The following is a 128,101-nucleotide window of genomic DNA, read 5'->3' as shown; positions in this document are numbered from 1 at the left end:
TTTGCAAGGAGGACAGTACATAACACGAGGTTCCACTGTACAGTGGTACCTCTGGTTGCAAACGGGATCCATTCCGGAGGCCCGTTCGCGACATGAAAAGAGCTCAATCTGAAGCGCCGTATCTGTGCAGGTGCGCAGCGCAATTTGGTGCTTGTGCGCATGCGCAAGCGGCGAAACCCGGAAGTAACCCTTTCTGTTACTTCCGGGTCGCCGCGGGACGTAACCTGAAAGAACATAACATGAAGCAAACGTAACATGAGGTATGACTGTATTGCATTGGATTTTATGCTCAGTGCCCTGGTGTCATAGCAAAACTCTGTCAAAGAAAATAAAAATACATTGCACAGAAATGTTATGTATTAACAAGAAATGCACTATAAGTTTGAATTAAAGGGGCGGGAACAGGTTGACTCAAAACCTCGGCCTCACCAGCACACAGGAATCAACGGTATTGCACGGTTTGGATCAGAAATTACCCACCTTGAAATTATTGGCTTGTCCAGGAAATATAAGATTACAAACAACAAAGAATGGGCCCGATGAAATGCACTTCGTTATAACTGAAATGAATGCAGTTCTTTTTCTTCTCCTCCTCATTATTGTGTTTGAGGACAGAAATAGCTTTCCCTAGCCGCTGCTCATGTATTTGTTTTGAAAGTGATCCCAATACTAATCGTGATGTATTGTAGCTCCAGACTGCCATTCCCATCTCTTTAAGTGCACATCTACACTCTCTTTTCATTCCTCACAAATGCCTTTTCCTTCTTTTGCTAAAAAATAGTATTGAATTCTATTTGTTATTCACATACACACACCATTCCCCAAACCAAAGTGGAGAAGCTTTGGGCTTCCCCAGAATATGTAATGGCTTTGTTTTCTATTTGGATGTATACAAGGGAATAGTTTCTTTAGGTTGTATTGAACCAAGTCGAACTCAGAACAGATCTGTTAAAATAAATATCCTTAAGTGCATTCATGACAACCCTAGTGCAGATCCTGAATACTCTAATACACAGTGGTTTTCTTGTGCATTTTTAAGACAATTTAACCTAAAATTATGTTCAACAAGGTGGGTGAACTATTATTAGTAGCATTCTAAGGATGGCATGACATATTAAAAATGATTGAAGTCTCCACCTTACCAGGAACTGAAATTCATACTGAGTACAGGATAATTATAAAGCTGCTTGTAAGAAGTTGAGGCTATAAGAAAAGGGGGAGGTTCGTAATTTGAGGAAACAAAATGGGATATTCTGGCAATGTAAGCAGTTTGTGTGTTGCCTTTTACTTCTGGGAGAATAAAACTGGGTGTTTGTATGTAAAGCAAGTGTAGGGGATACCTTAAGAACTGGCTTCCCTTCTTAAATACCCCCTCCATGCAAAAAAAAAAGTGCATCTGCCAATGAATTGCACAAGAGCTCCAAATCTATGAATTGTGCAATTTGAATTTGCTGCTGTGTGAAAATAGCAACAGTCTGAAAGCACCCTTGGTGCTAATTGTGCACACCATTCAGTGAATGTAGCAGCCCATGTATGACTTATTTGTGTAAAATGATAGCATGGCACTGGAATTACTTTATGTGATGCATGTATGCATATTATTTACTTATGACATCATCACGGGTTGTATTCATTATTAGTCATACCCAGAGTAGAACCCCAGAAATTAATAGACATGAGTAGCAGGATTATGTTGGATGATGCTGGATGCATCCCATAGTCTTATTCTTACTGCTGAATTCAGGACTGCAAATCTTCATTTATCCAGTCAAGAGCTATATTTCTTCTTTGCATTCCCAGTTTTTCAGTTTCACTAATTGTAAGCTTTGAAACATGCTGGGATGTTCAAAGCCAGCATCCAAGTAGCAAATTGTTTTATTAGGCCCCCAATATTACCTGAAAGGCTACCTAGTTCCCTACAGACCCTCACAGGTATTCTGAGCACGGGGGCACTGTTGATTGTATCACCATCTTCATAAGTTTTTTGGGGGGTGGCCTGGGAGAGGGCTTTAATAATAATATTAATAATAATAATAATGATAATAATAATAATAATAATAATGTACACCCCACCAATCTGGCTGGGTTTCCCCAGCCACTCTGGGTGGCTTACAGCACATATGAAAACATACTAAAACATCAAACATTTAAAATTTCCCGATACATTCCCTCCTTACAATTTATATCTGGGAGAATAAAACTGGGTGTATGTTCAAAGCCCCTTCACAGGTTTCAGTGAAGGTCTAACATTTGACACCTGAATTGTGTGTTTTCAGAACGCGTCCTATTCCTGCGGCTGTGATCTTTTTGAACTGTTTTTAATTATGAATTTTAAATTGTTGTAACCTGCCCTGGTACCAGCAGGTAATGGGTGAGTAATAAATGTGATTGTGATGATGACGATGGTATCTACACGCATTATTCCCCAACCACACATCTGAGGTGCTACATTCACAGGCAGAGGGGAGAACAGTACAGTGGTACATCAGGTTACAGATGCTTCAGGTTACAGACTCCGCTAACCCAGAAATAGTACCTCAGGTTAAGAACTTTACTTCAGGATGAGAACAGAAATTGCGCACCAGCGGTGCGGCGGCAGCGGGAGGCGCCATTAGCTAAAGTGGTGCTTCAGGTTAAGAACAGTTTCAGGTTATGAATGGACCTCCAGAACGAATTAAGTACTTAACCTGAGGTACCACTGTACTGAGCCATATGATGGACTATAAATATTAAAAAAAATATTAATAGGAAGAAAGAAGCAAAGTTCAGTTTTGGACTGTATTCAGTTCAGGTGTTAGTGCCTCTGTCAATTCACTCTGCATGTACACTTGGGGAATACTCCACACAAGCAAAACAGAGACCTGATAGCTGGGGATGCCCAGTGCCGGATTTACATATAAGCTAAACAAGCTATAGCTTAGGGCCCCACTCTCTTGGGGGCTCCCAAAGAATTTAAAGGGGACAAACCTCAATATACATTTCCAAAATATAAGATAAAAAACAAATAAAATAAAACCTACATACAGCAACAGTGTTTTGTGTTGTGTAGGGCTCCTATGATGTAAGTAATGGCCTGCTAGCCTGCTCCCTAAAATATCACTGGTTTGCTCCTTTCTAGATACAGTGGTGCCTCGCAAGACGAAAAGAATCCGTTCCGCGAGTCTCTTCGTCTTGCGGTTTTTTCGTCTTGCGAAGCAAGCCCATTAGCGGCTTAGCGGCTTAGCGCTATTAGCGGCTTAGCGGCTTAGCGGATCAGCTGATAAGCAGCTTAGCGGCTTAGCGGATCAGCTGATAAGTGGCTTAGCGGATCAGCTGATAAGCGGCTTAGCGGATCAGCTGTTAAGCGGATTAGCGGATCAGCTGTTAAGCGGCTTAGCGGATCAGCTGATAAGCGGCTTAGCGGCTTAGAAAAAGGGGGGAAAGGGGGAAAAAACCCGCAGGAACTCGCAAGACATTTTCGTCTTGCGAAGCAAGCCCATAGGAAATTCGTTTTGCGAAGCACCTCCAAAACGGAAAACCCTTTCATCTAGCGGGTTTTCCGTCTTGCGAGGCGTTCGTCTTGCGGGGCACCACTGTATAGGGTGCCTACATTCTGCATAGACTGGTTGCACTACAACATGTAGCATGCAGCTGCAGACTGCAGCACAGTTGAATGTAGGTCAAGCTGTTGTAGCTGTTATCTAATATTAAAGAGTGCTTCTAAATTAACATTTGTTATTGCCAAATGCCAGTGTGTTTGCATTATTAAGTTTGTTGTGAATAAAAAATCATTTTAAGTTAGCGCTTAATAAATATTTCACTATTAATATACTTCTTCTTAATTGTATTTCACTATTAATATACCATACTTCTTCTTAATTTTATTTCAATTCAACAATTATTTTGATAAAACACATATTTTGTTGTGTGCAAATGTCTTTAGATACCTATTAGGTCCATAAATTACCATATAGCATATATTCAACACAAAAAACAGTGACAATTTGTTATTGACAAAGGACAGCTGGACATATAAAGGGCCCCATTACCTTCAGTAGCTTAGGGCAGGCATCCCCAAACTCAGCCCTCGAGATGTTTTGGGATTACAATTCCCATCATCCCTGACCACAGGTCCTGCTAGCTAGGGATGATGGGAGCTGTAGTCCCAAAAAACATCTCGAGGGCTGAGTTTGGGGATGCACGGCTTAGGGCCTCATCAAACCTAAATCTGGCCCTGGGGGAGTCCAGCCTCCCAAAAGCTTGACTTGGGAAGGATCCCTCACGCCCAGGCCATTGGGCTCTCCCTGCTTTAAAGTACTGTATCATATGTTTCTGCTTGCATCCGCACAGTACTATTTCCATTTGTGTTATAAAAAGGACATGAGACAGTTGCGAATGTCTCAGTCCTTCTATGCCTTGGGGAGCTGCATGCAGTCCAGACACTGCTCTTCTTGTTTACTCTCCCTGAATACTGATTTAAGTGTGTGTGTTGCTTATCCCAAAGCCTCCGGCTTCACATAAAGATGTGTATGTACAGAGCAACATTTTACATTTAGGTTTGGGGATAGTAGAGGGCTGAGAGATTTAAAGGCAAAGTTACCCATTCGTTTTGGATAATTTATTGGAGAAACACATGGAAAAGGTTCCCAGCAATCTTAATGAATACAGTTTGAATATGGAGAAGAGAGAGAGAGAGAGAAGAAAATTAGCAGCAGTTAGAAAAACAGGGATGCGTGCAGCCTTTGAGGGAGGAATAGTTGGATCAGCTGCTGCTTGGGAATCTGTCCTAGGAATGCCTGTTTACTTCCGCTAACTTCTGCTAGTAAGTAACACAAAGATTACAGAAGCCACTTCCAGGCTTTCACTATTTTGCAGGCAGAATTCAAGTGCATACTAGCAAGTTCATACTGCACAACTGAAGTGGATTTTGCATTCTTGTGCAACAAACCCCTTTATTTATTTTTTAAAAGTGGACTTTTTGAATGAAAAATGAGGGGGAAATGCTTTGGAAAGTGTGGGGCATGGGTAGGCAAACTAAGGCCCGGGGGCCGGATCATGTGGTCGATCATGAGGCGTCCCTGGTTGATCCTGGTCAATCGTGAGAAAAAGAAAAAGCTCAACAACTTTGGGTCTTCCTCCCCAAAAAAAGCCCAACAACTTTGGTCACTGCTAGTTTTTTTATAGTGGAAATAGATCACAGTCTCTTGGGAGCTGGACATGCCTGGTATACACTATTCCAGGGGTCAGCAAACTTTTTCAGCAGGGGGCCGGTCCACTGTCCCTCAGACCATGTGGTGGGCCAGACTTTTTTTTTTTTTTAATGAACCAATTCCTATACCCCACAAATAACCAAGAGATGCATTTTAAATAAAAGCACACATTCTACTCATATAAAAAAACCAGGCAGGCCCCACAAATAACACAGAGATGCGTTTTAAATAAAAGGACACATTCTACTCATGTAAAAACATGCTGATTCCCGGATCGTCCGCGAGATGAATTTAGAATTGGGCTGGATCCAGCCCCCGGGCCTTAGTTTGCCTAAGGTAAAGGTAAAGGGACCCCTGACCATTAGGTCCAGTCGTGGCTAACTCTGGGGTTGCAGCGCTCATCTCGCATTATTGGCTGAGGGAGCCGGCGTACAGCTTCCGGGTCATGTGGCCAGCATGACTAAGCCACTTCTGGCGAACCAGAGCAGCGCACAGAAACGCCGTTTACCTTCCCGTCGGAGCGGTACCTATTTATCTACTTGCACTTTGTCGTCCTTTCGAACTGCTAGGTTGGCAGGAGCAGGGACTGAGCAATAGGAGCTCACCCCGTCACAGGGATTCGAACCGCCAACCTTCTGATCGACAAGTCCTAGGCTCTGTGGTTTAACCCGCAGCACCACCGGCATCCCATAGGAGCTACTCAACCATAGATCCTCCATCTTGAGCTGTGTGGAGAAGGGGCTCTTTGAAAACTAGAACTTCCCGTAGGGTAAGATAGCTGTTGAATAGTCCTGTGGTTGTAGTTGACGGGGGGAAAGAGTCCATCTCACACAGAACAGCAAGAGCTAGATGGAGGGCAGCTTTCCCCATAGGGCCAGCTGGTCCTCAGAAAGCCCTGTGGTGGCTGCTGGGAGAGGAAAAGGCCTCCTCAGTTGGGATATAGGAGCTGGATGTGATAGATCGCCAGATTCATGATTAAACTCCCATCAGCTCCAGCAAGCATGGTCAATGGTCAAGGAAGATGGGAGTTGCAGTTCAACATCATCTGGAGGATGAAAGATTCCCTACTCCTTCTGTAACATGTAAACTCCACTGGATCACAGTCTTGAGCCTGTACAAGCAAAATAACTCCTGGCTTTGGGGTCACCTTCCATGTGCAAAACTCTTCCCTTGAGTCAGAAATAGCCTTTTGAGAATGGAAGAGACTTTCTGCTTGTAGAAGGACATCTTTGCATCCCACCATGTAACATTTGACATGCTTTCAAACTGCTAGGTTGGCAGGAGCAGGGACCGAGCAACGGGAGCTCACCCTGTCGCGGGGATTTGAACCGCCGACCTTCTGATCGACAAGTCCTAGGCTCTGTGGTTTAACCCACAGCGCCACCCGCATCCCTACCCATGCTCTATTCCACTGTTGGTTTGCCTACCCATGTGCTATTCCAAGATTGCTTGGTTCATTGTGAGCCATGACAGCTAGACAGAGCTGAAAACATTTGTAGCAGTGAGCAGCTTCCTTTGAGACACCTACAAGAAAAAAAATTTCATACAACCATCTATGAAATTTGACATTTTCAGAGTGCATTCTATTCTTACCTTTTAATGCAAATATATTGTTGAACCCAGTTCCAAACCAGCTTCCCCATTCACTAACTTGCTTCTCTGATGTTCCTGGGCCACATTTCTTGTATAAGTAGTAAGTCCTAGCTTCTCTTGCTTTTTCCATACATTTACTGAATGATGCAAAGTGATTTTGTTCAATCTGAAAGGGTAAAAAGCAGGGGACCCAGGTCTAATGCTCTAGCCATGAATTTCTGAAATAACCAAACTAGTCAGTTTCATTACAGCTGGATTAATGTGCAAATATTTCCAGACCAAGAGCATTTCAAGATACAGCATAAAAACATAAAATGCACAGGAAATGAATTGTTAGTTTTTATCTATTTCAAATTAGATTCAGCACATTACTCTGAAAAGCAGTGGCTTACATTTTCCCCAGTCAGCTTTTCAAATCAAAAGTATCCCACGGGATTGTGGTGAGCAAATTTCCCATGGATTCCTCCCCAGCTGAGTTGGATATATGTGTACAATTTGGGCAAGACCAAAGTATGACTGCTCCCCATTTAAAAAGCACCTTTCTTGGGGTCACCCTAACCTTCTGGAGTGTGCAGCAGCTACTACCCCATAGCTAGAAAGTGTGACTTTGCCCACCAAGTGGGAAAAGGCCAAGGGACTCAATGTGTCTTGTGCTAATCAATTCTATCTGAGCTCAGTTCTTATCCTCACCAAAGATGAAAACCACTCTTATACCACTTTAACAGCCATGGGGAATCCTGAGAACTGCAGTTTTTAAAGAGTACTGGGAATTGTAACTTTGAGACGTCAGCACCCTTAACATAATACAGTTCCCAATATTCTTTGGGGAAAGCTGTGATTCTTCAAAATATTTTCAGGGTGGATGTGATTCCTAACCCTACCTGAAGCTTCCAGGAACCTTCTGTGTGCAAAAGGATGCTCTTCCAAGCACAATTCAAAGTGTTGGTGCTGACCTTTAAAGCCCTAAACGGCCTCAGCCCAGTATACCTGAAGGCCTCAGCCCAGTATACCTGAGGTCCAGCGCCGAGGGCCTTCTGGCAGTTCCCTCACTATGAGAAGCAAAGTTACAGGGAACCAGGCAGAGGGCCTTCTCGGTAGTGGCACCCACCCTGTGGAACGTCCTCCCACCAGATGTCAAACAAATAAACAACTATCTGACTTTTAGAAGACATCTGAAGGCAGCCCTGTTTAGGGAAGTTTTTAATGAATGACAGCAGGAATGTTTTTGGATTGTGCAGCCAATTCTGGAATGTTATTAATTACAGTGGTATTTTGGGTTACAGACACTTCAAGTTACAAACGCTTCAGATTACAGACTCCATTAACCCAGAAATAGTACCTTGGGTTAAGAACTTTGCTTCAGGATGAGAACAGAAATTGTGCAGCGGCGGCACAGTGGCGGCGGGAGGCCCCATTAGCTAAAGTGGTCCCTCAGGCTAAGAACAGTTTCAGGTTAAGAATGGACCTCCAGAACGAGTTGAGTTCTTAACCCGAGGTACCACTGTATTTTAATCTTTTGTTGGAAGCTGCCCAGAGTCTTGGGAAACCCAGCCAGATGGGCGGGGTATAAATTATCATCATCATCAGCATTATCATTATTATTGCCCTTAAGCAGCATCAGCCCAGAAATCCAAGATCCTAAGAAGCTAGGTCTGCTATCCAGAAATATGCCAATTTCCCCTAGCCAGCTTCAACACAGTCTGGAGAGCCACTCAGCCCATGTTATGAACATGCCAGCTTTGTCGTGTGAGTATTGGCTTTATGCCACAAGTATATTTCTCAGCCCTCTGGCTGTGACTGTTCGCATATGATGATGTCACAGACTGGGCTGATGTCACACAAAGGGTGCGTTCAGAAGACATGTTTACTGAACATTTATCCTGATTTGCTTATAGGGAGATTAGATGCTGTTGGCTATTTAAGTGAGCATTTGTTTGTGAGGAGGCTAGATGACAGCTGGGTCAAAGCAAGTGTCATCCTAAGTTTTCCATTGCTTCCCCACCCACCACTTTCCTTACCCCCTCCCCAAAAAAAGTCTGATCTTTGGGGCAAAAGCTCCAAATCACTTTTAATTGGACGACTTGAATTTGCTGGGATGTGATTGAATCCTATCCACAAATAGCAACAGTCTGGAACTGCCCAAAGTCTTGGCAAAGACAGTTGTTCTGGTCATTTATGTCATCATAAGTGAGATCCATTATTTAAGCGTCTCCAAAGGTTTGTCGGCATTCAAAACATTTCACCCAGACTCATAGGCGCCGACTCCATGGGGCCTGAGGGGGCCCGAGCCCCCTCAAAAATTCGTTTGGGGGGGCTCTGCCCCCCCAATAATTTAAGAAAATTATTAGTTATATTATGCTTTGTAAAATCACAAAATTATGTTGGTATTTTTTATTTTCCTTGTTTGACGATAGTTACCTTTTAAAATACATTCAGTAATGAGTTAAAACAAAGCCACTCCCGATCTAGAGAGGGGGTGGGGTTGCGGGCTCTCGACCCATCAACAATCTCGCGGGGCTGGCGTCAGCCCCGCGAGAAGCGGGGATTCCCCCTAGCTCATTAATATTCACTGCCCACGGCGGCAGCCAATCAGCTGCCGCAAAGGGCGGGCCCTCACAGGTTCACTTAAGGTCGGGGCAGCCCGGGGCTCGCCCCTTTCGTTCCCCCAGCAGCAGCGGTTTGGAGGTCTTGGGCCCCCCCAATATTTTTTATAAGTCGGTATGGGCCCCCGCCCCCCCAATATTTTTTATAAGTCGGTGCCCCTGCCCAGACTTACCTCCACTTGGTCCCCCAGCTGCTTTTGAAATTCTCTCCTTTTTTTTTTTGCAAATGACTTTTATTGGTTTTACATATAATCATATTACGTAACATCGTACACTCTTATTTTATCTCTGTGGCTCAACAGCCTAATGACTTCCCTCCCCCCCCCCATCTGATGGTTTAGAAAATTTTAACTTTACATCTTTACATTCTCTTCATTTCCTATCCTTGTTATATCATTACCTAAAATATTATATTACTCAACCTGAATAGGTAGCAATTTCATCTTACAAATCTTCAGATAAGTCTGCTAAGGATGTTAATTGCTTACAGTTGTCTTTCAAATATAATATAAATTTGTTCCAGTCCTTTTAGAATATTGATCATGCTGGTTCCGGATTCTTCCCGACAGTTCTGCAAAGTCCATCAGCTTCATCTGCCTCTCTTCTTTTGTTGATAACACCTGTTGTTTCAATCTTTGGGCTAACAAAATTCTTGATACAAAATTTAAAAATTTCTTCCAGTAGCACCTTAGAGACCAACTAAGTTTGTTATTGGTATGAGCTTTCGACACGAAAGCTCATACCAGTAACAAACTTAGTTGGTCTCTAAGGTGCTATTGGAAGGAATTTTTTTATTTGGTTTCGACCACGGCAGACCAACACAGCTACCTGCCTGTAACTAAAATTCTTGATGCAGTTGTTGCATATAAGAACAATTTTTTATCTTGTCTCGGTATCTATCCACTCTACACAATGGAAAATTTTCTGGTTTTTTAACAAAAGTGTTTTTAAACATTTTCTTTAACTCACTATATATCATTTCCCAGCAAGCTTTTACCTCTTTACGTTGCTTTTTGGAATTCTCACAGCTTTTCCAAAAAGGCTTTTTGGAATTCTCACAGGTTTTCCAAAGGGGGGGCAGAGTTGCTACACTACCCCGCCGAGTACCCAAACCTAAGCCGTGCATTTATACAGATTGCAGTGTAATTTTTCTCTCATGTCTGTCAGTCTGTTCTACCCCTGCAGCTACTCTTATGAGCATTGTTGCCGAAATCTGTCCATTAATCACTCTTCGCTGTTTGCTTATTGTGCTAAAGGTATATCCTGCATTGAACGCTTTGCGGAGAGAATCTGAATAGCTTGGAACACTTCCCTGACGTAGCCCATTTGTTCAATCGCTGAAAACACATCGTTGATCAAGTTATCTACCTGAGATGGTGAGCATATTAAATCACTTGAACTTCATTTGCATGATGACTCTGCTAAACATACAGGCCTTTCCAGCAGTTTGAATGACACACTTGCAATTGCTATTTATAATATATATATATATATAAAATGCACAGGAAATGAATTGCTGGTTCTTATCCGTTTCAAATTAGATTCAGGACATAACTCTGAGGAGAGCACACCTAGCAGTGGTTTACATTTGTCCCCCAGTAAGCTTTTTAATCAAAAGTAATTTGGAGTTAAGCATATTGAAGCGTGTTTCATTAGCTGCGGATGGCATTTGATTTATTCATATGCTCCGCAACATATGCTGCCTGCGCTTTTGAAGCAGCAACATTTTCGATTGTAAATGAGGGCTTCTGCTTTTTGTTGACGTGCTGGCGCGCTGCCTATTTTCATTCTGACTGGTGCGTAAGGCGGAAAACCAACAGCACATCTCTGTACTGACAGTCCGCAATATTGCGTGCTTGTGGGGGAACAGTGAGAGCACAGCAGAACGCCTTTGGAGAACCTTGTAGACCATAAGGATGCTTTTTTGATTGAGTTCTCTCCTCTTCCTTGTGTTTGAGGTATCAAATACTTGCAACTAGTCTGCTTAATTCCTTGAAAACCTTCAAAGAATCCCTATCAATCATTTTTTTTGCAACATGCTACCGGTATCACAAATATACAGTTTCAGAGAGAGCGGGGAGGGTATCCACTGGAGATGAAACGACAGGATAGTTTAGGTGCTGTTCTTAAAAAAGAAAAGTATAATTTACCAAGGTGTCAGCTGAAAAAGACTGATATGAAGCAGTGCACAGCTCAGCCAGTGCTCTTTTCAAGGCAGCCAAGGCTCTTTTCAGTGTAGCCCTGCAAACTTAACATACTCGCTTTCTGATCATTCTGTGCTGTTTTTCTTAGCCTTCCTTCTCGAGATTCACTTTGTTCTTTTCACCTGACACCTGTACAATCCGTGTAGAGGAGGGGTGGGCCAACTTCTGGTTGTATTATCTGCTTTGCTGCTTTTCAGCACACCTCCAAGATTCACCAGCTGGAGCAAGGTGCAATATAGGGACTCAGGTGGGAAGGATTTCTGTTTTTTTAACGATTTAACTGTGGTATGGCCTAATATGTTTTAAAATATCTCTAAGCAGTGTTCAAAAAAACCGAAGCAACAACAGATAACGTTAACAAAAGATTGCAAAAATACAGTTACATATAAAACGTTACATTAATGCAAAGTTACTAATACAGTGGTACCTCTGGTTAAGTACTTAATTCGTTCTGGAGGTCCGTTCTTAACCTGAAACTGTTCTTAACCTGAAGCACCACTTTAACTAATGGGGCCTTCCACTGCTGTTGTGCGATTTCTGTTCTCATCCTGAAGCAAAGTTCTTATCCCAAGGTACTATTTCTGGGTTAGCGGAGTCTGTAACCTGAAGCGTATGTAACCCGAGGTACCACTGTATATAAAAATCAGTATCAGTTCATTTTCCTTTTTACTCACTCCCTCTCAGCCTCTGGGTTCTCATCCAGGGTTCAAACAAACTCTCCACTTACCCTCAAAAGTCTCCCAAGTTTGGTCTTCAAATGCTTGAATAGGACTGTGAGATTCTTTATTAGGAGACAAGACTACTTATTTCTCTATCTGAGCAATCCCAAACAATTTGCAAGGGACTTAGGGGAAGCCTGTTTGGAATGTCATCTTTAGAGGGAAGAATGACATACAAGGGACAAGGCCTTCTCGGTTACAGCCCCAAACATTTTGGAATGTACTGCTCAGTGAAACATGTCAACATCCCTCTCTGCTTATTTTAAGAAGACTTCACATATATTTATTGCTTGGGCAGGGTTTTCAGAACCTATAAGACTAGTTGATCATTAAATGCTTGTAAACAGCCCCATACCCTCCAACATTTCTCTGCTGAAAATAGGGACATCCTAAACCGTCATCATTATCATTTTATTATTTATACCCTATCCACCTGACTGCGTTGCCTCAACCACTCTGGGTGGCTTCCAACATATTTATATATAAATATAATAAAATATTAAACATTTTTTAAAAAAACTTCCCCATACAGAGCCGCCTTCAGATGTCTTCTAAAGGTTGTATAGTTACTTATCTCTTTGCCTCGGGGGTCAACATAACTCCATACCACCCAACATTTATCTGATGAAAATAGGGGCATCCTAAGTAAAAGCAGGACATTCTGGGATCAAATCAGAAACCAGGATGGCTTCTGTAAATCTAGGACTGCTCTGGAAAATAGCAGCCCTCTGGTTAAGTCCTAACTTCAAATACCTGTACTTATGTGTAAAAAGGTGATGTACCTACTACCTCAAAAGGAAGTAGGATGTAAGAGTGAAAAAGGCCTCATCTTCATCTTGACCATTTCAGATTATCATAGAAAGTTTAGCATCATTGCAGATAATGGCAAGGCTGAGCTACATAACAGGATTTTGGATGATATGCAGCTATCAATGGCTATGAGTCATAATAGCTGCATACTAATTCCAAGGCAGAGGCAGAAAGAAGATTCCACCTAAACATTAGGAAGAACTTCCTGACAGTAAGAGCTGTTCGACAGTGGAATTTGCTGCCAAGGAGTGTGGTGGAGTCTCCTTCTTTGGAGGTCTTTAAGCAGAGGCTTGACAACCATATGTCAGGAGTGCTCTGATGGTGTTTCCTGCTTGGCAGGGGGTTGGACTCGATGGCCCTTGTGGTCTCTTCCAACTCTATGATTCTATGATTCTATGATTCTATGACACTGGATACTCGTGCCTGGAGTAAGGCACTGCTTTGTTTAAAAAGCTATGTTGCTTACTGTGATGGGATAATGAGCTGCTTGTGCGTAAAAGCTTGATCCCTCTGGGGTTTGGCTGGTCATCCAAACCGATGCACTAACGGAGCCCCCAAAGCATGACTCCGTCAGTCGCTGGTAGAATCTGACAGTGGGCGTCTACGGAATTTACGCCAACATAAAAGCTGTTTGACGGACATGCGCCTTCGTGACTCTCTGCGTGACAGTTTCCGGCGAAGGGTGGGAGTTCCCAACGGGGGTCCCGTTACCTCTCCACTACTCTCACTGGAAGCATCCCAGAGCCTCCCCTCCGCTGTGACTCCTGCACTCCCCCTGCTGGTTCCCTCTTCTGCTGCAGATTCTCTCCTATTCTCCTGGAGCCTGTCCACCACCTGTCTCTCCGATGGCAGTTCCCTGACATCCACCTCCCCCCCAGGGCCCCCTTCACCCCCTCCCGCCTCCTCTCCCACTGGCGGTGAGGGCGGAAAGCCCCTGAAGGAACTCTCCTCGTCGTCCGAGGATTCTAACACTTCTAGCCACGGCGTACCGTCTCTCTCCCCGTCTTCCTCTTCTTCGTCGGAGTCGGCTTCTTCACCCACCCCTGACTCTGGGAACCCTTCAAACTCTCCTTCCTCATCGGTGGTCCCAAAGTGTTCCCTTCTAAATCGTGCCACGGGTTGCGGTTTTCTTGGGAAACGCTGATGAAATGTTTCTATTAAAACCTCGTCATTGACTACCTCTGCTGGTACCCAAGTGTTTTCCGACTCTACTTCCCCCTCCCATTCTACCAGATATTCCACCTGATTCCCCTTCCACCTGGAATCAATGATTCCTGCCACGTTCATGTCGCGCTCTCTCTCTTCTATCACGGGCGTTTGGGTGGCCTCTCTCTCACGCTCCCCCCACTCACGTCCCTCTCGGTACGGCGACAGTAATGACCTGTGAAATACTGGGTGTAATTTCATGTGACTGGGCAGCCTGAGTTTGAATGCCACTGGGTTGACCTGCTGTATGACCTCAAAGGGTCCCAATCTTTTGGGCCTCAATTTCTTACTCCCGCCCTTGAACGGTAGCCCTTGGGTGGACAACCACACCCGGTCCCCCACCCTTATAGTTTCACCTTCCCTCCTATTTCTGTCTGCTTGCTTCTTATATTCTTCCTTGGCTTTCTCTAAGTTAAGTTGAAGCTGACGGTGGATCGCCTCCATCTCTTCAAAAAAATATTCCGCCGCCGGCACGCTCCACCTCTCCCCTCCCTCTCCTGGGAATGCCCGGGGGTGACACCCATAATTTGCCAGAAAGGGACTCATCCCTGTGGACACGTTCTCCGCGTTGTTGTAGGCAAATTCTGCTAGAGGTAACTTATCCACCCAATCATTTTCTCTGTCTTTTACATAACACCTCAGGTATTGTTGTAAAATCCCATTTGCCCTTTCCGCTTGCCCATTGGTTTCTGGGTGCCGGGCAGTTGAAAAATTGAGTTCTACGTGCAGTAAGCTCATAAGTTTCCTCCAGAACCTGGAAGTAAATTGTTTCCCTCTGTCGCTCAAAACCCTCAAGGGGGCGCCATGCAACTTAAAAATATGTTCTACAAACAACTTGGCGGTTTCCTCCGCTGTGACTGCATGTGAACAAGCTATAAAATGACACATCTTGGTTAATTGATCTACCACCACCATGACAGCTGTTTTGCCTTTGGATTTTGGCAGGTCCGTCATAAAATCTATGGATACTGCCTCCCATGGCCTTTCGGGCGTGGGTAAGGGTTGTAATAGCCCCGCTGGCGCCACCCTCTCTCCTTTTGCTCGCTGGCACCTGTCGCAACCCCTGACATATTCCCGTACGTCCTCCCTCACCTTGGGCCACCAAAACTCCCTGGTAACCAACCACATGGTTTTGTGCTGTCCAAAATGTCCCACTGTGGGGCTGTCATGCAACTGCTTGAGTACTCTGCCCCTCAGTTCCCCGTCGGGTATGTACAGTGCCCCTTTGTAATACAACGCCCCGTTCTTTTCTTCGAACCCCCCTGTGTTCTCCTCTGTCCTCCGGAGCTCTCTGAGTTTCTCTTGGGCGTATTCATCGTTCTCAGTACCCTCTATCAGTTCCCTCTGCCCCACCAATGCTGCCCCACACACCCAGCGGTCTTCAGGGATTACATGCCTTGCCTCAGGCGCTCCCTCCCCCTCTAAGTACTCAGGTTTCCTGGAAAGAGCGTCCGCCCTCACGTTCTCGGAGCCGGGCACGTAACGAATCTCAAAGTGGAATTTGGAGAACTCCTGGGCCCATCGCACTTGTCTCTGGTTCAGCACTCGGGCTGTTCTCCAGTATTCCAGATTTTTGTGGTCAGTTCGGACTTGAACCTTGTGCTGCGCCCCAATCAGCAAGTGCCACCATTTCCGGAATGCTTCATGAATGGCGAGCAGTTCTCGGTCGTAAACTGTGTAGTTCCTCTCGGATTTGTTCAACTTCTGCGAGAAGAATGCACACGGTCTCCATTCAGACGTATCTTTTCCCGGCTGGAGAAGAACGGCCCCCACCGCTCGGTCTGACGCGTCAGTCTCCACTCTCATTGGTTGTTGTAGATCCACGTGCAAAAGTTGCTCTTCCGACGCAAACGCCTGCTTTAAGCGTTCGAACACCCTCTGCGCTTCTCCCGTCCAAACAAATTTCTTTTTGCTACTAAGACAATCTGTGATGGGCGCTGTTAAATGGGCAAAGTTTTTGATGAACTTCCTATAGAAGTTTCCGAAGCCCAGGAACCTTTGCACGTCCTTCTTGGTCTTTGGTGTTTTCCATTCCAGTACCGCTTGAACCTTGCTGGGATCCATGGCCAATCCCTTGTCAAACAACCGGTACCCCAGGAATTCCACATCCTTGGTATGAAACTGACACTTCTCCAGTTTCACCCACAGCCGGTTTTCTCGCAGCTTGCTCAGTACCTCTCTTACATCTCGCACATGCTGCTCCTCATTGTCTGAGTACACCAGGACGTCATCTAAGAACGCTACGCAGTTCTTGTAGAGCAGTGGCCCCAGGACGTGATTCATGAATGATTGAAAGCAGGCGGAGCCCGCTTGTAATCCGAAAGGCATAACGAGGTACTCAAAGGCCCCCAAGGGGGTGAACATAGTGGTCTTCCACTCATCCCCCTTTCTCACACGTATCAAGTTATATGCCCCCCTAAGGTCCAGCTTGGTAAAAATTTTCCCTTTTCTCACCTGTGTTAGAATGTCATCAATTCTAGGCATAGGGAAAGTCACTGGTTCTGACACTGCATTTAGGGCCCTGAAATCACATACAAGCCTGGGCTTGCCCGTGTTTTTTTTTGTCCACAAAGAACACTGGGCTGCCCCCCACCGCTCGTGACTCTCTGATGAAACCTCGCTTGAGATTCTTGTCAATGAACTCCCTTAACTCCTGCATCTCACTGTCTGACATTGCATACAGCTTGCCCACTGGCAATTGTGCTCCTGGGAGTAAGGTAATTTGACAATCAAAGGGTCTGTGCGGGGGCAGTTTATCTGCTTCTTTTTCGCTGAATACGTCAATCAAGTCAGCGTATTGTGGTGGCACCCTCCCCTTGTCCATCACTTCCATCCCTGCTAGAGTGGCCCTGGCGCCTGCCTGAGCCTCTCCCTCCTTGCAGTGTTCTAGGCAATGTGCTGATCCAAAGGAAACCACTCTCTGATGCCAGCCTACTAGCGGATCGTGTAGCGCCAGCCAGCTCATACCCAAGATAATAGGAGCTCCTCCCAAGGTGGCTACGTTAAACGCTATCAGTTCGGTGTGTCGTGCCACCCTCATTATCATTGGTACAGTCTGTTGGCTCACTTCTCCTCCCAACAGCTCCCTCCCATCAATCGTGGTAACCTGCAAAGGCTTACTCAATGGGATAGTCTGTATCTGGTGTTCAGCTGCAAACTCTTTGCTCATGAAATTACATGAGCTACCTGAATCCAATAGCGCTTTTATCTTCAGTGGGTGTCCGTTTGCCAGTTCCAGCAACACCTCTATCACAAGCGCTGGTCTTGGAGGTTCCGGGGTGGGCACATTCATTACTCCCTGGCCTGGCTGCTGTGCCCTGATGTTGGCAACCAGGCGTTGGCTTTTACTTGCTCCGTGATTTCTTCTTCCTCCTTCCCCCCAACAGTTCCCGCCATCCCTTGCCATTCCTTCCTTTGCGGACAGACTCTGGCAAAGTGACCTGGCTGTTGGCAGAGATAGCATCTCTTGCCGCTCTTTCCCTCCTTCTTCCGCCCTTCACTGGTGTTTGAAACTGCGCGCGCGCGCGCTGTTCCAAGTTCCATCGGCTCTGCTGGCGGGAAAGGCTGCTCCGGAATCTCTGGAATGCGGAAGTCCTTCCAACGTTCCCCCTTTCCTTCCCGCTTTTCCATAGCTCTAGCTTCCTGGCGTACTCCTATGGACAGCGCTGATTTAGTCAGCTGATCCATAGACTCCACCCTAGGCGCCCGGGAAAGTTCATCTTTCACTGCCGGAGAGAGACCTTCTTCAAACAGCATTTGAATAGGTTTACTAGCAAGGTCCCACCCAAGTCTATGAATCAGCCTGGTGAACTCAGTCCAGTACTCACGTACAGATCGGCTCCCCTGTTTACACGCCATTAACTGCCTGCGCACCACTCCCTGCTCGATCTCGCTGGAAAACATCAAGTCCATGGCGCGGAAAAACTTCATTGTGTCCTTTAAGATTTCATTATTGGCTGCCATCAGGGGCCGAATCCAGTCCCTCGCCCCTCCCTCTAGATGGCCAATCACGTACGCCACTCTAGAGTTCTCGTCGGGGAAGTCATCAAACAGTAGATTGAGAGCATATTGCATCTCTGTCCTAAAGGCTTGATAGTTCCGGGGATCCCCCCCAAATTTCTGCACCAGTCCAGGCACCCGTCTGGCAAGTGGGGTGGTCTTCCCCTTATCTGCATCTTGAGCCCTCCTCTCCTCGAGCCTCGCCGTTTGCAGCACCAGCTGGACCTCCAACGCCCTGTACCTTTCTTCCAGGCTTGGACCTGCTCCAGCTCCAGCTCCTGCTCCTCCGGTTCCGGCTGGTTCGCTCATGATGCCTTCTGCTTGCACAAGCTGCTTTCAAAGACTGTCAGATTGCTGTGATGGGATAATGAGCTGCTTGTGCGTAAAAGCTTGATCCCTCTGGGGTTTGGCTGGTCATCCAAACCGATGCACTAACGGAGCCCCCAAAGCATGACTCCGTCAGTCGCTGGTAGAATCTGACAGTGGGCGTCTACGGAATTTACGCCAACATAAAAGCTGTTTGACGGACATGCGCCTTCGTGACTCTCTGCGTGACAGTTTCCGGCGAAGGGTGGGAGTTCCCAACGGGGGTCCGTTTACCTCTCCACTACTCTCACTGGAAGCATCCCAGAGCCTCCCCTCCGCTGTGACTCCTGCACTCCCCCTGCTGGTTCCCTCTTCTGCTGCAGATTCTCTCCTATTCTCCTGGAGCCTGTCCACCACCTGTCTCTCCGATGGCAGTTCCCTGACACTTACAAAGCTATTGTACACTACCAACCTTACTGTATGCTTGTGAAACATGGACCACTTACAAACGCCATCTCCAACTCCTTGAAAGATTCCATCAATTGTGTCTCTGAAAAATGTTACACATCACTTGGGAAGTGTACTGGAAGAAGCAAAAATCACCAGTGTTGAAGCAATGATTCTTCAACATCAACTTTGTTGGACTAAAGAACTAGATAAAATAGCGGTCAACTGCAAAGGGGATTTAGATATTTAATTTGGCACATCTTACCTGAGAATCTTCTGCTATTCTAATCTGTTTAATGCAACAAATATTTTTAGTAGCCGTGACTGTTGTTTTATTTATTTTATGTCTGGTGCCCGGTGACTTTTTTGGTTGTTGCTGTTGCTGTTGTGTTTGTTTGGTTTTTTTGTCCTCCTTCTCAATGATGCCATGGCCCATGGCTAGTGCAATAAAAAGTTTAATTGGAATAATTGGAAGCTTTGTTGGACTGGTCATGTTGTGTGGATGCCTGATTATCGTCTTCCAAAGCAACTACTCTATTCTGAACTTAAAAATGGAAAGCGTAAGGCTGGTGGTCAACAAAAGAGGTTTAAAGACTGTCTCAAGGCAAAAATTTTAAAAATGTGGTATAAACACCAACAATTGGGAAACGCTGGCCTGCGAGCGCTCCAATTGGAGAACAGCCTTTTACCAAAGGTGTCATGGGCTTTGAAGACACTCGAACTCAGGACCCAAGGGAGAAATGTGCTATGAGGAAGGCAGTCTTGGCAAATCCACACCGTGATCAACTCCTGCCCGGAAACCAATGTCCCCACTGTGGAAGGACGTGTGGATTCAGAACTGGCCTCCACAGTCACTTATGGACTCATTGTTAAAACAATCTTACTCAGCTACAAGTGATCGGCAGAGAAAGTAGAAGGCACTACTGCCTTCAGGCCCTGCTTATGTGGACTTCCCAGGGGCATCTGAGGGTCCACTGTGGGAGACTGGATACTGTGTATTGTTGCTGTTTAGTTGTTTAGTATTGTCCGACTCTTCGTGACCCCATGGCCCAGAGCATGCCAGGCCCTCCTGTCTTCCATTGCCTCCCGCAGTTTAGTCAAACTCATGCTGGTAGCTTCAAGAACACTATCCAACCATCTCATCCTCTGTCGTCCCCTTCTCCTTGTGCCCTCCATCTTTCCCAACATCAGGGTCTTTTCCAGGGAGCCTTCTCTTCTCGTGAGGTTGCCAAAGTATTGGAGTCTCAGCTTCAGGATCTGTCCTTCCAATGAGCACTCAGGGCTGAATTCCTTCAGAATGGATTGGTTTGATCTTCTTGCAGTCCATGGGACTCTCAAGAGTCTCCTCCAGCACCGTAATTCAAAAGCATCAATTCTTCGGCAATCAGCCTTCTTTATGGTTCAGCTCTCACTTCTATACATCACTACTGGGAAAACCATAGCTTTAACTATGTGGACCTTTGTCAGCAAAGTGATGTCTCTGCTTTTTAAGATGCTGTCTTGGTTTGTCATTGCTTTTCTCCCAAGAGGCAGGCATCTTTTAATTTCATGACTGCTGTCACTGTGTATTAGATAAGCCTTTGATTAAATGGTCCTGATCCAGTGGGGATCTTAATTTGTCCTGCATCACATGACTCCTGGGCTCTCGCACATCCTGGTTTGCGCTATCTGTTGCCACCCTTTAAAATGTTTGCCCCCTTTTTCTGTGTTTCTTTTCACTGCTAATTTCCTGGTGCTTAAGCTGTAAAGCATAATTGTTTAGTTGATTGTTTTTATATAGCTGCTATCCCCTTTTAATTAATGATTGCAGTTGCCCTTTCACCATAGTCCAGATATGGCTGCTCTAATACAAGGATGATCCTGTTAATACTGCAAAGATCCATAAAGTTTAAAAAGCAATTTTGCAAAATCACCAGTTCTATGAGAGCATATCTGTTAATATAAAATATGATCATATAAAATATTCATTTTGCAACATAATCAGGACTGATTGAATTAATGGCTTTGTGATGAATTACTCCCATATACTCTCCACCAGCAAAACTGGTGGGAGAACTTAAACTTGCCCGGCTGTGTAGAAGGAAACATCTTGTTAACAAAGAGCACCATCTAGTGGGTTTTTCATATTGCAAGAGCTGCACATATATTTTGTCATTCATTTATAATATGAAAGCTTTAAGTGATGTAACTATGGACAGAGAATCATAGAATTGTGGAACTGGAAGAGACCCTGAGGGTCCATCTAGTCCAACCACTGTCAATGCAGGAATCTCAACACATGGTCTCCCATCCAATTTGAAACCCTACCAGACCCTGCTTAGCTTTGCAAATCTGCTAGCAGTTTTATTGCTGCACCACCAAGAGCAAGGGCTTATGCATACTGACCATTCCCCTCTCTTTCCTCCAATCAGACTGCAATTTGTAGCTCCATGTCCGAGCACCGTTTTTATGCTCCAGAGCTTTGCCTGAAAAAACCCACTCTCTGAAGCCCAATCAGAGCAAACATCCACCCACGGAAAACCCAAATTGGCGTTTGCTCTGATTCAGCGCTAAAGAGCGGGTTTCCACGAGGAAAGCTCAGGGCAAATCAAGAAATAAAAGATGCTCAGGCATGGACTTCTACAACCGAGAGCCCAGGATGTACGGGCAATAGTTTCGGCAATTTATTTATTTATTTTATTCATTTATTAAATATCTAGATCACCCTTTACCTGAGGATCACAGGGCAGTTTACAATAGAACTGATAGATGCTGTTGGCAGAATATTCATATTCTTCCCTCCCTGCTCATCTCTGGTTTAATCTAACAGGGTCTGTGCAGTTTTGAAGCTGGGTTGAATTTGGACAACACATTCTTCCAATGAAATACTGTACAGTGTTTAAGTGGCCTTATAATGACATTGCAATGCATTTTGCGTCTTTTCTTCTCCCCAGACCCTATTAAATGGGTGCAATGGGTCGAACTAGCACCTGAACTTTAAACAGATAATTCTGCTACCTCTGCCTGTGCAGTTTTACTGGGATACCTCAGCTGATACCCACAAGTTTTGAAGAAAGCCAAGAGTAATGTGAAACACACTATAATGCTAAAAATCCTTTGAATGCTCCAGGGAGATATTGCATTGTGGTGTGTGTTTACATCAGGCTTCCTCAACCTCGGCCCCCCAGATGTTTTGAGACTACAGTTCCCATCATCCCTGACCATTGGTCCTGCTAGCTAGGGATCATGGGAGTTGTCCATGGAGGCAGCCATCTTTCTTCCATACAATGTCTTGGAGACAGATGGGCGGACAAGACAACATCATGTCACATCATTCCTAGGGGTATTTATGGCCCCATTTTCAATGCGTGTAGCAACACAGCCCCTTAAAATTGGTTTTTAAAGGCAGCCATCAGACCACCACACAACTGTCAGCACGGAATGAGGGGATATGATAGGAAGGACTTTAAAATGAACAGTATGACGAACTAACTAGATAGATCTCTAACTCAGGAACGCTGAACTGCTAAAATGGATGGCAATTTTGTGACTCAAATGTTTCATCTGTTTACCTGAAAAATTGATTTGCCTTTCAAATTATGAAAATAGTAAAACAAACACGTCATCTTTTTCCTTAGTTTTTTTTTAATGGTATCTTTCAATTTTGTATGCATGGAGGAAAAGGTGGGAGTGTCTCTGAGTGTTTGTAGTTTACATTGTAATTGCAGAATCATTTACGAGTCCTGGTGGAAGAGGGAGGAATAACATGATTTTAATATACTAAGATGAGTAAACATGAACAGCCCTGGGGGGAGGGGGGCATCCAGTATAAATCAAACAAATGTGACAGAAAATTCATCAGGGAAGAAATAATATAATACCTGGTGATACCAATTTCATTGAGTCTAGCATCAGACACAGCCGTGCTTTGCCATTTCGGAAAATTGTGCCACAGTAAACAGATTAGAGAGGGATGTGGATGGTGCTGTGGGTTAAACCTTATCTCAGCAGAAGGTTGGCGGTTCGAATCCCCGCAACGGGGTGAGCTCCTGTTGCTCGGTCCCTGCTCCTGCCCACCTAGCAGGTCAAAAGCATGTCAAAGTGCAAGTAGATAAATAGGTACCACTCTGGCAGGAAGGTAAACGGCGTTTCCGTGTGCTGCTCTGGTTCGCCAGAAGCGGCTTAGTCATGTTGGCCACTTGACCCGGAAGCTGTACGCCAGCTCCCTCAGCCAATAAAGCGAGATGAGCGCCGCAACCCCAGAGTCGGTCACGACTGGACCTAATGGTCAGGGGTCCCTTTACCTTTACCTAAACAGATTAGAGGCATGACTTTTCTGATCACAGGACACAGCCAGGGCCGCCTTTACCATTGGGCATAGTGGCGCGGCGAGCCAGGGCGCCAAGCAGTGGAGTGCGCCAGGCGGAGAGTCCGGGGAGAGTGGGAAGGTAAGCGAGGCGGAGCAGGGCCTTGGTGCCTGCGCGCCTCCAGCGCCCATTGGAGGCGAGAAGGTTCCAGATGCTTTCCCAAAATCTGGAGCTCTCCCCGCTGGCTTGGCAACACACCACCTCCTCGGCTGTGTGGTGTGTGCTTGCATCCCAAGCTCTGCGCATCATAAACGTGACTCTACCACTGCTCCCCCTGTCCACTCTACCTCGAAAGATCCCCATTGTGCTGGTCCCAGGGTGATTACTGTGCAGCATGGTCTAAGTCCGGTCCTGGGTCGAGGGTAAGGAGGCTGTCCGTCAGGAGCGAAGCAAGGTCCAAAGCAAGGAGTCCGCCATGGTCAGGAACTCAGGAGAGTGGGTCAGGGTGTCAGCAGGAACAGGTTACCAGCAATGTTGCTCCCGCAACCTTGGACTGGGCTGACTGGCCTTTATCTCCTCTGAGGCCTAGGGCGGTCCCGGCCCACAGGTGATTCGCCTCTCCTGGCCTGGAGGTGAGCACTCTTCCTGAGAAAACTTAGTTCCCTCCACCTCTCTGCCCTGAGCCTCTGCAGCTCAGGAGAGGCTGGAGGGTTACCGGACCCAGAGGCAACCTCAGCTTCCCCTGACGGGGCTGAGAGTGGAGCACCTGCAGGCAATGGGTCCTCCATCACCTCCGGAGCCAGAGCAGATTCATCTGGTGTCTGTTCCTGAGGATCCGGCACAGGTGCGGGCCCTTCAGATTCAAGCCCTGGAGGCGGGGACTCCTGTGCAGGCTGGGATTCCTCAGGTTCAGCCTCTGAATCAGATTCCCAGGCCATCAGACACGTGCTCGATGCTACACGCTGCAACTGCTGCCCCCGGCGGCCCTCCCTCCTTCCCCTGCTTCTCCACTGCCATGCCTCCTCCCGCTGCCCCCACCACCTCTGCACGCCTTCACACGAACCACGTTTCCTTCCCCTACCCAATCCCCTCCCAGTCACGCTCTCCCCTCCCCTCCCTTCCTCCCCAAGCAAGGACGACGAGACTGCGACTGAGTAAGCGCACTTCTCTGCTGCGGCAATGCGGACAGCCCAGCTCACTTTGCCTGTTCCTGCCTGGACGAGACCCCCACCTGCCTCCCGTGCCACCCCATCGCGCCCGGCTGCCCAGCCCCAAACCATGATCCCACTGCGAGAACTGATGTCCGGCCGCATGCGAGCAGCACGAGGCGGCAGTGCAAGGGCGGGAGCAGCCTTTCCTTAGAAAGGTCAACAACTTTGGGGTCCCCCAAAGAAAGTAACCCCACAGAAAAAGTCCTGAAACCATTTTGTCCCTCCCAAATTGACCTCAGATATTTCTCTGCAAGGTCGAAGGAAAATGGAAAAGACTCCCCGTTGTCTTTTTGTTCACAAACCCTGTCTTAAGGGTATGTCTGTGTATGAATAGGGTGAGCCTGTGACCTGGCTCCGGAACTAAGTATTTATCATTACAAAAGACCGGCCAGGCTCCCCAGGAAATCCAATCAAGTGACTATTAACAGGTAACCTGCCAGACAGGAGATAAACAACGAACTCAGATTTCTGTTGTGGACCGCCTTTTCTATGATGTAGGTATAATGTATATGTGGGGTGGTCTTGGGCCCTCCTTTGATGTATGTATGATGTTTCTGGGGGTCATCTTGGACTGCAGGGCGGGCAATTTAAAATGTCTATATAAGGGCAGGCACACTTTTGTTCTGGGTCCTCCTCTGTCCTCCTGCATTTGAAGGGAGCACCCTGTTGCAACAGCTTTAATCAAGATCAGGCTTACTATCTGCTTTGCTTCTCAATATTCTCTGGTTGGCCTCTGTTATTTTCTCCTACCGATAGGGAACCCACTTAAGGACTCTGCACAGGCTCTTCGATACCTCATAAGGGAAGAAGGGCAGATTTTGTTTACAACAGGGCTGTTATTGGGTTGTTGTTACTTTTATTTTTATTATGTATTTTGTGATTTTATATATTCATTTTATTCTGTGAACCGCCTTGAGACCCCCGGGTATAGGGAGGTATATAAATTCAATAAATCAATAAATAAAATAAACTACAAAAAAACCCCACACAAATTAAAAAGGTGAAACAGCTAGAACAAACAATCAAAAAGTTAAAATGCTTAACATAGTACTAGACATTGTATTAAATATAGTATTAAGCAATTTAGAAGTTTATTTTAAAAATGCAATTAAAACATTCTGAAATCCATTTTGGAGCAATGTCTTTATTAGGTTAATGAAAATGTCACAAATTGGCTTGCAAGCTTTTGAGCACTCCAGAACTCTGCACCAGGGAAGATGGTCAAGATCCATTTTAAAACTCAGTTTCCATCAAAATCTGAAAAACTATTCAACTTAGTGAAGAAATTGAAACTTTTTTTTTTAAAAAAAAGTTTCCCTTCAGTTTACTGACCAGAAGTTTTAATTTTGCCAAATGGGACACGAAGTCAAAAGCAATCTTTTCATGATGGGATTTACCATTTCAGCAGAAACCACCTTTTCCATTTGAAAGCTTTTTTGATGAATGTTTTCCCTCAAAACAGGCCTAATTATGAGCACACAGAACATCCTCAGGGGAAGCAAGTACATCTTTTATTAACATTTGGTGTCAGATACCTTTCAGTCAGCTGCATAGTTAGTATTGTGTTAGCATTCGGGGATATAAGGATTTAAAAAAATGGAAGGTGAGGGAGAAATGGAAACTGATGAGGCATGCAGTGCATGTCAGAGAGGATGGAAATCAGAATAAAAAGGATAAGGCACTGCGCTGGCAAGAACCATCTCACAAGTAAATGGGAGAGCCGTTGTTACAATAGACAGCATGTCTGATTTTAGAAGCCCTGTGTCATAGCACATGAGCAGCAAATGTGTAATACATCTCTGACACCAAGTGGCCAATCTGTAAAGTTGCATTTCCACACGGAATGTTTTGCATGTCCTCCAGCCATTCGTCGAAAATAATTGGCACAAAATCTGATCGCATTATGAAAGTGCCCATCATTTTTATGACAATTGCGGCCTGTGCCTCCAGGAATTAAGAGCTACAAAGGCATTTACCTGGGAGTAAGCCCTAGTGAATTCAGTTGAGTTTACTTCTGATTAGACTATGCATCTATAATTGTCATTGTGTGTGTGTGTGTTTCTTGTCACAACTGTTTTGCTAATTGGTTTAGGTTTTAGTCAAGCTCATGCTGAGGATTTGCAGCAGATAAACAATTTTTTTAAAAAAATAGAACCAAATTGGAGAGGGGAAATGGGGGGGGGATCCAGTGAGATCTTGGACACACTAGGAAAAAAAATATCCCTTATTGAGCTTCAGGATAACTTCAAGCATTCTCCTGTGTTTAAAGCTCTAACGATTTACCGGTAGGTCCCCAAAATCCGAAAGACTGCCTCCATCGCTATGATTCCTCTCAGGTGTTAAGATAAACAGAGGAGACTGAGCAGTGTGAGTACAGTGGTACCTCTGGTTACATACGCTTCAGGTTACATACGCTTCAGGTTACAGACTCCGCTAACCCAGAAATAGTGCTTCAGGTTAAGAACTTTGCTTCAGGATGAGAACAGAAATTGTGCTCCGGGGGCGCAGCAGCAGCAGGAGGCCCCATTAGCTAAAGTGGTGCTTCAGGTTAAGAACAGTTTCAGGTTAAGAACGGACCTCTGGAACGAATTAAGTACTTAACCTGAGGTACCACTGTAAAGGTGAACTTTCTCTGTAGCAGCCTTTAGATTGTGGAACTCTTAACATTTTCATTGTATAGCTTTTGTCATATACCAGAAATGCACCTCTTTAGCCTAGCCAGTAACAGTTAAGGCACTTTGTTCTGCGGGATCCACCTGTTTGCTGAATTTATACTTTCCTGTTCTGGCTTAATCAGTTTACACACACACAAATATAAAATTGTAACTTGCTTTCTTACCATAGTTTTTTTATTATCAATCAAAGTACAAACCAGTGGAAACGTAATTACAATAACAAAGAAGAGATACATGGATGATATAAAAATGCGTACAGTAAACAAAAGTGATTCTGAGAATAACAAAAAAAATCAAACGATACTGTTTACCTGAACAGAACACATAGCTACTGAAGTGACTCATAACATCTCTAAAAGTATGTATAATTTTGCATTTTCTGTATGTTGCTCTAATACATACTCCACTTTCCCACAAAGCAATTTTAAGGCTGCCTCCCTTCTCTTACTCTGGCAAGATCCATTAATTTTATATTTACAACTTCTAAGTTTTGAACATCCACGGTATTATCCATTTCACAACTGTATATTATATCATTGCAACCTGCCCAGGGATCTTATGATGAAGTGCAGATAGGAAATATTATAATGAAAAAATAAATAATCAGTTTGCTGCACACAAAAAACCTGTATGTGTAGGAAAAACTGTGAAAATTGTTCATAGTTCAACATGTCTTAAGCATGCACGCTCATCTATGTCACTGTATGCATGCGACAAAGTTGTGGGTTATGTGCATTCAGCAAACTAGATGGGCTAGATTAAGAGAATTTCACTTGCATAGTACAATGGGGCTTGATGTACAATTGCAAAGATTTTTGACTCTCAATGGTTTTTTTTTAATAGCAAAAACACAAAAGACTCCACGTCCTCAAACTTCTAGATGAAGTTGTTAGAATCCCCGATTCTTAGAAATTCACATGTAGATTTGTATCTACAGCTCATCACCACACACACACACACATAAACAAAGAGTTTGTGTATATAGTTTGTATATAGTGACCCTTACGTTTCCCTCCCCTTATGGTTTTGACTTTTAAAATGAGGCTGCATTTTAAATTGCATTTTAACCTGTATTTTAAATTGTTTTTTCTTTTTCTTTTTTTCTTATTATGTTTTTACTGAAATTTTATTGATTTTAGCCGCCCTGAGCCCCGCTCTGGCCAGGGAGGGCGGGGTATAAATAAATATTATTATTGTTGTTGTTGTTGTTGTTATTTAGTCTGTGTATATAGTTTGTGAACTACACCTTCACATCTTATCATAGATCTCATATCTCCTAAGTTTTGCCCCAAAGTAGACAGTTAATTTATGTTCTGACCATGACAAGAATCTTTATCAGTTCAAATACTCATTACCAGTTGAGAAGAAAGTTTCCTAGCTTCACACACGTTAAGATATCACAGAATAGTTAACGATGCTTTAAACTAGAGGGGTTAGGAAATCGTTCCAACACTGCGCAAGCCCCTTGTAAGAAGTGACTGAGCCATGTTTGCTGATGTGTGTAGGTTTATTTCCTGAAGCCAATTAGAAAGGGCAAGATATAGTGGGATTTTGTGCATTCCAAGTAGATGCTTCAAATATGGATCATTTAAATGGATTTCCCTCTAAGCAAATAATCTTATCTCTAATGCAATTTGTTTGAGGCATCCGGATACCGCCAAACATTCATCCGAGTCAGCTGAGCTTAATTATTGTACTCTTTTGTTTTATTTAAGTTAATTTTATTCACATGGTTTGGAATAGCGCTATTTTTAAAGCACAGTATTTCGCCTTCATTTGGCTGTACTTGCTCTCTTTAGTGTTCACTGCAGAGCTCAAAGGGTGCCTTTCACTGATAAAGTTTACCCTAAATTGCCCCATATCTTTTTGACATTATCATTTTGCAGCACCCTTTTAAACAAGAGTATTGGATAAGATCTCCAGAGGCCCAATCCAGGTCTTACTAAAAAAATTCAGGAATGTGTATGCCGCACCTAGCAAGCAGGACTCCAAGTCTCCTTGACGACAGGGAAGGAAAGCAGGATAATAAAATGCAGCAATTTCGGGGTGGGAATGCCCATTTCTAGATAATATTCTTCTGGTCATGGAGGTCATGTTTCAGAGTAACTCTTATCAGAGTTAGATGAGATTGCAGATCCAGCAAGGCCCAAACAGAGAAATTTTGCTTCTGGAGTGAAGAAGGGAAAAAATGTTATTTCTCCCTCCCTAAAGAAACTGGCCAGAATGAGCACTGAATCTTAATTCATCACGAGTAAGAGGATTTTTCTCTACACTATATTTGCGCTCATTCATCTCCACACTGGTGGCTGAGTGTGCATGCCGGAGCATAGCAGGTGGACAGCCCAGGCAAGTCTCCCCTCACCCCTAGCTGTTGCCGTCACCTCACCACTGCCTTTTTAACTGGTTATACAAGTGTGTTTTAAGTGCATTATACCAATGTGACACTAGATGGCGATGGTGAGCTTATGGCAAATTCACTATATTTTTCAAAACCTTTTTTAAAAAATCGTTTTCACAGCGTTTTTTATATGTGTCTAGATTCCACCTGAGCTGCGAAAGGTGGGGAGGTTTGGGTGAACTGGGGCGGAGGGGGGCCTTGGGCAAGGTGTAAAGGGAGGTGGAGTGGCAGTGGGGTGAGTGGATGTGGTTGGCAAGTTAAGTGAGCAGAGGTGGCAGGCCGTAGTATTCGGTATGAAGTTACTGGGGTGCTCGGCCAAACTCATCGACCTGGGAGGTCTTAGGGCCATAAATCTTGGGAGAAATGTACTGATGCACTCATGAAGGTAAGAGAATCTGCTTTGCTCACAGAATGTTCCAGGTTCAATCCCTGCCATGTTCAGGTGGGGCTTGAAATGCCCCCTGCCTCAAATCCTGGAGAGCTGCTGCCAGCCAGTGTAGGAAATATTGAATCACATGGACCAAAGGCAGCTTCCTACATTCATGAAGTGTACACTACAATGGGGCGGAATCCAGACTGGCTTAGGAGTCACCCTTGTGTGCTAGTTGCTTCATCTGTATATGGTGGTCTGTATGCAGGATGGCTTTATACCCTTATTGGTAAAAAAAAGGTCAAGGGCCCCTGGACGGTTAAGCCCAGTTAAAGGCAACAATGGGGTTGCATCTCTCTTTCTGGCCGAGGGAGCGGTGTTTGTCCACAGACAGTTTTCCGGGTCATATGGCCAACATGACTAAACTGCTTCTGGCGCAACTGAACACTGTGACGGAAACCAGAGCACACAGAAAGGCTGTTTACCTTCCTGCCGCAGCAGTACCTATTTATCTACTTGTGCTGGTGTGCTTTTGAACTGCTAGGTTGGCAGGAGCTGGGACAGAGCAACGGGAGCTCACCCCGTCATGGGGATTCAAACCGCTGACCTTCCAATCGGCAAGCCCAAGAGGCTCCATGGTTTAGACAACAGCGCCGCCCGCATCCCTTCAAGGATATCCACCATCTAGAGCACATTACAGCAATCCAGATTGGAGGTTACTAGAGCATGAGTAACTCTGGTCAAGCTATCCTTACCACCAGAGCAGCCTTTCCCATTGGGTTTACTGGCACGTTGCACCAGACCAGGGTCCCGACCTCTCAGGGGTGCCCCAGCGAGTGGGGGAGCTGCGCAGCTTTGCCAGCGGCCTCCCCTTTACCTCCTGCACGCCCACCAGCTGTACCCCATCAACCATATGGCTGGCGGGCGTGCAGCTTGCCTCCCAAGCTTCTGCGGGAGGAGAGCGATCCCTGCAGAGTCTTAGGATGGAAGCTGGTGATTACTCAATTCCTGAGACAATGGGAAGGCTCCCTCACACCCTCCTTCCTTGCAGAGAAAAAATTTGGTCAGTTTGGGACTCAAAATGGTTTCAGGGCAGTCTTCCTGTGCTGCTCCAAACATGTGGTCCACTCATCTATGTATGTGCTTGGTTGGTACATTTAAAAAAATTTAAAAAGTATGCAATTCTTCCTAATAGACACATTATTGCAAGTAATTTCCACTAATACTGTACCATACATTTTTCTATTTTTAAAAAATATATTGTATTCTATTCAGACTTTCCCCATCAACATACATTTCTTTACGCACTTGGTTTTTTAAAAAATGTATTTTTATTAAAGATTTCCTTGGTTTACAAAAGTATGTGCAATCTCTCTCTCTCTCTTTTTTCTCCAAGTAACATTTTTTTACAGATCAGTTTCATTTGTTGAGACATTTGGAAGAAAAGGGGGAAAGAGGTGGAGGGGAGGGAAGGTGAGGAGGGGTGGTTGGTACATTTTGAACATTTATTATATATAGAAGACCTTAATTTTTTTATTACAGGGCAAAAGCCACACATTCTCCACGCAGAGAAGACCGAGGAGGGGAACACCAAAGGGATCCTATATAATATAATATATTATAATAATTTATTATTTATACCCTGCCCATCTGACTGGGTCTCCCCAGCCACTCTGGGCGGCTTCCAACCAAATATCAAAAACAATACAGCGTCAGACATTAAAAACTTCCCTAAACAGGACCGCCGTCAGGTGTCTTTTAAAAGTAAAATAGTTGTTTATTGCCTTGACATCTGCTGGGAGGGCGTTCCACAGGGCAGGTGCCACTACAGAGAAGGCCCTCTGCCTGGTTCCCTGTAACCTCACTTCTCACAGCGAGGGAGCCACCAGAAGGCCCTTGGCGCTGGACCTCAGTTTCCGGGCTGAACGATGGGGGTGGAGACGCTCCTTCAGGTATACAGGACCGAGGCCGTTTAGGGCTGTAAAGGTCAGCACCAACACTTGTGCTTGGAAGCGTACTGGGAGCCAATGAAGATCCTTCAGGACCGGTATTATGTGGTCCCGGCGGCTAGTCCCAGTCTCCAGTCTAGCTGCCGCATTCTGGATTAATTGCAGTTTCCGGGTCACCTTCAAAGGTAGCCCCACGTTGAGCACATTGCAGTAGTCCAAGCGAGAGATAACTAGAGCATGCTCCACTCTGGTGAGACAGTCCGCGGGCAGGTAGGGTCTCAGCCTGCGTACCAGGTGGAGTTGGTAGACAGCTGCCCTGGATACAGAATTGACCTGTGCCTCCATGGACAGCTGTGAGTCCAAAAGGACTCCCAGGCTGCGCACCTGGTCCTTCAGGGGCACAGTCACTCCATTCAGGACCAGGGAGCCCTCCACACTTGCCCACCTCCTGCCCCCCCAAAACAGTACTACTGTCTTGTCAGGATTCAACCTCAATCCATTAGCTGCCATCCATCCTCCAACCACCTCCAGACACTCACACAGGACCTCCTAACATGACGGTCTAGCCATTTCTTGCGCCAAGAGAACTTCGCCAGCGCGCCTGTTTTGGCGCAGATGGGAACATGGCGAGGCGCCCCGACGGCTGCCCTCGCCTTCCCTTCCCTCCTCTGGGCGGAGTTCCCCAGCCCAAAACAAGGGAAGGAGTTCAGGCTCTCGGCCCCGGCCGGCCTCCCCCCTCCGCCTCCCTGCCCGGGGTCCCAGCATGGCGGGCCAGGGCGCCCCGGAGCCCCCGATGCCCGTCACGCGCCAAGTGGGCGCCCGGGTTCGCCCCCTCGCCGATGCGCCCAGGGAGCTGCAAGACGCCGCCCGGCGCCTGGTGGTGGACGCGGCCGGGAAAGCGGTTTCCTTCGGATCCCTGTACCGGGAGCGGAAGGCGATCGTGGTGTTTGTGCGGGTAAGCCGAGGTGGGAGATCCACCCCCCAAAAAAGTGATTCGTTTTTAAAGGGAACTTTTAAAAAGCCTTGCGCTTTTTTGCAAGACTTTCGTTTCGTCTTGCAAACAGGAAATCGGAAGCTGCGATCGCGGTCCGGATTGCAGCCGAGGCCTTGGAGGAAACCGGGCCGTCCGATGCACATTCGTTTTAGACAGACATTCTTCACCCCATTTCCCTGGGACTTATCCTTGTTGAATTCAGGAGGGCTTTTGTTTTCTTCGTAGGCACGTGGCAAGGATCGCGCTTCAATAGCGTTGCGCTTCAATAGCGTTGCGCTCTTACTACATACTGCAGTCGAGTGGTTGATCACTAAAGGTTTCCCCAAGAGGAAAGGAATCTTATCTTGATCACGCTACCCGAGTTGTAATGGATCCAATCGCAACACGTTTGTGCATGACTGAAACAATAATTCTAAAGAAGGGGTGGGACTTTTCAACAGGGCTGTAGCCAAATTAAAGGAATTTTAATTCGCTCACCTGAGGTTTTCTGCCGTTCCACCTAGTAAATAAAGGACTTGCTGGTTTTGTTCTGGAAAAGAAAAGAAAAAAATATAATGGGCAGTGTACAAAACTCCCAGAAAGCATGCAATTATCTTTTATCTCTTAGCACTCCCCTCAAAAGAAGATTTTTCTTCCTTTTAGTTTTTTGATGCTCTGACCTTTGAGTGAACAGGTATGAAATCATTAAAAGCAGTGTGATGGATCCAGAACTCCAGACCTCCAACTCTACTATAGATGGCTTTCTGATCTATCCTATTTAAGCCTCAGCGTACTTACCTATCCCCCCCCCCCCATTTTGAGACCTACACTCTTTGATTACAGTTGTTCTGACACTCCTCATCGTCTCTTTTCAGCATTTCTTGTGTTACGCCTGTAAGGAATATGTGGAAGATCTGGGCAAAATTCCCAAGACATTTTTACAAGTAAGTAAGTTTTTTTTTAAAAAAAAAAAAAAGTATTATATTTCGAAGTCCAATATAGGGCAATTTTACTGTACAGTATTTACATATATCTTCAATTACTGTATTTTTCGCTTTATAAGATTCACTTTTCCCCTCCTTAAACGTAAGGGGAAATGTGTGTGCATCTTATGGAGCAAATGCAGGCTGCGCGGCTAAGCCACAATGGGGAGAGGGAGCGCTGCGCAGCGCCCCATCTTGCTGTTCTAGCTTCAGGCTTTGCGCAGCTAAGCCAGAAGCTAGAAGAGCGAGACGGCACACTGCGCAGCACTCCGTCTCGCTGTTCTGGCTTCTGGGACAGCCTGTGAAGCCTCTGGAGGGCAGCGAGGTGCCTTCATCCCGCTGCCCTCCGGAGGCTTCACGAGCTGTCCCAGAAGCCTCCGCAGGACACAGGCTCCCCTTGCCCTGCGGAGGCTTCGCGCAAAGCTAGACCAGCTAGAGGGAGCACTGCGCAGCGCTCCCTTTAGCTATTCTGGCTTTTGGATAGCCCCCACGAAGCCTCCGTAGGACAGCAGGACAAGAGCCGCACTGCAGAGGCTTTGTGCGGCTCTTGCGGGAAGTGGGGGGAAGGGACAGAGGGCAGCTTACCCGCATGCAGCCTCTTCCGGCCAAGGGGAGCCTTCATCCCGCTGCCCGGGAGAGGCTTCAGCGGCTATCCCAGAAGCCAGAACAGCAAGAGACTATCCCAGAAGCCAGATCCCTCTTGCTGTTCTGGCTTCTGGGATTCAGATTTTTTTTTCTTGTTTCCTCCCCCCCAAACTAGGTGTGTCTTATCGTCTGGTGTGTCCTATAGATCGAAAAATATGGTGCTTTATGATGCATGCACTGATGAATTTGTTCTCCATGCTTTCTGTCATTCTTTTTAAATATTCAGTATCAGCTGAACACCCTGGAAGCCAAAGAATCAGTATCGCAAACAGTAATTCCTTCTTGGTTTGCAAGAATACGTATGCACTAATTTGTTATATTAATAATAACAGAATAAAAAAGACAGACAGACAGACAGGTGAGGTTTCAGAGGAAACTCCAATGATAAATATGTAGACCACCATCAGCCCCCAGCCTCTTCTGTAAAGAGGAAATTCCTTAAAAAGCTGAAAAGGCCTATGCTTTAGGAATCCTGCACAGGGTTTCACTGTACAGGGTTACAGAGACATAGCTGTCAACTTTCAACTTTTGCCTTTTCTTGCGAGGAATCCTATTTGGAATAAGGGAATTTCCCTTAAGAAAAGGGAAACGTTGACAGCTATGTACAGAGAAATAGTGCCAATCAGCACTAAAAAGGTTATGTTCAAATAACCAGTCTAGAAAACTAATCACTGCTGTAATGAATAACATTCCAGAATTGGCTACACAATCCAAAAACATTTCTGCCGTCCTATCTGATTCTTGCACCGTTGTACTGTATCATCACTGTAAATTGCCATCATATCATCTCATTTTGAGAGTCTCTGATGGCATAGCTGTTGTGAAGTCCACCTTAAGCATTTATTATCTTGCCACAATGATCATATTGTAAGTACTAGCTGCAGTTTAAAGATTTATATGTACTTTTGTGTGTTTCCCCCGACACCTTCCCCATTTAGGATGCAAATGTCAGACTTGTGGTTATTGGACAATCATCGCACCATCACATTAAGGTAGGTCCGTGTAAGTCGGAGTTATTCTACTGGCATATTTTGTGCATTTCCCTCTCTGTTCACAACCAGTGTGAAGTAGGGGCTGATGTAACTGGCATCATTTATACCTGGGAGCAGATCGAAATAAGGTCTGCATCAGAAGCCCTTCTCCAGGTGCCCTCATCTTTAGAGGGTACCACAGAGAAGTGCTGTTTTTTTCAGGTGGCACCAAAACTGTGGAACTTTTTTTTTTTTTTTTTTTTTTTTGCTGCTTTTGCAATATTACGCTATTATTATTTAATTTTTTAAATTTTGTTATTGAAAACTGCCTTCAAGTATTGGGCAATGAGGTGGGATTTAAAGTTTATAAATATTAGTGCCATCCCGTGCCTATCTACTAAGAAGTAAGTCTTGGTGGCTTTACTCCCAAGTAACTATATACAGTGGTATACCTCGGGTTACAGATACTTCAGGTTACAGACTCTGCTAACTCAGAAATAGTACCTCGGGTTAAGAACTTTGCTTCAGGATGAGAACAGAAATCGTGCTGTGGTGGCGCGGCAGCAGCAGGAGGCCCCATTAGCTAAAGTGGTGCTTCAGGTTAAGAACAGTTTCAGGTTAAGAACGGACCTCTGGAAACAATTAAGTACTTAACCCGAGGTACCACTGTATAGGTTTGCACTTAAATAAATAAAAAGAAAAGTTATATGAGCCATGTTCATATCTGCATGATAAATTTAAAAGCGCTCTATGTCACTTGAACAGTCACAACTTCCTCCAAAGAATCATGGAAATTGTAGTTTGTTACGGGTGCTAGGAATAATAGTTTTTGGGGGTGTTCTATCAACCCCCAGTACCCTTAACAAACTACAGTTCCCAGGATCCTTTGGGAGGAAACCAAGACTGTTGGCACAAGTGTGCTTTAAATGTATAGCATGGATGCTACCACTTCTGTTTGTCTAATATATCATTACTAAAATACACGTGAATAAGGACAGTTGGTTTCCAGTGGACTTATTTTTAAGTGTCCTTGAGGCGAAACACTGTAGAGTCCCACCAAAGATGAACCTTTCCTTGAATACACACATCTAAGCCCACAGGAATAGCTGCATTTTAAGTGCGGAGCTTGAAGGTTTTCAAAATCAGAATTACTCTCCGTTCCTAAATACACTGACCTGGAAATGAGTCCCACTCATTTTAGTGACAGTTATTTCCAATGCCTAGCCCTACATCCATACAACATAATCTTAAACATGTTGACGCGGGAGAAAGTCCCATTGAATGTAATGAGACTGGGACCCCCCCCCCCATACATGTGCAGCCTTCGTTTTCCAAGTAAAGGTAAAGGGACCCCTGACCATTAGGTCCAGTCGCAGATGACTCTGGGGTTGCGGTGCTCATCTTGCTTTATTAGCCGAGGGAGCCGGAGTACAGCTTCCGGGTCATGTGGCCAGCATGACTAAGCCGCTTCTGGCGAACCAGAGCAGCACATGGAAATGCCGTTTACCTTCTCGCCGGAGCGGTACCTATTTATCTACTTGCACATTGACGTGCTTTCAAACTGCTAGGTTGGCAGGAGCAGGGACCGAGCAACATCACCCCGTCGCGGGGATTCGAACCGCTGACCTTCTGATCGGCAAATCCTAGGCTCTGTGGTTTAACCCACAGCACCACCCGTGTCCCTCGTTTTCCAAGTAGTAATAATAATTTTTATTATTCTACCCCGCTCATCTGCCTGGGTTGCCCCAGCCACTCTGGGCAGCTTTCCAATGCATTATTTTGATATTTACATGTTTCTTGTAGCCGTTTTGCACTTTGACAGGTTATTCTCATGAAATGTATGTGGATCCTGGAAGGGAAATCTACAGGACGCTTGGGATGAAAAGGGGTGAAGCATCCGCTACAACAGGTAAGCTGTGGTACCAACTGTAAACACAGAGGCCACAGCACAAAAAGTAGTCACGTAAGGAACTATAGATCACAAGCAATTTCCCTCTCATACTCACAGAAAAACATACAACTGGTTTATCACTTATGGCAATGAATAACTAAGGATTATACCCAGTATTTGATCAGGTCCCAGTCACCAGTCTAGCTGCCGCATTCTGGATTAGTTTTAGTTTCCGGGTCACCTTCAAAGGTAGCCCCACATAGAGCGCATTGCAATAGTCCAAGTGGGAGATAACTAGAGCATGCACCATTCTGGCGAGACAGTCCGCGGGCAGGTAGGGTCTCAGCCTGCGTACCAGATGGAGCTGGTAGACGGCTGCCCTGGGCACAGAATTGACCTGCGCCTCCATGGACAGCTGTGAGTCCAAAATAACTCCCAGACTGCACACCTGGTCCTGCAGGGGCACAGTTACCCCATTCAGGACCAGGGAGTCCTCCACACCTGCCTGCCCCATCCCACAAAAACAGTACTTCTGTCTTGTCAGGATTCAACCTCAATCCTTTAGCCACCATCCATCCTCCAACCGCCTCCACATGACACCATATTTAAAGTACATGGCTTCCCCCCCAAAATCCTGGGAACTGTAGTTTGTGGCTCCGTGGTAAGTAAACTACAGCTCCCAGATCACTGTTAAGGTAGTATAAATGTGCTTTAACTATATGGTGTGGATTTGGGGCCAACCCAGCCATGAGGGGCTGAGGCAGTTGCCTCAGGTGGTGGAAGGCCATGAAGGCAGCACCCTGACCGACCGACCCCCCGCCTCCCCTGGAGCAGCAGCACTGGTTTCTCATGAGAGCTCAGTGCAATCGCAAAATCTTACTGAAATCTCCCAAGAGATTTCAGTGACATCTCGTGGATCTTGCTGACACCTCATGGGTGCTGCTGCACAACCCAGGTAAGGGGGAAAGCATAAAAGCAGTGTGATCCTCTGTTGATGGATTATATATCAACATGTGTGTAGAGGGCGTGTGTGTTTTAAGCTTGGACTTAAATGACAACTGAATGGAAAAAATACAGTCTTAAATATATGCAGAATGACCCTTCATAGCTGCAATGCTTTGCGATAACCTTGCATCTGGATTCGCTCCCCTATGAATGATTGGGACTGTAGGGTTTACAGAGAAACAATTTACTTAACTACTTTTTCTAACAGTCTGCGTTAGATTCCTAGTCTCGCATAAGTCACCCTACTTGAAAACTGAACAAGAGAGGAAGGCTGCAATCCTAAACAATTAGGAAGTAAAAAATATATGAAAATAACAAGAAGAGATGTGGAAAACAACAAGAAAGGATTGGATAGAATTGTGAACATCATTTGGACAGAATTGTGGACATTAAAGCAGCAGCAACAAGATGATTGGATCCCTTTCGGAACTTGAAATATGGGTACCCCCAACAAAAATTTAAAATTTGGCTCTGTAATTTGGAATTAATGTGATTGGATTGGTCTGTTAATATATATTTTTTTTTTAAAGGAAGTAAGTCCCATTGGGACTTCAGAGTAAACACAAACACGGGTTTGCATTGTTAGGCTTGGCTGGGAAGGTAGCTGGCCTTAGAAGCAAAAGCCCATTGTTGTTGTGGTTGTTGTTGGTTTATGAGTAGAGAAATTTCTGCTTTTCCTCCTCAGTCCAATCACTTCTGTTTTCTTATTGGATAGTCAAATGGCTTGCTCTCTCCTAAGCACATTTAGAAAACAACAACAACTACCAGACTTTTAGAAGACATCTGAAGGCAGCCCTATGTAGGGAAGCTTTTAATGTTTGATGGATTACTGTATTTTAATATTTTGTTGGAAGCCGCCCAGAATGGGTGGGGTATAAATAATAAATTATTATTATTATTAATTCCAACTGACTGACTTACACAAAACCATGCATAGATGTAGCCAGGTATGCTTGCAAGATCTGCAGAGCAAACTTAATTTCTCATGCAAAGTACGCTTTCTCTTCTATATCATCATATCATTTCAGTGCAAAGTCCTCATGTAAAATCCAACCTGCTGTCAGGAAGCATCAAGAGCATGTGGAGAGCAATGACGAGCCCTGCATTTGATTTTCAAGGAGATCCAGCTCAGCAGGGGGGCACTTTGATTTTAGGTCCAGGTAAGGCTGTTTCTTAAAATTAACCTTTGGCTCGGTTATGCTTACATGATGCATTTGTGCTCCTGGATATACTGGTGAAAAGTGGCCGAGCCCTTGCCTCCCTTTCTTCATACCATTGAGATCTCACACATGCACACACTTAAGGAACTTAGCAGATAAACATGCTACCACTGGATAGCATGGATTTAATGGGTGGAGGGAGAGCAGCCAATCTGTGCCCTCCCCACTTCCCCACTATCAATGACATTAATGGGTCTTTTTTCTGACTTGGCCCTGGTCCTATGTGGTTACAGTGGTACCTTGCGTTAAGTACTTAATTCGTTCCGGAGGTCCGTTCTTAACCTGAAGACTTTAGCTAATGGGGCCTCCTGCTGCCGCCGCGCCCCCGGAGCACAATTTCTGTTCTCATCCTGAAGCAAAGTTCTTAACCTGAAGCACTGTTTCTGGGTTAGCGGAGTCTGTAACCTGAAGCGTATGTAACCTGAGGTACCACTGTATTTTGTTGTGTGACCTCTCCTTCCCTTAATGTGCTACGCTCAATAAATGATGCTAGATAGTTGGAAGTCCAAACCCCCACAGTGCAGGAATATACAGCTGTCTCTTGCATGGATCAAACCTGCAAGCTTAGCATTAATCAGCCCTACGCTCGAACCAACCGAGCTCTCCAGCTGGGGGAGATTTGAACATGCGGCAGTGGGAGAAAACCTCCTGTTTTGTGGTACAGGGAGTTGTGCTGGGGACATGCCTACATTGCTGCAAGTTCATCGTTGTGAGTGGGTGGCATGTGGGTGTCATCAACAGCACAGTGCCTGACTAGTGGGCTTTGGTGGTGTTTCTGTGGTTACGGGGGGGAGGGGAGTGTTTTGTGGTGTTTGGAAATTTTCTGGTTTCTCCCCTCTGCTCCTAGTTTGACCACATACAGTGGTACCTCGGGTTACAGACGCTTTAGGTTACAGACTCCACTAACCCAGAAATAGTACCTCAGGTTAAGAACTTTGCTTCAGGATGAGAACAGAAATCGTGCTCCGGCAGCAGCGGGAGGCCCCATTAGCTAAAATGGTGCTTCAGGTTAAGAACAGTTTCAGGTTAAGAACAGACCTCCAGAACGAATTAAGTTCTTAACCCGAGGTACCACTGTATATGACGGTCATTGTGATGATGTAGCAACACTTAATCTCAATTTCTCTTCCCCTGCAACATAATTGGAGTACAGTAATCAGTAAATGGGGTGTTTTGTCATCTGGAAAGTATCCCCCCCCCCAAAAAAATATCCATAGCTGATATAGAATATGCAGGGCCATCTTTCGCAGATGCGGTGCTGGGGTGCAAATATCCACTCAGCGCCCCCAAATTACCACGGATAGTGGGGAAGGGGGGCGAAGCTGCACACTGCCAGCCATGGGGGGGTTGTGCAACTCTCCCCCATGCCGCTGCGAGAGAGCAATCCCTGCAGAGGCTTGGGAGGCAAGCTGCACACCCGCCAGCCATATGTTTGACGGGGCGCAGCTGGCAGGCATGCAGGAGGGAAAGGGGAGGCCACCGGCAAAGCCGCACAGCTCCCCCACTCGCCAGGGCGCCCCTAGAGGCTGGCGCCCTGGCGCAACGAACCACTAAGCCATATGGGAAAGACGGCTCTGAGAATATGAACAACCAGCTCCCATATCCGACACCCAAGGCACCAGACCGCTTTGGCTGAAAAGATAGGTGTGATGGGATGATGAGCTGCTTGTGCGTAAAGCTTAGTCCCTCAGAGCTTGGGCCTGGTTATCAAAGCTCTGTCTAAAGCGGAGCCCCTTAAACATGACTCCCTCAATCGCTGGCAGAATCCGACAGTGGGCGTTTGCGGAATCTCTTCCAACATAAAAGCTCCTTAACGGAAACGCGTCTTCGGGATTCTCGGCGCGACAGTTTCCGGCGAGGGGTGGGTGTACCTATAGGAGGTCCTGAAACTTCCCCACTGTTTTCGCTGGAAGTCTCCCTGAGCCATCCCTCCGACTCCCCTTCCCTTGGAGCTCCCTCTCTCCCCCTGCTGGTTCCCTCCTCTGCTGCCGAGTCTCTTCTAGCCTCCGTGACCCCTTCCACCACCTGCCTTTCCGATGGCAGTTCCCTGACAATAGGTGATTGTGAATATTGGTAGCAATATTTTGTAGATAGGCAGTAACAGGCTTGTTTTTTTTAACCCCCCAGGGAATGAAATCCACCATGTGCACCTTGACCAGAACAGGTTGGACCATCTTCCCATTAACACTGTTTTGCAACTTGCTGGAGTTCAAGCAGTAAACTTCACCAACAGATCTCCAATTATTGATGTGTGACTTTGTCAAAAGAAGAAAAAAAATCCATGGGGCGAGTACATCCATGTAAACGATACATGTCAACAGTGTGTTCAGCAAATAATTTTGGGTTAGGTTGCTATAACATTGGAAGATTCCTGGCTACTGAATAGTTTCCGGTGGGTAAAAATGGACTTCACACTTTATTGTTTCATTGAACACAAAGTTAAGTTGTGATGTGTATAACAACAAAAAAAGTGATGTTTAAACTTGCATAAAAATATACTTGGCATACAGTGTATAGGTTTTATTCCTTCACAGCCTTTATTATTATTAGTGAGTTCTGTCTTCTGAACCCCTGTCTCACAATGACTTAATAAAAGCACATATTTTTCTACAGATTAAATAAAAATGTAAATTTTTACTGTCTGTAAAACAGCTTCTTTGATGAGTCAATACAAAATGGTTATGATTTGGACCCAGTGGTGGAGACTCTGCAGTCCTCTTCAAGAATATTGACATGGACTCAATGGGTAGTAGACAGCTAAGTTTTATTCAGAGTAAATTCTAAGAAATGAATTAATTTGTCTGCTCTGAATAAAACTTAATTGAATACCACCTGATAGGCTGTGAGGAACTGAAATGTGCAAAGAAAAGTAATTTTGTGTCCTGTCCCTCAGAACTATGTAGGGAATTACTTCCAAACCTTGAGTTAAAACTTCTGCATTGGGGGGCGGATAGGAAAACCTGTAATATCAAATATTGTACTCCACGTAAGCATACCTTTTGCCCGATTTGGTCCCCAGAACGTTCAATACAAAATAATGTGTGGATTCACCATGGAAAATACGAGGAAGGATAGCACAAAATATGCATGCCATGTGTGGAATAAATCTTGTTATTCAGTTTTTATTTGAGAGGGGTGCTCATTGAGACCTGAGGCCTGATTTTGCACTACATATTAAATAGCATTTCTCCTTCTATTTACATTGCTATCAGTCACGTGCAACAATAAGGCAGTGCCCTCTCTCACTACTTTACATGAAGTGAAAATGGAGCACCCATACAGCAATACAGTAAAGTGAATGTTGCTACCTGTAGAAAAGGATAATAATAATAATATGATTTATGATTTATACACACTGGGCGGCTTCCAACAAATTAAAATACAATACACACAGGGGTCAGCAAACGTTTTCAGCAGGGGGCCGGTCCACTGTCCCTCAGACCTTGTGGGGGGCTGGGCTATATTTTTTTGGGAGGGGAAATGAACGAATTCCTATGCCCCACAAATAACCCAAAAATGCATTTTAAATAAAAGCACACATTCTACTCATGTAAAAACACCAGGCAGACCCCACCAATAACTCAGAGATGCATTTTAAATAAAAGGACACATTCTACTCATGTAAAAACACGCTGATTCCCGGAACGTCCGTGAGCCGGATTGAGAAGGCGATTGGGGCGCATCCGGCCCCCGGGCCTTGGTTTGCCTACCCATGCAATATAACATCAAACATTAAAAACTTCCCTGAACAGGGCTGCCTTCAGATGTCTTCTAAAAGTCAGGTAGTGGTTTATCTGTATAATTAACCCACTCACTCATAGATCCAGCCTAACAGGAATGGATCCACTGGAGCAAAATGTCTGCAGACGTATATTTCTGATCCAGAAATAGGCCATGGTCAATGACATCAAAAACCACTGACAGGTCCAGGATAATTGTCAGGGTTATGTTTCCTCCTGGAGTTGGTCATCTAACAGTGCAACCAACTTGTAGATGCCAGATGAGTGAGTGTGTGTGTGTGAGAGAGAGAGAGAGAGAGAAACACACAAATGCACACGTACGCACATCTATTGATGTGTATCACAAACACCACATACCTTGCTGCAGATAATAATAATAAATTTTATTTATACCCCGCCCTCCCCAGCCAGAGCCAGGCTCAGGGTGGCTAACACCAGTAAAATTACAGTAAAAACATAATAGGAAAAGGGGGAAAAAAACAATTTAAAATACAAGTTAAAATGCAATTTAAAATGCAGCCTCATTTTAAGAGTAGCCCATAAATCAAAACCAAAATCTTAAGGGGAGGGAAACGTAAGGGTCAGACTGAGTCCAAACCATAGGCCAGGTGGAACAGCTCTGTCCTGCAGGCCCTGCGGAAAGATGTTAAGTCCTGCCGGGCCCTAGTCTCTTGTGACAGAGCGTTCCACCAAGTCGGGGCCAGTATCAAAAAGGCCCTGGCCCTAGTTGAGACCAATCTAACTGCCTTGCGACCTGGGACCTCCAAAATGTTGTCATTTGTGGACCTTAAGGTCCTCCGTGGGGCATACCAGGAGAGGCGGTCCCGTAGGTACATGGGTCCTTAAAAAACGTAAACAATAGGGTTAAATGTCTGACATTTCTCTGCAAACTCAAATGATTGCAGTTATGCACAGGATATAGCACAGTGGCAGAGCACATGTTTGTATGATAAAGCCTCCAGGTTCAATCCATGCATCAAGTAGGGCTGGAAGGAAAAACTCCTATCTGAACTCCCAGAGAGATGTTGCTGGTCACCCAACGCAGCAGAGCTGTATGGACCAACAGCCTCCTTTGGTCTAAGGCTGCTTCCTCTGTTCCAGAGGTGCTGCTTTGTTAAGTCCATTGCAGCAAAAGCCACAGGGTAATCTGGCACCAATAACGGCGCCTAAAGCAACATAATTGGTATAATACTTTCTTCCTGGCTAAGCTAGGGTGATTGTGGAGTCACCAGATGCAGCTGTTGTGGATGGGCACAAAAACACACTGCTTGAATTTTGCATAGAAATTCCAGAAAATGAGTGACTCCACATTAAGACTGGTTGGCCCCATTTTTTATGTCTTCATTGCTTTCAGTGTACCCATGAGGGCCTTTTAGGCATCTGATGAAGTTTGCTCGGTTCCTTAAAGATGCCACAAGACTGCTTTTCATTTTTATTTTTGCTGTAACAAGCATAGTTATCCTTGCAGCATTTATGCTTGAATTTTTAAACTCTGATGCTTGAAAATGAGATGAAAACATAGCATTTTAATATCCAGCAGATGGCAGACATATCCTAAAAGAGAGCAGAGAAAGTAAGCATTATATGTTGATGTGCTTATGAATAGGAGGAATGGAGGGTGAGCTACGAACAATTCAGACTGATGCCTTGTTTGTGACATGAACGCCATGGAAATTATGAGGCATGCTTCCAGGCACCTGAGGGCAACAGCACACTCCTCACGTGTTAATTTCTAGAGATTCCTGCATTGCAGGGGTTTGGATTGGATGACCCTTGTGGGGTGGAGAACCCTTCCAACTCTACAATTATATATGATTTCTTTGGCTGCCAGGACACCAGCCAATAGCTTTCTATACCATGGGTAGGCAAACTAAGGCCCAGGGGCCAGATCGGGCCCAATTGCCTTCTAAATCTGGCTGGCGGATGGTCCAGGAATCAGCTTGTTTTTACATGAGTAGAATGTGTGCTTTTATTTAAAACGCATCTCTGGGTTATTTGTGGGGCATAGGAATTTGTTCTTCTTTTTTCAAAATACAGTCCTGCCCCCCACAAGGTCTGAGGGACAGTGGACCGGCCCCGTGCTGAAAAAGGGGGAAACGATTTATAATGAATTGAAAAAAAATGTTGAAATATACATTTATAAAGAAACTGGAGGTCTTTCTTCTTGGAATAACAGCTTTGGAATTGCCCAAGAAAGATGTTAAATTATTTTTGTATGCCACAACTGCTGCTCGAATTTTGTTAGCTAAAAAGTGGAAAACCCAAGAATTACCAACAATAGAAGAATGGCAGATGAAGATGATGGATTTTTCGGAGCTAGCCGATCTAACCAGAAGAGTCTGCAACCGGAAGGAGGAGGAGTATCAGGAAGAGTGGATTAAATTTAATGATTACTTAGTTAAATATGTTAAGTTAAATTAATTGAAAAGAGCTTGCAGATACTTATTTGGCTTAGGGTTTTATTTATGTTAAATGTTGAATTAATATGTTTAATTTCATAATGTGAAGATCTAAGGATGTTCATGTTCAAGTTAAATTTTATAAGAACTGTGATTTGGAAAACTGTTAAAAGGATATGCCATGAAATTCACCCAAGGGGAAGCGAGGAAGTCACTTAGTAATAGTTACAGATAGGTAGCCGTGTTGGTCTGCCATGGTCAAAACAAAATAAAAAAATTCCTTCCAGTAGCACCTTAAAGACCAACTGAGTTAGTTCTAGGTATGAGCTTTCGTGTGCATGCACACTTCTTCAGATACACTGAAACAGAAGTCACCGGACCTTTCTATATAGTGAGAAGGTGGGGAGGGGTATTACTCAGAAGGGTGGTGGGAATGGGTGATTGGCAGATAGCTGCGATGAGCCTGTTGACGACTCTTAAGGACTGCAATAGGTCTAACAGGAAAAAGCAAGGGGTGAGAAGGTGAAAAATGGCTTTGTCATGTATAATGAGATAAGAATCCAATGTCTTTGTTCAAACCAGGTCTCTCCATAGTTTTAAGTTTGGTGATAAGTTGCAATTCAGCAGCTTCTCTTTCCAGTCTATTTCTGAAATTCCTTTGTAATAGAGGAACAAGGAATTTACAAAGGAATTTCAGAAATAGACTGGAAAGAGAAGCTGCTGAATTGCAACTTATCACCAAACTTAAAACTATGGAGAGACCTGGTTTGAACAAAGACATTGGATTCTTACAGATAGGTAGCCGTGTTGGTCTGCCATAGTCAAAACAAAACAAATTCCTTCCATCTGAAGAAGTGTGCATGCACACGAAAGCTCATACCAAGAACTGACTTAGTTGGTCTTTAAGGTGCTACTGGAAGGAATTTGTTTTGTTTTGATTGGATTCTTATCTCATTATACATGACAAAGCCATTTTTCACCTTCTCACCCCTTGCTTTTTCCTGTTAGACCTATTGCAGTCGTTAAGAGTCGTCAACAGGCTCATCGCAGCTATCTGCCAATCACCCATTCCCACCACCCTTCTGAGTAATACCCCTCCCCACCTTCTCACTATATAGAAAGGTCCGGTGACTTCTGTTTCAGTGTATCTGAAGAAGTGTGCATGCACACGAAAGCTCATACCTAGAACTAACTCAGTTGGTCTTTAAGGTGCTACTGGAAGGAATTTTTTTATTTTGTTTTCACTTAGTAATGTGATTTTCAATAAGGCTATGATTTATGTTTGCGTGTCTTATGTGTTTGTTTATAATGTTGTGAAAACCAATAAACATTTTTTGGAAAAAAATGAAAGTTTGCTGACCCCTATTCTATACGAATGCGTGGACAGAAAAAGAGGAATGTCGAGACCTTTGTCGCCTTGACCCCCCCCCCCGTCCCCCGACCAGACGCTGGTGCTCAGGCGACTTTCACTATGACATCACCGGGGCCGAGCCTGGGGGATTATGGCGTCACGCCTCCCGGCCCAATGAGCGCCGGGCGGGCGGAGGGAGTGCCCGAATGAGGCGGGAGCGGCGGCAGCAGCAGCAGCAGCAGCAGCGGCCCGCGGCCGGTTGGGAGCCGAGCGGGGCGGCGCCTGTGGCCGCCGCGTCCCGCCGCCCGCCGCCCGCTGCTCCCGCTGGGCTGCGTGAGCCCCGCGAGGGGGGTAAGCGGCGGGGATGAGCGCCGGCGCGCTGCCGCTGCCGCTGCCGCCTCCTCCTCCGCCGCCATGAAGCGGAAGACCTCGGCGGCGGCGGCGGCGGCGGGCGGGCGGCGCAACTCGGCCCCGGCCAGCCTGCCCGACACGCCGCCGCCGCCGGCCGTCAAGAAGACGCGCAGCTCGGCCACGCTGCCCGCCGTCCTGGAGGCGGACGAGCCGGCGCCGCGGCCCCTCCGGAGAGAGCTCTACCTGCAGATCACAGGTGGGGAGGGGGCGCGGATCCGGGAGGGCGGTGGGGATGGATGGGGCGCCTGTTTGGGATGGATGGGGGGGACGGGACTCGCAGATCCGCCGCCCTGGCTTGGAAATCAGCCTTCCGCGTTACTTGGCGGCGCGGATTTCTCCGCAAGCTGCCCTTTGCGTCCGCGCGCGCCGGGGAAACAATGCCCGGGCTTCCTTCGCGCTTCCAAACGTTGCGCGCTCCCCGCGATCCCTTGGGATTGAAAATCTGGCCCGCGAGGAAGCTCCCGATCCCCTCTCAATAATCGCGGTGTTGTTATTGTTGTTGTTGTTGTTGTTTGCCTCCGAATGCAAATAGGTCAGACGTTCCCCTCCTCCACCATCCCTGGTGCGATCCTGATTTCTTTTCTTTTTCCCCCAAAAATTTTTTTGGGGGGTTTTCACAACATAAACAAACACATAAGACAAACAAACATAAATCATAACCTTATTGAAAATTACACTTGTTAACATGGTTAAGTGACTTCCTCGCTTCCCCTTGGGTGAATTTCATTGCATGTCCTTTTTACGGTTTTCCAAATCACATAAAATTTAACTTAAACATTAACATCCTTAAATCTTCACATTATGAAATTAAACATATTAATTCATCACTTAACTTAAATAAAACCCTAAGCCAATTAAGTATCTGCAAGCTGTTTTCAGTTAATTTAACTTAACATATTTAACTAAGTAATCATTAAATTTAATCCACTCTTCCTGGAGGAGGAGGAGTATCAGGAAGAGGTGGGTGTTCTCCTGATTTCGGATCAAATCTTCGAATTCGGTGCATTGCCTTTTGTATAGAGATAGGGGAGTCGGGGGAAATGTATTTTCCTCTCCTGCAGCTAATTATGAGCCCTTGGGGAAAACTGCTGCCTCCCCAGAGCCGGTGTGCCTGTGTGGGATAAACAAGACTTCTTTATTGTCGCCTGTTCAATGGGTGCTTGTTTTCCTCTCCACCTTTTGTACAGGAAGCTTAACATGACTCAAAACTGTCCTGATGATACAAATCCTGGGCAAAAGGACCTCCAGGTTACTTTGCCACTAGCTCCCTGCTTTATAGACTTGTAGAGTTGGAAGAGACCCCTGGGGTCATCTAGTCCACCCCCCTGCAATGCAGAAATCTCGGCTAAAGCATCCATGACAGCTGGCCACATTTAGTCGGAATCTCCTTTCTTGTAATTTGCAGCCATTGGTTTGAGCCCTACCCTCCAGAGCAGGATAAAACAAGCATCTTCCATGTGGCAGCCCTTTAGATATTTGGATATGGCTATTATATCTCCTCTCCGTCTCCTCTTTTCCAAGCTTACCATAGCCAGCTCCTTCAACCATTCCTCATAAGGCTTGCTTTCCAGACCCTTGTTCACCTTGGTCATCATATTACGGTGGGAAGCACTCTTCCGAGTAATGCAGTACAGTGGTACCTTGGGTTAAGTACTTAATTCTTTCCAGAGGTCTGTTCTTAACCTGAAACTGTTCTTAACCTGAAGCACCACTTTAGCTAATGGGGCCTCCTGCTGCTGCCATGCCGCCGGAGCACGATTTCTGTTCTCATCCTGAAGCAAAGTTCTTAACCCAAGGTACTATTTCTGGGTTAGCGGAGTCTGTAACCTGAAGCGTATGTAACCCGAGGTACCACTGTAGTTCTAAGCTTCTCTGTACAGTATATTTTAAAAAAGGTAAAGGTAAAGGACCCCTGACAGTTAAGTCCAGTCGCAGACGACTCTCGGGTTGCGGTGCTCATCTCGCTTTACAGGCTGAGGGAGCTGACGTTTGTCCGCAGACAGTTTTTTCGGGTCATGTGGCCAGCATGACTAAGCTGCTTCTGGCGCAATGGAACATGGAAATGTCGATTACCTTCCCGCCGGAGCGGTAACTATTTACCTACTTGCATTTTTGGGCATGCTGTCGAACTGCTAGGTTGGCAGGAGCTGGGACTGAGCAACAGGAGCTCACCCTGTCGTGGGGATTTGAACCACCAACCTTCTGATCGGCAAGCCCAAGAGGCTCAGTGGTTTACACCACAGCACCACCCACGTCCCTCCAATAGCATATTATTACCGGTATTTCTTTATTCATTATTGCATGTAAAGCTCATCTGTCCTCCAAGAAGCTCAAAGTGACATACACAGTCCTCTCTTCTCCCCATTTCATCTACTCAACAACCCTGTCAGGTAGGTTAGGCTGAAACAATTGACTTGCCCAACACCACCCAGGGAGTTTCATGGCTGAGCAGAGAGATGCAAACCCAGGGAGAGTATCCAGCTAAACAGTTCCGCTAGCACAAAGACTTTTGAGTGACCCCTAAGTCTGGTGGGTTGAAGGTGGGGGTGGTGGACACCCAGAACAGATTTAGGGGTTGCATGAAGAGAGGAAAGGGTCAGGAAGTTGCATTGCATAGCTAAATGTCCCTGCACTAGTTATTAGTTGGGGCAGTATCCAGGTAAACATTTCCACTTGTAGATATATTATAGATATATTACAATATGGCACTACACAGGCTATCACATCAGCGTGAACATTCTAAAACAATGCTAGGTTGCAATTCCTCTTTTCTAGTTAAGAGATGCCTTAACCTTATGAATCACAACATGATTCTCCATCTGCATGTTTTAGATTTCAACATTTTATTGTGTGTATATATGTTTGTACATAAAATTATACCTACCGTATGATAATATAATACATCTACAAAAATTATAATCTGTAGAATGCCCTCCCTTATGTTCTTTTAGAAGCCAGGTAAACAAACACCGTTTTGCCGGGCTTTTAGAGGCTGATAGATTGGAAGTCCCCTTTTCATAACACTGTAAATTATGTAACTGATGAGAACTATTATTTTTTGTTTCTATTTCTTAGGCTTTATTGTTTTCATACTACCTTGTTTTTGTAAAGCACCATACAGCCATTTTTGCTGAAGGGTAGTATAGAAAGCTCGTGATTAAAAAAAAAATAATTGAATCTACATTCTGATCATTGTTACAAAACATATTTTAAGGAGGCAAACAAAGGCTTGGGCAGGGTTCTGGAGTTGAATAACGCTCAAGGTTCTTTGCACTCACATGGTTGCTCTTCTGTCTCAGCCTGTCATGCTGGATAGATGGGGAATCATCAAAGGCCGCCAGCAAACTACTACTGAACAGCATCTCTGCTTTATTTGATTGATCTGCTTTCTTTTTCCTCCAGCTTTTTCCTGGAAACGCTGTGTATTGTCCTGATCTGATGCATACATAATTTATATGCACAAAATGGAGTGGATTTTTTAAAAATCAAAATAAGGAAGCTGATTTTAGTTTAAATTGGATGTTAAAACACATTCAGCTGTATTGAGCCTTCAATTACAGTCATTTCAGTGAAACTCTGAAAATAAGAAACATGTGTGAAAGTTTAGACTCATGAGAACAGACCCAAAGGTCTGCTTGCATGAATCAATGGCAGTTTTCCCCCACGCAGGGGATTGCCTTGATTTCTGCAGATCTCCCCTCCAGAACCTGATCCCATGCCATTCTGGATCTGTTCCCCCAAACCCTTAGGAGCAGCAGAGAGCTAAAGTAAGAAAAAGGTGGGAAAGCCCTGTTCTGTGTGCAGAATTATCTGGATCCAGCCCATGATATCTGAAAACTGAAGCCATGACCTACGTGGCAAGATTCCCAAGTGATCAGGAAAGCACTTTTAATAGCAAATGTAGTTTGGGTCTTATTCTTCAAGTAGTGATCTTCCTTGCACCTATATGGCTGCAAAGAGAGCCAATTTCACCATTGTTCCTCTGTCTCTAAGCAAATATAAATTCTGCAGTCCAACAGCCCAGAAGACTAATGTACCTAGAGATTTCAGATTATACTCCTTAGTAATTAAAAGGCTCTTCTTAGTTATAAATGGATACTGCTTTGATTATCATTTCAACAAATTTTTGTGTGGGCTTGTTGAAGAAAAATATAAGTTGGAAAATTAGGCTGAAACCAGTGATTTGATGTAAACTTTTTTTCTTGGCAGTTTTAAATCAACGTTGCAATCATGAATTAAGTTGACTTGATTTAACCCATCTAACAAACAAAGCATTTAAATTCAGCATGTCTCTGCATCTTGGGTGGAATCTACACACATATTAAAAATGTTGTGTAAATGCTTTTTGGGGGGAAATGAATTGAAAAATATATTGAATTTTCCTTAGCTCACCATTGCCATCTAGTGTCACATTTGTATAATGCACACACCTAAAACTTTTATTTGCAGCTGTATAGCTGAGTCCTGGGTATAAAATGGAACACTTATATTGAGAAGGTTTCATCTGGATGATGAATAATTGCACAAGTTTTCACCACAGTTAAACTGAAAATCTTTTGAGTCCAGGAAATGTGCTTTATCAGCAACATGTACCTATTTGTTTTATCTTCTTCTTGCAAGAAAGCAGTGAAGGATTAAATTCAATATAATACTGTATTGTAGATGTGGAAATCAAACATGGGGGGAGAAATACAAAATATTAGGAATACAACATAACTAAGGATGTGGCATTAAAGGATCCCTTAAACTGCTGTTGTAGCTTTTATTTCCGCCCAAAGTCTTAAAAGCCTTTTTCTATCTCAATTTTGGACTGCTTATAGCTGCTGAATCGAATTTCCTGTTGTGTTTTCTTATCCTTCCACTTTTATTGTTCTTTGAAAGAGGGTATAAATAATGTTTTGATTTTTATGAACAGCATGTAATCAATGGTACATGTAAATGCCCATATAAATATTGCAAGAGTTATGAACAGCAGACTCTAGCATATTGCTTAGAGCTAGATATTTTAAATCATGTAGGGCTTTTGAAGCCCCCAAACCCATTGGTGCTTTATTTTTTATTTAACAAAATGTTTATACTACTTGATTGTAATAAAACCTCTTGTGGTTTGCAAGAGATATTAAAAATATCAATGAAAAACACTTAAAACAATTAGAAACATTTAGAACAATTAAGATTAGCTTTAAAAGAGACCAATGCATGTCAACAACTGCTTGTCTGGCTAGGCTTGCCTAGGGAAAAATGTTTGTAGCAATGGGTAAGCTGTATGGCAATTGAGGCTCAGGGCTGGATAAGCAATAAGCTACTCATTCTAGTCCCAGTGTTCTTAGTGCCCAGTCTAATACTATTGGTTTTTAACATTTCTCTCCCTTCATTTCCCCAATTCTTTGTAAGCTCCCACTTTGCGGGATGGCGTGATGGAGGAACATCTAAGGGCTGTTTGATCTATTATGTTCTCAACATGCTCTTGTATTATACATGCTAATAAACACAGGGCTTAGAAAGTGCAGTTGGTTTCAGATCCCTGATATATGTTACATATATTGGAACCTTTTCAGAAAATTATAGCCTGGTTGTAAACTCCGTCTTTGATCAGGTCTCTCCATTTCAGTTGTCCATCCATAGAACAGGAATGTCACTCACTTTCTGAAAAGGGATGCAAGGCATATGGGAGATAATTGTAAAGCACATTACCTCTTAAAAGTGATGCTGCATAAATGGTTGGTAACAACAATAAGTAACAGTCTGTGAATTAAATTCCCAAAACAATTTTTGAAAAAGCCCAGGCATTATTTACTCACAGCTCTCTCTCTGTCTCTTTGCATTGCTTGGCTGGAAATTTCTGTTTTCTTTTACAGGGCTTTGCATTGCTCGTTCATGGTAGTACAGTGTTTACTGTGGATATTTTCTGCATTGGATATTTACAGCACTCCTTCAAGTGGGCATACTGACACTTAAAAGTGACTTTGTCCTGTCCAAATAAAAAGGTCATTTGTTATGTCAGTCTGATCCTGTGACAGGCCTAGATACATTGTGATCAACATGCCGCACAGCAGCCATGGACTAGGTATGTCCATTTTGCTGCTTATTTCACATCACACAAAAAAGGGGAAAAAAGATTGTATATTTGTGTGCCAAATCCTTTGGCAGGCCACAGTACATAGCTAGTGGTTTTTGTTCAGCTTGGGAGAGCCTAAGTCAGGGGATGGTAAAGTTTTTGTGGCTTGGGCCGGTTCACAGTCCCGCAGATGCCGCGGTGGGCCGGAGTGCGTGCACGAGCGCACACACATGCGCTATTTCCACACGCATGCACTATTTTCTTTCCATTGCGGAGGAGGCATGCACAGCTTCCCATTGGCTGCAGGAGCTTCCTGCAGCCAATGGGAAGCCGGCCAGTGTCGCAGAAGGTGGTCCCTGCTCTGCTCCGCGCCGGTTTAGCGCGGTGCACGGGAGCCAACTGAGCAGGCATGGGCCAATTAAAAGATCCCCATGGGCCACTTGTGGCCCATGGGCCACAGCTTGCCGACCCCTGGCCTAAGTAATGCATGACTCTCTTATGTGTGTAAATTAACTCTGATTGTTGCTGTGTCAGAATAAATGTTACAAAAAAGCTCAGTATAGCTGGGACGTTGCACATGAGAATATGTCTCTGATTTTTCTTGGTGTTGAGCTGGTAATAGAAGATTGCAATGATGGACAGGGAAAGCCCTAAAGTGTGTCTCCGTGATAATCCCAAAACATGTCACTCAGCAGCATGCTCCCTGACATAAGTTATTCCAGAATCCAATAACAAATCTGATGCAAAAGAAGAACTTTAAAATTTGGCTAGGAATCTTGCTCTGTAAAGGAAATGGTACCCAACTGCCTAAATTTATCAATACTTATTGTCAGAGCCACCCGTGGTCCCAGCTCACAAGAGACCAAAGTCCAGTCCGGCTTATGTACAAAAGCTTTTATTGAAGAACATTCTTAGCTTTACATCCGAGCTCCGTGGCTCTACGTCTGTTACGCTTAGACCGCCGAAGTCCCCTCTGAGTCAGTCCCGCCTCTACACCAGTTTAAGAGGCTTGTACTGGTCCACCTCTTCCTCTCCTTCCTTTTCCGCAGGGTCTTTCTGCCCCCCTGTGTTCTCTCCCTTCGGGACTCTCCAGAGGCTGAATCCTCTGGCGCCTCCTCCCCCCTCCTTCGCGCTTTGGGACCAGGCTCCTCCCCAGGACTCTCTTCACTTCCGCGCGCCTCCCATTTTGAACTTGGCGCGCGTACGTTGCTTCTGACCTTCCCTCCGACAGTTACACTGCTCTCGGTACTACTCTCCGCCCCTTCCGGCAGGACGTCTTGCCCCGATCTCCTTCCCCTCTCTGCTTCCTGTTCTGCTCCTTCTGACACACTGGTCACTCCACCCCCTTCACTCCGTTCCGGCGGAGAAGCCGGTCCCGATCTCCAACTCCCCCTGGGGGTTCCCCCTTCGTTCCCCTGCTCCTGACTGCTTCCCCCTCTAGCTCCCCTTGGCTTGCCCAGGGGGGCTCCCTTTTGGGAGTCCTCCGATTCACTGGACGGACTCATGGACAATCTTGGGTCATTGTCGTCCTCTTCCTCGTCACCCTGGAATCCTTCCCCCTCGCTCTCTGTCTCCTCCCTCATCTGCGCCTCTCTCCTTGAACCCCTGACACTTATTTTGCTGTTTTTGGAAAGTCAAGCCTTTTCTCTTTCAGCTGTGGGGCAAATGGCATCTTGCTAATAGACTATAAATAATCAGGGCATGAAGGTTTCCTTTTCACGTTTATTTTAGAACTTCTAAGTTCAAACCCAAGTTCAGCTGTACCCCTAAGGCTAGGTTCTTGCCTGTAGCATCTGAGTTTATTAAATGAAGTCACAAGGTCATAGAATCATAGAATCTGTGAGTTGGAAGAGACCCAAGGGCCATCTAATCCAAACCCCTGCAATGCAGGAATCATAGCTAAAGCATCCATGACAGATGGCCAGCCAACCTCTGTTAAAAAAATCTCCAGGGAAGGTTCATGAACTGCTTCACCTATAACTTGGTGATGAAATGTCAGTCATGTGCAACCCAGACATTCTCTGAAGAGATCCCTCTACAATCAATCAATCAATCAATCAATCAATCAATCAATCGTTTTTCCTATAACAGGGTGCACAAAGCAACCCCAGTTGTTTAGCTTTTCAAGGGGATGCTTCTAAGAGGCTAATCTGCATCACTTGGCATCAAAACATGCTACTTTTGCTGCAGACAATGAAAGCTGGCTTCTGTATCCTATACGCTTTAGTTAGATGCCCTCCCTTGCTCCTCTAAGATTCTCCCCTGTTCCTCTAAGTCAGGCTTCCTCAGCCTCGGCCCTCCAGATGTTTTTGGCCTACAACTCCCATGATCCCTAGCTAGCAGGACCAGTGGTCAGGGATGCTGGGAATTGTAGTCTCAAAACATCTGGAGGGCCGAGGTTGAGGAAGCCTGCTCTAAGTGTTTGTTGTTTTGATTTTGGGACTAGAAAGGGACCAGCCAGTGCATTTCTAAAGGGGGAGATTTGCAGCTTTTGCTCAAATTATTTCACGTCTACCATCGCTTTGTATGAAAGACCAGTATTATCCTTATACTATTGATAGGGGGAGGCTGAGAGTGGCCTTCCTAAATATGTAAACCATGTCAAGATTTGTACCAGAGGCATCTTGACTTGCCCTGCCTGTTGGTAGCCAACCTGTGTCACCTACCAAAAGACTGCAGGCAGCCAGCCACCCTGTGTCACAGACTGCAGACTGCTCTGAGGACTATCTTAAAGGCCTTTTAATATTGGATCAAATGCATTTCGCTCACTGCAGAGTTTGCCTCTGTCTTGGCCTCTTGCCTGATATATTGAAGTAAGCTGTTAAGATGGGCTTTTGAAATGATAACACCGCAAGATAGTGTTGCTCCACTTGGTTTCTGTAGGATACATCACATGGTTCAAAGGAGATCAACATCAGTTTATAAGGGAATGTTCATGTGACCTCCTCAGGCATTCAAAGGACATGTAAGGGGGTCGTGGGGCTCCAAGGGCTAGCCCCCCTGACCTATGCACCCAGCAGCTATGCTCCACCTCTCACCATCTTTTTCTTCAACACACGAGAAAGGGCTCCACACACATATCAGCATGCCTTCATAAAGCTCCTCCACATGAGGGGAATCATCCTGGGCCTATCAGAATTTACCTTTACTATGTAAGTACATGGTTGAGAGCCCTGTGACAAAAATAAAATAAAATATCACAGCTCCAACCTTCTATCCCTGTAAGAATTCTTTGTCTGCAAAAGACTCGTACTTCCGTAACAGCAACATGAGCAAAGCATGCAATTCTGAGCTTTGCCTGAAGTACACAAGCACATCTGGCAGGAAAGGCAGAAAGATACCTCCTCTGAAATCTTCTTTCTTGGACTAGGAATGTGCCAGGCATCATTATCCTACCTAGGCCATCCAAGCTGGAGCTGTAGCCTAGAGGGCATCTTTTCATCAACAGAGGCAAATGTACCTGTTTTTCAGAGGAACCAGAACTGGTGGCACAGAGGACAAGGTGGCTGGAGACCCTGATTTGATCAAATCTACTTACAGCAAGTGTAATGGTTCTAGGGGTTGCTTATGCGTAAGTTGCCGCCACTCTTGGCTTGGTTGACTGGGTTGAACCCTTTCTGTCTGGACAGCCCTTCACTTCATGGCTGTCTCAGTCGCTAGCAGAATCCGTCAGTGGGCGTTTCTTGAACTTCTTCCAGCAAAGAAGTTCTTTGACGCCCAGTCGCCTCCTACTCTCCCTGCGCAGAAGTCTTCTGCGCAGGGAGGGTGTGGGCAGCGGAGGACCCGTGCTCTCCCCGCTGGTCTCCGGCGAGGAGTCCTGGAGCCTTTTCTCCGATTCCCCCATCTGCCCCCCTTCTCCACTGGTGCTATGCTGATTTCCTTCCCCAGCGGATGGGCTGCCTCTCTCCCTACTGGGACCCTCTCCGGCATCCCTCTGGAGCCCTCTCTCCTCCTTTGGCTCCGATGGCAGTTCCCTGACAGCAAGTCACCCGAGTTGCAAAATAAGAACCATTTTGCTGAAATCAATGGGCAAATTTCCACTGACCTTTTAAAAATGGATGTAAATTGTAGAAGCTTGCCAAAAACCTGGGCGTTGCTGTGAAGAATACTGAGTTATATTGCAGCTGGTGGGGCTTTTTACAAGGGTTTGAAAATATATGTATGGAACAGGTAACATACTGAAAGAAAAGGAAAATGACCTGTGTAGATCCTAACTAAACCTCAAGTACACCAAAATATTTGGTGGTTCCTTCCCCCAAGAAGAAGAGGGCTAAGAAGTCTTTTAATATTGACAGTCTTGCCCTTCCCAAAAAACATGGAGCCCGATCCTATGCACCTTTACTCTGAAGTACATCCAATGTACTGAGTGAGGCTTATTGCTGAATTAAGTGTGCTCAGGTTTGGGTCAGAGTGCATTTCCCATTTGTGAATATTTACTTAGTACAAAGTGTTCCATAACTCAAGGATATTGCTCTTTAAGTGTCTGTTCTGATTATTACAAGGCTTTCTCATGACACCCATTAGTCACTCTCTTAACTGCAGCACTTACCCTGTAAATATTGATAACTGCTTTGCAGAAGTGCTGAAGTCTCAAAGGCACAAAATGAGCTGGAGCTCTTCCCAAATGTGTAACGAAATTAAAGAACTTTCAGAATTAGCTGTGGATGGGATGCAAAATGGAGTGACTAGTGAAATAAGGAATGTAACTATTTGTTCCTCTTAGGCCTCAGATGTGTTGCACTATGGAAGTAGAATGTATCTTAATGGGTAAAGGTAGGGTCATATACCATTTTATCAATGTTGTGATAGTTATCACAAACACTGTAATTTACATCCGCACTTCAGTAAATGCATTAAAGTCACTTACTTTTTTAGTATGGACCCTGGATCCCTGAGTGGTGTGACATTACTTGAGAACAGAGACCTTGGGCAAGTTATCTTGGAGAACTAAAATAGAAATAGTGGTGTTACTCAGAGTAGTCATTAAGAAAGTGGTTGTAATGATGAAAGAGATTGTGATTGTGCCAAACCTTTAGCTTATGCTATGGTGATATATAACGCGAGTTGCAGTACTTTTCGGTTAGCATGCTAAAACAAATATTTGATATCTGAAGAAACTGTAAAACATTGACCCCCTCCTAAAGAAAAGTGTCCATTTTTGGCTCGCCCTTTGAAACTGTCCTCTGTAGACACATCTATTACGGAAGGGTTTAAACATTATTATTTCTACATTTGGTTTCTTTCATAGTAATAGGTGTGGTAAGGAATTGTAAAAATGTTCTGCCATGAGCATTCCTTTAAAGTTAGCACCCTAAAACAACATCTCCACACCCTGCAATTAACGTCTTAAAACTGCTAATACTTCTTTCATAATGTTCTGCCACTTGCTTGGGAAGAAGCAAATCCTCAGCTTACAAACAAATAAGCACATGATGTTTTCTTTTTACCCATGGATTTTCCCTTTGATGAGCAGCAAAATGAGGAAGTGTGTGTAGCATGCAGAAGTGAAGAAAACTAAAAGATGTAATTCTAAAAAGGCTGTGCTTTCATAACTGAGATACCTCTATGCTTCCAGGTGTCATAAGAAAGCCGCAGAGATAGTGCAGGATAGTGCACACCCCGGAAATGATCTCTTTCAGCTTCTGCCTTCTGGAAGAAGGTACAGGGTTATAAAGACTAGGACTAGCTGTCCGAGAAACAGTTTCTATCCAAATGTGATTTTGGTTTTAAACGCAGTGTAAGGTAGTCTCTGTGGGAGTATATTATATTTAATTATGGGGTATCAGAGTTTTTAGGAGGTTAACCAGGCTGGGATAGCTGGGATAGCAGGCTTATTGGTTTTTGAATGTCTGGTGTAGTTTTTTTTCAATTTCGTTGTTCTGTATGGGACAATGACAGTAAAGATGATTGTATTGTATCGTGTCGTGTCGTGTCGTGTCGTGTCGTGTCGTATCGTATCGTATCGTATCGTATCGTATCGTATCTCACATGCATTCCCCCCTTAGTCAGCAAATGGTATATCCCTCCCCATAAAAAGTTTAGGAACATAGGCAAGTTTCTAAGTAAGACCACCAATCAGTTGAGCTTGGTACTATCAGTGCTGGCCACCAGCAGCTTTCCAGGTTTCAGACAGAAATATTTTCCAGCCCTACCGGGAAATGTTGAGAATTGAAACTGGAATCTTCACCATGAGCTATGGGGAAGGGCAGATCCTCCATTCATCCGTGGCGAGTCTCACAGTAAAGTTCTATAGTGTGAAAGCTTCCCTGTGCCCCTCTGAGGTCACAATTTGCCACATCTTGCTGCATTATACTTCTATATGTTTTCTCAGGATGTGTGCATCATTCTTTAATCTGAAATAACAACTGTTGTTGTTGTTTATACCCCACCCATCTGGCTGGGTTTCCCCAGCCACTCTGGGCAGCTCCCAGCAGAATAGTAAAAACGCGAGATAAACACTTGACAGTCACTTGAGATAAAACACAAAGCATCACACAAGCCAGTTTCCCTGTTGCTGACAAAAAGCCAATTCATTTATTAGATTTCCTAGCTATGGAATCACACCTCCAAGTGCCATTTTCTTTTCCAGGGGAATCCATGCACTGTAAATCTCAACATGCATTATCAATTCCCCTCCTTTCTACATTTAAAGGTGGGAGTCTGATTTATGGGAAAGCAGCTCACATGTACAGTAGAAGCTTTGATAGAGAGAGAATTGGACTAGGACGCTAGTTCAAACGTCTGGGTGCGCTTAGCAAATTACTTCCTATGTTTTTGCTGTCGTTAAAATGGAAACGTTAGCAGGCCATAGTTTGCACAGCACTTTGCCACTTTGCTCATGCTGAGGTGCCAAAGAGGTGATACTTAGTGTTTATACAGTGCTATGAAATGTTCAGAAGTTTAACCATATTGTAACTGTTTCAGCAAACCTGTAACTTTGTTGTTGGCATACATCTGTCTCTAGAGACAATGGAGTGTGCTTGGGAGGGGCGTGAAGTCAAAATGCTTCAGTGCCTATCCCAGAAGAAGTCAGTCACCCCAAAGGTACCACCCCTCCCCTAACACCCCATACGCCTGTAAATTAAATCAGGGTTCTTGCCCCCATTTTACAGAAGGGGCTGAGGTTGCGAGAGAGACTCTTGTGTGGCTTCCAAGGAACCATACTAGGAATTGCACAGCCCCCTGCTTTTGTTGTGCAATCCTGTGCATGGTTCCACAGAAGTAAATCTAAACTGTACTTATGCATTGCAACTTTTGCCAAAGCTATGCTGGAGCATGTGAAAGAGTATTCTCAAACAATATACACAAAGTATCAAATGTGGTGACGGTAATAATAATGCAAAAAAAACACCACCACCACAAACTGGCTTATAAGTACAAAACCAAATTTACTAGAATAATAGCTAGAATAGAGATAGACTTGTAACCATTCAAGCAACAAACATACCAAGGTGCCATGTGCAAAACAAAGCCTGGAGATACAAGTTGTACATTTATCCACTCCATGTTTACAGGCTTTGTTTTGCACATGGCACCTTAGTACAGTATGTTTGTTGCTCGAATGGTTACAAGCCTATCTCTATTCTAGCTATTATTCTAGTAAATTTGGTTTCATACTTATAAGCCAGTTGGTGGTGGTGGTGTTTTGTTGCATTATTCTCCAACAATGCCTTCCAGCTAAAATGTTTTGAGGGTACCAGTGGTATCTCGGGTTAAGTACTATAATTCGTTCCGGAGGTCCGTACTTAACCTGAAACTGTTCTTAACCTGAAGCACCACTTTAGCTAATGGGGCCTCCTGCTGCTGCCGCGCTGCCGGAGCATGATTTCTGTTCTCATCCTGAAGCAAAGTCCTTAACCTGAAGCACTATTTCTGGGTTAGCGGAGTCTGTAACCTGAAGTGTATGTAACCTGAAGTGTATGTAACCCGAGGTACCACTGTATTTGGGAGCCGCCTTAAGCACCTCATATTGTGTAAAGGTGGGATATGAGAACTCTGACTTCTGTTTTTTTTATTATTATTTTAAAAACCCATTATTTTGTTAAAACACACCCAAGCTTCCCGCTTGTGAAACCTTAGCCATCTTGTTGCTCTCTTGTTTTAGTCTGGAACAAACCATATCCCACCTATTTCCCCGAGGAGACTCAAGATGGCTACGGGGCTGCGATAAAAATGTCACAGACTCCCACATTCAAATCAAGAAATCCCAGCAGTGCAAAAGCAAGACAGAAGTTTCCAGAACGGCTGCCTAACTTAATTGAAATTCGCGTTGGTTTTAGCACAGGCCAAGGAAAGCAAAGAGGCGGTGGCGGGGGGGGGGGGGCGGCTGTTTTTGAGTTTTGTGGCTTCGTCCGAGGCCCCTGGAAAGCCGGCGAGCTGCAAGAGCCCGCCTCAAATATTGTCGCCGAGAGAAGAGGGCGAGGGGGAAAGGGGAAAGCGAGCGAGCGAGCGAGCGAGCGAGGCGCCTCAAATGCCGCCGTGGAGGGGAGAGGTTTCGGGCCGGCGCGCAAGTCTGCGCGTCGGCGAGGCAGAAGCCACCCGGCGGCCGCCCACCAAGGAATGGAGCTCGGCCTGCCAAGTCACTGGGCGAGCCCGGCTACTGCGTTATCCCCCCCGCGGGCCGGGCCAGCTCTCCTGGCGGCGGCGGCGGCGGCGGCTGCGGCTGGGCTGGGCGAAGAAGGGCCGTGCCCCGCTCGGAACGCGAAGGGCGGCTACTGCTGCTGCCTCCGGCTAGCGGGAGCGGCTCTGCCCCGTTCGCCAGCCAATGGCAGCGGCGGGGAGGCCTCGAGAGCCGCTTCACCGACGGGGGTGGCTTTTCTCCTCCAGTCGCCTGCGCTTCCCGGCGGCCGGGCGAGTCCCCCACCCCTCGGACTTAGGACCGGGCGCTGCAGCGGGAGTGGTGGGCGGCGGAGGCTCCGCCGCGTGTTTCTGGGGGAAAACTTTCCGGAGAGAGAAAGAGAGCGCGGAGGGAGGAGGAGGAGCCCTTGGTTGTCTCCGCAGCCATTTCCAGCGCGCTCTGCTGCCTCGGCTCCCCCAGCCTCGTCCGCCTTCGCTTCATGCCTGTAAACAATGAACGCCGGGAAGGACTTTCGCCTGTGCGCGGAGGTGGCGAAAGGTGAGGCGGGGGAAACAAAGCATGGGAAGCGGAGCCGAGCAGGGCGGGCGGCGGGCGGGTTTCTTTGGCTCGACTTTGGGGCCCTTTAAAGACTCGCAAAAGTTTCCCGGCGAGCGTGTGAACCCGGGACGCCGGGCAGCAGGGCGACTCCTCGGGAGCTGGTGGATCAGGCCCCGCCGGGGTTTATCCCCCCCCTCCAATTTATTTATTTTTAATATATTTTCCCCCAATTTTTTTTTATTTGGTTTTCCAAATTTATAACAAACATAGCCACAAACATATATAAAAAAAATCAACAGACATATATCCTAACTGTACAAAATCCACTTTTGTTATCATTGTTGGGTGACTTCCTCGAATCCCCCTGGCTGAGTTTCCATATAAATCATTGCAGCAGTTTTCCAAAACTAGTTTCACATAAAATTTACTTGATCCATGAACATCTTTCTTTCTTTTCATTTTGACTTTTATCCATAGTATTCAACAACATCACATATTTAAATCCTAGGCCGATCTGTTACTCGCAAGTAATTCTGTTTAAGTTATCTTAACATATTTAACTAAATAATCTTTAAATTTCTTCCATTCCTCTTGATACTCCTCCTCCTTCTGGCTGCGGACTCCTCCAGTTAGGTCGGCTAGCTCCAAGAAATCCATCATCTTCATAAACCTTCTGGGGTTTATACCCTGTTTGCGAGAAGTTTGGCGGGGGTGGAATACAAGTGACAATCTTGCAGCGAGTTGCGTAACAAAAGGAGCCCTGGACTTTCCTTTCCTCGAGCTTCATCTTTTATATAAGCCGTTTAAATTTGGCATCTTTCTTTGGCATTAAATGCAAGTGGTTTGTGGTTATTAGCTGCTTTGCAAAAGGATACAAACTGCAGGCTGCCAGCAGCTGTCTGTCTGTGCGTGCATGGGGGTGGGTGGGTGGACTGCGTTTGTAAATACTGTGCACACGCGAGCAAGCAAATCTGCTGGTGCAATACCCCATTGCAGGGGAAATAAAACAGAAACCTCAAGAGAACAAAACGGATGAATCTGAGAATACAACCCATCCCTAGCTATGTAAGCTCCCTTGACTTCAGGAGGGTTTTCCTCCCTGCTCTAAGGCTAGGATGTATATAATTCAAGGCCTGTGACTCTTCCAAGTAAAACATGTTTATTACTGTGTTGTACCACAGTCTTACAGGTATTTACTTGGAAGTAAGTCCCCTTGGAAATCGCTAGCGCTTCCTAGTGGGGCAAAGACTAGTTGATTTAAATAAATTTGGCAAAGAATCCACTGGGATCCTACAGGCTGGCATACTCATCTGTTTGGTTTGGAAATGTTTTAGAGTGCTGCTTTTGTTAATCAAGAAGTTTTTGTGAAATGATTGCTTTTCATTCAAAAGAGAACTTTTTTAAAAAACAAAAACCTCCTCATTCTTCCTTCGCAGTTGCATTTCATACTTCCTCCAGTAATTTAGAGATAGCCGTAAGGGTATGATCAAAGCCACTAGTTTGACCTGTGCTCTGACCCAAGCAGACTTTTAAGTGAATAATAGCATACGGTATTTTCATTGTTTTCCCCTCCTCTTTGCCTTTAACAAAACAAAGCCCAAAGCACACATTTTAAGCAAGTTTGATTACATGTAAATGATGTGAAGGGGAATTTGCTTAAGAGTAGGGTTTCTAGAGCCACCACAATGTCCACTTAATTATGTGTGGATATCTGCCAGGGAAAGTCTCTGCATGTAGTGGTATTGAGGCACAGAGGGAGGAAAAGCCTAGGCTTTTTCTTGCAAATGTCCATTCCTATAATGCGTGGATGCTGGAGTGGAGCCAGTGTCATTGCACAAGCACACAGCCCTGTTCTACACATTGTTCCCCTTAATAAAACGCATACATGAGGGCGGCTTTAGTAATGTATGATTTCCATCTCACAGTGAAACTAAGTGGTGTTCTGGTCTCTGAACCACTCTGTGAAGTAGATTGGAAGAACTTTGCCTGAAACCGCCCATTGAGCGACATAGGTCAAAGTGGGTATGAGCCAGTGGCGTAGCGTGGGTTGTCAGCACCCGGGGCAAGGCAAGTAATTTGCGCCCCCTAACCCATGGATTTGCGCCCCCTAACCCGTGGGTTTGCGCCCCCTAACCCCCAGATGTTGCGCCCGGTGCAGCCGGCCCCCCCTGCACCCCCCACGCTACGCCACTGGTATGAGCCTGGGCTTCCTACATCCTAACACAGCATTTTGGTCACTTACTTCACCACCATGACCAGTTGTTAATGTTTTATGTTGCCTGGCACTAGAGCATATCCGGGGGTTTTTATATCTGCAGTTTTAACTCAGTTCAAATAGGATCAACATATTTGTATGCAGATATATTGGCTTTCATGACAACTACTAGTTTCATGCCTGTTTTCTTCAATTTCAGATCGTGTTTATTTTGCCATTCTCTTCCACAAACCAAAGAGTGGTAGCTCAAGCACACATTATTTCTGCGTAGATGATGAATTTGTATATGAGAAGTAAGTATAATATTATTCCCTTGTTCTTCAACACAGTGAAATAGAGCAGCATGAGGATGTAATAGGAATCTTTATCATAACATGTATTATTATAATATCCCTGTGCCTGAAGGGAAAATATAATGGGAAAAATTCAGCAAAGCACTACGGCAATCATTCAGTCAGTGCAAGTGTTTCAGCTTGCCAGACAAACCATTTCCCCTCTCCTCCCCCTATACACTGTTCTGGGTGTTCTCCCACCCACCCCCTGAGCCAGTTGGGGGAGGCACAGGGGAAGAGACAGAGAAAAAGCCCCCTTGTACTAGCAGAAGTCCTTGTGCTTCCTTCCTTCCACTAGCAGGACTCATTAGTTGAATCTGGCCCATAGGATCAAGTAAGATGGTTGAAGGTAACCAAGCGATGTAAGGACATCTCTGCTGGACCAAACCAAAGGACTGTCTGGTCTAATATTCTGTTCCCCACAGCGGCCAACCAGATGCCTATGAGAAGCTTATAAGCAGGATGTGAAGGCAACAGCCCTCTACCACTGTTGTTCCCCACCAGTAGTATATTGCTGGGGAGCCATACTGCTCCTGAGCCTCTGTTGTCTCCACCATGACTAGTAACCATTGATTGTTCCATTACAGTGGTACCTCTGGATGCGAACGGGATCTGTTCCGGAGCCCTGTTCACATCCTGAAGTGAACACAACCCGCGTCTGCACGTGCACGGGTCACGATGCTTCTGCGCATGCGTGTGACGTCATTTTGAGCATCTGTGCATGCGCGAGCGGCGAAACCTGGAAGTAACACATCCCGTTACTTCCGGGTTGGCGCATGGTGCAACCAGAAAATGCTCAACCTGAAACAACTTCAACCCAAGGTATGACTGTAATTAGTTTAACCAAAAAAGGAGCCATCACTAGGTCTTATAGCAGCAAATTGCATATGCCCAACTAAAAATTACCAAGGTTCTTGAGGGACCACTTAATATTTTATACACACACACACACACACACACACACACACACAGACTTCTCATGAAGTAGATTAGACTGGGAGTCCCAGTAAACATATTGACTGAGTCCAGCACCCTAGCTACTACACCAAACAGGCTCTCAAAGCATATACATAGATCGGATTTTAAATAGCCTTTAACTGGTACATTTCAGAAAATGATTGTAGATGATGCCAGTGCCATATTATGAAATTTGTTGTCCATGGACCATAAGTCAGGGCCTTGTTATCTTGCTTTTTATAATATGGTCTTCATGAAAACAATTTCAGTTTCCCTTGTTTCTTTTAAAAAAGCAGTCATGCAGACACAAGAACAGATGGTCTCAACTGTTCATCAGCCTTTCTGTGGATCACCTGAATAGGCCACAGTTTGAGGGAAAACTGCATGTAGCCAGTATAAACTGCTTAATCAAGATTCTGTATCTTTGCTACGTCATTGCAAGCATCCTGTTTTCTGAAAAAAGACAGGCTCAGATCAGAGGTTCAGCAAGAAATAGGCAGCATCCTTTGTGGGTTGCCTTTGGTAGATATTCCTGAATTAAACACCCACAGCAGAGACTGATTGGTAGGAGGCAAGGACAGAATAAGAATTATTCAGAGATCCAGTGGGCAACTTCCACATTATTCGTGGTAAGTTCTTGTCACCTTCAGTATATATTTTAATTTGCAACTGAAAGATTTTGAAGGGTTTTAACAGGATGCTAACAAGCGCTTATAATTTCTGGATTGTTACCTTTCAGACTGACTTTTCTAAAAACAATGTCTGCAAATTGTTTTACAGAAAATTCCCAAATTGTTTCAACACACACTGACATTGTAATCCAGCAGAGCTGTTTTACAATATGTATGAGGGTTACATAATTGTTTTTCCACCGATAATTGCAACGTATTCGAACAGTAATCTAGAAGTGAATCTGAATAAGTGGTATGTCAGCTATAATGCCTGCTTATGTGGGCAGTGCTGGCAGAGTTGAGGAGGGATGTGGTTCTTTTGAACAGCCGTTTCAACCGAAGTATTTCAGTTTAAGCGAACTTTTTTTCTTCTTCACCCCTCTCTTACCCACCCGCCCCCTTTCCCCAAGTTTCTATGCAGATTTTGGCCCACTCAATCTGGCAATGATTTACAGATACTGTTGCAAGCTAAATAAAAAATTGAAGGTAAAAATGAATTTGTACTCAATGGTTTGTATGTTATTATGTTCCTTTATAAAATGTTGCTGGGAGTGAACATTATTCACTTGAAGTTCATGTGTGCACTGTTTTTACTACGTTATATTCACTGGCAGAAAATATTTAAAGTGAAAGGGATTTAGGTTGGTGTTCATATGGGTAGCCCAGAGAATGGTGTGTGTGTGTGTGTGTGTGTGTGTGTTTGGGTTTGGCAAAAGGGTGGGGAAGAATAATGTGGTAGAATAATGTGGTAGAATGTGGTAGAACTTGCTTTTATTTTGGAGTACAAATAACACGGAATTCATTCTGTGGTTAATGGATAAAGGCAGAAGGCAAGAAACTGAAAACCATGGAACTTAAAAGTCCTCATGGTATCACAGACAAAATAAACTTACTAGGAAACACTATTTGGAGTGGAAGTGCCCCCTCCCCCATGGAATTCCTTGTTTCTGGCAACCTGCCAGTGTCTGAAGATAATATGTATTTCAGTGGGTTTTATCTTTTTCATTAAAAAAATAAAATCTTAACAATGTTTGCCAGTACCTCTTGACGATTAAAATACTGGTTCTTTATAATAAACATACCCTGTTGTTTTTAACATTTTAAGGAAAATGTATCTTGTACTGTAACGAAATGGGAGGGATTCTAACCTAAGTCAAATATAGGGCCCCCATAGATGACATGCGGCACCCACACAAGGGATCAAGTTGTAGCTCCTTGTGGACCATCATTCAGCATTACACAAGAGGCAAGCCAAATAAAAACATATGACGAAAGCTCTGAGGCACTCTGCCCTAGTCTATTCAGCGGCATGATATTTAATCTTCTGATCAAAATAAAATTGAAAATCGCTTACGTAATGGAATTTCCCCACACTCAACTCTCCCTGTTCATCCTGTGCTCTGTCTCCCCAAATATGTTTCAGAGAGTTGGGGTGGGGGACCCAGAGCAAAATTGGGAGGTGTGTGAGGAAAGGAGGGGGAGGGAAAATTATGTTGCACAGCCAAAAGTCCTAGCAGAAGCGCTTCTTGGATTACCTCCCTAAGACCCCCAAAGGTAGGCTGGGGACTCCCCTTTAAAATAATTAGGAAACCAACTCCCCAGATTCCACCTCCACTGTAATGTTGGAACAAATAACTAGAAGAAGTAAAACTAGTTTTGCTCCTCGTGGATTCTGTGAAGGTTAAATACTGTTCTTCCCTGCTACAGATGGGTAGACACCACAAGCTTGTAATCTATTTTCTTTTTCCTTTATGATCAGATGGAACAGTTGACAAGGCAATCTGTTATTTTCAAGTTTTTACAAAAATAATACCCTCGGGTGTTTTATAGAACTGTAGTAGTATATAATGGCAATTAAGCCTTAAAACTGTACTATGTAGTAGTGTGAGAGATCTTGGGACAGCCAGCATGCTGAAGAAATGGCTCGTCTAGTCAAACAAGTCATACTATTTTCCAGGCTTTCCCACATTTTTTCAAGTTATTTAGTGCAAGAATTTCTGATAGTAGATGGGGGGAAATGCCTATTGGGAAGACATTGCAGAATAAAAAAAAAACAGAAGCTGCAAATACGTTTTCATTCAGCCTTTGAAATGCGGTTGCAAAGTTAAACAGTGAAAACTGAAGTTTGTGACTCAGCAGTTACACACAGCTGCAAGACTTAAAGTGATGTTTGCTGTGGAGATCTGATAAATTGTAAGTTTGGAATTTGAAGTATTATGTGGAGGAGCTGGTTATGGGATTACTGTTGGATCTTCACATTCCAATTACTCTGCTTGGGCTACATTAACACCATACATTTAAAGTGCTGTGAAAACACTTTTAACAGTCATTGCACCATTAACAAACGATGCATTCCAGGTTTCCTTGGGGAAAGCCATGATAGTTTAAAGTGGTATCGCAGTGCTTTAAAAGTATGGTGTGAATGTGGCCTTGTAGTAATTATTTTTCAGTGAACAGGGAAGCTGTGTGCTCAGGAGCTAGAGGTTTATAAGAGCATGTCTAGAGAAGGACAGCACTATAGGTTCAAATTTATGTTAGGGTGTGTATTTTTTATTGCTCTTCTATAATTGTCTAATGAATCTCTGAGGTGTGTAAATAAATTTCACATTGTCTGGTACAATTAAAGTTTACAAAAGACCCTTTAAAACAGCAAAGTTGAGGAAATTGCTTCTCATAATAACCTCATGTTTACACAAGTTCTTTTGTTCCTGACTCAAACACTTATGTTATATTGTGGACTTCAGAATTGTTTCATTAAATTATATTTTAGCTTTGGATATTTGAACTTCTAGCTCATTTAATTTTCTTCTTCTTACCATTTCAACCTTCATTACTATGTATGCTGGGTCCCAGTGTCCCTCTTTGTTGTAGAAAGGCATTGACAAAGAAGTAATTATTTGAATTATGTCTTAAATAAAATGTAACAATGTAACTACGTGTTACCAAATGAGGCTGTTTTCTATGTGTGCTTACTACTTAAATATGACACAAATGCAACTTTTTATAATGCAAGGAGTTGGATTATAACTACATTGTTTATTTCCTTGGTACAGTCCTTTACCATGTTAAGAAAGAAGATTGTTCATTATACTGGCTTTGATCAGAAAAAGCAAGTCAATGCAGCCTTCCTCATAGGCTGTTACGCAGTAAGTATTCTAATGTTTAACTTTAAACTGTCAAAGACCCACAAGCCTGTGTCGTCCCTGCCCCTTCATGTCTAGTGATCAAGTAACTTGTGGTTCATGTCCTTTTGCCCCCAGTTTAGGAAAAGGAATGCATTCACAGTATAAAACTGCTTTACAGTTTTATCCCTAAGCCCATTTTCTTTCCCCATTACCCCTCTTACTTGTTGCTGTTGTTACTCTTATTACAAGATATATGGATTTATTTATTGCCAGATCATTTTGGCAAGCTCACCTGCCTTGCTAAACCAGATGTCATATATGATACAGTGTGAGACAGGTGAAGATGTCGCTGGACCTACAAAGCCTCAAGTGCAGTTCTTTGCAAGCCCCAGTGCTCAGCTCATCTGTCCTGGCTTCCATGCACAAATCATTGCAAAAACTAGTCACCTGATGGTCATTGTGATGTCAGGTGATTGACAGATGAGTCAGGGACATCAGCCTGACAAGCGGGGTTGTGAGGAAGATGAGGATCAGGCCCAGTGCTTTTTTTTCTAGAAAAAAAGGTGCCAGTACTGTGTACATTTGAGTACCCCCAGGAAAAAAACACTGATCAGGCCCACTGGTAGATCTAGTTATACCCTATTATAAACAGTCCAGGGTTTCGAAGAAGATGAAAGACTTTTTAAAACATTAATTGAATTGGGACAACTGGGAATTAAGTGGGGCTAGTTTGAGGGCGCAGTGTTAAAATACAATGGAGGACAAACCATGCCCGTGAGGAATAGTTGTGTTTTTACTTTTAATTTATTTTTGTTGGCACATTTCAAATACAAAAAAGTAATGTAACCATAACGAAAAACATAACCAAACTCTGTTCAAGGAAATCCTGGGTTTGCTTGGACACGAAGGGGTACATCATTGAGCCAATCAGTAATGGTGGACATGCATTCCTCAAGAGCATCTTGCTCATGATTGCCTCCTGGCACATGGGCGCAGTGGCACAGAAGCAGCAATGTGCATTTCTAGGGTGAGGGGTGAGCTTTCTCTCACAGATCATATTTCTGGAAAAGAATGGTACATTTCACATCAACACTCTCATCCTAAACATACTTTCTTTGAAATAAGTCTTGCTGATCAGCATGGTGTTCACATTCAAGTAAATGTGCTGTTAATTGCAGCCTTAGTGTCATTTCTAGTATATGATTCAGTTAAGATTTGTATGTGGAAAGTACATTTCCTTCAAGTAACCACAGAGCTCCAGCAATGGGTACAGCAGGCATGGGGAGCTTCAGACTTGGGACTAAATGGGGCCCTCTATGCCTCTCTGGCCCTTGGAACCATGCTCTCTCCCTCTTCCCCAGGCCACATCCATCATTGGCACTGCTGGGCATCCTCCTCAAGTCCGGAATATGAACTTGAACTGTGTAACTATGTCTCTTGCTTGCTTGGATGAAGGGAGGGGAAATTAGGGCTGAACACTTTGAGTTTTGAATGGATGGAATGGACCACACTTTTACCTCTGACCCTGCCCATCACAAAAGTTTCTCCACAAGGGACTCCAGCTGTTAGGCTGAAGAATGTTCTCCACCCCTGGGATAGAGGGCACATTATTTGCGTGGGCTGTACTTCTAGTCCAAAACATAAGGAGGAGGCACCAGGTTAGGGACAACTTCTCTACAGCGTACTCTAGAATCCCTTGCAATGTGCTGAACTGCTTAAATGGGCATCCCAATCTGGAAAGAGTTCTGTGCTGAAGGTAGAAAGTTGGAAAATAATTTTTCTCAACAATAATGCTCCTTCTGATATGTCCAGGCTGCACAAAGCTTAAATTGCTTTAAAAGCTTATTGAATTGTAACTTTACTTTTTTCGTACCGAAGATACCTGTTGTAGACAATATGTTTTGGATCCTCCTTTCTCTAATCTTCAAAGGGATATAAGCTGCTCTGTACAGTGTGGCTTGGTTTGCAGTTTCTGAAAGTTGCATGGTGTGTCCAGAATTCTTCTCCAGCTGAGTGGAAGTTCAGCTTGAGCAGGATTTCCATTCAAAGAGCTACGCTATTCATACCCTGTTAAGATATGGTTCTTGATTTGTCCTGTCCAACTTACAGCAGCAGACCCTCCCTACACTGGTGCATTATGCAGTTGTCACAAAGCAGGAGAAGTTAGAGCTAGAAGGGAGTGTGAATGCAACTGTATGTGTGGTCTTCTCCTTCCAGAGCTATCTTTGCAATTGCTATATTGCAGGCACCCCCAAGCTCAGCCCTCCAGATGTTTTGGGACTACAGCTCCCATCATCCCTAGCTAACAGGACCAGTAGTCAGGGATGATGAGAGTTGTAGTCCCCAAAAAACATCTGGAGGGCTGAGTTTGGGGGTGCCTGCTATATTGTATTCTTGAACATAGTTTCCCCACGCGATTCTTTGATTTTATTTGCCTTTAGATTTCTTAAATGTTTGGTGAATTGGTTAGATTATTTGCAAAACACATTTTTACTAATTAAAAACGTGTCTTCAATTAATTGCAACACTTTTTAAATGTTAATTAATATAAAAGCTTCACATAGGTGTAATTAAAAAAAAGAGGTATTCCTTCTTGACTCCTTTGGTGATTCCTGCTGCAGCACATACATACACCATCTAAGACAAAACAAATCAAAACAAAAAGATTGTTTTCTTTGGGCAGGATTCAATTTATGAGTCGTGTCAGTGGAAGCCTTTCTTCTTTCTCTTCCTCTCTCATGTCCCCCAAAATTGGCTCAGGGAGCTCAGAAGAACCCCCAGAACGGTGTGTAGGGGGAGGAGAGGGGGACCATTCAGCCTGGCAAACTGAATTGCTTGCCCTGTTGGAATGATCACATGTTGAACAACTCCCCTAATTCATATGAAAATATGTATCCATTAACTAGCTAATTACACTACATCCATTTATCAATAAAGTGCTGTCTTTTAAATTAAGTGACAGCAGTAATGCTTTTCTGTACTTCTTAAAGCAGCTGTTGATGTTACTGCCAAAACTGCACCAACACTTAAAGGGAGAGATTCTTTATCAGCTACTGAAAATTAGCTCACTGTTCTTTAAAAAAAATTACAGAAAATACAAGAGCCAGTGCTTTTGAGGCTTGCCTTGTCATATAGAAGCATTGTCAGTGTTTCCATTTTGTGGGAGTAATTATAACAAATTCAGGAAGGAGTAGCATTTTTATTTAATGTAAGAAATGTGTCGTTTTAGTGCTGAATCACTGCTACCTAGTGGAGCTTTGTATTTCTAAGCTGTTTTCACTGCTTGGCTTTAAACTTTTGCTTGATGTTTATACAGGACAACTTGAACGTTTTCAGTGGGACTGGGATTTTAACCAGAAAGTAGTAAATCTGTTGTGCTAATTGTCTAGTTGTTGTGGCTGTTCTTCTAGACATTGTGTGGTGTTCTTTACACGCCAAGAATTTGTCAGTTCTCAATATGGCAAGTTTTACTGTCTTCCTATTATTGATTTCTATGACTGCAGCTGTATGAAACTAATAGTAATTGAATAGAAATTTAATAAACAAACAAACACTGTAGAGTTATCTTTTTATTATGACCAGAATGTTAATACTTTCGAGTATACTCTCTAATGGAGTTACAATAAAATATTTGTTGTTGTTTTTCAATATAGGTGGTTGTATTAACCTTCTGATCCCTTGACATCCCCCCTTCAAAAAAAGAAATGACATATTTGACATACCCCTGCATGAATGTATTAAATGCATTTTTAGATGTTACTCTGGGGCTGTTGATTTCAGATACATCTAAGAATAATACATAATTATGCAAGTGACTACAGCACTGCAAATAGTGCTATTCACACAAGTTTTATTTTGGAAATAAACATAGAATCGTAGAACTGAAGGATAGTGAGAGTGTTATTGAGAAAATATTAGACATGCCTTGAAATCAGTGGTCCTTGAATGCTCCAGTGAAAATTGGGTTTACAATTCAAATTGCCACATATTTGAATTAAGCCAAATAAGGTAAAATCTCAAATTAAGACAACTGTTTATCATACCTGTTGTATCTGGAATGTTTTCAGAAAATGAATCTGAATGTGCTGTTCCTTCATTTATTTATTTTTTAATAATAATTTTTATTCAGTTTTTAAAACACATAATTAAAAAACAAACACATCACAAAATACAAACAAACATAAACAAATCAAACATAAATAAATTCATAATCTTATTTTCTTGTAACTTCTTTCAATCGACTTCCCCTTACCTCCCTTTCGCTGCATCCTTATTTTAAAATTTTTTAGCAACCCTTTAGTCAATTTATCCATTTAGTTCCCTTCATTAAATTCCCATAAATTTGTTAATTACAGCTGTAGTTCTCTGCTTCTTACCCCTTGACATCTTAACACTCCTCAATTTTACAACAGTTTTTAAGATATATTTTAAATTTCTTCCAGTCTTCTTCCACTGCCTCTTTCCCCTGGTCACGACTGAATGTGCTGTTCCTTCATTCCATGAAGATCAGGAATCATTAATGGCATTTTCATTTATGTTTTCAGTGTTTGTAGGTGATGTAGTTTCTTCCGTTTGTCTTTTCCTATCAGGCCATTTGCTCTTTTGGACCTTTCAATAAGAGTTTCTTGTGGTATACCGTATCAAAAACTGGGTTATTTGGGGACCTGAACTTTAGAAACAGAAGAAAGAAGCGTTTCAAATAATGTGCAATAACTCAAAATAAGAAATGGGACGGTTAAACAATCTGTTAGTGCTTTGAACATGATTTTTGGGTAGGTTTCGTCACTAATCATCTGTATGTAATTGTGGCATATTTTAAATTGAGCAGCATGTATTAGCCTGTGTGTGCTGCTAGAAAAGGATATGTGACAACCTTCATTGACCTGCTGCTCTTCAGATGTCTAACACCCCCATCATCCCTGACCATTGGTCATTATGATGGCTGGGACTGAGACCGGGACCGTAGTCTGAAACATCGCATTGAGGGAGACTGATACATGGAATATTTGGTAGCAGAGTAATGATAAGTGTTGTGAAATAAGACATCATAGCTTTAGTTTCGCTCAGTTAAAATACCAGCCTGTTCATACTTAAAAGGCAGAACTGCATTAGCTAGAGAGGTTTATAGTTCTTTGTTAGCAGATAGAAATATACTTTGAGACTACTTCTGAAGTGGGTGCTTTTGATCTCCTCTATTATTTCACGGGTTAATATCCTTTCTTCTGACTCTCTTTGTCTGTTTTAATTCAGAAATAGCTCCTGTGTGTCCTGTCCTCCTCCTTTGTCTCCTGCCTCCATCTCAGCTCTGTATCCCAAATCCTGCATTAACTTAGTAACAGTGTTTCTTTTTCTCAGGCTTGGCACTAATTATGTCCTTTTGGAGGGCTACCCTTCTTGGGTCCTACCCTCAAGAATTGCTGTAATTCAGGTCATCTCCAGGACTCATCTCTGTGTACTTTATTTTCTCATCTTCTTCCTTCAGGGTAAGCAGTTTCCTTCACCTCTTGTGTTCTTCGTTTTTTTCCTTAATCCTTCCTAGGTTCAGTTTGCCAACTTTTCTAGATGTAACCTTCTTTTAGATGGAGCTGCTGAAGCAAAATCACCACTGCTGATGTAACATTCAAATATCTAACCTTTCCATTAGTACTTCCAGTAGTACCTGAAATTAAATTAAAATTTTCTACGTTAATGCATGGGGATTTGATACCAACAGGCTTTCTTGTGTATCTTGTGTTGGCTTTCATAGCCTTCTCTACATTTAAGCAAACGGGCATGTGTGTACTTGTGTCCTGTCTCTTTTCTAAAACCTGTATTGGGTTGTGCTGGCTTTTTTCCCCTTACAATGTTTTCTCTCCCTCTAAGGGTGCGTATTTCACCAGTGTGGTTGTGTCTCATTTCCCCAAGGAATAATATGCAGTCTTCTTCTTTGATTTCTGCAAGGTCTCATTGTTTGCCCTTCTCCTGTGATTTTTCATTTTTATACTTATTTACAGAAGCTGTCTCTTGGTAGAATGCAGCTGCTACTCTAGCTTTCCGGCAGGTGGGTTGCTGTTGTCTACCAAGAGGCATTAGGCAGCTGGGAGGTCGGTGCAGTGCAAACACACTGGCAGGAGTGCCAGATTGTTTCTACCAGTGGATTTGCACTGCACTGACCTCCCTACTGTATCAACCCCCCCAGAAAGCAATAGTAACCCACTGCCAGAAAGCCAGGGTACTGGTTCTGCCAACTAAGCAAGTTGCTTCTGTAGTCTGTTTTTACACAGTGTTATTATTGTAAACAGTTTATGAGTTATGTTTGTGCCTTGGCTTAGGAAAGTCATTTCTGCTGTATTTATTTATTTTCTGTCTTTCTGTGATGCTTTCTTTCCCACTCTTTTGTAAAGCTGATGAAGAGTTGCTATTTAAAAAACCAACAAAATCTATAGAATACAAGGGCTTAAAGTTCTGCTTTTTCTAAAAATAAAAATATGCGCTTAACAGGTTTTTCTCTCTTGCACACTTGACCACAAGTCAACTATTTTAACTTTAACTCAGATCAGATTTATATTTCCCCAGAATATTGCATGACTGATAGGGTATAGAAATGCCAATTCAGTTATACTTCCTGCGACAGGAGCAGATGAATTGCTACCCATTTCTTAACCATGGTTAAGGAATCTGGAATGGACCTTCCCTCTTGCACTTGAATCTCTGTACCTGCCTATGCAATGATTCGGTATCTGTACCAATGATTTAGTGAGCAGAAGGAATACACACCGTAGCAGGGAAGGGCTGGGACAGGGATTGTGAAGTCTGATGAACCACTCTTAATCCTTTAACCAGGGTTACAGCCAGCTAGTGTTGTCTGCACGGTACCTTGGGCTGAGTTTTGAAGAAAATAGAGCTATTGGTTGATGATACATTCACAAGCTTGCATGCACTTGCACCCAAAACCATGTAAAACAAAAACATAACCTGTTCTGAAGATTTGTAATGTTTTTACATGCCTGTGTCTAAATGGGGAAAGCAATAGTTCTGTTGAAAATAAGTAGTTGTGGAATCGGTGCCTGGTAGGGAGGTTGTTGTTAGACTTATCATAGAATCGTATTATCATAGAATGTGGAGTTAGAAGGGACCCCGAGGGTCATCTAGTCCAACCCCCTGCAATGTAGGAACATCATCCAAAGGATCCATGACAGATGACCATCCAACTTCTGCTTAAAAACTAGAGTCCACCATCTCCCAAGGTAGTCGGTTCCACTGCTGAACAGCTCTTACTGTCAAGAAGTTCTTCCTGATGTTTCATCAGAATCTCCTTTCTTGTAACTTGAATCCATTGGTTCAGTTGACCCTGTCAGTGTTTGAAAAAGAAAAAGGTTCTGGCCTCCTTTGCCTCCTTTGCCTGGTCCTCAGACCCTAGTTGGCACAGAGAGTCCTTAAGAAAGAGTACTTTGCAGAATGCTGCTTTTATTCTTAAAAAGTCGTCTTCTCCATCCACGACCGACAGCTTTTACCCACACCAAACGCAACTAGCGTTCTACCATCCAGCCAACCCACACCCAACACGATAACATTGGCCACTCTATATATACACAGGTGCAATTTGGTGAAGGGTTGCATGAGTCATTGTAGGCCGCTGACTCATGCTGACTTAGTTCTTTTAGCATTAAAGGAACAGCAGCCAATTTTTAGCCATGACAGACCCACTGTGGCGGGTGGAAAGGTCTGCTTCACCAACACATTCCCTGCAAAGAAGGCAGTGGGAAAGCAACAACCCAGCAGGATTGGCCCCACAACACTTGCGGACACCACCTAGTGTTGTCAGCTGATGGATAGGTGGGTGTGGCTTGTGAAGGGAAATGACCTGGCAGGCCAAGATGGACCAATGGGCTGGAGATTCCTCACCCCTGTCTTAGAGCAAGGTGAGGAGACAGTTCTGGCAGATAAATCATGGTGGAAGTGGTGACCTTAACAATTGATGTGTCCCCCATTAGAAAAGTGCTTTCTTCCACTGATTCCCCCCACCCTCACCTTATGATACCATTGCAACATCCGTACGGAAGAGATTATCTTTCTTAGCACATGGTTTTAATAGGTTATCACTTGTGAAGTATACCAGAACTTCCCAGCCTTATTGTCCAGAGCTCTCGCCCAGCAGATGCAGGTGTACATGAATTGAGACTGGGAGGTTTTACAGCAGATGTTCCGTCCCACTTTAGCTTTTACGTAGAAGCAACTCCCGAAGAACCTGAACATTTCTGCAATGGTATTTTACTTGTTTGTAGGACAGCATTGTGTTCAAAGCAATTTGAAGCTGCATTTCTTGAAAAGAAATTTAAGCAAGGTAGTTTTCCAAGTGCAGTGCTTCTAATTTCCAAGCCCTTGTACGGGTGTGGTGTGTGGGGGGGGGGTCTGTTATTCACTCCATCCGTGCATATAGCCAGCAAAGCTCTCCTTCAAGATTAACAGTAATAGCTTGTGCTGTTGAACATACAAACCACTGGGGGTGTCGTGACACGATTCCAGCACCCTACTAACCAGAATGTGCAGGAGGGCCCCCAAGTGCAGCAATGCTCATTTCCCCCACATTTTGAAGTAACTGAATACAGATCGCCATGTAAGCAGGGGTCCCCTCTTAAGACCAGTAACTCCAGAGACTAAAACTACCCAGCTGTGCTACTTTGTGTAGCATCTGTTCATCAAAACAGGACTTGGATGTTATTGAAACATGACGTATCTCTTCAGTCCATGCAATGGATAATTGCTTTGTGTACAGCCATATTGTATTGGGAATGCTAATTGGATAATCAAGAATTGCAGCTGCTGAATTATCTTTTGCCTATAATTTCATCCTTTGTTTTGTCTACTAGGAGAGCACAGTTGTTTAGGACGGCTGATTGCAAAATTGTATCACCTAGCATTTTTAATATTTTAAGGATTAAAAACTGGGGAGGGTGAAACTTGATAGAAAAGTGTACAGTTGCCGAACTTTGCCTATGCTGTATTTTTATATTTTCAGTTTTAATGAAGCATGGTTCTATAAATTTTCATTGCAAACTGCTTAGTATTTAAAATAATGATTAAATAGGCGGTGTGAGAACAGTCACAGTTCATGTCTTGTGCTGAAGGAGGCTTAAAAAAATTGCATTTCCTATACGACAAAGTTAGGTGTACAATTCCAGAGGTTAATTGTTTACCACACTATAAAAATAAGTAGTACAGATAGGAGTCTCACCCTTGCAAGCAGGTGTAGGCTGGTTGTGAGAGTCAGGCCTAGCTGATATATTGTGGATATGGTGTGGATTCCGCCAGAGTTGTCAAATCACGTGGGTGCTGTGCTCCTTGGTAAAAGCACTTTGTGTGAATTGGCACCAACATGGTTGTACCAGTAGTAACCATAACACTGGGCTTGGGTTGCTTACATGCCAGTCTGCTGTGCAGGCAAAGTCTTCTGTAGCCAATCCTGTTAGTTTAAAAACTGACCCATTTGATGGTTCTGAAAATTTCTTGGGGCATGCTAATGGCTCATGAAGAAAACGTAGCAATGTTTTGAACTGGAATCTAATTCTGATCTGCAATTCTACTGCAATAACACTTTCTGGAGCTTGAACAGCCTTTATGTATGCAGAATGGTTATTGGTTCTATTTGCCTTTTTTCTGGCTTTGTATTGACCGCCATGTTACTTTATAGCCAGTTCTCTGTATCACTGTATGCACACTACCCTTTGTCCTACTGTATGCCTTGCTTTGGGGGGTTGGGAGAATTGCAGAGAATATTATCTTGTAGTTAACTTAAAAGTACCATATGAATGTTTTCTCCCCCTTTTTCTCCTCTCTCTTTCCAAAATAGATAATATATCTGAGGGAATCTCCAGAAAACATATACAGGCATTTAGTGTCTGAAAATGTGACATATCTTCCTTTCAGGTAAATGAAAGCATGTATTAAAACCACCCATCCTTTAAAAATATTCATTTTACCCTTTCTTGGCAGGGGGAGAAACTGATCCCCTGCCCATTTGGAATTCCTACCTCAGCCTTCACTAACTTAGTGCTTTCCAGATGCTGTTAGAATCAAACTTCCATCAGCCCCAAAGAATATGGTCAGTGGTTAGGAAGGATGGGAGTTAAACTCCAAAACCTCTGGAGAGCACCTGATTGGTGAAGACTTTTCTAGATCTTTTTTACATGCGTGCTCAAGACTTACTATCCTTAAACAAAAATAAACCAGATAGGGGAGCCCCATGCAATTTGCTATGGCAAAATGTGTTAAGGAAACAATTTTTAACACTGTTGTTTAGTTACTGATCCCTAAAATATAGTTTTGTGTTTACACCAGCTGAACACTACTCATATGATAGATTGGAGTGCTCTACATGTAGACACAAACACAGTGCAATCCTATTCATGTCAGGTAAGCTGCACTGAGTTCAGCAAAGCTCCCCTCCAATAAGTGTTTATTGGATTGCAGCCGCAGGCTTCAAGGTTGATGGGGGGCCAAGCTAGCTACTTACTTAAGCGGCTAGTGGATTTTGCCCCCATGACAACACAGCTTCCAAGTGCAGCAATTTATTTTTCCACCTGCGGCCGACTAGTGCCTAGCATAGCAAATGAACCCAGAGCTGAGAATTCAACACACATGCAGGGCAGATCATTCCAGAAAACGAATCGAGCAGTTGGGACTTAGCTTGGCACAGGATGCTCCCCGCATTGACCTGAATACTCCTCTCATCTCATCATGGTGGTTAGCGTGAGCCTCAGTGAAGCTTGCAGCATCTGCTGGCTGGAGAGCTCTCAAGAAAGGGGCAGGTTGGCCGTGGGCAGCAAGGATGGGCAGACACCAGCTAGTGGAGTGAGCCAGCCTGACCTCTCTGCCATTTCTCTCGCATTTGCTGTTGACCCAAGAGAGCAAGGCAACCAGCAACAACAAGATCCTTGGTGTGGCTTAGGGAACAAGTGCCCATACATTGAGACCATTTGGCTTTTGCTGGTAAAGCAGTAATTGTGTGCCACAAAACTAGGGAATGGTTCAAATGTCCTTTTGACAAGTATTTATCTGCTTGCTGTTAACTACAGTGGTACCTCTAGATACGAACGTGATCCGTTCCGGAGCCCTGTTCGCATCTAGAGGTAAACATAACTAGCGACGGCACGTCTGCGCATGTGCGTGACGTCCTTTTGAGCGTCTGCGCATGCGCAAGCGGTGAAACCCAGAAGTAATGAGCTCTGTTACTTCCGGGTTGCCGAGGAGCACAACTCAAACGCGCTCAACTCGAAGCATATTTAACCCAAGGTATGACTCTAATAGAAATCACTAGCTAGAGTGTGTTGTAGCCAAGTCAGGAAGCCTTAAAAATTTTCCTTAGGAAAGTTGGCCAACATTGAGTTCACACTTGTGTGCCTTGCAGGGATGCTGCGTTTGGTACCTGCAGTTTTCATCTAACGCTGCTCGACTGCTTTCAGGCAGTAAATAAGGTTAGTGAAATAAATTCCATGTGATCTGGAACCCTGTATTTTGATCAGAACCTTATGGGATTCTGGACAGTTTGAAATCTGAAAGAATACTCTTCCAAAAGATTGGATAATTAAGAAGAGGGGAAAATAAGCCAAATCACAATTATGGTTTGGGTCCATAGTGTGATTAGACTGTACTTCCATGTTTGTATGATGTCTCCCACTCCCCAAATTCTATCAGCCCCCCTCTTCTTGCAGCCTCTCATTCCAAACAATGCATCATTCAGGGTCCTCTGATCCTCAGGAGTGGGCTTTCACTGGTCAGTAAGCCAGCTGTTTATTTTTATTAGCTTTGTGGCGACCCAATGTGTTTTAAATAAATAAATTCCATTGTGTGAGCAGGAGTGACTGCATGGGTAGTAGTCATAATTACACTTACACAGCAATTTCTGAGTGTTTCGCATGTATCATTTACATAAGTAAAGTTTTAGTTCAGACAATGTAGATAATAATGGAATGGTAAAAGAGACACAGTAAAAGTGATCATTTATGGTCCATTCTACAAGGCTTATGTTGTTGTTTTTAAAGTTACTCTCTTGCAAATTTTAGGCTTTGCGGTATGGCTTCCTTGATTTCAATTCATTTGATGTAGATGAATATGAACACTATGAGGTAAGCATCATTCTGTTTACTGATGTCAACTTATAATTACTGCTGAGACTGTCTTTGCTTAAAATTGGCATGCATTACTTATAGCTCTTGATTTTTTCTGTTTTCAAGATAGTCTATATCTAAGTATGTGGAGTCAAGGAAAGTAAGGTAAATAACAAAAAGATGTTTCAATACACTTAAGGCTGTCGCATGACAGTGTGAGAGCATGTGGTCTATAATCCCAGATGAAATCGGAATTATACATTCTTATTCTGCAAAACCTTACATCAGCATTCCTCGTCATCCTCACTATGTTCACCGAAGCAAATGTGACTAATGGTCAGGGATGCTTTAGGGATGAAGTAAACAATTCTTCTGTTTTCTTAACAGAGGGCTGAAAATGGAGACTTTAACTGGATAATACCAAAAAAATTCATTGCCTTCAGTGGCCCACACTCAAGAAGTAAAATTGAAAATGGTATGTTTAAAAGATAGAGGCACTTGCGGCGGAAACAGTACATTATTTGTTACTTATTGCGTTACCAACTATAGCAGCCACGTCCAGCTTCCAAGAGATTGTGATCTACTCCCAGTATTAAAAAAAACTGGCTGTGATCTACCCATAGTCATTGGAGGGAAGAGGGACTTATTTTAGGAGGGAAAGGCCAGAGTTGTTGAGATTTGGGGGGGGGGGGAGGCTAACCATTAATTACAACACTAACAAGCACACAAAACAATAAAGCCAACTAATGTCAACAGCAGACTAGAAATGATACCCTTTTGAAGCTACGTAGGAACGGGGCAGGGGGCGCAAACATTCATTATACATTGCTTTGAATCCCGTGATCGATAAGGATCCTGCGACCAGCTGCGATCTTCCTGGGATCTACGTGTCCATCGCGGTCGACCGATTGGACATAGCTAAACTATAGAAATCAGTATTTGAAAACAGGCTGGGTTGATAGGTTTTGGTGGGGTATTTTGGGTGGCTTGCTTGATATTTTGTTCTACACTGCTGTAAATGTTCATTGGTTCCTTTCTTCCAGGTTACCCACATCACGCCCCCGAGGCCTATTTTCCCTACTTCAGAAGACATAATGTTACCACTATAATCCGTCTAAACAAGAGAGTGTATGATGCAAGGAGATTTAAAGATGCAGGGTTTGAACATTATGAACTCTTCTTTGCTGATGGAAGTATACCTAATGATGCCATCATCAGAACATTCCTAAGTATTTGTGAAAACGCTGAAGGTGCTATAGCAGTTCATTGCAAAGGTACAGGAATCATGAGTTAAAGTAATTGACACTAACTTTTTGGGATAGCACTCACAGCATGCATTATTAACCATCACTTAGTTCAGCCATTAAGCAGCTTTTTTTTTTTTTTTAGCAATTTGACCAAAATCACACCAGTTTCTCTTAAAAATCATTTGTACTGCAAGGATTCTGACATCTCTGTCATTAGGATGTTGGAAGTCTGCTTTTTCTTCCATCTTATCCCTATGCTGTGGCCTCTTGCTAGGTTACTACTTCCAACTTCCATGTGGAATCTTGCTAATCATACATAGTTTAGATAGAGTCTGAGAAATGGAAGCAGTAAGCCTCTAAAGATTCTGCTTTCGGCCTGTGTTCCAGTGGATTCCACTAAACTGTAACAAGCACAAATGTGAAATAAATAAGTTAACTGCATAAATGTGTAGTAAATAAAGAGCATTCTAGCAAGGCCACCTGCTACAGGTAAGCCTCGTCATAAGTCACCCAGGAGGTAGTGATAACTTATGAAAGTTTTTTATGGTAGAAAAGTGACAATGTGCAGCTCAAGCCTTTAGAAGTAACAATAAAGGTGAACATCCTTACAGAATAACGTGGATATATTTCAGTTTGCTTTTTTGTATACTACAAATCTGGGTATCGAAAGCTAAGCCCACTTTGAAAGATCCCTTCCAGAACAAACTTTTGACTGCCACCTTATGTCCAGGTATGCCTTTGGTGCAGTTTAGAAAATTTTGATTACAGATACAGCGTGTTGAATCCAAACAGGTTGGAGAGCACTTCCTGAATGGGGTGAGCTGTGAGCAACTTGGGTTTAGGAGGGAGCATAGTTGTTGAAAATGTTACGATATGGATGCAATGCAGCTGCAAAGTGCTAGCTTGAAAAGTAAACATGATGGGAATGTTGGGACTGCCTGTGGGAAACAGAGGGACAGTCAATTCACAGTGCGAAGCACCGGAATTAGCTCAGAGTGAAATATGAGCTCTTCCGTTTATTCCTGTCCAGGAAGTGCAGGAAGTTTTTGCTACTAGACTGCTGGAGCTTGAAGAGAGCAGTCACGTTTTTTGTAATGCTGCAAAGACAGAAATAAAGGCATGTAAATACGTTTCTGTCTATCTCTTTCCCCTGCCCGGGGGGGGGGGGACAGGAAAGAGGGTGTGTGTTCTTCTCATGTTTGAGAAGAATCGTCTATCGAGACCTCGCCTGGATCTTGCTGGGGAATGCAGCCAGGGAGGTCAACAGGGAATCATGCCGGGTGCCTGGGAGAGTTGCAAGTTTCTCCTGATAAAGGCTTGATTTCCCGACAGAAAATTGGGTACCCCCCCCCTGCCATTTCCCCAGAGGGCCACAGGTGGCTCAGCTCTGGAGCATCTCCATACCATTCGAAGAGATTGATGAAAGCTGAGGAGCTTCATCCAGGCTTGGATCTGCTCAAGCATTTGCTGTTTAAATTTGTTTATAAAATACATCGACAGGGCACTCTGAGCTGACCGCAGAGGATACTGTCAGTTACAGAAAAGAGTATTATCTCAAGCCTGAATAGGAACATAGGTAACTGCCTCATAGCAAGTCTGACTATTGGTGCATCTAGCCCAGGGCTGTCTGCTCTGACTGGCAGTGGCTGGAAGGGGCAACCTCATTATCTGCATCCTGATGGATCCTATTAACTGGAAATGCTGGAGATTTAACCTGGGACCTTTTGCATGTAGAGCATGTGATGTATGAACTGAGCTATATAGTGTGTCCCCCCCCCCCCCACACACATACCCAATACATGGCCTGATGTGTTTGGGGTTCCTTTTTGTGAAGGCCTGGCCTAAGAAATTGTGGTTTGCAGCGGGAGCATACAAGCATGATAAAGCCTGACTGAGGATCTGCTTGCAAAAGCCAGAAAAAAGAACGAGCTTATTTGTGTTTCACACAGCTGGACTTGGCAGAACTGGCACACTTATAGCCTGTTACATTATGAAGCATTACAGGATGACTGCTGCTGAAGCGATTGCCTGGATTAGAATCTGCAGACCTGGCTCTGTGATTGGAGCACAGCAGCACTTCCTGTTAGAGTAAGTAAGCCTTTAAACCCATTCCCCCCACCCACCCACCCAGAAGATTGAATCAGTGCTGAAGCTATTTAATTATTTGCATGCTGTGACCGGGACCTGGCCTCACACAAATTGGTAATGACCATTCTGCCTTCTGGTATATTAAATATAGGATCATAGAATCATAGAGTTGGAAGAGACCACAAGGGCCATCAAGTCCAACCCCCTGCCAAGCAGGAAACACCATCAGAGCACTCCTGACATATGGTTGTCAAGCCTCTGCTTAAAGACCTCCAAAGAAGGAGACTCCACCACACTCCTTGGCAGCAAATTCCACTGTCGAACAGCTCTTACTGTCAGGAAGTTCTTCCTAATGTTTAGGTGGAATCTTCTTTCTTGTAGTTTGGAACCATTGCTCCGTGTCCGCTTCTCTGGAGCAGCAGAAAACAACCTTTCTCCCTCCTCTATGTGACATCCTTTTATATATTTGAACATGGCTATCATATCACCCCTTAACCTCCTCTTCTCCAGGCTAAACATGCCCAGCTCCCTTAGCCGTTCTTCATAAGGCATCGTTTCCAGGCCTTTGACCATTTTGGTTGCCCTCCTCTGGACACGTTCCAGTTTGTCAGTGTCCTTCTTGAACTGTGGTGCCCAGAACTGGACACAGTACTCCAGGTGAGGTCTGACCAGAGCAGAATACAGTGGCACTATTACTTCCCTTGATCTAGATGCAATACTCCTATGGATGCAGCCCAGAATTGCATTGGCTTTTTTAGCTGCCGCGTCACACTGTTGGCTCATGTCAGGTTTGTGGTCAACCAAGACTCCTAGATCCTTTTCACATGTACTGCTCTCAAGCCAGGTGTCACCCATCTTGTATTTGTGCCTCTCATTTTTTTTGCCCAAGTGCAATACTTTACATTTCTCCCTATTAAAATTCATCTTGTTTGTTTTGGCCCAGTTCTCTAATCTGTCAAGGTCGTTTTGAAGTGTAATCCTGTCCTCTGGGGTGTTAGGTTAAAGGAGGTTAGGACCATAAAACAGCAGTTACCCACATAGAGAGCAGGGATTGGCAGTGTGCCTTCTGAAGACACTGGTAATTCTGGCCGCTGGCTTGGTCTGCTGCTAGCTGCTTTACACGTAAATCAGAAGCTGCAGTATAAGCAGCCAGTGGCGTAGCGTGGGTTGTCAGCACCCAGGGCAAGGCAAGTAATTTGAGCCCCCTAACCCGTGGATTTGCGCCCCCTAACCCCAGATGTTGCGCCCGGTGCGGCCGGCCCCCCCTGCACCCCCCACGCTACGCCACTGTAAGCAGCCAACAATCGCCAGCATCTGGTTAGAGCTGTGTGTCTTTGACTTGCTTTCCCATCAGTAGCATACCTTCCAACACTATGAAGCCCAAATCCGGGATGCCTTCTTTACAGACACCATCTTCCCATTTTTTTGTGTGAGAGCACACCAGCCAGTTTGGTTGCTGTGATCTCATGTGATTTTGTGCCGCAGCGCCCCCCAAAAACTGCTTTCTTCAGGCACACCGCCCCAAAATCCATGTTTTGGGGCACCATGCGATATTGCGGCCCCCCAAAAGTGTTTTTTTCAGGGAAAAATTGCACCATGAAATTGCACAACATCGCAGCAACCCAAATGGGCCACTGTTATATCGTGAGAAAAAATGGGGTGTCCCTTTTTCCCCCCTGAGACACTTGCAGGGTATGCAGTAGAATTCAGCAGCTGAATCAGTGCATTACTGACAGAAGCTGAAATCACAGAGCCTGTACAGTTGCACACACATTCTGCCTGGACTAAGCCTTAAAGAAAAGGGAAGGAAAACAGAAAACTCAACCTCAAAATTATAGACTATGGTACAGAATTGGGTAGAAACATCAATATATATGAATTCCAATGTCAACATGCAGGCGAAGGCAAATACTTAATCTTATTCATGCTGTCCAATCTTAAATTGTTGTTATGGCCTAATCTGTATTGAAATTGTCCTTTGTTTTTTCTGGTGTTATGTTTCGCTGACTAGCTGTACGAACCAATCTGGTCTGTGACCGTTTAATAAAATTTGAGTATATGAATTACTACTGAAGTGTATACAAAAATGAAATGAAATTATTGTTTTTTAAGGTGAAGAACATGCACAAGACATAGCAATGAAATGTCTAAAATGTGGTGATTAAAATATCGATATTGATTGATGCCTTAGCATCAGATTAGTATGACAAAACAAGTACACTGCAAGACTTCACTCGGCACTCATTAAGCCTGCCAGCAGACTGAAAGCAACTTTGTCATCTACTAATACATCTAATTGTTTTAAACAAACAACAGCAATAGCTCTCTGAAATGTTTGTCTCCTGCCTTTCAGTAAAACTTTCAAGGTGGAAATAAAATTATAACTCTGGTTTGCATCCATCTGTTCACAAAAGGGCTTTTGATTCAGCTGAGAGCCACTCCTCTAATGTAAGGGAGACAATTTTTAATTGTTCCTCCGGTATCCCTCCACACTACTTCCCATGCTGTTCCAAAGATTCTACTACCCCTCCAGAGCAGATTGCTTTTTTTGTTGATGGGGAGGGTGTTGCAGAGAAGAGGAGGAGGAATTGCCAAAAATAACCTCATTTTCCAATTACTGGAAACCACTGCTAAGTCAAAGCAATTCTGCAAATGGAAGGACATAGTTGGATGCAATGTGATAAATATTTTACATGACTATATTGAGACCATTTTGTACCATTTTAGAGGGTGGCACACCTGCTACTGGACTCTGCTTAACCTATGAATTTGGATTTATAAATGTAGTCAGAAATTGATATTGGCAATTTCTACTGTATTTTTTCTCCGTAACAGGAAACAGTCAGAACTTTGGTTGGAAGGTGATATTCTCCGTGCAAAGCTAAGGAAGACAGCAAAATACACTGTTACAAAAATTCTTTCAGGAGTAGATGACATTTCAATTCATGATTCCAACAGTCAGATTGGCAGCAGTAAAGATTCTGAACCGGTAATCGCCCGAACGTCGTGCTGTTGTAAATCTTAGAAATGTTTTCATGAGATCTATTGCAACTTTAGGTGAAAAGTTCATTAGTTCACTGGGGGTCTGGTATTCATGAAGTTTTATGCTTCAGCTTCTAGACTTTGAAGTATACTATAAATTATTCCAATGACTTACCATTTATTTACAGTACAGTGATGATGAAGAAGAAATGCATTCAGTTACGCAAGGAGATAAGCTTCGTGCCCTGAAAAGTAAACGGCAGTCAAAAGGAAACTCAGTTCCACTAACGTAAGTTAATTACATTTTGCATCTGTAAATGCAAAAGCCTCTTTCTTAAAGACTGACTTCTTCAGTATGTTTTTAGGTACTCTAAAAGTTGCACACAATTAATTCATTGCCACTAGCTGTCACCTTGATGTCCAAGTCTTCTCAGTTCCTTATCATCAGTAAATTCTCCTCTCTGCCACATCTCCTAACATATCAGGCTCAATGGCTAAATCACAAAACACTTACTAAACCGAACATTACATCAGTGCCTAAAAGCTTCATTATTTCAGTGTATTTTTTAAAACAAAACTGCTACAAAACAAGGCCCTTTCAGGATTGGTTGTCCTACCCATAACTTAGAAGTTTCTTGCTTTCTGCTTTTAGAGAAACTGCGGCTGGAACAGTTCCCCATGTTTGTGTGTGAGAGTGTGAAGGCTTTTGGCCAAAAGAAATTCCTTTGCATGTGCATTATGGTTAGAAAAAAAGCATATCGGGTAAAAAATATGTAATACTTTTAAAATATAATTTTAATGTTGAAAAGCAGCACATCTCTCTCTCTCTCTCTCTCTCTGTTTTGTTTGAAGTGTGTGTGTGTGTGTGTATGGTTTGATGCTGATGTTGCTGTTAGATCAGGCAGACCAAATATTAGTGAAGCAGATGTAGCCTAATTGATGCATAGCTGTCAACTTTTCCCTTTTCTTGCAAGGAATCCTATTCAGAATAAGGGAATTTCCCTTTAAAAAAGGGGAACGTTGACAGCTATGAATTGACGGACCCTCCCACAGAGAGCATTTAATATTGGTATGCTATATTATGAACAAGGTTTTGTCCTGCGTGTTTTTAAGGGCAGAGATTGCACTCAGGTCCTGCTTTTTAGCTTCCCATAAGTACCTGGTTACCACTGTGAGGATGCTAGACTAAATGAACCCTGATGCAGCAGGCTCTTAAATTGTATTCTTAAATGGCATTTGGACAAATCTGCCAGTTAATTTCCAGCTAAGACAGAGTTTGGGGTATTTTAGGTGAAAAGTGATTTGCAGAATCCTTCCTAGATTCACCCTGTAAATCAAACGAAGGCTAAAATAATCTCCCTAAAAATACAGTGTGGCCTTTGAACAGGGAAGGGATTTCCCTCCACAGCACCAAAGAACACGGATAGAGCTTTTTTCCTTTTTGCAACTGGCTGAAATGTACCACTCATTTCTTTAAAAAAAGAGTTCCTTATTTCCCCCCTTTGATTTCATATCCATCTCTTCCTCCCCACCCTCACCCCTTTTTAGATGTCTCCTAGCTATGCTGGTGTCTGTCCTGAGTAGCATTGTCATCTGGTCGATTGTGTGTGGCACCCTTCTTCCCAACCTCCTATTCTGTCTAGATGGGTTAAGAACCTAGGTCCAGCAGGACCTCCCTTGACAGAGTCATAGTGTAAGTGTGTCCCTATTACATTCTTTACAGAAGTTCACCTTCTCGCCTCCTTCATAAATGCATGCACCAAGCTTTTACAGCCTCCTTCTTTTTCCCTTCCCCCCTTTTTTTGCAAGGCATCGTGTAACTTGGGCTACTTGCTTTTACAAGAAAAACTGATTGTGATTTGTGTGCTTTAGAATTGCCCTTCGAAAACTGCCAAGCATTTGCAGGGTGGTGTTCTTTTCTTGTCTGGTGTTCTCTTGCTATCAGCATATGAAAGGTCGTTTGGGGTTTCTTCATCTCCTAGTTTTGAATACCTACCTTGCCTCAGTAATCTGTGCTGGATTTTGATTCTCAGATTATGGATTTGAAAAGATGCCGACAGTGCTTTGTCAGGGCAGTACAGGTCAGACACTGAAACTTGCAATCCCTGTGAATAAGGCTGCATAGGATTGTGCTGTAAGTGAAGGAATGTAAAAGGGGAAAACTATTTTCTAGATTGCAGGTATTCTGTATTTTTTCACATATGAAAGTCTTAAATCCCACCTTTCTGACTGATTTAGGATGGAAATGTAAAATAGTTTATGAAAAAGGAAAGTTTGTTGTGTCTTGGATTGCACTGGGCCGATTTAAGAAACGAGGCCTTGTGCCCCCTAGTGATACTTTGGAATATTTCACATTTCCCTGTATCTTTAACAAGAAGGTCTTGTGTTGAGCAGCTTGTGCTTCATTGCAACTTTCAGTCCTTAACTCTGCTCACGCTTACTAGCTTAATAGGTTATATGCTCCAATTTAAACCTACAGAAATGAGGCACAGATGATTTCCTTAACTTGATAAATATAGAATCTTAGAATTGTACAGCCGAAAGTGATTCCCAGGGCAATCTATTCCAACCCCTTACAATGCAGGGAATAAAGAGAAAGAGTAGGATGTCATTCACATATTGCTAGACCCTTGCTCCCAAACCCTTGATAGCAGCTCCTAGCCATTTCATACAGATTCCAGCTCCCATTCTTTATAACTGCAGACCATTGTCTTGCTCTGTGTTGTTTCTGGAAATTAGCATATCCTGCATTTTTAGTTTAAAAAATGCAGTGTATCACTGTACTGTATACACATCAGCCTTAGTGTGCTTAGAATAGCTTGCATTTTATTAACTCCTGGAGACTTGAGACACATTTCTTGTCTCACAATACAAGCGATGAGCTATGCATTGCAACCAGTGAAATGAATTGGTGTCAGAAAGCAAAAGATGCAGTTACAGTGAGGAATTAAACTGTCTCTTCCCTTTGCAGTTGCCACTACAGTTGCAGTCTTGCAGAACCTGTCACTTATCTGAAATGCACCCACTTACAAAATGTGGGGGGACAGGGAGGGGTCACTGCTGTAGAAGAGAGATTTAGCATCTTAATGGAGCAGTCCTTTGTCCCTGGGAGTGCTCCTATGATGGAGATGGAGGTGGACCAGTGAGAAGACACTTAGATCTCCACTGGCATAGACCTTCCACCAGTAATATTGGGTGGAGGAGGTAAGAAAGGGGCTTATCGGGGCTGGCTATGGATACACCAGAACCATAGACCCTTTGTTTCCCTCACTTGCCCACAGAATCACTGAAACTGTGAATGCCTGTCATTGGGTGGCCGTAGTTAATTCCCTCCTATTGCAGCCCCTGGCAGGGGGGTGAAATCTGTTGTCACCCACCTCCTGCTCTGGCTACTATGAAATAGCCGAGCAGTGGATATGGCTCCCATTGTACCAGCTGATCGATCTTTCCCTCTTCCCCAATTCTGGTGTAAAGGTAAGTTAGGATTACTCTGTTAATTATCCTCTCAATGACTGGTTCATACCCCTTGTGGAGGAAAATGTTTTTTTAATAGCTGACCTGAATTTTTACTGTCCTTTTAAAGTTTTCAGGAATGCCTTTTTACATATCTAAAGTGGCTAAGAATGGAATAAATAGAAATAAACCGAAAGCATATCAGTAATATAAGCACTATTTATTTTTTATTTTTTTTAAAGAATAAAGAAATCCATAGTCACCTAGCCATTGCCCCTCCTGGAAAGTTTCACTGAACAGAACTATTATTGCAGCCCACTTAATTGCTTACAGGAACAGACGGGGGCAAATTCTTCTACAGTATCAGAGCTGAATCTTGTTTCATGAAGATATGGGATTTATTTGTTTGGATTTGTATACCGCCCTTCATCCGAAGATCTCAGGGTGGCTCACACTATAAAAATACAGTGGTGCCCCACAAGACGAAAAACTCGCGAGACGAAAGAATTTTCCGTCTTTTGAGGTGCTTCGCAAGACGAATTTCCCTATGGGCTTGCTTTGCAAGACGAAAACTTCTTGCGAGTCCCCCCCCTTTCCCCCCTTTTTTCTAAGCCGCTAATAGCCACTAAGCCGCTAATGGCCGTGCTTCGCAAGACGAAAAAACCGCAAGATGAAGGGACTCACGGAACGGATTAATTTCATCTTGCGAGGCACCACTGTACCAAATGAAAACACAAAATACGTAATAAAAACAAGAACAAAAAAAAGAGCAAGCCAATAATACCCGCCCTCCCCAAAACACATTTAAAAGGACATAGAATTGTTAATCAGCCAAAGGCCTGGTAGAAGAGAACACCTGATGCCCTTAGAGGTATAATGAAGGTGCCAGACAAGCCTCCCTGGGGAGAGCATCCCCCAAAACAAACTGGGAGCCACTGCAGAAAAGGCCTGTTCTCATGTTGCTACCCCCTGGACCTCTCGTGGAGGAGGCACACAAAGAATGGCCTCAGATGATGATTGCAGGGTCCAGGGTGGTTCAAATAGGTGGTCCTTGAGGCATTGTGGTCCTGAGTCACTTAAGGCCTTGCAGGTTAAAACCAGTACTTTGAATCGGTTCCGGAAACTATTCGGCAGCCAGCGCCGTCAGGCCAGGATTGGCGTAATGTGCTCAAACCGTCCTGCCCCGGTGAGCACCCTGGATGCCAAATTCTGTGCCAGCTGAAGTTTCCAAACCATCCTCAGAGGCAGCCCTACATATAACACATCGCAGTGATCCAGCCTAGAGATGACCAGAACATAGACAACGGAAGTTAGGTCATCCCTGTTCAGATAGAGGTGCAGCTGGGTCAACAGCCAAAACTGATGGAAGGTGCTCCAGTGTGGTGTAGTGGTTAAGAGTGGTGGACTCGTAATCTGGTGAACCGGGTTCGCGTCTCCGCTCCTCCACATGGAGCTGCTGGGTGACCTTGGGCCAGTCCCACTTCTCTGAAGTCTCTCAGCTCCACTCACCTCACAGAGTGTTTGTTGTGGGGGAGGAAGGGAAAGGAGCATGTTAGCCACTTTGAGACTCCTTCGGGTAGTGATAAAGCGGGATATCAAATCCAAACTCCTCCTCCTCCTCTTCTTCTTCTTCTTCTTCTTCTTCTTCTTCTTCTTCTTCTCCACACCACTGACGCCACCTGAGCTCCAGCGAAAGCAAAGGAGCCAGGACTACCCCCAAGCTATGCACCCGCTCCTTCCCAGGGAGTGTAATTCCATCAGAAGTCTAGGGAGCCGCCCACTGAACATGCCTTGGTCTTACCTGGATTGAGCTTCAGTCCGTGACCGAGGCAAGACAATGGTCCTGTCCATCCACTGCTTCACCTGCAGATGTAAAGGAGAAATTGTTGTGTGTCATCAGCTCATTGCTGACAACGTACCGTAAAACTCTGAATAATAACCTCACTCAGCCGTTTCGTGTAGATGTTAAATAGCATAGAGGATTAAATTGAACCTTGAGGAACCCTATGTTGAAGGCTCCACAGGACCAACGTGCACTCCCCAAGCATCACCCTCTAGAAATGGTTATCCAAGATGCTGTGTGAGCATGCACCAGCTAGGAGAGGAGGGGATACAGTTGGGTAATGTACGCTGATGAAATCTCTCCCCTTTCCAGTAATAACTGGGTAGCGAAGTGGAGGAATTTAAGGAGAAGTTTGTTCCTGCTTCACCGCCTATGGAAAGCATGAAAACAAAACAAGGACATTAGGAACAAAATAAAAAAATTCCTTCCAGTAGCACCTTAAAGACCAACTGAGTTAGTTCTAGGTATGAGCTTTCATGTGCATGCACACTTCTTCAGATACACAGTGTATCTGTGTATCTGAAGATACACTGTGTATCTGAAGAAGTGTGCATGCACACGAAAGCTCATACCTAGAACTAACTCAGTTGGTCTTTAAGGTGCTACTGGAAGGAATTTTTTTATTTTGTTTTGACCATGGCAGACCAACACGGCTACCTATCTGTAACAAGGACATTAGGAGAACATGATAGCAGCAAAGCAGAAATCATCTTGTTGTTTTTTTTAAAAAAAGTGTTAGTTCACATAACTTTTTGAAAACTAAAGAGTTCATTTGTAAATTCTGAGCCCCAGTGTAGGGATTCACAGATGGTTTTTCTGTTTGTATAAAAACCAATTTCTTTGGTTATAAACTCCAGTGGTCAAGCTTAGGCAATCACTTCTCCTTTTTTATATTTAGATATTTCTTAGTATCAGTTCATATGTTGGATTGTGTGGTCACCCATGCCTTGTCTAGGACATTCAGGAGTAATGCAGAGATGTTTGTATGGTAGGATCTTGGTCCTCCATAAAGGCACTTTTGTTGCACAAGAAAGAAAGAAAGAAAGAAAGAAAGAAAGAAAGAAAGAAAGAAAGAAAGAAAGAAAGAAAGCCTTTGCTTCTCTGTTTTGGAAGTAAAAACTTGAGCCCAAAATGGTTGGCTGTATTAATAGTCTGAATGAAAAGTTTTAGTGGATTTAAAACAGCATAAATCTGAATACTACCACACACTCAATGAGGAAAGATCGAAAACGGTTGTCCACAAAATCCTGTCTTTAGGCATCTTAGGTAGGCGTTTTTAGGTAGAAAACTATATGCCATATTTATCTTCGTACATTATGTACATGGTGTTGTGTATTGAGTCAAAGGATTTTATATCTGTATTATTATTGTCTGTATTTACATTAGGGTAAAGTAACTGCCTTTTGGTTCCAGAGGGTACAGCTACTATTGGTTCATTTAAGCTGCTGTATTTGGATCCTCTGTCTTATTGGTTTCCTCCAAAAGGCAGGACTGTGATTGCCTGATATTGTTCCCTCCAAAATGTATCCTTTCTAGCTAGTTCCCTGTCCCTATAAATGTAGCTCTCCCCTCCTCAGGTCTCAGTCTTGTTGCTTTAATAAAGAAGTGTTACTAGAGAACTGTCTCCAGCATATTATGTCAAGAGAGCTGAAATCACAAACCCCACGTCACAACACATTTCAGTTTACTTTTAAGTAATTTCTTTCTCCTACTCCTTTCAGGGTAATTCTGCAGTCCAGTGTTCAGAAAAGTAAACAGCCTGAAACTAGCAATTCTGACAGTTCAGGCCATTCGAAAAGAACAACCAGGTCTACTGCAAGAAAAGGCAGTTTTAAAAGGTGAGAACTACTGTGCTGCCCTGCAGACACTGTCAATTAATGAAGGCTGAACTTTAAATAAAATTCAGGCTTCTGCTTGAATTAAATGCTGCTTTCAGACAAACACTGAACCGTAGTTTTAGTGCAAGTAGCAGTGAGCTTTGAGTTCACAGATTCCCCCTTCCCTCCTTCAGCACAGCCATGAGGTCAGAAGCATCCTCTTTAAGTTTTGAACTAACCTGTTTCTTTTTGTATCTGAATTTGAGGGGTGGGAGGAACTACATTTAGCTTTTGGGAGGCAGGGGTCCCCTTTTCAAATAAGCTCACGTCAAATTGTGGTCTGTGATCCTGGCATACTTAAAACTATAGTTTAAACTAATTGAAGCTCTTGCCAGTTAGTTTAAAAGTGGAAGTGAATGCTGATGATGATCTCCTTACGGCATGACTCGTAAGAGGAGAGAGGAAGGGGGAGCATGTGAGACCAGGACTACGGCTGCTCACACACATAAAGCTAAAATGTGGTTTGGTGTTACATCCATCCTGGGCCCAAGTATCCTTTGCTATGTATTGGAAAACTGTATTTAAGACAGAACTACTTGAGTTAAATGTGGATGTTTTGAATAACATGTATCATGAAGGCACATGAAGCCTCCATCTTTGTGAAGCTAAGCAGGTCCAACTCTGGCCACTGCCTGGATGGGTGACAACCTCAGAAGCCACGTATGAAGGTTGAATGTGAGCTGAAGTAAATCAGTAAAATATGTTTTTATACCATCAGCCTCCCCTTGTAAAACAAGACTTCTGTGTGGGTGAGAGAGTCTCTTAGATATAAGAATATGAAAATTACATAAATGCCTCCTCTACTTAGATGCAAAGGCCTTAAAGAACTGAGCAGGAGGCATGGTGTTTATAGAAAACAATGGGGGGGGGAGAGACTTGGACATACAGGATTGCAAGATTTTGTTGCTTAATTAGTGTATTTAAGATATATTTTGAATGACTAAAAGATGCCCATGATTAATCAGTCACCAATTTGAAAAACATACAGGTGCTACTTTTTTTTAAAAAAAAGGAAAAAAAGAACTGTAGATGGCAAGCGCCGTTTTGGTATTGTGTCCTGTGTGAGAAAGGAAGGGGAATACGTTTCTTGTAAGATGATGGCTGTTGGTGCATAAGTGCACATCATCAAAACCAAAACAGAACACTCAAGTAGCTATGCCGTTGTTAATTTTAGAACTATTGGAGGGGGTTTTTTTATAACAAAGCACTTGATATTAGACTGGCCATTAGTTTAACAGAAGGAAATAGAAATTGTATTACATCAAAGTGTGAAAAAATGCTTGTATATTTTTGGGGGGTGTAAATTGGGTTGTTGATGGTGCATTTTGAAATGTATTCTTGCAGTAGAGATGCTAGTCTGGGTTTCTATGCTCCCCCTCCCCCTCCAACCACACGATCTAGTTCCAAGGCAGCAGGGTTGTCCTGGCTTGGCAAAGATTTACGTTCCTCCTTGGAAGTATTTGCTGAGAGTCCTTTTGTTGAGAAGCTTTATCCCCTCTATCCAGCATTTTATTCCCCTTCTCCAGCTGTTCTTTTCTTCTGTTTCCTACTAGCCCTTCACCTGAATCCACTTGCTGCAGCACTATTGTTTTGTGCTATCAAGGCGCATGGTCTTACTCTTGTGTAGTGAATGAAATACCTTACGGCAGTAACAGCCACCCAGCCTTACAATGTCAATGAAATTTTATCTGGACAATACTTATTTTTCTAAATGGCTTCAGCAGAAACAATTCCTGCTTTTACTTTTAATATTTGCTTGTTTCAAAATTATTCGTATTTCCACTACTTTCACAGTCCACTAACTATTTACTCAGCTTGTTGAAGCAGAATGAACAATGAACCAGTTTCTCAAAACTTGCTGTTTTCTGCTGGCTATCTTTCCTCCTTCTTTCTGCACAGTCTTACTATTTTCTTTGGTATGCCTTTATCTGAACTTCTTCGTCTTCAAATATCCCTAACGTTCTATTGCACGCTCATAGATCTCTGCCTTCAATCTCCACACTTTTTACTTGACCAGATTCAGATATTACATCTTGCCTTATTAAGACAAGATATGCACAAACCATATACACAAACATGCCACCCCTTCCCTTCTCCTTTCTCTCTGAGGACCCTTTGAAGAAAATAGGGAGGCTGCAGGGGGAAAAGAGAAGGTGAAGTCTCTTACATGAGCAGATTTCTGCTGTGCAACAAGGATTCTGCCTTATAGGTTTGGTTAACCAAGAAAGTCTTCAGTCGTGATGTGCCAAGGAGAGAAAAAATGGTCCAAGAACAAAACATGCAGGCACAAGGCTCAAGATGTCTTGGGTCATTAGATTAAGGGCCCACAGGCTAAATTGTTGCATGAACTGGATATTTTAGGCATTGGATAATTGTTTCCTTTGGAAGCCTTGCCTCCTTCCATACCTCAGTCTCATAATCTGCATTGTGCCACAGTCCTTGGTCTGGTCAGTAGATTGAACTTCTAAGGACACTGATCTGTTGTACATACGCAAGACACACCTGTGTGACAGATCTTGCAAGGTAGGCTTAGGCCACATTTATCAGTCTTAGCAGGTGTTCTGTGTAAGGTCCCTCAATGCCCTACCCTATGCTACCACCAGGCATTTTGTGCGTCGTGACAGCATAGAAATTCTATTGCAGGGGAAAGAACCATTGTTAGAAAAATACCGTATTTTTCGCCCCATAGGACGCACCGGCCCATAGGGCGCACCAAGTTTTTTGGGGGGGAAATAAAGAGAAAAAAAATTATTCCCCCCCCCAGGCGCTTGTGGGGCCGGCAGCAGGGAGAAGCACTCTTCTCACCACCGCCTGCCTGCAGACCAGGTCCGGGGACAGCGGGAGGACGCGCTGCGCCTCCCCGCTGTCCCCGGAGCTTGCGGGGCAGGCTGTGGGGAGAAGCACGCATCTCCCCGCCGTCAGCCTCCAAACCACATTGGGAGACAGCGGATTGGCGGCGTTCCGCCTCCCCGCTGTCCCCCGACCTTGTGGGGCTGGCACTGCGGCTCTCCTGAAGCCTGCATTCGCCCCATAGGACGCACACACATTTCCCCTTCATTTTTGGAGGGGGAAAAGTGTGTCTTATAGGGCGAAAAATACGGTACTTTACATATATGTAGAAGTGCTCCTATATCAGGGTTGTTCACAAGCGCTTATACGGAGCGGGTGCATCTGATTGCCTCAGCCAGTTCGAAAAACAACCTGGATCTTAAGCTCCTACTTAGTTTTCAAGAGTGCTTAAGTAACTCCCTCCCCTCTTTCTCTTGAAAATGTCTGGAAACCTTTGCTACAAATGAAAGAGTCGTCCCATGTTGCTACAGATAGCAGTTTAGGGAGCAAGATGTTGTGTTGACACGATGAGTGGAGAGAGAATGGATTTTAAAAGGCGCTTGAAGAATAGGATCAAATACGCCGTAAGTCCTACACTATTAATTAAATAGTAAGAAATACTTTTAGTTTCTTTCAGGGATAGTTTAACTATTTAACCATGAAAAACTGCCGGGGGGGGCAGGGGGTGGGACACACACACACTTTGTTTTAAAAGATCTCCATCTGCTTTTAATATCATTAGTTGCATTTGGTCTTTCTTGTTTAAACTGAAAGCTGAATAAAACGACCGTACTTCATGCATTAAACTCTGGCTGGTCCTTGAAAGAACTGTTTTCCCTTTACCTTTTCTTTCTCTACTTTTCCTACAGTCTGGTGCCTCAGAGGGAAAGGAGGAAAAGGGATGCTTTACAACAAATGCGCTTATGGTACTTTGTTCCACTGCTATCCCTTTATAGACCTGAACTCTCCCTGCCCCCCTTCCCTGCTTCACTGTTTGTAATCTGAGTTGCTTGGCCTGTGCTTTCGTTCACTACAGATGTTGCATCGCTTTCAAAAATGCCGTCTGTGGGTGGTTCTTTCCCTCCCCGAGCCCCTATATTGTTTGCTTTCTTAGTTTTATATTGGCTAGCGATGCTCAAATTACTGGTTTGTGTTTTGCCATGTGTATCTGACATCTTGCACACCTCATTTTTATCATTTCAGCAGTGCCTCCAACCCAAGAACCAGAACTGTGTTGCGTTAAAAGCAATCAGAGTGGAAGAAGAGGATGCAAGGGAAACAAAAGGACATTGCTGCAATTAAAACAATTGGAAGAAACTTTTTTGTATATATAAAAAAAGCAGTGGTCTATTTTTTATATTTAGTTGGAAGACGTTTTAGTTTTGTGAAGAGAACTTTTTGTGTGAGGACCCTAAATTACTGTAAACTGTACCATTTTTACTTTTAATGCTAGGAAATTATTCCCAAATATAAAAAGCAGCGTGTAAATTTTAGCCTTCGGTCTGAATAACTCTTGTTATCAAAAGAGCTTTCTTTTCTTTACAGCACTCATATATAAAATGTGATGGCAATCATCTAGCTTCTGTCAACCACCACCACGACTGTGGCATTTTAGCTATTTGGAATGACAAATGTAAGTTATCAATGTAATTTCTCTTCCCTAGGTGGAGAGAAGTGATACTTCATCCCCCGCCCCCCTTATAAACAGCTCCATACAAGTTTGACTATCCTAATTTTAATAGGATTTTTATAAAGCGGTAACAGACTACTAAACTAGCGTCCATCAAATTGTGATTTATTTTCATGTTTTTGTTTTCTGGGGGTTTCTATTTTTTTCTCTTCCAAGTTACACCATTGTCTGTTGGGTTACTTACTGCTTCTAATTTAAATGTAAAGATTGTATGTGCCATATTTTAGGGCCACTTTGGAAAGTTGTTCTCCTGTGCAAGTAGAGAAAAACTATCCTAACACTACTGGTTTTGGCCAAAATGCAGGAGGCAAGGAGAGCTTCCTAGTAACTTGGGGTTTTTTTTTGCAGATATTTACACACACCATCTCATGTCTATAAAAGCAATGCTAGGGAAGTCTCTCTTCAAGCCTTTAGAGCTGCTGTGGCCACCAATATGTCCTACAGCCTACAGCAGGCATGGCCAAACCTGGCCCCCCAGCTGTTTTGGGACTACAATTCCCATCATCCCTGACCACTGGTCCTGCTAGCTAGGGATGATGGGAGTTGTAGTCCCAAAACAGCTGGAGGGCCAAGTTTGGCCAGGCCTGACCTACAGCATCACCTAGGGGTTCAGACAGGAATCTATACGCCAGCCCTACCTGGGGAAGCCAGCGATTGAACCTGGACCTTCTGAATAGAATTGCATGGGCTCTAGCACTGAGCTCTGACTGGAGTTGCAATAGCCTCTTTGACACACTGCAGCTTTAAATTACCTTTTTAATGGAGAAGCAGTAGTAGCAGCCCTGGAGCCAAGTGTACCTGGAGCATCCTAAGCTATCATAATTTTCATTTGTGGCTTTAAAAAGTTGGAAGAATGGGGCCAAAGCGCCATGATGCTTCTTTCTGCCCTTTGTTATCGGACATAGCACTTTGACAGCTGCATTGGCCACCTTGTTAGATCTTAAAGGGACAGGAGGCACGGTACAATCCTGCTCCAGGAATGCCATCTTTCTTCCACTCTGCTCTTTCCTGCCTAGGGAAAAATTGCTGTGGGAGCCAGAAAGTGGCACAAGAACACCTATCTACTCGAGGGCAGTTGCTACTACTTTTTAAGGCTTTGTGCCTTAGGATTTACTTTTTACCTAAGGCTTTGTGCCTTAGGATTTTACATTCGGTAAAATTGGTTCCCTTATTCATGGCCTGTAACTTCCAACATTTTACTTTAAATCACTGTGTTGCTTCACGTTACCCCAAAATTTCTCCATGGTGTAACAGCTTTCATTTAAGAATCTGCAGACTTGATGCGTGGAATATATTTGAAATAATGTGATGTTTCTACATCATGCTGGACTGATAGAGCCAATACAGTGGTGCCCCACAAGACGAACGCCTCGCAAGACGGAAAACCCGCTAGACGAAAGGGTTTTCCGTTTTGGAGGCGCTTCGCAAAACGAATTTCCCTATGGGCTTGCTTCGCAAGACGAAAATGTATTGCGAGTTCCTGCGGGGTTTTTTCCCTTCCCCCCCCTTTTCCTAAGCCCTAAGCCGCTTATCAGCTGATCCGCTGATAAGCCGCTTAACAGCTGATCCGCTAAACCGCTAATAGCGCTAATCCACTAAGCTGTCAATGGGCTTGCTTCGCAAGACGAAAAAACCGCTATACGAAGAGCCTCACGGAACGGATTAATTTCGTCTTGCGAGGCACCACTGTATTTGGTTTCACAGCCTGTGCACATGGTACCAAATACTAGAATTACCAAAAGGTGAGCCACAGTCCCCATCCCTCTTACTCTGTAAAAGTGATTTATGAATAAGGACTTTGTAATGTCTCTGTCGCCCTCCAGTGCTTGGGTTACAACTCTCATCATCCCCATCTTTGGTGCCAGTCATGGGACCAAACCACCTTCTGCCCAGCGGATCTAGTCTCCTGCTGCTACTCATTTCAGATTGGGTATTTATTTATCTTGTCCAGTAGAGCTAGGCAAATAAAGAGGATCCAAATAGATACAGCCTGTTAAAAATAATGAGAAAATGTGCCGCGTTAATCTTGAACATGGGTAGGCAAACTAAGGCCCGGGGGCCGGATGTAGCCCAATCGCCTTCTCAGTCTGGCCCGTGGACGGTCTGGGAATCAGTGTGTTTTTGCATGAGTAGAATGTGTCCTTTTATTTAAAATGCATATCTGGGTTATTTGTGGCGCCTGCCTAGTATTTTTACATGAGTAGAATGTGTGCTTTTATTTAAAATGCATCTCTGGGTTATTTGTGGGGCAGAGGAATTTGTTCATTCCCCCACCAAAAAAAATATAGTCCAGCTCCACACAAGGTCTGAAGGACAGTGGACCGGCCCCCTGCTGAAAAAGTTTGCCAACCCCTGATCCGTGTCAAATGGACTGATACTCAACATCAGTATATACATACATGGGGGCCTGAATTTTAGGATGTGAGAAGGTAGTTTATATGGAACCATAACTTACTTTATATAAAAAAACTAAACCCAGTTGCTTCATGGGAATATAATTTGCTTTTAGAACAGCAACTCTGGCCTTTCCTTATAATGGGCGTTGCTACCAGAGAGGTATGGTCAGTACATGGACTAGATGAGCCTTGGGGTCCCTTCCAATTCTGTCATTCCATGTTAATTACCTTTGAGTTACAAAATGTAAGCCTATTGAATCCCATTAGGCAGGGGATGAAGATTAGCCGAGATCTCAGCCTACTAGATATATAGCCTTGGCTTGTCAATTCTCTGAGTTGCTGGGGGAAAAGAAACGATTGTCTGCTAATCTGTTTTGGGCAAATTCAGATCTTACAGGACTGTGAAAGGCATAGGGATGATATTCATCTTCAAAAGAGATAATCAATGCCCCCCCCCCATTTTACTTAGTGGGGTTTCTCCTTCAGTGACTCAAAATATTCCCTTGAAGTTTGGGACTGCAATTCCTCTCTACAACATAACCTTAGAAGAGTTCCTCCTGTTGTCTTTGAAAATATTGCACTAATTTACGGTTAGCCGATGTAGAAAATACAAATACTACTAAAAACAGACAAGTGACAATATTTCAGTTATCGGAGGCCTGAACATAAGTTCTGTTTGGTAGCTTCTTGCAGTGTAGGGTAGACCAGTGTTTCCCAACCTTTTTTGGGCAAAGGCACACTTGTTTCATGAAAAAAATCTCGAGGCACACCACCATTAGAAAATGTTTAAAAAATTAACTCTGTGCCTATATTGACTATATACACAGTTACAGATAGGTAGCCGTGTTGATCTGCCATAGTCAAAACAAAACAAATTCCTTCCAGTAGCACCTTAAAGACCAACTAAGTCAGTTCTTGGTATGAGCTTTCGTGTGCATGCACACTTCTTCAGGTATCTGAAGAAGTGTGCATGCACACGAAAGCTCATACCAAGAACTGACTTAGTTGGTCTTTAAGGTGCTACTGGAAGGAATTTGTTTTATATTGACTATATATAAAGTAACTCTCTTTAATAGGAATCAAATAAACACAAAGAAAGTATTTTATAATTACTTTATTATGAAATAGTAAGTACCGTATTTTTCGTCCCATAGGACGCTCCGTCCCATAGGACGCACCTACTTTTTTGAGGGGGGAAATAAAGGAAAAATTTTTTTCCTTTATTTCCCCCCAAAAAAACCAGGTCGGGGAACAGTGGGATGGCGGTGCTGCGCCTCCCCGCTGTCCCCCGAGCTTGTGGGGCTGGCCCATGTCTGCCTGGCGCAAGGGGCGCTCTGCTTCAGGGCGCCCCGCGCGTCCGGCGGCAGGCTACAGTCCGCAGCATGGGGAACCCTCTGTTTCAGGGCGCCCCATGCGCCCCCCGGGTGCGCAAGGCTTGCCAACACGAGCGCGGAGCACGGGGCGTCCTCCGAAGGGCGCCCCATGCTCCGCGCTGCCAGCTGCCGCCCGCAAGCCTTGCACTCCTGGGGGGAGATCCCCCGGGTGCGCAAGGCTGGCCAACACCAGCGCGGAGCACGGGGCGTCCTCCGAAGGGTGCCCCGTGCTCCGCGCTGCCAGCTGCCGCCCGCAAGCCTTGCACTCCCGGGGGGAGATCCCCCGGGTGCGCAAGGCTGGCCAACACCAGCGCGGAGCACGGGGCGTCCTCCGAAGGGTGCCCCGTGCTCCGCGCTGCCAGCTGCTGCCCGCAAGCCTTGCGCTCCCGGGGGGAGATCCCCCGGTGCGCAAGACTTGCCAACACCAGCGCGGAGCACGGGGTGGCCTCCGAAGGGCGCCCCGTGCTCCGCGCTGCCAGCTGACGCCCGCAAGCCTTGCGCTCCCGGGGGGAGATCCCCCGGGTGCACAAGGCTTGCGGACACCTGCGTGGAGCACGGGGCGTCCTCCGAAGGGTGCCCCGTGCTCCGCGCTGCCAGCTGACGCCCGCAAGCCTTGCGCTCCCGGGGATCCCCCGGGTGCGCAAGGCTTGCGGACACCAGCGCGGAGCACGGGGCGTCCTCTGGAGGGCGCCCCGTGCTCCGCGCTGCAGGCTGCTGCCCGCAAGCCTTGCGCTCCCGGGGGGAGATCCCCCGGGTGCGCAAGGCTTGCGGACACCAGCGCGGAGCACGGGGCGATGGGATGTGGGAGGGAGCTCGCTCCCCGCCCCGCGTGTGCTCGCCGCCGCCGCCCCGCCTCTCGCCGCCCGACTCGCCCGCCTCCCTCCCACGGCACACCAGCCGACGTCCCGCGGCACACTAGTGTGCCGCGGAACACCGGTTGGGAAACACTGGGGTAGACCCAAGTCCATGTCAGCCTTTTGCTTAAGATGTCCCATGGGAGATGACAGACCGATCCTGGGAGGTTGACACCCAAGACAGAATTGCTTGAGCCTTCACTTAACTAAATTAGGCTTGATAGAAGGAAAGATTACTTAACAGTCCACAACTGTTGTTAGTCCACACAACTTACTGTTTTACTAGCTGGCTTCTCTCCAAATTTTGTTCAACCACACTTCCACTCCCCACACTCAAAACCTTAAATGTTGGCCTATAAAGATTAGAAGACCTTTAAGTTGCAGGGAGAAGCTCAATCATTAACAGCCCCATCCTAGGCATGTTTGCTTAGAAGCCCCACTGTTTTCAGCAGTATTTGCTGCCATGTGTGTACAGAATTGCATTTGCTATTAGCCACCCAACTTTGGAGAGAGGACTTCTCTTAAGCCCTGAACATTTTACTACACACACTTCTCACACACACAATTTTCCTGTTCCTTAATAACGCAAATATAAATGATGGGAGCACCATTGCAACAACAGCCACTTGAAAACCACTGCTCCAGTTTAAGGCACCTCTTGCTTCATGTTAAGTTTGGTAGTTTTTGCAGAACTCTAGTTCCAGGTCTTACGCATCTCAAACCATCTTTGAGGGACACAGTCTGGTAAGTCAGCTGGAAAATATATTCTTGTGTTTCTCAGTCCTTTCTCATGTCTGAAGTGGGGCTTGCTGCATTTTCCAGGCTTGTAAACTAAAGAGGGTTCACAATTCTTCTGCATCATTTGCATTAGTTTGGGCTTTTATAGAGCTATTAAATGAATGCCATTTCAGCTCCTGGCTTTGCCTTCTACGTACACACCAACGCCACCCCTGAAATTATTCCAAGTCAGTCCTGGTTTATCGCAACTGCGGCACAATTTTCAAACTTGCCAACTTAGGGCAAGGTCATTCTCAAACATCAACCTGCTATGACAACAGCTGTGCTGTTTCAAAACTGGACAAAAACATAGCCTTCCCCCACCCCCCAAGTTGCCACTTGTATTTCCCATATATGTTGCCCTACAGTTTTTATATGCATTGCCTTGGAAACTCTTGTACAGATCATTTGTTCCAAATATGTGGTGTAATCAATACTGCTCATCTTTTTTTAAAGCAAATAATATTTTTTAAAGAAATCAAGAAAGGAAGTTTATTTTGCTAAAGGTATTTTAAGGGTAAATTAATACTATCTTGGAAATTTGATCTGATAGTGTGTGTTTCTTATTAAACCAGTGTAATTTGATTATATAAATACCGACATATAAGAGAACTGTATACAAATAAAATATATTGCTTATATCAGGCTCTGCAATGTGTAGTGCTGGTATAAGGAGGCACTGGTCCTTTCCATACAAGGGGAAATGATTTCTTGGTAGACTGTCTCTCTCTCTGGAGGAATTTATATCCATGCCTTAGCTGCAAGGGAGCCATAATTAAATTCACATGCATTACAGAATAACACTTTTACCTGGGGCTACTTGAGGGATTCTGTATTTCAAAGCGAATGCCCAAGTACAACACTCACAAATACCCACACCTAAATTATCTACAGTGATTAGTGCAACTCCTGCAAAATAAGACGGGCTTTTAAAAACCATTTTTTTCATTAATTAGGCAAGGAAGCTGCAAAGCCTTCAAGCCTAGTCCCAAAGTGGATGAACACAACCTGGTGCAATTTCAGAAGGGTCAACAAAGCACATGGAAGCTATTACAATTGTAGATGAAATGCCAACAAGTAGTGATGGATTGATTAATCCTGTATAAAACTTTCATATGTCAGTAGCCTAACTGAAGTGGTATAACGTCGTCTAAGGCCAGATAGCTTCAAGTGTGGTTTCACAGGAAGGAACACACTGCCATACCCCAAAAAAGCACCCTCCGCCGAGAACAAGAGTTCTAACCTGGACTCACTTATCTAGTTAAGTTTCTGTGTGTATGAATGTTTACCGATGGAGGGAACATTCCCGCATTGCAGGACCTCGCCAGCAGTCTGCAGGGATCCAGCCCACCCACAGGGCTTCCCAGTTATTTCTCTGGTCATCTTCACTCCCAAGAAACCCACTCTCCAAACTGGAAACGAAACCGTAAACACTACAGCTTGCAGTTTCTGAGCATTATGGAGTAAGAAGAGTTATCACTGTGAAAATACCACCTCACACCCCAACCAATGAGCAGGCTTTTGTTTATTTGCTAACCTCTCGAAATTGTGCAATTGCTTTGCATAGGCGAACATACATTTCACTCAGGTCAGAAAAACAGCTGCCAAGTGCCTATGGGGTTTTGCTATCAAAACAATCCTCTCTTTTCAAAAAAACAACAACCCAAAACCACCCAATCTGGTTTAGCTTACATTTGTGACACCGTGGACAAAGAGACACCCCTCTGTACTTGTTTTGACACCATCACCTTGAACCTTTATTTGAAAGCCCTCACGTACGATACCATAAGCCTTCACAAAGCTAATCCCCAAACAGTGGTGCTCAACCTTGCCTCCTAGCCCACAGGATAGGTCTAGGCGCTTAACACAATAGAAGTGCAAAATTCACACACATAAGTCATCTCTCTCTGTAGGCTTGGATGATATTCTTCCACAGCAACATAGAGCTGTTATCGTCACAGCTACTTTTGAGGCGCCATTATTCAGTTCTTTCAAGCTAAAGCAGGGAAATCCTCGGGGTCATCGGGGTTTGGAGCGGTGACGTGCATCTAAAAGGAAGAAGAGCACATCTCAAAACCTTTCTGCTAGTTAGATAATAACTGGCGGTGTTATCTAGACCCTGAGATGCCCATAAAATTTGACTCTTGTTCATCTCAGTTTCCGTTTTGGCGCCGCAACCTTCAAACCCAAGTATTATTTACTGTAAACCTCTATTAAGCAATGGATGAACAGTGTCTGTGTACATTAGGCATATAAGATTTCTCCTGCATGCTCAGCTTATTATTATTTTTAATAAAAATACTTGTAAAACCCAAGTTCTTAAATTCTGAAGAGTCTGAAAATTCACAACTATAGCATTTCAATTTGAATTAGAATTAAAAGTGACCACAATTCAACCACAAGAAGTTCAACTGGGCGTCCTTAGGTCAATCACTCTTGGCCTACCTCAACAGCTATGAGAATAAAAGGGGGGGGGGGGAGAGAGATCTATGACCAAACCTTTGCAATGGCAGGATAGAAATAGAATTATTCATTCATTTTATTCTAAATTCTGCCTCCTTTATTGCTCTTTTCCCCACTAACAGTGCATGTTATGGCATCCTCCCAACCAGAACTCCTAATTTCCACCCACACAGGTGAGCCCATCAGGTGGTCGTGGTCCTGAAGCAGCAGTAGGCTCATAAATTTACCGTATTTTTTGCTCTGTAAGACTCACTTTTCCCTCCTAAAAAGTAAGGGAAAATGTGTGTGCGTCTTATGGAGAGAATGCAGGCTGCGCAGCTATCCCAGAAGCCAGAACAGCAAGAGGGATTGCTGCTTTCACTGCGCAGCGATCCCTCTTGCTGTTCTGGCTTCTGAGATTCAGAATATATTTTTTTCTTGTTTTCCTCCTCCCAAAACTAGGTGCGTCTTGTGGTCTGGTGCGTCTTATAGAGTGAAAAATACGGTAGATTTCCTTGCCTCTTGAGTCTAGAGACAGGTCTCAAGTGCTCTATTTTCTCCAAACTATTAGAGAACTCAGATTAATTCCTAACCCATTTTATTACCGATGTGGGTTTTTTTAAAAAAAAAGTTCCTGAGAATTTGACAAATCTACATAATCGAGTTCAAGTGATCTGTCTAAACCAGGGGTCAGCAACCTAAGGCCCATGGGCCACAAGCAGCCCACAGGGGTCGTTTCACCGGCCCACGAGTCGCCCCCAAACCAAGTCGCCCACTTGGCAAGTCCCCATTCACTGTACTAAACCGGCGCAGTGCAGGGACTCGCTTCCATTGAGCCAGAAATTGTGTCTGCGCAGACACAGATGTCAGAAGTTGCTAGGCCGAATCGCAGTGATCAAAATGAATGTACTGCCTAGAATGTTATTTTTGTTTCAGACATTACAAATTGTGGATAAACTAGACTGTTTCAAAAAGTGGCAGAAAGATATATCTAAATTTGTCTGGCAGGGCAAAAAGCCCAGAATAAAATTTAAGATACTTACTGATGCAAAAGAAAGAGGGGAGTTTGCCCTGCCGGACTTAAGATTGTACTATGAATCGGCAGCTTTCTGCTGGTTGAAAGATTGGCTACTTCTTGAGAATGCAGACATTCTGGACTTGGAAGGATTTGACAATAGGTTTGGTTGGCATGCATATATATGGTATGACAAGGTTAAAGTTCACAAGGGTTTCAAAAACCATATTGTTAGGAAAGCATTATATAATGTTTGGATTCGATATAAGGATTTGTTGGAAAATAAAACTCCTAGGTGGTTATCACCAATGGAGGCTAAGGAGGTGAAGAAACTTAATATGGAATCTAAATGGCCAAAATATTTTGAAATTTTAGAACAAGAAAGTGGCAAATTCAAATTACAGAGTTTTGAGAAAATAAAGTCCAAGGTACGAGACTGGCTCCATTATTACCAAATAATGGAGACTTTCAAACAAGACAGGAAAATTGGCTTCCAGGTGGAGAAATCGAAATTAGAAACAGAATTGTTAGAACCCAATACTAAGAATTTATCAAGAATGTATAATCTGTTGCTGAGGTGGAATACAATAGATGAGACAGTCAAGTCAGCTATGATTAAATGGGCACAGGACACAGGCCATGACATTATGTTTGCTGACTGGGAACAGTTATGGACCACCGGTATTAAATTTACGGCATGTAATGCCCTAAGAGAAAATATTATGAAAATGATTTACAGGTGGTACATGACCCCAGTCAAGCTTGCGAAGATTTATCATCTGCCCAATAATAAATGTTGGAAATGTAATGAGACTGAAGGCACCTTCTTTCACCTTTGGTGGACCTGCCCAAAGATTAAAGCCTTTTGGGAAATGATCTATAATGAAATTAAGAAGGTACTTAAATGTACTTTTCATAAGAAACCAGAGGCATTTCTCTTGGGCATGGTCGTCCAATTGGTGTCAAGGAAGGACAAGACCTTTTTTATGTACGCCACTACAGCAGCAAGGATTCTTCTAGCAAAGTATTGGAAGACACAAGAACTACCCACACTGGAAGAATGGCAGACGAAAGTGATCGACTTTATGGGACTGGCAGGAATGACTGGCAGAATCCGTGACCAAGAGAAAGAGACAGTGGAGGAAGACTGGAAGAAGTTTAAAGTATATCTTAAGAACTGTTATAAAATTGAGGAGTGCTAAAATGTTAAGGGGAAGGAAGATGCAGAATTACAGCTGAAATTGTTTGATGATTTAAGGTGAAATTGAGAAAGATAATAAGTTTAAATTTAATTGGCAAAAAGGGTTGCTGAAAAACTGTAAAATAAGGATGCAAAAAGGGTGAGGTACGGGGAAGTCCGAGAAAGGAGGTTTATGAAAATGAGGTTAAGAAATTATATTTGTGTGTTTGTTTGTATTTGTTGATGTTTGTATGTTGTTGTTGTCTTGTCTTAAAATTGGAAAATTAATAAAAAATTATTATTTAAAAAAAAAAAAAAAAGATGTCAGAAGTTGCGGGCACACATGCGATCCGGCCCACGGAGAGATCTCTGCTGGAGTGAAACCGGCCCAGGTGTGGTATACCTTGCCAACCCCTGGCCTAAACTGTAGTGAAGTGATCAGTCTGCACTTCCTAGATCTGGGAAGGAGGGCTTAACACAACACACTAATAATTACCATCACTTCCGGCCGGTGCCCTCCTCCTGAGTCCTCAACTCTCCGGACACGGCCGCGACCTCCCCGGGCTCCTCTAGCTCCACGCCCCGGACGAGGCAGGTTCCCAAAATTAATGTCCAGCTGAGAAGTGATGTCGTTTGCTGCTTTCCGGAAAAAGTGAGCATCGTCCTCAAAATCCTCCTTCAGCACCTGGAACAGAATTTATCTAGATTATAAACACACAACCTGAATTCTTTCCCTCTGAAAAGGAGCACCCACCAGATGCTTCCTAGGAGCTGTGAAAGGGGGACATGAAAAGGAAATAGTTGTAGCTTAAAAAAAAAAAACTCAACCCAAAAATTGATACAATGTTCTCACCACATCTTTTGACCCTGTGGAGATCTATAAGGGGGTTTAGAGCAGGAATAGGGAAACCCGGCCCTCCAGATGTTTTGGGACTACAACTCCCATCATCCCTAGCTAATAGGACCATCATCCCTAGCTAATAGGACCAGTGGTCAGGGATGATGGGAGTTGTAGTCCCAAAACATCTGGAGGGCCAAGTCTGCCTATGCCTGCTGTAAGGTATGTGAGAGAAGACAGCTCTTTTATTTAAATTGCCACTAATGAGAAGTTGCTCTCAAAAGTGTACTAATACCGTTAAACATTTTACAGTCGTACCTTGGAAGCCAAATAAAATGGCTCCCAAACTATCAAAACCCGGAAGTGAGTGTTCCAGTTTTCGAACGATTTTCAGAAGCCAAACATCCAGCGCAGCTTCCAATTGGCAGCAGGACGCTCCTGCAGCCAATCGGAAGCTGCGCTTGGGTTTTTAAATAGTTCCGGGAATTGAACAGACTCCCAGAACGCATTCTGTTCAAAAACCACGGTATACCACTGTATAACAATATCACACCTTACTAGCACAGCGGTCACAATAATTTATCTCTATGTTACAGAGATGACAACACGCCTATTATCTTGGCATTTTAATAGCCAACTTTTTGTCTTTTGCAAAAAGGGTAGTCAATGTGCTCCTCCAAAGATGCTACACTGTAAATACTTTTAACCATGGGTTGTACAACACAGAAATGAATGTTGATAAGTTGTTGGTTGTCTCCAAGCTCAATACAAGCAAATGGCAAAGTCGCCTAAAATCAAAGTGTTGTGGTTTATCAGGTGTTGCAGAGGAAGTTGCCTGGGTCTTATAAGCTTAAATCTTGGTGCTTTTGAAAAGAATCTGCCTATCATCTAAATCCTCAATGCAACTATGAAGAATTACAACCATTTTATTTTCAATGACACTGTTATAGTGACTATTGCAAGAAAAGCCCTCATGAAGCTGGGCTAAGGCAACATCTAATATGCAGGGGCTGTGCCTATCATAATTTTTGGCAGTCACACAATAAAAATCATAAAGACACCTGGCACTCAAAAAAGCTTCAGAAAACCCCAATATTTCAATTTTGATTTCAAACTGTGGATTACAAAGTCTTCAAAGTAGCAAATGAAACAAATGAAAAAAGCTTGTTTGGTCAATAAGTCTGAGCCATCAAGAATGGAAAAATATCTACTGCTAGAAGCCATTTTCAAAAAACATAGGGTTGAAAGGAATAACCCCCTAAAATCTAAGTTTTTGCTTACATCATCTCTATATTTTGACTTGTGAATCACCACTGCTTTAGAAGGAACAGTGGTTTCAGGCTTCCGGATGTTGAATTCAGGCTTTGGTCGACTTTGCTCCTGAAGATTTTTCCACTCATCCAGCGTCATCTCTTGAACTACTTCTTCCACAGGCTCTCCTTCAGCAACTCTAAGGGTTTAAGTAAAAACCATTAGCCTCTAGGATGGCAAGAAGGGAAAGGCAGAGTAAAATTGAAGGCACAGAGTGCTGAAAGTGGAGATTCCCTTTCTTTCTTTCTTTTTTAATAATATTTTATTAAATTTTAGGAATAACAACAAGCAGAAAAAGGAAAAACACATACACAAAAATATAAAATTACAAACATTTAACTTATAGAAAAACAAAAAGGAAAAAAAAACACAGTAAAAAACAAAAAAAACAAAAATCCCTCTTTTTAATTTCTCATCTTTGACTCACTTATTTTCCTGACTTCCTCACATCTCCCTTTCTAAGCAACGGTAAGCAGAGCTTGCACCATTGAGAGGAAGCTGCTACAAACTATTGCAGTATGGAATGCTCTTGTTCCAGCCAGCCATTCCCCCTTCCAGGCTACTCCATTCCACCACAACAGACTGCACTCCATTGAGTATACAGAGAACTCATAGAGTAACTTAAACAGAGTCCTGAAGATTTTTCTTTTCAACTCCTGCAGACCTTGATGTTCCCCATACCATGTCAATACTTCCCTCATGCGTTCAAACTTCTGGAACTCAAAATATGATTTCCAATACCTTGGTTCTCAAACGCCTTGGTACTCAAACAACTTGGAACCCAAACACTACAAACCTGGAAGTGTTCCAGTTTGTGAACTTTTTTCAGAAGACGAATGTGCTCAGTTTTGAGTGTTATGCTTCCATTTTGAGTGTCATGCTTCTGTTTTGAATGTTATGCTGAGGTCTGTTTTTGCTATTTATTTTGCGTTTTCGTTTTTGCAGTTCTTTTGTTTTTGTTTTTGTGACTGTGTGGAACCCAGTTCAGCTACTGATTGATTGCTTGTGTGACTGCAGTAGATTGATTATTGCTTTCATTTTATGGATCAATGGTTTCGCGTTAGATCATAAAATTCATGTTAAGCTGCTGTTTTAGGGGTTGTTTTTTAAAAGTCTGGAACAGATTAATCCATCTCTGCATTACTTTCTATGGGAAAGTGTGCCTTGGTTTTGGAACAGAATTTATTTTATTATTTGTTTGTTTGTTTTTATTTATTTATAAAAATCATTTTTTATCCACCTTGGTTTCTACCCACATTTGCCTGTATGTTTGTGTGAGTGTTCACATCCACAAACTTTTGACCACGCCCACTATTGCTTCTGCCCACTGCTGCCATGAGGCCCTCAGAAAGTTTGCCAAAAGCAAATATGGCTCTCAGGCCCCAAAAAGGTTAGCCACTCCTGATCTATAGGATTCCACCACTATTGTTAACCTACTATACAAGTCAAAGATACACCTGAACCTTACTTTTTCCATATTGCAACAGCAGCAGGCGCCTATCATTTCACCAGTTTCTAAAACACTGACATATGCTGTTCAATATTGCTATAGCGAGTCCAAGATCAAAACCGTTATAAGTACATTAGGTTTACTAGCTGTATGCAAGCACACCCAAGAAACATCTGAGATATCTATCTAACCCACAAACCGCTTTAAGAGCTTGCATGCTCATATATACCTATGTCAAGCATTTGTCACAGGAAAGAGAAACAGATAATAGTTCTTATTCCCTGCAGGGAATTAGCCCGACATATCCTATTGGATGGGTATATTTTGCAGAACAATATACCATATTTTTTGCCCTATAGGACGTACTTTTTCCCCTCCAAAAATGAAGGGGAAATGTGTGTGCGTCCTATGGGGCGAATACAGGCTTTCGCTGAAGCCTGGAGAGCGAGAGGGGTCGGTGCGCACCGACCCCTCTCGCTCTCCAGGCTTCAGGAAGCTCTGCGTAACCCTCGGTTAAGCCACGCCGGGCTCCGGAGGGTTGCACAGAGCTGCCTGCGCTCCCGGGCTCCGCGCAGCTCTGCGCAACCCTCGGGAGCCTGGCGCCAAGCCGCGCCGGGCTCCCAAAGGTTGCGCAGAGCTGCCTGCATTCCAAAGCCTCGGGCGCGCTCTTCAGCACGCCCGGGCTTCGCGCAGCTCTCTGCAAGCCTGGGGAGACCGGCGCGGCTCCCTAGGTTTGCAGATAGCAGGCTGTTCTGGGGGCTGGGGTCGGGGGAAGCTCGGGCTTCCCCTGCACCAGCCCCGTGCCTGGGGGGGGGGATAATTTTTTCCCCTTTATTCCCCCCCAAAAAAAAAACCTAGGTGCGTCCTATAGGGCGGTGCGTCTTATGGGGCGAAAAATACGGTATACAGGTATTTGATAGAGTACTTGGATGGAATAGAACATGGATATGTTATGGCTGTGGCAATAATTCAGCTGCTAGTTACACAATGGAAATAGGTAACTGGCAGAGGAGTCTTGTCAAATGTGACACTAAATGCAATCTTCACCAACCAGAGAAGAGTGCCTGGGGCCTATTGATTGATTGATTGATTGATTGATTGATTGATTGATGCATTATCTGCCTTAACTGTTTCATGAGAACTCAGTTATCAGAAAAGCTTTAAAACATGAAATTAGGTTTAGCTGCCAAGGAAAGAAATGCAAGTCTTATAAAGTCAGAATTTGCACGAGGAATTATATGCACCAAGACTTGTATCTAACTTAAGTCATACTCAAGCCAGGTCCAATAGAATTAATAAACCTACATTACTCATATCCATTAATTTCAAGGGGTCCAAAAAGGACTAAGGTCAGCTACAAATGTAACATTGCCAGATACTTATCACATAGCCTGCCGCAAGTTTTTTTTATGAAGTCACCCAGTGTGGGTCACCACTTGGGCAAGCCTGTTGCAGAATGTTGCATTGACACTCTATGCAAGGTACAGCTTGCCCAAATTTGATCTGCACCACTTGCATGATGCTAGACAATGGGCCGTGTTTTCCAATAATGACTTAACAACAAGAGCAAGATGTTCAAAACCAGCCCATACTTGGTTGGAGATTCTCCTTCAGGTGCTCCTGGGTTCTCTTCTGTTTCTGCGGTCTCTTCCATAGGAGCAGTCTGTTCCAGCTCACTGCAGAAACATTAAGGGCACCAAGTGAACTCATTGGAAACCAAAAACTATACTTTGCAGGGTACTCATACAGGCTGTTCAGAATAACTACACCTTTCTGAACACCGCCTGGGCCGTGTTCAGAAAGTTGTGGGGGGGGATGAGTGTTCAGACCCCTGGGCTCTCACTTGTGGGGTGCCTCAGGGTTCTGTCCTCTCCCCCATGCTTTTCAACATCTACATGCAGCCGCTGGGAGAGATCATCAGGGGGTTTGGGTTCATCAGTATGCAGATGATACCCAGCTCTACCTCTCTTTCAAATAAGAACCAGTGGAGGCGGTGAAGGTCCTGTGTGGGTGTCTGGAGGCGGTTGAAGGATGGATGGCGGCTAACAGATTGAGGTTGAATCCTGACAAGAAAGAAGTATTGTTTTGGGGGGGACAGGAGGCGGGCAGGTGTGGAAGACTCCCTGGTCCTGAATGGGGTAACTGTGCCACTGAAGGACCAGGTGCGCAGCCTGGGAGTCATTCAGGACTCACAGCTGTCCATAGAGGCACAGGTCAAATCTGTGTCCAGGGCAGCTGTTTACCAGCTCCATCTGGTATGCAGGCTGAGACCCCATCTGCCTGCAGACTGCCTTGCCAGAGTGGTGCATGCTCCAGTTATCTCCCGCTTGAACTACTGCAATGCGCTCTACGTGGGGCTACCTTTGAAGGTGACCCAGAAACGACAACTAATCCAGAATGTGACAGCTAGACTGGTGACTGGGAGCGGCCGCCGAGACCATATAACACCGGTCTTGAAAGACCTACATTGGCTCCGAGTACGTTTCCGAGCACAATTCAAAGTGTTGGTGCTGACCTTTAAAGCCCTAAACGGCCTTGGTCCAGTATACTGAAGGAGCGTCTCCACCTCCATCGTTCTGCCCGGACACTGAGGTCCAGTGCCGAGGGCCTTCTGACGGTTCCCTCGCTGTGAGAAGCCAAATTACAGGGAACCAGGCAGAGGGCCTTCTTGGTAGTGGCACCCACCCTGTGGAACGCCCTCCCATCAGATGTCAAAGAGAAAAATAACTACCAAACTTTTAGAAGACATCTAAAGGCAGCCCTGTTCAGGGAAGCTTTTAATGTTTAATAGGTTATTGTATTTTAGTGTTTTGTTGGAAGCAGCCCAGAGTGGCTAGGGGGACCCAGCCAGATGGGCGGGGTATAAATAATAAATTATTATTATATTATTATTATTATTACTTAGTGTCTCACTGGAGAGATGGGGGCATGCTCAAACAATATCAGTCTTGGCAACTAGCACATCGCATTGTATGCCAGTAACTTGATGACAGAAATATCACAATACTTTTAGCAGAGCTTTTAGGGACGTTAAACAGAATCCAAAAACTCATCAAACAGACACTAGCATCAAGATTCTGGAATTTTTGCCAGTTTCCTAGATGCAAGATCTGAAAGCTAGGAGGCGGCATTCGTAAATGATAGATTATGACCATACAGCTTGGAAATCTATGTTCCAAGAAGACTGCAATCCAGGATTTAACTACTAAAACACTGTCATACCTCACATCATCCTTAACTGCTCCCCAGTTGCGAGGTCCACTTCCACCCCTTTTGTCTTCTGCTCGGACTCCTCTAGAGAAATAAATCATATTTTTTTTAGTCCCCGTTTTGGGAAATAAAAAATATTTGTATAAAACGGTTGTCCAAAAGGTTGGTTACAGATGCAAATTCACCCCCCCCCCCGAAAGTATTACTAAGGTGCTGCTAAGGTACTAGACCAGCACACTTACGTTTTGTCGCTCCCACTCTGTCGGTCAAATTCCCGCTTCCCTCTTTGATCAAAGCCGTTGAAAGTCCTGTTCATTCCACCACCTCTTCCTCTGCCTCTCATTCCACCTCTTCCTCCCCCACGACCTCTCATTGGCCTTTCCCGGTCAAATCGGTCTACTGGTCTGAAATACAATTCACCTTAGCTTGACCCAACGTATCTTCAATAGGTTAGCACCGTTGAGATGCAATAGAAAAGCAAAGCATTACATGCAAGACATTTAATTGCGTTAAAATTATACATGGCGTAGACTGAAAAAGCGGATAGGGCCTCATAATACAGTCAAACATCGGTTGTTGAACGTAATCCATTCTGGAAGATCGGTCAACTTCCGAAACGTTCGACAACCGAGGCACGGCTTCCAATTGGTTACAAGAGCTTCTTGCATTCTAGTGGAAGCCACGTCGGACATTGAGTTCCAAGGAAAGTTTGAAAACCGGAGCATTTACTTCCGGATTTTCGGCGTTCGGGAGCCGAAATGTTGAAAAACATAGCCGTTTGATAACCGAGGTTTGACTGTACTCAAATTCATTGGTATGCTTCTGAGTAACAGCTGCTACCACAAGGGGAGAGTAGCGTTGCCCCCAGGTCCTGCTTGCAGGTTTCTGCGAAAACAGGATGTTGGACTAGATGGGCCTTTGCCCCAATCCAGCAGGATGTAACCTTACAGCTCTGATGTTTTCCCCATGGAAATGAAATGAAGTTTATTGCGGTCCCAGACCAGATTCACATACCATACTAAACAAACATAAAACACAATAGATAGGCATACTCATGCTGGACACATGACCCGGAAGCTGTATGCCTGCTCCCTTGGCCAATAAAGCGAGATGAGCACTGCAACCCCACAGTCGGTCACGACTGGACCTAATGGTCAGGGGTCCCTTTACCTTACCCTACTGTAGTCTGCTCTCAAAAGGTTAAGGCAGTGTTTCCCAACCTTGTGCCTCCAGCTGTTTTTGAACTACAACTCCCATCATCCCTGACTAGCAAGACCAGTGGCAAGGGATGATGGGAATTGTAGTCCAAAAACAGCTGGAGGCACAAGGTTGGGAAACACTGGGTTAAGGAACCCTCTGGAACAGAACATGATGGGGGCATGGAGGCCTGCAGGAATACAAGTAAATTGGGAGGTCTTGATACATGCTGCTGCAGCCAAGTCCTTTCTTCTCACACAAGACAACTCTGGTTCTGAGCTGCTATTTGAATTCTTTTTTAATGAGCAGCCAATGGTTCAGAGAGGTTGCAGAACATTTCACTCCCCTCGCACTAGAGTTCAACAAGCTGTAAGATGTGCTTTAAACAGAAACAAAACCAACCCACAAATCTAGGTGCTGTCCCAACACCACAAAGTATGATAGAGCAATTCAGAAATCCAAGAGCTTTCTCTTTGTTTTTTACATACTGCTGTGATAAAACAACCGCCTGAATTTATTGTCTTTTCAAGAGAACAATCTGCTCCAGATACGTAAACCAGAGTCACATTTACAAGACAAAGCGAGTCCAGGTCACGTAAGCAATCAATTTAGCTGAAAGCAAGTTTGAAGCAGGAAAAGGAATAATGCAGTCTAGAATTCCAAGACTCAGGCACCAACCAAGAAGAGAATGAAAACAAAGACTTGGCTTTGTGGTTGAACATCTCTAGGAACCATCAGTCACAGGTCTAGCCAACTGGTGGCTTGAAAAATGAACCCGCAAAGTCCTTTCGGGTACCATTTTTATATCTCCTCCAACAGCGCATACCTTTCTAGTGTTAACTCCGCTTGTCTTTCCATTTCATGAGGACGGTACTCCCTGAAAGAAGGTCTCCACTCAGCTTTATCTTGCTTTACCTCTGTGCCTCGGTTTTCATTCCATCCCTGCTGTTCTCCCCTTTTTGGAGCTCGCTTCTGGCCTGTGGGGTACAGAAAAAACATGATTTTGTTAGGCAGATGAACTATGAGAATCACACAATGCTACTGGCTGTTAGTAACCGAGAAACCTGGATTCCAATGGTATTTGGAAGCAGTCTTCATCACCCTAGTGCCCTCCAATATCCTGGATCACAAACCCCATCAGTGCCAGTCAGCATGGAGCTTGAGCCCAACACAATGGAAAGGCAACAGGTTAGTGAAGGCTGTTGTAATGTACAGTAGTTTGAACTGTGTCTGCTAGTTTGTTTTCTACCATCTGTTAACATCTAATACTTAACAAAGTAAAATAAATAAAATATTGTTTTAATGCATTTTTAGTTTAGCGCTAATTTAAATTAATAATTTTGAATTATTTTAAATAACCATTTTATATTGTTACTACCAATAATTTTGTTTCATTCTTTTTGAAAACCACATTGAGGTGGGTTGTTTTTTTTAAAAAACTATCAAGCGGCATATAGATTGTATGAAATAAATAAGTGCACTTTCTAATGCCCATATATTTTTATCTTTGTCTTTATGCTGCTCCCTTGGATTTCTTGATGTACTTTTTATTTATTTAGAAGTGTACTTGTCTAAATGTCTTCTGTGAGTGGTTCCAATTTAGTCCTACACAGAGTAGGCCCACTGAAATTGGTTCAGTTCACTTACTCGTACGTAACTTAAACCACTGTTGTAAATGGGTCCACTCTGAGTATGACTTCTATTTTTATTTTGCAAGCCACCTTGAAAATCTTTGGTCAAAATGCAAGATACAAATAATAAACTAAGCTAAACAAAACTTCAAAATGTATAGAAAAAAGTGATTGTTCAGCTTCATTTCACAGCCCGTTGTTAAGTGTTACAATTTTCAATGTACAGCATAAAGCTTGACAGTATGCAACTGATAATAAAAAAAGGAAAATTATTTTCAAGCCCAAATCTGGTTCAAAGGTACCACTGACAGTAAACAGACATTCACAATTCTTGAGTGGGCTTTACAAATTCAATACAAGCAACTCAGCAAGAAAGCCCAGCTATCAAAGGAGGCAGGTTTTGTGCAATTTATATGAAAATAACAGAGGGCACATACCCAGTATTCAGAACGGGGGACTCCCAAATAAAATATACAAACTGCAGATATCACAACTAGTGGGGACAACTGTGAAAACCCCTATAAAACTCATACTCCCAGCGATGCATGAAACTATTCCATCAATTCCAACAAGCAATATTAAACACCTTTTAGGAAATACAAGTCCTATTGGTGTACAGCAAAAATCTTAGCAAGAAGATGAGGAGAGTTTGCAGATTACAAGGAAGATGTGCTAGTGATTATGCAGGAAATAAATCTGTACTTTTCATGGGCAAGCCAAGAATGGTTAAACAAGCCCTAAAGGATCTTCACTAGCTCCCAGTACGTTTCCGAGCACAATTCAACATGTCGGTGCTGACCTTTACAGCCCTAAATGGCCTTGGCTTGATATAGCTGAAGGAGCATCTCTACCGCCATCATTCAACCCTGAGGTCCATCTCTGAGAGTCTTTTGGCAGTTCCCTCACTGTCACTGTGAGAAGTGAGGTTACAGGGAACCAGGCAGAGGGCCTTCTCAGTAGTGGCACCCTCCCTGTGGAATGCCCTCCCATCAGATGTCGAAGAGATAAAGAACTACGCAACTTTTAGAAGACATCTGAAGGCAGCGCTCTAGCAGAAAGTTTTTAATGTCTGATGTTTTATTATGTTTTTATGTGCTGAAAGCTGTGCAGTGGCTGGTAAAACCCAGCCAGATGGGAAGGGCATAAAGAAAAGAAAATAATAATAACAACTACTACTACTGAATCAGTGCCCTGAGCCAGCTGCTATGAATGATTTTTTTAATGGACCATGCATCAGAAGTTACAGCACCACCACTCAACCAGCTAAGTATCACACCCTCCTTATTTATTTATTTATTTGCTTGATAGTTAAAGAGTCATAAAACAACTGGAAGGACATAATGAGATACCATGCTGAAAGAGACCTGTTCCCAGTGAACGTGGAGCTTTCAATATATGGAAAAAATAATGGGAATGGCTGTTGGGAGACATTACCTCATCTTGGCCTCTCTGCATAATTTGTTAGATCTCTCATCTTCTGTGACTACCTACAAGCCTTCAATGTGAGGAAGAAAAACTTGTTTTTCCGGAGATGTTTCATCAAGGAATCCTGCCATTCTACCAATGACCACAATCCAAGCAGCAGCATGTATAAAGGCTTATTCCACAGTGCTAGCATTTTCTGTAGCCCAGCAATTTTCTGGAATGAAGACATCTAAAGTGCCATTTCACAGAATCAACAACTGATGACCAAGCAGAGCCAACCTATTTTTTCTAGAATCCAAAAGAACCCTTTTTATTTCAATGGCTCGTCAGCTGCAATAGTCCAAAGGATGTCAAGACCCAGTGCCGGCCCACCCACGAGGCAAGGTGAGGCGACTGCCTCAGGAAGCAGGATCCACTGGGACAGCAGATCCAAATGTCAACCTTTCTTTCCCCTTGTTCTTGATTTTGATTTTCCCTTGCCCTTTCTTCCCTAGCGAGGAGAGGGGCCATTTTGGGGTCCACCTCAGGCACCAAAATGCCTTGGGCAAGCCCTGCTAAGACCTACAATTTGTCTAAAGAAATTAAGGACATAGCATGTGTATGTTTACTATAAATATGTCTTGGCAAACAATTCATTCGAAGTCTTCACTATGTATTATACCCACTATAATATTGCATTATATAATCATGTAGGAAGCTGCATTTTAAGCCATAAAGAATAAACGCTTTAATGAACTAAGAGCTCTTTAGCGAGCAAAGGGCTCTTCTACAACCCAAGAGGTTTACTTTTATAATTATATGGTTTCCTATTTGAGTTAGCTGAATCTCATACATATTAAAAGGCTTGTGTACACACACCCTAAGATAATTACACAGAGCTATGTTTTAAAGACTGTAATTTTTACAAGTAAAATAAGCCTGTGCTTATGACTACACAGCTGAAATTGAATGTGTAACCAATTCTACAACCCTGAAAAAGGATTGCAGTTTTTATCATTAATTTAAGTTAGCATCTCAACTACTGGCAAAAAAGAAACCTAAGCAGTCCTAGATTTCAAATGTTTACCACCCTCCACACGGAGAACGTAAAGTAGCAAAAACAAGAGGGGGGAAGGAGAAATCAGCAATCATGCCTGGATTAAAGTTGCATGAGACCAGGTAAACTGCATTCACAAAGAAAAGACCCCCCTGAAATATGACATTATGTTGAGAGATGATTTGAAGCAAATTTCTCCCAAATCTCTTTCAGACCACTGTTTGGGCTAGGGCCAAAACCTATTATTTATCTGTTGAATTTTTAGACAATTCTTCTCCATCCAACAGAGCACATGGTAGTTCACAAAACAAAAACCCAATATTAACCCAGCCATTTCTAAGGAGAGGATTCTATCCCAGTAAACCAGTATAAAAAGTCTTGTTACACTATGAGGCTTTAATATATTCCACGCTTTCCAAATTCTGGTGAACACTGCAGCTGGAAGGAAGTGTTGCGCTACCTAAACAGTCCTAGTTGCATGATTTTTCAAACGTGTATGTAAATGTATTGATAGCAGAAAGAGATAGTTCAGATGCTGTCATCATCTGAAAGAATCAAAACAGGACAGAGCTACTAATTCCCAGGGAGAAAAACGACCCAGGGGAAGAGACAAAAAGTTAACAAATTAAACGTGAAAACAAGCTAACAGCTACCAAAGACTGTTGATATGACGGGAGAAGATATAAGGGAACTTATTAGTAAAGAAGCACTAACAGAGAATGGACAAAGTTCTAAAATGACTAAATCCCATCTGCTTTTTAGCCAATAACCAGTCAAAGCCCTTTTCACCATGTCAAAATTTCAAGGGGGGGGGGGGGAATGAACATAGGGTGACTTAAGAGGTATCAACCTAACCCAATGATTTGCATGGAGATCTGCTTCCAAGGTTCATTCCGGTGTGGTGTCAGGGTTACAGAGTGTCGGACTAGGACCTAGGAGACCACGGTTTTAATTCCCACTCGGTTGAGAAACTCACTGGATGATGTTGGGCCTCTTAGTCTAACCTACCTCACCAGGCTGTTGTGGGGATAAAATAAGGAAGGGGACTAAGTACCATGTATGTCACCTTCGGCGCTCAGTGGGGGAAGAGGAGGTGTGCTATAAATGCAATCAATCAATCAATCAATCTTCAGTTCAACAGTCTTGTGTAGCAAGTCTCAGAAACATGCTCTTCCAGGGATTCTCAACAGCAGCTGCCAATCAGAGTCAGCTGTGCTAGGCAGTTCCATAGCCAACATTAGCACGTATATGACGCAATTAGTAATAGGGTCACACATTGTGGAAAGGGGAAGAGCAGATCGTAATCCTGCACATTTTGGACAATGTTACCATTTAGACCAGGCATGTCCAAAGTCCTTTTCGGGGGCCTAATCTGGCCCGCCGGTCAGTTTAATCCGGCCCCTGTGGCAGTTTATTTCCTGGGGTAAAATCTTTAAAAACACCTCAACAAATTCAATCCTAAAAGAAACTCAACAACTTTGGGGTAAAATCCTAAAAAAAGAAGGTCAGCAACTTTGGTCGGCCCCCATGGCCCTTCACTTCATCAAATCTGGCCCTCTTTGAAATGTGGCCCGTCAGGCATCTCTCTCCAGCCCTTTTGGAAACTCTGCAGAACCACATTACCTTATAAGCAACCTATGCAGTTTTTTGTTTTGCCTGCAGTCTGATAACACCTATTGCTTGCCTGAAAGCCCTTCACGTGGGGGGTGGGGATTGTAACTCACTGAACAAATATTAAGAGTTGCATTCAGCTGCTCACCACCAGCCTCCAGACCCCCCCAAAAAGTTAACTACAAGGGAATGTGATCCTTGGCCTCTCGTTTACACCTAGACAGTTTAGGCATTCAAATCTCCAAAGAGGAGTCTGTATACTTTCCCCTTTGCTCTTCTGTGTGAACAGTAAATTTAATGGAGAATGAAGGAAGGACACTTCAGACATGATAAAATGTTCTCCATCTGATCTACCCCAGTTGTCCCGGGTTCAGATTTCCACAGAAAACAATCAGCACACTACCACAGCCAGCTGCAGCAACTCATGTTATTGTGTGTCAGAAAAACTGTGCTGCTGTGATGAAACAATTACCGTAGTCCATGGATATCTATCTGCATATATGTGTCTGTAGGGAGAGAAAGGGCATATGAAGATTTTGGGCAGCTCCTCCAGACCCAAGAACAAATTGGTTAAATTGAAGAGTCAGGATATAGAAAGCGAGAGACTGGGGACAGCCAGCAAAAATATATATTGTGTACGTAATTTGATCCAATACATTCAAGAAGTATTCCTAACTCTTACACCCAATTTTACATTTAAGTGACCTGCTAAACCATTCTGCAGTTCATTTTTTTTTACCTAAATCTTTACATCATGAAATTTTGTATTAAGCTGTGGGCAGTGTATATGCGTGTTTGGTTCTACTACGCTAGTTATCCCAAGCTGCAATGATTTTCAAGGCACACATTTTCGTTCTGGATTAAAATTGGAGACAGGCTCACAGAAATTGCCTGGGTCTTGAGATCTACAGGAAAGGCCCTCTGCATGGTTCCACCAATGGCTACAGCCTTTGTGGCAACACAGGATATCATGTTCTCCAAGGTGACACCCTGCCTGTGGAACTCCTTCCCTACAGGGATACGGCCATCTCCTCATGAATGATTTTCTGATGCCAGCTTAAGACATCCCCTCTGCCCAATCACTTGGAATGACCAAACTTTTGTGGGCAATGACAACGCGGGCTACATAAAAGAACCTGATGCATCTTTCCCTTGGAATAATGCCATTATGCATAAATTGGCAAGTGGGGGTGGAAAACACACCAATGTTTCATGACTCAGCCCTGCTCTGGGAATCGTCAAGTTTTAGCTTAGGTTCTCAGCACAATCCAGGCTTCCTAGTGGCACATGGGTTGGATACAACTGCCCCAATGACTCATACATGCTCTTGCACAAACCGAGTTGTTCACAAATCACAGAAGCCAACTCCTAGGAGCAGAGGTCTCTTCAGCGCCTCCAATAAAATATCTGAGGGGGGTTTCCCCCACCAGTTGCTGGGCATAAGTGGCCTCGGCCCAGTATACCTGAAGGAGCATCTCCACCCCCTTCGTTCTGCCCGGACACTGAGGTCCAGTGCTGAGGGCCTTCTGGTGGTTCCCTCACTGCGAGAAACCAAGTTACAGGGAACCAGGCAGAGGGCCTTCTTGCTAGTGGCGCCCGCCCTGTGGAACGCCCTCCCATCAGATATCAAAGAGAAAAACAACTACCAGACTTTTAGAAGACATCTGAAGGCAGCCCTGTTTAGGGAAGCTTTTAATGTTTGACGGACTATTGTATTTTAATATTTTGTTGGAAGCTGCCCAGAGTGGCTGGGGAAACCCAGCCAGATGGACAGGGTATAAATAATAAATTATTATTATTATTATTATCATTATTATAGCATTGCTATTCAACTGGTGTGTGCTTGTGATAGATTATCTGCCCCTTCCCCCGTTTTTAATTCAAGTTGGCACTCCTGCCACACGTGATTGGAGCCGGTTCCAACACCTCCAGCTCAAGAATAGCAAAGAAAGCTCTCTAGCACGAGCACCCCTCGTTCATGGCCCTGCTGAGTTCAGGGCTTTGGAGATCGGCTTGATCCCCAAAGGAATCAAGGAGCCCTGAAGGCAGCCGAGCGAGCCCTTTCTGACAGCTCGGCGTCAAGCGACTTTCCCCGCACGGAATTAATCGGGGACAAATGCCGGGCGGGGGAAAGACTCGCTTGCCTCTTGGCGCCGGCCAGCCCGGGGAAGGAGAACGGGGAGGCGGAGGCCAGGCGCCACTGTGCGCCCTCGTCCCAAGCGCCTGCTCTCCCCGCCCGACGACGCCACAATCGCCTCGCACGCAGGCGGCGGCCCGGCCCGGCCCTTCCGCAGCCGGCAGACTCGCCCACGGAGTCGGAAGCCGACCACGAGGCGCGCGATGGCAGGCAGCCAGCCGCCTGGGGCGAGAGGAGGGCAGGTGCGCCGCGGCGATCGCGGCTGCTGCTGCTGCGCGTCCATTAATCCGAACCACACCCGCCCCGTCCAATGTCATTCGCAGTCGCGAATCCGGATTCTCCCCCCCCTCCCCCCTCCCCGGCCCATTCATTCCAATGGGCTCCCTGGTCCAAAGGGCGTCGCGGGCAGCGCAGGGCGCGCTTCCTCGAGGTGGACGGGGCTCCTTCCCCGGGGCTTCCCCACCCCCGGCTCCGGGTCCCTTCCCTACCGGGCGCTGCTGAGGGGCTCTCGGGCTGCGGGAAGGAGGCGCCGCCTTTGCGCTCCTTCTGGGATTCCCTTTTGGCGGCGGCGGCGGCGGCGGCGGCGGCGGCTCCTCCCGGGCCGGGCTTCCTCCCGGCCGGAGGGGCGGCTGCTACGGCGGCGGCGGCCGCCTCTTCGCGCTTCTTGCTGTGCTGTTTGCGCCGCTCCGCCTCGCGGAGGATGTCGAAAGGGTCGGACTCGTCGTCGAGCAGCTGGTGGAAGCGGTTGGCGACGGCGCAGCCGAAAGTCTCCTGCATGGCTGTGGCGGCGGCCACGGGGCTGGCCAGCGCGCCCTTCATCATTGCCCTGGCGGCGGCGGCGGCGGCGGCGGCGGCACCGACGGCCGCCCCTTCCCCGAATGCGACGGAAAGAAGCGAGCCGGGCTCAGCGCGGCCCAAGTAACCACGCCATGGCCGCTCGCCCGCCCCGTCCGACTGCACTGCCCAATCGGCGCGCAGGCGTCGGCCCCTTCCCCCTCCCCCAGGCGCTGGCCGCCGACCAATCCGCGCCCTCCGTCCCTCATGGCCCTACCCAATAATGCCCCTCGACGACGTTCAGAGCCGCCGGCCAATCAGGGAGCTCGTGCCCTCCGCGGCAGGCCAATGAAAAGGCGGGATCCCCCTTCCGCTCGCACAATTTCCCACGCCGCTGGCTTATGACGGAGAGCGTCTGTGGCGTCACGTGCCCTGCTTTGGAAGCAAAAGCAGTGAGGGGCGGGGGTTAAATGTCATGGATAGCATTACACTGGGGGTGGGGGGGGGAGATGTCTCAGTAATTAGTAAATGTTAATTACTGTACATGAGCAAATGAACTAGAATGGCCCCACTAGAGTTGATGGGTAAAAATCTATCAGAAATCCTCCATGTGGTCTATGGAATATTTTTCAGTAACTGTAGGTGACAGCTTGGATATTAAAGTGCTAGTGTAGCAAATGACAGGATTATGTTGTTGTTTAGTCCTGTCCGCCTCTTCGTGACCCCATGGACTAGAGCACGCCAGGCACTCCTGTCTTCCACTGCCTCCCGCAGTTTGGTCAAACTCATGCTGGTAGCTTCGAGAACACTGTCCAACCATCTCATCCTCTGTTGTCCCCTTCTCCTTGTGCCCTCCATCTTTCTCAACATCAGGGTCTTTTCCAGGGAGTCTTCTCTTCTCATGAGGTGGCCAAAGTACTGGAGCCTCGGCTTGAGGATCTGTCCTTCCAGTGAGCACTCAGGGCTAAATTCCTTCAGAATGGATCGGTTTGATCTTCTTGCAGTCCATGGGACTCTCAAGAGTCTCCTCCAGCACCATAATTCAAAAGCATCAATTCTTCAGCGATCAGCCTTTATGGTCCAGCTCTCACTTCCACACATCACTACTGGGAAAACCATAGCTTTAACTATACAGACCTTTGTTGGCAAGGTGATGTGTCTGCTTTTTTAGGATTATAACTAAGTTGATTTCCCTGAAGACCGAAGGCCATTGTGAATAGGAAAATACTATAAATACCATTCATTTCTCTTGGTGTTGTCTACACTGACTGACAGCAGCTCTCTGTGCTGTCATGCTGGAGTCTTTTCTCAGGCCTACTTGT

The 128,101-nt window shown here is 44.2% G+C and overlaps 3 protein-coding genes and 2 long non-coding RNA genes across 13 annotated transcripts; 4 read left to right on the top strand and 1 right to left on the bottom strand.

The window, feature by feature from the left end:
• The first annotated feature begins 10,494 nt into the window (after nt 1–10,494).
• LOC309352561 lies at nt 10,495–22,425 on the top strand. The gene is made up of 3 exons (XR_014161374.1): nt 10,495–10,761; nt 11,678–11,817; nt 22,010–22,425. It is a non-coding gene; the product is annotated as an uncharacterized lncRNA (long non-coding RNA).
• A 10,288-nt stretch (nt 22,426–32,713) lies between these two features.
• On the top strand, nt 32,714–42,302 carry PRXL2C (peroxiredoxin like 2C). The gene is made up of 6 exons (XM_081881097.1): nt 32,714–32,920; nt 33,814–33,882; nt 35,505–35,558; nt 37,341–37,446; nt 39,462–39,593; nt 41,781–42,302. The coding sequence occupies exons 1-6, from the start codon at nt 32,729–32,731 to the stop codon at nt 41,906–41,908; spliced, it is 681 nt and encodes a 226-aa protein (XP_081737223.1). The 5' UTR covers nt 32,714–32,728; the 3' UTR covers nt 41,909–42,302.
• Nucleotides 42,303–47,542: 5,240 nt separating this feature from the next.
• CDC14B (cell division cycle 14B) lies at nt 47,543–99,749 on the top strand. 8 transcript variants are annotated; one of them, XR_014161350.1, is made up of 16 exons: nt 47,543–47,750; nt 65,142–65,235; nt 67,313–67,388; nt 69,956–70,048; nt 79,857–79,933; nt 81,414–81,480; nt 82,069–82,131; nt 82,501–82,588; nt 83,157–83,387; nt 85,310–85,448; nt 88,284–88,437; nt 88,619–88,719; nt 95,448–95,564; nt 98,903–99,016; nt 99,302–99,358; nt 99,639–99,749. XR_014161350.1 is itself a non-coding variant. In XM_081881013.1 (15 exons), the coding sequence occupies exons 1-15, from the start codon at nt 47,558–47,560 to the stop codon at nt 99,673–99,675; spliced, it is 1,587 nt and encodes a 528-aa protein (XP_081737139.1). In that variant the 5' UTR covers nt 47,543–47,557; the 3' UTR covers nt 99,676–99,749. The 8 variants fall into 8 exon arrangements, 6 of the variants coding, with proteins under 6 accessions (XP_081737139.1, XP_081737138.1, XP_081737141.1 ...); XR_014161351.1 differs by having other exon boundaries at nt 99,636–99,749; XM_081881013.1 differs by lacking the exon at nt 98,903–99,016.
• Nucleotides 99,750–104,875: 5,126 nt separating this feature from the next.
• LOC309352545 lies at nt 104,876–106,163 on the top strand. Its single transcript, XR_014161357.1, has 2 exons — nt 104,876–105,493; nt 105,527–106,163. It is a non-coding gene; the product is annotated as an uncharacterized lncRNA (long non-coding RNA).
• Nucleotides 106,164–107,029: 866 nt separating this feature from the next.
• HABP4 (hyaluronan binding protein 4) lies at nt 107,030–126,983 on the bottom strand. Of its 2 annotated transcripts, XM_081881060.1 has the most exons (8): nt 126,494–126,981; nt 118,992–119,142; nt 117,211–117,372; nt 116,981–117,052; nt 115,351–115,434; nt 112,279–112,447; nt 110,656–110,844; nt 107,030–107,570 (listed from the first exon to the last, which is right to left on the bottom strand). In XM_081881060.1, the coding sequence occupies exons 1-8, from the start codon at nt 126,825–126,827 to the stop codon at nt 107,514–107,516; spliced, it is 1,218 nt and encodes a 405-aa protein (XP_081737186.1). In that variant the 5' UTR covers nt 126,828–126,981; the 3' UTR covers nt 107,030–107,513. The 2 variants fall into 2 exon arrangements, with proteins under 2 accessions (XP_081737186.1, XP_081737187.1); XM_081881061.1 differs by lacking the exon at nt 116,981–117,052 and having other exon boundaries at nt 126,494–126,983.
• Between the last annotated feature and the right edge of the window lie 1,118 nt (nt 126,984–128,101).

Source organism: Podarcis erhardii (assembly GCF_964252035.2).
Source record: "Podarcis erhardii genome assembly, chromosome: 11".
Classification (NCBI taxonomy): Eukaryota; Metazoa; Chordata; class Lepidosauria; order Squamata; family Lacertidae; genus Podarcis; species Podarcis erhardii.
Note: the sequence above shows the minus strand (reverse complement) of the source record. Positions and strands in the feature narration are given on the sequence as shown.

What these genes read in the sequence shown, in the direction of transcription:
- PRXL2C (XM_081881097.1), top strand. Translation starts at nt 32,729, where the DNA reads ATGGCGGGCCAGGGCGCCCCGGAGCCCCCGATGCCCGTCACGCGCCAA. An exon ending in CATCGCACCATCACATTAAG is followed by an intron (nt 35,559 to 37,340) that starts GTAGGTCCGTGT and finishes TGTTTCTTGTAG; the next exon opens with CCGTTTTGCACTTTGACAGG. An exon ending in TGAAGCATCCGCTACAACAG is followed by an intron (nt 37,447 to 39,461) that starts GTAAGCTGTGGT and finishes ATATCATTTCAG; the next exon opens with TGCAAAGTCCTCATGTAAAA.
- CDC14B (XM_081881012.1), top strand. Translation starts at nt 47,558, where the DNA reads ATGAAGCGGAAGACCTCGGCGGCGGCGGCGGCGGCGGGCGGGCGGCGC. An exon ending in GCTCTACCTGCAGATCACAG is followed by an intron (nt 47,751 to 65,141) that starts GTGGGGAGGGGG and finishes CTTCAATTTCAG; the next exon opens with ATCGTGTTTATTTTGCCATT. An exon ending in TCCTCATAGGCTGTTACGCA is followed by an intron (nt 70,049 to 79,856) that starts GTAAGTATTCTA and finishes TTTCCAAAATAG; the next exon opens with ATAATATATCTGAGGGAATC.
- HABP4 (XM_081881060.1), bottom strand. Translation starts at nt 126,827, where the DNA reads ATGATGAAGGGCGCGCTGGCCAGCCCCGTGGCCGCCGCCACAGCCATG. An exon ending in GCAGTTAAGGATGATGTGAG is followed by an intron (nt 115,435 to 116,980) that starts GTATGACAGTGT and finishes ATGTTTCTGCAG; the next exon opens with TGAGCTGGAACAGACTGCTC. An exon ending in GGCACCGGCCGGAAGTGATG is followed by an intron (nt 107,571 to 110,655) that starts GTAATTATTAGT and finishes TCTTCCTTTTAG; the next exon opens with ATGCACGTCACCGCTCCAAA.